General features: G+C 36.3%; 1 protein-coding gene across 2 annotated transcripts; it reads right to left on the reverse strand.

Moving 5' to 3' along the window:
- Positions 1–8,261: 8,261 nt before the first annotated feature.
- LOC145694872 (putative fatty acyl-CoA reductase CG5065) lies at positions 8,262–65,426 on the reverse strand. 2 transcript variants are annotated; one of them, XM_081771579.1, is made up of 9 exons: positions 65,375–65,426; positions 56,556–56,798; positions 48,888–49,136; positions 42,273–42,418; positions 38,644–38,753; positions 36,901–37,093; positions 27,175–27,417; positions 23,543–23,800; positions 8,262–13,462 (listed from the first exon to the last, which is right to left on the reverse strand). In XM_081771579.1, the coding sequence occupies exons 2-9, from the start codon at positions 56,769–56,771 to the stop codon at positions 13,357–13,359; spliced, it is 1,521 nt and encodes a 506-aa protein (XP_081627705.1). In that variant the 5' UTR covers positions 56,772–56,798; positions 65,375–65,426; the 3' UTR covers positions 8,262–13,356. The 2 variants fall into 2 exon arrangements, with proteins under 2 accessions (XP_081627705.1, XP_081627703.1); XM_081771577.1 differs by having other exon boundaries at positions 65,326–65,407.
- Positions 65,427–123,422: the final 57,996 nt, after the last annotated feature.

Below are 123,422 nucleotides of genomic sequence, written 5' to 3' on the forward strand. Positions count from 1 at the left end.
GTAATATTGAGCAATAAAATATTAAACTAGTTTTTGAAGAAAACATAGTGAAAATGGCAAACTACACTTTTAAATTCATATGTTATGTGCTTCAAAGAAAATAGCGCCTACCTGATAGTTCCCATTCACATAGAATCTTAAAATCATGAGTACTTTCAGAATTGCTGGTAGTGAACGTTCCCCACAAAATGGTATTTTCTAAATCGTCTCCCAGTAATGGAAAAATTTGTCTCAGAAATATTACTTTCGAAAACCTGAAACTAGAAAAGAATTTAGTTTAAAACGAAAACCTGAAACGAGAAAAGAATACAGTTTGAAACTAAAACCAAAATCGACACACTTTCTGTAATAAACCTATTATCAACAGAAATAAAATCTAACCTAAACATTTCCAGTTAATACTTGAAAATCAAATGAGCGTGTTAGCGGACTTTAAAGGTGGAAGACAGGCCATGACCAGTTTGGAGAAGGAAAATAAGTGTGGTGTTAGTAGTTAGGTTAGGTTACTGTCGTTTTATTTCATACTTCAAAATGAAATTCTACATAGAAGTCATGCTAGAGAAATGACTAGGGCGAATATATGAACAATGGAAGCGAGACCGGTTTTTGAGTACATGAACCTTTGTACAATGCACATGTGCAGGAAACATGCTACAGAAATAACCAGGCGCGGAGATATGGACAACCGAATAGGCCTTTATGTCCGCACCTCATAATTTCCGTAACACTATTCCTACACAGGTGTATTCTGTGAAGGTCCCTGTATCTCTGCTGAAAATTTCATTAAAAACGAGGAATATCACAATGGTAAATGACACTCAAGACGAGCAGCGTATATGTGACGTACAAGAGAATGGAGCAAAACATAGCTTCAAAAACTACCAACCGTCACTGACGCGCCCGCTCCCTTCGGACGTAGCCCCGTGCTACAGAGCGGGGCCATTAGTTTCGCCCTGCTCTGACTCGTTTATATAGCATTCGTGCTTTTTAAAGGCTATATAACACAAATTGATTTTCGATTTTTGAACTGTCGTTTCTACGGCATGTCTGCACAAGGTATGTCATATAATGTTTAAGTCCCCCCAAAGTTAATCTATACATATGAATGTAATTCCCTCCATAAGAAACAATGGAGTATGTTTAGTACAAGGGGTCCAGAAGCACGTAAAAACACAATATTTATAGGAGAAATGAATGATGCAAGTACTTAGACGCAAGTACAAGTACTTAGTACAAAATCTAACCTAACCTAACATAAACTATCCTAATATTAGTCGAAATAAGCGAAATTCCATCATTTTTTGGAAAATTGTACAGGACCATTACACTAATATAACACAAACTAAACTAACCTAACCTATCCTAAACTAACCGAATGTGAACAGAAATGACCAAAATTGTAACATTTTTTAGAGAAAAGAGCTGAACCCATTCTGCTAAACATAGGCCGAAACAATTTACAAGATCCATTTCCGGACCAACAGAAGTCATAATTAATGAATTCAAACATGTATACTTAATCCGGAATAGTACCAAATTTTGAAAATTTTACATTGTGTACAATTAATGCCTGCCTAACCTAATCTTGTGTCTACTTCGGTAGCAAATCGTAAACATCTTACATTTTATGTAATTAGTGTCTGCTTCCGAATTGCATTATACTTTTTGGCTAAAGACAACAAAACACTACCTTCTTAATCTAATGATACGAACGTGCCGATATAGTGAGATACAAGCTGAGCACGTAAATAATTTCCTTCTGCCAATTTAATTTTACACAAACACAAACCAGTATCAACTATAAAAGTTGTTTACACAAGTAATGAATTTTGGTAATGTAAAGTCTACTTCCCTTTCTATTCATGTTCCTTGGTTCCTGAGTTGCATGATTTTCTGTCTTAACCTTGTGCAGCACCCATGCGTGTGGTTCTTATGTTATTGTATCTTGCACTAGATGTATTACAAGGATCTGCTGTGAAAATTAAGTTATCCTAACCTAAACCGCCCTAATCTATTTTGTTATTGCAGTTAATTTTTAAAATAATATGTAGTTATTGTGTTAAGAAGTTTGCTGTAAACTTGAAACTATAAATTATATTTGGGATTTTTTTAGACATAGGCTAAATGAAAATTATGATTAGAGCAATTTAAACATAGTATACAACGCCATGAAGTGAACGTTTCTTGGTTCAAAAAGTGTGACGAAAAAGTTAAAACGAAAGGACCAAAGAGAGAAGTACCCAACGAGAATAGGTTCTACGATCCATAGAGAATACAACTGTAAAAATAGCCAGAAAAGTAAAGGAAAATGAGTGAAACTACTCATACTTAGTGTGTGGAATGAATATATGTAATTTTTGTCACTATGTTACTGTTATTAAATTAGCTCAAAAGTTAAAATCAAGACTCATAGTTGACTTACCTGTATCTCTCAAAGAATTGATTATCTTTATACAGTTCCAGTGGATTTTCCATGTGCCTCGTATGTCTTGACGCATCATTAGTCATCGCAAAGTAATATTTTTTTATATTTGTTCTTCCACATTCAACAAAATCCATGCGAGAAAATGAATGACTATACTGTTAAAGAACTCAAGGAAGGCTTAAGATGGCCGATACCTTGACCTATCTAATCCTTGTACATTGTGTACAAATAGACTTCGATATGTGCGTTTTCTTTGTTTACATATATCAGCTGACTGTAAATTGCGGAATACGCCATCTTGTGAAGGGATATCTCGAATCGAACGCTACAATCGAGAGTTCGCTCGAATCAACACAGCGACATAGGGAAGGGCACCTCTAGGTCTATATATTATCTCAATGGGGTGGGTAGAGGAAAGGAGGGCAAAGTGGATATATGAGGCAAAGCGAATAACGCAATTTACAGTCAACTGAAAACAGAGGGCAGGAAATGTTTGCCCCAGTTTATGACGTCACTAGTGAAAGAAAAGAAGGGTGTTACTGTTATGTGTGTACGTGTTGTTGTTTCGACGAGAAAGGAGAAAAAATGAAAATACGCATTTTGCTAAAAAAATTCAAGAGGTAAGGATTTTCAAAATATTTTCTTACTATTCCGTAGAATTCTGCAAACACACTATGCATGGACAGGGTGGGATCTTACCTTCGTTGTCATGTTTGAGAATTATCGTAAATACGTCGTCCATATGCTGTAGACAGTCTTTTGTCTCATGTGGTAGTGTGGGGCAAAGAGAATAATTTTAGAAGAGGCAAAGTGAATAGCGATTCACTTTGCCCCAAGCATAATGCAGTACTGTTTTAGAACATCTGTTTCTCACTAAATGTGGTATTGATGGTACGTATACGTTGCAACACAGCTAAATTGAATATTGAAATTCATATTAAGGAATTTGTTCAGCTAACACTCGCAGAACAAAAACATACTAGTGGTAATAATAGTAGTGGAGGTAGTCGTAATAGAATAACATCAGTATTTGTTGTAGTAGTAAGTTGGGTTAGAATAGGAGTTCAGTAAAATAACCGCAGCGGCTATTAACGCAACTTATTCTATATTAAACTATGTAATTCTATACCACTGTTAAGAAACTATTAGTTTGATTTTACATCTTTTAAAATGATTTTAATTAATTAAAGTTTTTTGTTTGTTTCTTCGTTTCTCTACTTTTTGCCTCGAATCAATTTACATAAAATGTTCCATACATGTTCAGTACTAATGACTACATTGGCGTACGGTGAAATTTTGTTCAGGGAGGGGGAAGCTTGAGGTCTCTACGTGCAGAGGAACTAACGAGTATCCCTATCAAGGAATGTTTAAAACAGAAGATTGCGAAGAAGTATAGCAAGTCTACTATGTCTACCGAATCAAGTACTGGTGCAACTTCCGCAAAGGAAGTACCACAGAAAAGAAGGAAATCTACCATTCAAGGTTCTCCTGCAAGAAGAAATGTTTTGCTGCGGCCATAGCTCTCCCAAGTACATCAGGAATTACAAAGAAAAAACATTCAAAATCACCAGGAGACGGTAGTTACCAATGCAAGTCCTGTCATGAATATTATTCAGATCCACTTTATGAAGACTGGATTCAGTGTTCTATTTGTCTGTCATGGTTTCACGAAAACTGTACCGATTATTATAAGGGAGAAGACATTTACATTTGTGATCTGTGTAAACCAAGCGTGTGATGTGATGTTATTTTTAGCCCTAAACCTTATTATTGTTTTTTTAAATCTGTTTGCTACTACGTAGATTGTACTCATTAGGGTTACTATAGATTGAAAGAAACTAGATACTAGATGCCTGCTTGATAAGAAAAAAACTTCTATGGACTTGAGCTTTTTAAACATATTTAGGTATCATGTGTATGCAAGTTTTGTCTAGACTTAATTCTATATTTAAATGTGTTAGGCTAATACTCACAAAATATTAAACATTTTAATCTTCTGGTAGGTAAAGCAGTTCATTTAGGTGTCATTCTTTTATTGTCTTAGACTGTGTACACGTATATTGTTCTTCTATACAATTTCTATTTCGCATATCTGTATTAAACCCTGACTTTTAATGTATGAGTTTTGGCTTATTCACTTTGCCCCACTATCATGATCCACTTTGCCCTACCGGTGGAGCAAAGTGAATAAATTGCAGTAGTTCAGTAATTAAGCAATATCATTTATGTATATGAAATCCTTGTTACTATGTATTGTTATTTGAAAGTTTAATAATCATAAAATATTTCGTCGAAACTTTGGTTTCCTAGTCTTAATTTTAGTTGCCATTTCAGGCCCTTGAAGTTAAGTGATACGCTTTGCCCTCCTTTCCTATAGTCCTTTTTTCTTCAATAATGTTTGGCTCAAATTACGCTAAGCTTCAGACAAATACGTCTTAAATCCAACGTTCGTTTTTGCACTCAAGTATAGGGTAGGATAGGAAGAAGTAGAGAATAGTTGGATGGCGTACGGTAGGGTAATTTAGGTTTAGTTTGCTTACGTTAGTTCAATGCTTTGCCATTATTTTCAAGTGTAGGGTAGGGTAGAGTAGGTCAGGTTACGCTACCTCAATGTTTAACCATTACTTTCGAATGTAGGGTAGAAGAATGAAATGAAATCGTTAAGTTTAACGTCCCACGATTATGCTTTTTAGGCTAAGGGAAACGAAGGTTGAAGCAATTGAATGATGATGGAAGAATTGGTGGAATGAGAATATGAGAGATAACAGTAGTACCCTGAGAAAACCCACAGACACGATGTTGTTCAAAACAAATTTATTGACCGGCAATCGAACTAGGGATCCTGCACGAGAGGTAAGCGCTCCAAATGTAGAGTAGCTAGAGTAAGTTAGATTACGGTATATCAGGTTACCTTACATTCAATATTTAGCCATTATTGTGGATGTAGGGTAGAGTAAATAATATTAGGTAAGGTTAGCTCATCGTATTGCCGGAACTCACTATAACATTTTATTTAACAGTTACGTCAGCAAGAAATGCCGCCCTCCCCCAAGACTCTGTTACCAATTGGCGGTGCAGATTTGTGTACAGATTCAAGCACAAATTTTTTGCATATATACTTCTTCTTTTTCAGCAAATCGGCTTTTCGTATCTTAAATAATCACTCTTGGGGTGTAGACTTGCATTCCTATGTATAGATTCATTTTAGGGGAGCTTCAGTGTATGTACATGATAAGAACTATTGTGTAAAGGCACTAAGCAACTTGTGCTAGATGGTCACTGATAAAAACATTAAAGCTATCTAACCGAGTTAAGGTAGGGGTGAAGAGGAATGGTCCGATCGCTAGCTAGGGTTTGCGTCAGCAAAGGTGGGTTAACATAGAAACGAGGGTAGTTCAAACACTATATGTGGCATCAAATTATTTTCTTACATATTGAATAATGTATTTGTACATTACTTAAGACGTTATAAGTAATATCCCACTGTTTTCATTCCTTGAACATTTGTGTTCTACATTAAGGGTTAAGTGTTGTAGCAACGGATCAGATTTAGGAAATTTACCGGGTGAATTGGCTATTTTATTTTGATATCTGATGAAGAATGAGCGAAAGTCATATGATGGGAATAGTTGAAATTAATAAACTGTTTTTGTTGCTGGGTTTTTTAATGTAAGCGGCATTGCATATGAGGCGGAAGAGTATACATGTTATGATTTAGTGGCGGGAAAGCAGTGTATAAATGACGTGTATGTGTCAACGTTCTAACACTCGTGTTTAAGTTATAACGATTTATAACCTAACCTAATATAAGTTAACCAACCTAACCTGCTACGGCCACTACGGTGGTGTATTTTTGCACATAGTGCAGAAAGTGCATTTATGCTTACAAGTGGATAGTTACTAGTATGAAACCATGACAATTGCTATTGAAACTCGTATCATTAACGAAACCCGCCTGTTTTGACTACCCTCTGTTACGCGCGCATGCAGTCGCTGACGCGCTTCTCCCTTTGAACGCACCCTCGCCCTGCCCTGATTTGGCTAAATAACATTTATGATTTTTGTGCCACTTAGCAGAATTTGGTTTATGTTCTTTCCCTCTAGTATTTGTGTCAATATCAGACGCCATAAGCTATTTATATGCAAGTAGTGATCTCTATTCCAAATTGTAAAAGTTTACACGCCTCTGTTTCCAAGGTAACCGGCGATTCATTTTAGATTACTTTACACAGATTATACCTCTGTTGGTTCAACTGAGCACCAATCCAAAAATATAAATGTAAAGTGATGCGTACTAAAATATCCAAAACTTAATTCAGAAATTGCTGTTATAATGCATCCAAGAAATGGTAAGTGGGTGTCGTATTAATATCTTTCTAGTTGCCTTCTTGAACGATTCTGGTAATGTTCATCTGTGTCTAAATGTCAATATATTTCGTAATATACACTTCTACGCATATTCAACATGTTCATGTATCGACTTTCTCAATTATCAAGGTAACTGACTCTATTAAAGGAGTGTGCTATTGAATAGGTAACAATGACGACAATTAATTTAATCAATCCTTGTAAAAAGGGTGTATGTTCTTTATTATTAAGCCTAATATCCGTAATTAATGTAAGTTTAATCTACCTAATGTGTGATATAGACTTCTTTTCCTGAGACCGTGGGAATTGTTTTGTGCACTGATACCCAAGTCATTTGATCAAATTCTCGAAAAAGGTATTCACACTGGAGTGAAATAGATACAACGTATTACTAACATATGTGACATTCTATATCTAAACATGGTTCGTAGACGACGTGTCTGCGAGTAGATTTGCGAAAGCTATATTCACCCTGTTGAAGTGCCGTGTGTTGCAGGCAGGCTATATCATCAGTATATTGCGGCGGTGGTAACGCGTAAGACAGCTTTTTGCTGTTAAGTATATCTTCCACCCATTGGTAAGAGCACCAATCTTTTTCTTTTTAGAAAAATAGAGTTATGGAGTAGGGTCTACAATTTTCGCACCGTGAAATGCACTGTAATACACTGTCGTTCTACCTGGAGGATAAAGTTTCTTACAGAGACAATTCTCAATTGCTCTGTGTGATTCAGACACTTGCCGCACCCAATGGTTGTAAGGTGTAAAAACACTGTTAGCGATTTATTGGCTTCTGTGTGCATTTATCACGTAATTTATCTATCACATTCCGTCACATCGACTCCTGTAATCCTGTCATCACTTTGAAAAATCCCTTGTGCAGAGTCCTTATAACCCTGCCTATGAGAATATCATACCCTTCAAGTATAACTGCTTCTACAATGATGACCGTTTCCTCTCCCACTTTTGCTATTACCGCTATGAGGTGTCAGATACACCGCTTTCTACTGTTCGTTACAGCTTGAAATTCGTAAAGGACACAGAATTTCATTATGTATTACATAGATTCAAGTTTGTTTTTATGGAAATCCAAGCGTTGTAGCATACATTACAATCACATTATATGTAACATTTCAATAAATACATTTTTGCTTGTTCACAGTTCAGTAAATTTAATTTCCTTCCTCTGTATCAACGTTTTTAATAAATAATGACAAGACTTCTAGATATTCGTTGACGTTCATCCATACGTTGTTTGTGCAGTAAATTCTCAAATTTGTTACGTTGTTAGGATTACTTAGGTTTTCAAGGCGAAGATCAATGTTATCTTGAACTCTTACCACTACCTTACAAGATCCAAAACAATCCATGACGTTTTTTACTACATGATAAGGGAAAGGATTTTTTTTAAATCATTTACGAAACATACAAAGCAATAAATTTATTGCCAACATAAGAACAATATGTATATGTTACCACTAATTTGTTTACAATATATGTAGTAACAATTTAAGATATGATTCGTAGAGAGTAATGAAAACTTTTGAAATATAGTGACCATTCCTACCCACCACTGAAATTCGATTAACATTGTCCTCTCCTTAATATTTATTACATTTAAAACTTTTATAATATTCAAAAACTGCTATTTATGACATTTAAAAGTTTCATAATACTCAAAAATTTATGTAGATTGCTGCAATATTGAAACCAAAAATGTCCTGTTCAATAATAAGGGTTACCCACGGGGCGAGAGGAGACAGGATTAATATGACGAAATATGAGACAATATACAGCTTTTTCAGAATAAATTTATACGCCTTTCGAAACGAGACGTCACTGTAACAAGATCTCGAAAGGGACTCTTGTTTTGTAGGATATACTATTTCTATTATTTGCAGCATATTATTTTTTAGCTGAAATACACTCTTGCTCTCAACGCTTCATATCTAAATACTTTTTCAAAAAGTAAATAGAGAACGGTACTTTATTTATTTGCTTTTCATATAAATTAGTTAATGTAAATTATATTTCTGAAACAATCAAAGTAAAGTAATAAATACGTCAATTGACTGAGAATACATTTATCGAAAAAGATCAAATTTCAAGTAAAAAATGTTATACATGAAACATTCCGTTAAAATTGAAATTCGTTGTAAAATCTACTATAAAAAACGCAAATAATTATTTTCTCACCTTCCTTAAGTACTCAACGTTTTCCATACCCAAGCACTTAGTGTGTACACATATCCTAAATTCTAACTCTTGTGGGCAAATATCTTGTTAAGGTTCTGGGCTAACATTTAAAATTAACACGCTATGTATAGTTTTATTCTCAAAAGAGGAGTTAGCTCCATACAAACTTAATCTAGAAAGCATACTCTACGTGATCAATAATATAACTCTAAACTCAATGCCTAACAAATTTTATATTCTAGTTATAAATTAACAGTAAACAAATTGACACACTCTTATACTTTTGTTTCAATTTTATGTCCCACGGTTATACCGTGTACACTAGAGGAAATGAACTATTAATGAATGATTATGAAAGAAATTGATAGAATGAAAATATGGGAGAAACAGGAGAACGGCCCCTCAAACTAGGGGTAAGCACGCTACTACTGTGATACCCTGCTCACAAATGTCTCATTTTTCACCCAATCTCCGAATCCGTTGAGTCTAGGATGTAAAACTGTTGGGTTCAAGTCAATAGAGCATTAGAATGTAAGATGGAGCTTTTAATAAACTGCATCACAAAATGGATGTCACCTAAAAGTTAGTCCTAAAACTTGAGATCGTGTATAAGTACTTAGATTGAAGTATAGGCTGAAAGAAATATAGAGTTTATTTATTTTTGAAATTCTGCCCTAAGAGAAGAATGTGATTACAAGATTTGCTTGTCTAATATTACGTATCTCTTTAAATTTGATACATGAATTTTTTATTAGAGGACGCAAATCTGCCACTCACTTGTACAAATTAAATGCATCAGCCTCAAAGTCAGAGGCTGCAGATGATAGAGATACATTTACCACCACATTCAAGCTTACATTTTTCTACTAACATAGCAAGTGGGACACTTGAAATTACCGTCTCATTAATATCGAAGTGATTTAATATTTATGTTATATTCTGGTAGTTATCAATTTTGTTGTCAGTTTCTAACAATGGAGTGCTGGATCTTACATTTAAACACATAATTGTAAATTGTAGTTTGAAAAAGATCGTTATCACGGCGTATTCATTCATGTCTTTAATATGAAATTTGGTGTAAGCAATCTGGAAAAAATTGCATATCATATGAGAAATGTGTCCTCAATTGCTATTAAATGTAAATGTAAGTGCCTAATTTGTATTTACGTAGTATAAATCAAGTATACACACATTATAACAATATAATAATATTTTATGATTATTGACTTTCTTCCTAAAGAATAGAATTAGAAGAAAAAATATCTTAAGTGATTGCAAATGTCGCTCGTACAATAGAAGAAAGCCGTATATGATCTTAAAAGGATCACACTGCCTAATAGCCAGTTTATCAATAACACAATAATATATTAGCATAACACTTGGTATGCAAGTTTAACAAGGGTAAATATTAATAAGATATTATTTGCAACATAAGTGGAAGCATTATCCACAACATAAAGAAAGTATTGAGTGTTTAAATTAGAAAAGCATGCAAATATTAAGCAGAGCTAGTGTGAAATAATCAACTAAAGATAAAGACGACCCACCCTAACATAATCTGGAGTCGTTTGTTAACATAATTATTATTTCCTTTCCTATTTTCCAAAAGGTTATTTCTTTGTTAAGTGGTATACAAGTTAGTGTAGAGGACTGAGTAATCAAATGAAGTTTCCTTATAATTTCTGATGATGAGATGAAAATAATTAAAGGCGTAGGCTAAAATTTGCTATTCTGATTATTCTTATGAACAAAAATGGTGGTGTTATATGAGTTGTTTACACATTTTATAGTTATAGTGATGAAAGAAATTAATGCTACGTTAATTTGAACAAGTTCTTCATTTTACCATGTAAAATTAGTCATATTCAATTTGAATTTCAGACATGAGGAAGACTATAAAATCTGTTGAAACAATTAAAAGCACTTGCTGTTATATTAATATGTACATACTATGTGTTTCTTTTTTGATAGCCGTATTTTTTACTTTTTATAAATATATACCATAATAACGTAAATTATTAATAATTTACTTGATGATTTTCCAAGATTTAATTCATGTTGATATTTCCAAAAGCCATGTAACTATGTATAAATTTTGAAATTCTTTTATCTTCAAATAATATATGTATTATGTGACATGAAGTCCCAGATTCATTACTACACCAACAAACATAGTATGATTGTCACTATTCATATTAACATTCTAATTTCACAAATTATAATTGTTATATTTTACAACAAACTCTAACGGAAGTCATTGCAAAAGTTTTACGTCCTGTATTGTAATCTGAAACAAGTACGTTAACTTTCCTAATTGTAAAGTATAAGAAAACTACAATGAAAATAAATTAATATTTCATTTAAACTCTGGGTATCAAAAGAAACTTTTCATCACATACAGTAGTACACATACCTTCTTATAGCTGAGTCGAAAACAAGTTGAGAATACAGATTTTTAAAGAAAAGCTAAATACACGAAATTCAAGAATTATTTTCCAACGAAAAGCATGGAGATATAAAAAAAACGATCATCCATATTTTAAATATAAAAAAACGTACCGTAATTAATTCTTTCGACAGAATTTTTACCTTCTTTACATCGATTTAAACTGTTGGATATAAAAATATAAATTGTAAATTTCTGCATCTAATTTCATTAGTATATAATAAGTAGTAGGTCACGGGAACTACGCGTGAGAGATCGGTTTGCATTGCGCGATATTTTTTCAATTAATATTAAAACAAGAGGTGATTATAATACTTTCGACTTCCACTTTTAGACAAATTAATTTGGAGATGAAATATATTCTTGGGACGCTGGATAGTTTGCAGAAACACATTCCTCGCTATGTGTTAACCGTTTCTAGTTTATAACAATCAACGTTGAAACCGGAAGTGGTTGATTTTTCAAATTCCGATTTTTGCGAAGAGGTTGGACTGAAGATGAAATATAATCCTGGCGCGCTTAATCGATTGCATAAAATCATTCTCGCTATACTTTACCGTTTGTGCTTTATAGTGATTAACGTTAGTAACGAAGATGGTTTATTTCTACAACTTCTGTTTTCTTCTGTTCTGGCACTTCTATCAATGATTGTAATCCTTTAAATTAGACATTCTAATTCCTGATGCATTTTGGAAAGACTTTGCAAGCAGTTCTTGAGATTTTTGGCTCGGACGGTCACACGGAAAGGGTAAACAAATAAGTTATTAGAAATCAAACTCCTTAAAACAGTAGGTAGTGATTAATTTCATTTATGTCCATTGACTTTATGATGTGCCAATAACAGGCCTATATTATTAAAAGTATTTGAACTAGATCATGTTTCAAATTACATAAGTACTTTTTGTCATTGTTTATTGAAGTTTAGCGTCCCTTTTCTCCGCCGTGGCTATGTGACACGTGAACCTATAGTTTAAACAATTGTAATGCATTAAAATGTTTATAATATCCTCCAACAGGGAATTGAACCAGGAATCACGTACGCCTAAGGCGTACACGGTAACTACTAGACCAACTTGGAGTCAAATAAATATGTTTTCATTTTCCAATATAAATTTTAATTTTTGAATTAAAGTGATGATCAGAAAACATCTCTTCTAGAAAAGAAATGACAATTGAAGTTTGGTTTGCATTTAAAAATTTCATACTCCCTTACAAGCTTCTTCAAATGCTTTTCAAGTTGAACTACAACACGTTATTTAGAAAGCAATATAATTTCTTTGAGAATAATTTTCTTATGTCGTCTTTTACCAAGTCTTAAAAATAAAAGTTTGGTTCCAAAATAAAATTCTAAAATTGTACAATACGACATTAATTAAGAATGTAAAAGAAAGGGGATTATAATAAAATATCTCTAAAATATAGGCACATTCGAATAATAAGAATAAGAATAGTAGTGCTAGAAATAAAAATAATAATAACTTAGAGTAGTTTCACGTTTTGAGCATCTACATATTAAAAATAGTAGTACAAATATTGAAGGTGTTGCTGATAGAAAGGCACAATTTATTTGCAGCTCCATCTAGCTTTATGAGTTCCCTCGGGATTAAATTATGATGCGGCAGACCTAGAGATTTAATTTCCACTAAAATACATTGATTCATTAGTTACGTTAAAAATGTTGGTCTACGTATCATATAATTTCGGTCCTCATAAGAGACGATAAACTCAAAACAAGAAAACAAGCAAACGTTATATTGTTCCATCTCCAGCATCCTCTTTTTCCAGAAGATCAATGAAACTGTAAAAGTTTTATCCGTTTCGCAACGTCTTCAATCTACGTATTCATTCTCATAATTTGCTCGCCAAGTTCTTCCTTGGAGCATTTTCTTTCTAATATATTTTAATGCTTATCCTTTTAATTGGTTCACACTCTCAAATATAATCGTAAGCCTTTCGACATGGTCATGATAAATACGAAGAAGACTATAGTTTTCAAAAACATCTTTATCAGTCTGTCCACAATGACCAACCTGAAACAGAAAGACAAGAAAATAATCAATTATAGATACATACAATGATATATATCTATATCTATATCTATCTATCTATCTATCTATCTATCTATCTATCTATATATATATATATATATATATATATATATATATATATATATATATATAACAGGGTGGACAATCCTATCGACAGCGGGACGCTCGTCAAAGAAAGAAAATTAAAACGTTCACCTTATTAGTTTTCCCACTCAATTCTGGTGAAAAGGCCATAAGTTAGCAACAGCGAAATCAATCTTATCGTCATTTCCGACTCAAAGACGCCAAAGTTAATTTTGTCTTTATATATGTGTGTGTGCCCAAAACGATAACTCTTTGTTCGAAAAGTTGCTGAGAGACTTTTTTGCGTCGGGTCTTACGAAAATATAAAAGAAGCATATCCCTGATTGGACAATTTTTGGTCATCAACCAATGGTGGACAATGTTACATTAATTGGGTAGTTGCTAGTCATGTGACCCACGGTGACCAGAAGAAGCGCAAATCAGTCGGGAAGCCAACATCAAGACCTCCACCACGGAGAAGTCGTGCGTGTGGAGCAACACCGACGGAAAGATTAGTACTTACTGTACTTAACGATGTAGCTATCAACTACTTAACGATGTACTACTTAACATCTACTACTTAACGTCTACTACTAACGATGTACTACTTAACGTCTACTACTTAACATCTACTTAACGATGTAGCTATCTTAAAGGAACAAATCTGCTATCTCAGTTTAAAATTGTAAAAAATTGTACATATTCCCTGTTTCCAATCAATAGTTCAGTTAATGGATGTTTTAAAAAGAGAAAGATCAAACATGAAGACGAAGAGATTAGCGAAGGACCTTGGAGCATGGAAGATTCTCACAAGGGAACCTTCCGAAAATGATAGTTGCAGTGAAAGATGTGACCTATGCCAATTGAAAGAGCTGTAACAGACATGAGCATTCACTAGAAATTAGCTGCCCATAGCAATAGATTCAAGAAATATAAGGGGTGGAAGTTCGGGAAACAGCAAGGTTGGACAAGGGTAGAAAAGTGCAAATTCCGAAAAAAAAAAAGGGGGGCACGGCAAAATACAATGCTGACAAGTTATGTATAGAAAGAGACTTGCCACAATAGGGAAGAAATGAAGGCCACCATTGAGGTTAACAGTGTTGCCAACTGCAATGAAAAGTACATGTTTTGCAAAGAGCACTATATGAAGTGAGCGCAAAATTCAGTGTCAACCTGTCATGTAGAACATAAGATATGACGTATATAATCAGTGGTACAATCTAACAAAAGAAAATAGAAAAACAGAAGTACGAAAAATACGGAAAAGACGGAGTTGGCCATAATGCGCCACATTTGATCACGAGCTGTGTATATTAGAATGAACGAAACAAGAAAGCACGAACTATGCAGGAAACCGACGTACCTAGAGTCGTAAAGAAAAACGCGTTCCAAAGTTGGCAACACTGGCTATGGAAATCCAGACAAGTCTCATATAGTTAGGCCACTCGCTTCACAAAAAGAAAATTCTGGCAACAGGCATTACTAGGAATGCATCAATGCTGGAGTGATTGAGGCAATGTCAAGTCGGGAACATGAAATGGTTGGGTTGAGCCAACAACCGATAACACAAGTAGTGAACATTATGTCATGGTTGGGTCGTATGTGGGAATATACAGGGTGTCCCTACAAACTTTGTGACCTGAAAGATTTGCGAAACGAACAAAAATATGACGGATCCAGTTGTGCAGGAATGTACCAATGTCAGGGGGTGATAAAAGTCTGTGAGAAGCAAGTGCCCCCAGGATCTCCATCATAGGGCCCCAGGAGCCAACTTCAAACTTTCAAATGGCAACAGGGACCGAGTGGTACCTCTTTCGATAGATCATGGAATGTGCAACAACACCTATAGGAAACATTTGCTATATTAAGCATGGTTTTCAAAATAGCCGCCACAAATATAATTGTCTTAACATGGCATCGAACATTGTGATCTCAAATTGCTGCGAAGCGAAACGAGATGTTGCAAATCCAATTGCACAGGAATGTACTCATGTCGAGGGCCAAGAAAACTTTTTAAGAAGGAAGTCCCCTCTGGCCCCCATCATAAGGCTCGAGGGGTCAACCGCAACATTTCAAATGGGAACAGGGGGCGGATGATATTTTTGGTCGCCTATAAGACACATTTGCTATATGAAACACGGGTTTCAAAATGGCCGCCAAAAATGCAAGTTGTTCTTGTCACCGAGCAGATATTTTTGGCTGCCATTTTGAAATCCCATATTGTAAATATTTCTGATATGTGTTGTTGCATATTCCAAGATTTATCGAAAGAAATATAACTCGACTGATGGTGCCATTTGAAATTTTGAAATTGGCCCCTGGGACCCTATGATGGGGGACTTTGCGTCTCACAGAAGTTTGTCACTCGCTGACATGGGTACTTTCCTGCACAACTGGATGTCATTTTTTTTAGCTTTGCAACTGTCAGTCGTGATAGGTGTGACACTCTGGATAGGCGGTGATAGTACAGCAGATAGCAGCACATGATGAACAAATAAGAACCGTAAGATCAGTGGGAGGGAGAAGGTGTAAAAAAAAACAGACAAATGCTATCACAGGAAAGGAAAAGAGTGCGCTGCAAACACTCGTAAGTCACTTGCTTTCCTTCAATTGACTGGTCAAGGTGGCTCATAATCTGCTGCTAAAGGTAAGCATTAACCTCTGTACGAATGATCATGCTGGATTAGTAGTAAAGGGTAGTACAACAAAAACATTTGTGGCGATTAAATACGAGAAAACTGAACTTTGTGTAACATGTGCACATAATCAATACAAGGAGTTCACTAATTGCAATGTCAGCGTTTGGGGTTGAAACGAAGAAAGAAAAAAGAACAAAACAAAAATAAGTGAATGCATATTATGTAAAGCGCGATTCTTTCCAAGTTATGGGTGAGGAAAAGTGCAGAAAACTCAACTTTGAAGGATAAAAGTGCATAGATTATGCGTTTTTAAATTTCACATTCCCTACACGGTTGCACAGATTTTGAGCAAACGTGACAAAAATATACCAGGTAACAAACACTGTAGGGTTTAGCCCCTATAACTTATCCTTTTTTCCAGGGGGTCGAAGTACACACAATGCTTTTTAAATGGGGTTTTCACGCCAGGAATGGTTTTAATGGAGTAACTTAAGAACGCCTGGAGTAATTTCAGCCTAACTTTGTACTCATATAGTTTACAGTATGGCACGAAATTATGTTAAACACCCCTACCACCCAAATGGGCGGCGCTAGGACAGGGGGCGTGTAAAAAGTGCCCAAAATAACCGATATTAGATTGAAATCCACTGTTTTTTCATTACATTACATTAATACATTAATGACATTATCCAAGTCGATGTCGCCGTAGTAGTAGTAGTAGGTCTAGTTGGTAGTACTAGTACTACTACTAGTAGTAGTAGCAGTAGTTAGTAGTGTGGTAGTAATAGTAGAAAATAGCAGTAGTTCAAAAGATTCAACAAATCTCCCCGTACAATTCGGGGCATTTCAGCTAGTAGTGTTAGAAGAATTGTGTGAAGTGAAACCAAATCATACTTGTGGTTACGTTTGCATGTACTTAAAAGGCAAAATTCAGGAGTTTGGGGAATTTACTCAAGATTGTATTAATTTTTGGACCATTAAAGCCATAAATCATCCAGGTGTTCCTCACTTCCTTTACGGACTTCTTTACCTACGTTCGCCATAGTCTTGAATTTGGTATTTTCTGATAATAAAGGTCACACCTTTTATGTGCCGCACTTGGGAAAGGGTTCGAAAACCCTAGGTTAAATGTCAAACCGCGCGGTAAAGAGCTTTCAAGGGCATGCCTAACAAACAAAGGGGGCGACACCAGACCGGGAGTTCTATCAATTTGATTTTAACGGTTGATTCATATTACGTGTATAATAGCCCTATAGTCCTGTAAAAGCAGCAATGACTCCAGAATTAAATTGCAAAAGAATTATTTACAGCGGTTCTTGTGTGTGCTGCCAACGATAGAGCAAAGTATACTATTGGAACAATTTTCATAATTCCAACGTAGCAGAACGATCAAGTTGGATTCGTCTTGATCTATGTTGTGTCCTGGGTTATATAAATTTCTGAAAAAATAAACATGGCCCATTTTACTTTCATAAAAAGTTCTTTTGGTGTGAGATAATAACATGTGTTGGAAACGATGGAACACGTTCTACAACTGTAAATCTTTTCGCAATATCCCAAAATTACAGGTTTGGAAGAAAGTTGATTTCCGCCATGTTGGATTTATTTTTCATACTTTCATATAACCCAGGACACAGTACGGATCACGACAAATCCAAAATACCACTTGTTAAAATCGCTCAGGTAGTTTAGGTCACAAATGCCAGAGATATTCTATCAAAATGCAACAGTGTGTTACTTTCCACCATGTGGAGTTATAGAGTTCAGTGGTCGTCTTTGATCCATTGTTTTCAACACCAATCTGTCATCTAAAAACGGCTGTCCAAAATTCTGTTCCAGTTTGTCCTAGCTTCACCTAAATATTCAGCTTACGTGACTAGAACACAATATTTTAATGATACCCACGAGACAAGCTTTGAGCCTGTCTCATGAAAACGATTTGACATTTCGTTTTGTAGGTAGTATTACTACAAAAACTGTAGTTCTTGTCTTGTAAAAATACTACAACAATATTGTATCGTCTCGTCTTGTAGCCATACGTATTTGAACATGTTTATCTCCCCTTTAGTGATACGTCCCCCTTGTTTGTGACTCTTTCAGGAAGGAAGCCGCAAATTGTCATCACTCTCTTGGTTAAGGAGTTTGGTACAAGTAGCGATCCACCGAGTGCAGAGGATCTGTAGGTGTTTCACAGAATCTAGGAGGAACTACGTAATGATGCTATTGTCTTTGATCATTATCAGACACTTGTATGTCTCGGTACTGATATATTTGATGCATCTAATGAAGGTATTGAAGATGCGAGTGCTGACTTCGTGCGTGTTGAATCGCAGCCGAGCACATCCACCCATGTAGCTCCAAGTGTTAGGTCTCCCTCACAGTTGTCGGGATGTAGCGGCAGCAGTTCTTCCTATGTTCCGTCTCCTCCGTAGGTTGGCCGTCCACGAACTCGTACAATAGATTCTGATGCACCCAAGAAGAAAAAGGCTTATTTGTACTACTGTTACGACAATCCGGACGGTTCGCGACGAAGATCATTGAAAGCCGTCATGCACAGACATCGCTGCATCAGGACATATATGGATCTCGCACGGATCAAGAAGAAGTAATTCTCTTCCCCGCCGGTAACTGTGGACAATATAAACCGCTAAGTTTACCGTTGGTTCAAGGAACACGAAGAATCTGGCGCCAGAATACATGACAAGACATTACGAGTATGAGGTCTCCGCATCAAACACGCCATGGATCAACATAATAGATTTAAGGCCTCGGAATCCTGGGTCTATAAATTTAAGAATCGCTACAATATTGGTGTGCGAGTGATCACACACAAGATTAACAGACAGTTCTCTACGAAAGAGCATGAACTGGCTACTTTGGCACACTCTTTCCGAACCAAGATCAGGACAATGCTTGATAGTCACGCCATCACGCCCTTTCAATTGTTCAATACCGATCAGAGTAGATTTGACAAGGAAATGCATACTCATCGCGTGTTGCGATCAAAATGTGCAAAACATGTTTACGGTGTTGTTGGATCGATCTCTGCAACATCACATTCGTATATGATGTGGAACTCTCTTGTCACCAATGTATGTACAAGTGGCAGAAGGCAAAGGAACCTTTCCCCAGAAGACCAAAAACTCTTTGTCAACTCTTCCGAACACTAAGGCCTTCCCAAATACAACCTCAATCATGCGGAAGAGTGATTTAAGTGTGTTTTATGCCAACATGTTTTGGCCAAATTTAGCAGAAAGAAACCAAACTGATGTGCTACTTGTTGATTTTTGGACAGCGAACAAAGACACCAACTTGCTCTACGAGCATGTACCATCCGGAGTGAATTTCAAAGTTGAGCTGATCCCTCCTGTTTGTACGGGTCTGGTACAACCACTTGATGCTTACTTTTTTAGACAATACAAGAACTTTGTGCGCTACGTTACAGAGCTTGTGTTATCAGATACTAACTTTAACATTTCAGAAACTTCAAACCTTAACCCATTACCAATTTACGGCATGTTTATTCAAGCAATTGATTACATTTGCTTTTTACAGGTGTGGATATGTGATAGACAGACCACCAAAGGTTCCGACACCTCTAGAGTACTGTTTCGAGACATTCACAGTCGATCATTATACCATGTGTGCCGGATTGGCAGTATTCCGCTGTGCTCACTGCAAATGTATCTTCTGTTTGGACCATTGTCTCATCGAACAATTACACGTACAATGTTGACGAGCATGCAAAAATGATGCAAAGGCTAATGCCTGTTACCGGAATTTTCTTTTTGTGAAGCGAGTGGCCTAACTATATTAGAGTTGTCTGGATTTTCATGGCCAGTGTTACCAACTTTGGAACGCGTTTTTCTTTTCGACTCTAGGTACGTCGGTTTCCTGCATAGTTCGTGCTTTCTTGTTTTGTTCATTCTCATATGCACAGCTCGTGATCAAATGTGGCGCATTATGACCAACTCCGTCTTTTCCGTATTTTTCGTACTTCTGTTTTTTCTATTTTATTTTGTTAGATTGTACCACTGATTATTCACGTCATATCTTATGTTCTACATGAGAGGTTGACACTGAATATTGCACTCACTTCATGTAGTGCTCTTTGCAAAACATGTACTTTTCATTGCAGTTGGCAACACTGTTAACCCCAATGGTGGCCTTCATTTCTTCCCTATTGTAGCAAGTCTCTTTCTATACATAACTTGTCAGCATTGTATTTTGCCGTGCCCCCCTTTTTTTCGGAATTTGCACTTTTCTCCCTTGTCCAACCTTGCTGTTTCCCGAACTTCCACCCCTTATATTTCTTGAACCTATTGCTATGGGCAGATTTTTTTTTTTTTTTTTTTTTTTTTTTTTTGTGAATGATCATGTCTGTTACAGCTCTTTCAATTGGCATAGGTCACATTTTTTACTGCAACTATCATTTTCGGAAGTTTTCCTTGTTAGCTGCGGCAAGTGACCTGCCAATAAGAGCAGAATACTTAGGATGATGATGTTGATGATTATAATTATGATACGATATATGATACGGGTTTCAATTAAGTAATACTAACCAAGTTACAAGGGATTGAAAATTTGGTTATCTCTCCAAAGCATTTAATTTCGACAAACTACTTATGTAAGTATCTCGTCCAATTGCATAGATTGTTGTCAATAGATCTGAAGGTCTTTGATATTTCAAACCGGTTTGGAGATAATGCAAGAACTGTTAGAGATTGACACACTGCTTAAAAGTATGTAATTTCAAAACCTTATTGTAATTACACTTAACCAAAATTATTGTTGTGGTGTTATAGAAACAAAGTAAATGAAAAATTGTTTTCGAACTTTCCCACAAACAACTCGTTTTGTGTAATAGATGAAATTTAACATTGAAATTGATTGAAATTTCAGTAGCAGTTTGTTTCAGGAAAAAATATCTAAAATTACTTCAATTCGCTATCCGTAACTAAATATAAAATAACAGAGCATTACGTGGGAGCATTTAAATTTCCACAAATAATAACTTAATTCAAAGCATTTTCAAAATAATATCAGATTTATGTTTGTAGTGAAAAGATATTCAAAAACAATATATCACACTACTCTCTCCCAATTTGAAATTTTGGAGCTTAAGGTAAGGTGCAGTTCTACCTCCACTACTTCTGTCCAAGATATGAATAAAAACATTCAAAACTTTACGTCGCTTAAGGCATCATTTAATATTATTCAATGGAGCTACTTTTTCTCGTGATTTACTTTTGTCCGATGTGGAACGATTCTAGAGGGTACGTTTAAACGAAATTTAATTTTTTCCCATATAAACAGAGATTATCAAATATACAGAAATGAATATACTACTTCTTTGTATAAAGTGCGGTCGATAAGTTCCCGGCCTATAGCCATTGTAAGAAAAATAAGAAGGCTGGTATCGTTTGTTTGTTCAAAATAGGCTCCATAGGTTCCATTTGATGCAATACACTTTTCAGCACGTATTTCCAACTCTTTAATAGTCTTGGAAAACTCTTTAGCCGGAATACTGTTTAGGTGGTCGGTCATTTTGTTTAAAATCTCCTTGATGGTATAGAATTTTTCACACTTTAGTTGTAACTTCAATTTCGGGAACTGAAATTAATAGGGCAGAAACATGTGTGGGGAGTAAGGTTGATAGTGCAAAACTACGATTTGTTTTTGAACCAGAAACTGCGGAATAAATCTTGCGCGAACTTTCCGTTTTCTCAAGCCTTCGACTGAAATTCGTAAAACTTGTTTTTGGCATATTGAGTATATCTACTATTAACCGACACGACACTTTTCGATCTCCTTTGACCATTTTGGCGATAGTAGCAATCTCGTAACTGGCTCCCTACCCTGCATAAATCATTTGTGCCTCTCAAATACGGCTATTTGACCCATTGATTTATCGTAAGTTTTCTGAATCACTTTAAGCGTGTCTGTTGCTGGTATATTGTCTTTATAGCAGAATTTAATCGCTGCACGAAGTTTGTCCTTCTCATCCATTTCACCCGTTGACACAGACCAACAGTGCTGTGAATCACATGTCTTGTCTTTTAAACTACTAGCTAACGGAATTTTGTACACCTGTTGAGTAGGCCTAGCATTGCGTAATCCAATCTCTGTCCCACAAATAACGTTCGTAGGAAAGTGGGAGAAGTATCAGTCTGGGAACTTACGGACCACACTGTGTCATTCTTACTCTTCATAACATATGGGAATGTAAAGTACAGAACATTCATGTGCAGTCTAACTACTATGCGTTTAAAATACATGAGAAGACACCAAGATTGTAAACTAATTTCGCCGTTTTCCTAAGTGATGTAAGACATATGGCACTGTTATCATATATATTGCTTTTATATGAAATTTCTTGGTTAGACATAAGGTTTTCAAGAAAACAAAAATGGTGAGTTAAGCCAATTTGTTATATAAAATAAAATTGATATATGATTTGTTAGAATGGTTGACTGCAGTCGTGTACATGTTGTCTTTTTCATTGAATACGTAGCCTATAACTAGTTAACTTGTAATCAAACATTAAAATAACTAGTTGCTTCTAAATTAATTGTTCTTACATAAAAAAATACTAAGAATTAAAGAATATGGACGAGTTCAAGTTATGTTATGAACGAGTTACACATTTTCTTTGATGTACAGAAATTAACGTAAAAGGTACCGTAATAAATTTAAAGAAAAAATAGTGCTTCATTTATCATTAGAATGAAGCTCTGTTTTAAGTTTACCTTATCCAGAGTTAGTTTCTGTGGAAAAGTGGCTTACACCATTGTAATTTCAACCCATCCATATGTTAATGAGATACAGTTGTTATATTATGGTAAATCTATAAAATAATTCAGGAAACTACACATATATATCCCCTCCTCACAATCGTTTATGAAATAACAACTTCGAAGTATTTCGGAGTGCAGAAATGTAACAGCAGAGACTTCAGAAAGAATAAAACTCATCACATACAGAAAGAAACACTATAATATGTTACAGTGAGTTACACTTCACAAAATGCAATATCGCTGAATACTCAAGATCTGCTCAAGGGGTCTACGAAATTTGGCTGAGATCTATGACGACAAGCTAAGAAATGATTCAAGTCTGATGTTCAAACATGATTCCAGTAAGACAAATAATAGCAACGATCTAAATTACTCGCATGCTGTATAAGAGATCGGCTGCCACATTAAAAATACTGAGTAATAACACTTAATATGACAAAGTGGCCAATTCACTATGTTCGAAGGACACATAACTTATAAGAAAAATCAGTCTAATCTCATTCAACATTCGCTAACGCAAACTAGAGACCAATGATTATTTAGTTTATTTGAAAATGACCAACCTGTTGAAGTATGATCTTGCTTTCGTCTTATGTTTTGGGTTTTCTTTCATAATGAACTTCTGCATTCCACTAACGTAAACTGTAATGTAGGAATCCCAAGGTAAATGTCTGATGTCAAAATTAAATTTCTTGTCATCTACGTCATCAATTTCTTTCAACAACTCCAACACATTATTGCAGCTAAAGTCCCATTCTCTTGACGTGAAATACTGTAATGCCATATTGGCGCCATCTATTTTGTGCTGAAGCGTGATCATCCTGAAAATTGAGTTAAGGAGAGGTATATTAAAAGAGCTATTTAGAACAAAAGTACTGTATGAATTTCAATGTACTTCTTCCAAGTAGAGGTGGCGGTATGCTTAAGTTTATATTGTGATAAAGAATACATAGTATCGTTTTTAAAAAGATACATGACCAGTTTTACTCAACAATACTTTATTTGAGTTTAATGCAAATATCAAAAATCAATATACTAATCTGTTACTTTTGAAATACACATCACTTTTCTACAACAAAGTTAATGGAAATTCATCTAAGAACCCAACACATCGTCTGGTTTGTGGGAAATTTGACCACAGAATATATGCATTGAAATGCAATGTTGGTATTGGTTTCAATATTTAAGCACACTTATTCTGTAGGGAGCAGAGTGGTTAATGCCTTTAAAAGAGATGCAGCACTACGAGTAGTTGGCCCTCAGATATGACTAAGGTTCGTATACATCCCGTACTTTTACAGAATTATCCCTCAGTACTACTTGGTGTCCTGGCGTCCCGAAAAAATTCTCCGAAACGCAGAATTGTTTCACAATTTGAGGATTTTGATATTCATGGACCAAGAAATCTATAGCCTTCTTCATAACAATGTCAGATTAATTGCCTTGGAAATACTGTTACGTTATGAGAGTAGTGCCACTACCGGACATGGTAATATCTAAGAACGGCTTACTTGATATGACGCTGGTCTACTATGCTTCAAAATGCCGAAGAGAAAGTATATTTTCATAGAAAAGCTAAGGACTGAGTAACCTTATGTAACTGTTTTATTCAAAGCAAAAATATTCCGAATTCTTATTTCAAAAATATTAACCCTATAAATAGCATGTGTACAAATCTACTATAGATAGATTACAGTTGGTGTCTGCAATGTCAGAAAGATGCCTATTGTGCAATTCAATAATTTCGAGCGTGGTCCTATAGTGAACTGAAAACTGGTGAGAGCTCCTCCGTGGCTAAGCGGTTAGCGTGTGCGCCTTTGGCGTGGGAGACCCGGGTTCGATTCCCGGCGGGTGCTCATGTGGTTCAGATTCCACGTTAATCAGCAGGTCCACGTCTCATATAGCCTCGCTGCTGAAAGGGACGCTAAACTAAAATCAACTGAACAACTCATGAAAACTGGTGACGGAAAACTACTAGTCGCGTGCGTAGATACGTGATAGTGTGCGAAGGGTTTTCACTGCAAATAAGCACTAACTCATCTTTCAAGTCATTCAGGAACATCCGGACAGAAGGATAATTCAGGAAGACCTAATTAGCTGGACAGCGACATCCATGGACCCCATTATGAGCACATTAATACTTATAAGTTGATGGTTGGAGGTAGAAAACTCTTCAAGTTTTGCACAACCACCACCTATGGTATCTGCTCATTCTGAAAAGTCATGGGCGATGTCAGAAGAGCCTGATGTGGCGAGTCGAATAAAGGGCTGTGACATTCGCCGGTGAGAGTTGTTTTTGCTCGGCCATAGTAACAACAATGTATATTCTACACATAAGGAGATTAAAGTCCAATGTGCGTTCGAACTCACTACACAAACCCAATACCTGACATTCTTGTTAGGGAGACAACACTCTATGTATCTCCTTCATCTTTTGTCTAGGTTTTAATCAGGAAAGTATAACTAATGGGATGCACTCGTGAATTTGTTCATACCATTCTCTGTTCCATATTGCCATAACAATCCTACATACTCTACTTGGTAATGTTTTCAACTATGGTCTGTCAGGCATAACTCCTACTGAGCATGTGCGTATATTACATGATGACACACAGCCTGACCTGCAATCGTTTTAAAGACAACAAAAATCACCAAGATCTGCAGTAAATGTCAGACTCCATACCCTGGACAGACATTCAGCGTCTATATGACATAGCCTTTTTCTTACCTGAACAGTTGAATGTTTAGGTCTCTCGAAGTTGCTACATGTGCTATTAAGATAAATGCTACCGGAGATAGTCTCAGATTTATAGTAACGAGGTGTAATAGATCGATAGATAGAAGCACACAGGTATACGCTCAAGGAGGTATTGTAGGTAGTTCCAAAGTGTTCAGTGTTGACTTGTAGGGAGGATGGCTATTTTGTATGTGAGTGGTCACATGTATCCGTAAATTGCGACCTTTTGGGACAACTATATTCCTGCACTTAGTTATAGTTATAGCCAAATAAATAAACAGTATCTTTCATTGTAGTTTTGGAATTTCTTGCCTTAATTCAAAGAGTAAAATCTAACCAAAGTAAATCATTTTTAATAAATACTAGTATTATACTTTCGCCAATGTATCATTGCTTTCATCAAAGACATTATCTTATTAAGGAACTGAAACAATACCATTTAAAAAATAATTTGCTTTGGTCAAATTTTATTTTTAATGAGAGAAAAATAGTGTGCGATAAAAGCTATTTCAAGTGTCAAAATTGAAATCAATGCTGTGTTCAATCTCCCATAGCTGCTGGACCTCCCAAAATCGATCATCATAGATACCGAAGGACCGAACATGAGCGCAGTGTGTTGGTAAAGTACGTTCCTTAATACCACGTGATAATAAACTGTCTCAAAGAACAATAGTAGGAGTATTAAGTTCTGATATGTCCTTAAATTGCATAATAGCGTAAGATTTATATCTGATAAAGAACCGTTCATATGTTTCGTTCCATATATACAGAGGGGAAGATTAACAATCTATTGTACGAATAGGAGAAAGTTTATAGCGACTATGGATTGGAATATTAATGTATTTGTCGAAATATGATAAGAAGAAAGCCATCTTCTATCGTCTTCGTGATTCCAGAGATCGTTCTGACTGGGTACGTGAATATGTGAGAAGCTTTCCTCTCGGATTTATGGTTGCTGGTGATTACTGCTATATTGATAAACTTATGGTACAAAGAGTAGACAAAAGGGCTTGTATTAATGTAGCTAGTTACTAAACAGACATTTTGCAGAAACTATACCACCACGTTTTGTCTAGTCAGATACTAGCGGCTTATCAGTTTAAATGTATAAATTGTCTGTGGTTTACAATTTGGAACTGACCAAATCTACATATTCAAAATTAGAAACTTTATAGTCCGTTAGTGTAGTATATTTAGTTAGGTAAATCTACTTGGGCTGAGTTGAAAGTTTTGTAAAATCTTATTTAACTCAGTGGAAAGACCACGAATTAACTTACTGTTGTATCGAATTTCCCGCAATGTCCAACATTGTACACTAACTCGCCACCTATTGCAGGCGTTCACCTATTGCAGCACATGCTAATATTGGGCTTTGATATTTAATATTACTTCTAACTTTTAAACACGTTTTGTATAGAAAGATATTAGAACTTTAAAAAAGAACAAGTGTACACTTACCTTTTCTTTTTACCGAACATTGACCCAACCACGTCGAGTAAATAGGCAGGAAATAATTGTAATAATACGAAGAAGAATTTATAAGCATAGATATTTTCCACAAATAGTTGTTGATTAGGAACCCAAAAGGTATTCAGGAAAGGATTCTGCAGAACGTAGTTGTACGAAGTGTTATGCACTTTTCCCCATGTAATGGGATTAACTTTACCTGAAGTAAAATTATATATTTTCATTTCGGTGTTTCTAGAAGAAAAGAAAGAAATAATATTGTAAACATATTTTTCATTGTTTTCATAGTAGGAAACGTTTCTGCTTTATTCTTATTACATATCTCTACAAATAAGTAACGTATAAACATAAATAGAAGGAATATGGACATATATATTAAAACTTAAGGGAATTCAAGAAATTATGAAATATTTAAGACGATTCTAACGTACAGTATGTCTTTCCTTCCAATATAATTAATTTTCTAAACCTATCTCATAAAATAAAATTGCACAATTCAAACACTGCACCATATCCATTATGGATCAGCGAGTGGAAATCTAGAAAATGGCGAATTCATTGTTTCAATTTTCTTCTCGCTAAAAGCTGGCTGGCAAATATCAAGAGTTCGTCATAGTACTTCGTCATCATATAAATATACTGTGGAAAAATGATTTAAGAACACCTATTATGAATCATCTCATTCGAACTAAACTGGCATTATAAAACGTGCATTTAAAAGGGCACGTTCATCTTAGTTTGAAAATGCTAGTAAACCAACCACCGTAGAGAATAGTTTGTTGTAGAAAGCATGTTGGTATATGATGTTTGAAATTGATTGAACGTGATTATAAGTGAATAGTGTTATTTTGTAATTATCAACCCATTTCTTATATTATTTGTTCGTTGCGCATCGAAACACCAAGTTTAAATGTTGCTCTCGAAATGACGATAAAGGAACATAGATTTTTAATATGATTTTCTATTTCTTTTACGAGCTTTTTTTTTTACAAAAGTCTATTGTGTATTTCAGCAGACGGATATATGCCAGACTGTATGCTAATAAAATTCTGCATATTCTAGACTGTAGCACACTGAGGTTATTTCCTTCACTTTCACATCGCTCCTATCGAAACAGCAGTTTAAAATCAATATGGCAATATTCATTATGATTTACTGTTTGTTAATTAAGGATCATTTCAACAACACAAAACGATTCTAGAAGAAAATATCTTAGTTTGCCACGAAACAGCTATAAAACCAGGTACTTTTCTGCGACTTCAACTTTGCCGCTTTGATTAACATTTCTTCAAAATATTATTATCGACAAAATAATATCAAAAAATATTCATGGTTTGCGACACAATTACGTCTTCCTACCTGCCATTCTCGCGAACATAAAGACTTTCATACTATCATAGCCTTATAATTCTCATTCTCGTACGTCATTGGTCCCGAATATCCTCTTACAGAGCCGACCACTACGCCTGAACTCAACGCACATGTAATAAAATATCAAATACCGTACCAGGCACAATCATTTTCCTATTAGCTGATAAAGGAGTCTCCATCCTTGTCTTAAGTTGCTTGTTGCGTTCTACAACTTTATTTTCTGTACAGGATTTTATCTTTTGGATTGGAAAGTTTTTAAAATGTGCATGTACTTAAGTCTAACTCAACACATAATGTAACTTCTTATTGCCTATATATATATATATATAATCGTTAGCAAGCTGTTTAAGAAATTCCTTATTCTGATACCTTATTTCCATATTGAGGGAAATAACTTGTTGCACATACACCAAGCTGGTTTTCAACTAACTGTTAATTATTTGGTCTTCTTGGGTTAATCACCAGTCAATACTACAAAGCCTTTTCATCTTCCCTCTGTTAATGTATCTCAAACAGATTTTGATAAAGTTTGCCTTAATGGGCTAATTAAAAAGTTAAAACCTAACTCTTCCGATCTACTATGTCCGGTTCACATACCATTTCAATTAATTGTATCGGATAGTTCTATATAGAAGCTGGTATATCATACCCTATTTTTATATTTTTTGCGCTCCAGAGGATTCTACTCTGAGCTCAGACCTTTATACGCCATACGTTTCTGACTAAAACCCCAAGCAAAATGTGTACTTACTTGTATTTCAGTATATGGCTGATACGTATCTTGACAAGATCATGCACGACCATGGCAATAACAATACTGCTAAAACGTTTAGCCCTAAATGCCGCTCTAAGGTTTATGCCAAGTTACCCTTCAAAACTAGTCGCTTCTATCAAATCTATGGTCATATGTATAACAGTTATTTTTTACTCTAAACTAAATTGGAAACTCCAGTCACATAAAATAACACAGAAGAGTAATCTTCGGCTAAATCTTGTTCATTGCCTAACTGGCACTACCTGAGGTTAAAATCCCCCAATGTTACAAAATGTTCCTGAGACTTATCTTAACGTTTGGACAGAGTATTTGGTGCAACTTGTCAATCATGGAATGCAATGCCACTCGAGTTCAATATTGTATACGAGTACCATATGCGACATAAACGCATTGATTTGCCTTTCCTCAATCAACGTCATAATAATGTTATTCACCTGAAATACATAATTTCTCAGCTACCAGTTTTTTTTATATATTTTCTGGATAGTCGATACTGAAACTGGCTTTCCGTATAAGTACTTGTATGTAATTGCATATTGGAGTGGAGCGAAAAATAACTTTTTTATATACCGAAAACGAAATAGCGGAAAAGTTCCCGATTGATATTGATAAAATACTGTAAACATTTCATCGCTGAAATCGAATATCCTCCGGTGGTGAATCCCCAAAGAAGATTTTAAGTGTTTATAGAGTATGCAAACCCGCTGTGCAAATCACTCTTTTGTATTTCTATGGTAAATGAACAAAAGTATTACCTATATTTCTTAAATTAAGCAGTCTATAAAATTTAAGAAATATTTTCTGCATGATTTAGGCACATTTCAAATCACACAATAGCTCACAATGGTCAAAATAACAATCTACTTAATACAAAATACTTATTTTTTTTATCTCTCTGCTTGTTTTGGTGAAACAACCCAGGACCCACGACGAAGACATGGGTGCATGTCGGGTCCCTCCCATGCCCACCCTACTATCCATACACGCGTGTTCAAAATTAGATCTTTGTTTCATTGCAGAGCGTAGTTTGCCTTCGTTTCTACTTTTGTGTTTACAGATCTTAAGTTTAGTTTAAGTCTGAAAGACCATCTCCGGCATCTCTGCCACAAACTGCTGCAGATACTTCTGTTCTCACGCAGCGTTCTGTATTCTGGATGCGCTAGGACTATTTCAGAGCTCTTTTATGCCTGGATTTTCACTTTTAGTATTGAAGGTTTCAGTTCTTTGTTTGTAAACAGTAACAGCGCTAGAGGAGCTGATTTCCAATTAATAAGGTCCCTGTAATCGTTTGCATTGAACTTGAGATTCGGTTGCAAATATTTTTCTTTTTACATGTGACTCGCCTACTTTAGCTGGTCTTCCTCATTTCGTCTTCATACTGTTGCTACTGTCATTATCTCTACTCTTGTCGTTCCTAGCCTTTCCCCTTGTGCTGATTATCTTTCTCTAGGCCTCTTTCCTGGAGTATTTCATCGTCAACCATAGAAAGCAATATATTCTCTAGATCAGAGAAATAACAGTTATTTTTTATTACTTTTGGAACCAATTGCCGCACCTTTTGTGGTAGGTATCTTGAAGAAGTTATTACTAGCCACATGTATTTAGCTCCATCGTTACTTTACAAGTAGAGTATCTTTTTACTGAAAACCAACGTTCAACGTATCCTTTCACAACAAACTCGAAAAAGGTCTGGAAGACTTCCGAAGGGTTCAACGTAGCCACATAGTCGCAAGAAACGATTTACTGTGGTTAACTATCGTGTATAAGACATAGTATCAGGAAGTAAGGTAGCAATTTGTGGAGAACACTCACCCTTTATCATTGTTTGACATATAAATCAAAGATATTTCTGATTAGTACTAAGCTTTTCCACTCGTACTTCACGAACGTCACTACCTATAGGACTAAAATTAACAACAGGCAAGTTTTCGCATGTTTCTAGTAATTTCCTAACAGTACTTCTCTACGAATTCGGCCCTATAGTTGGGGCGTGTAAATTCTTTAATAGATAATGCAAAAGTAGCTCATTAGCACGTAAAAGACACACGTACCACTTTAGTGGCCTATTGAGAGTTGTTTCCAATCGACGAAGGTTCCCATCATTAATATATGTATTGCTGTTTGTTCCATCGCAGCTTACAACACAGAGGTCATCTGTAGAAATGTTTTGTAGTTCAAGCCGTGAGTAAACTTTGTGATATATGCTATGCCTTGTCAGAAAGAGGAGTGACGTGGCCAATATAATCTCACTGACGTTGCCTTTCTGTTGCTATATGCTCCTCCACAATTGTTTCGGTGTGCCAGCGACTTCCAGTCTCTTTCCTGCAAAGAGTTTGGTCTTTACGACCATCAAAGTACAAGTCTATAAGAACCTTTCCTTTGGTTATTAGTACTTAGTTTTCTCGTACCTTTTCCCTTTCTCGACGGATTTTTGAGCGGTCTATTCCCTGGCCAGCATGCTCTGGACCAATCATTCCAAACAAAATTGCAACGAAGCTCCTGCTATCGATTCAGTTGCACGATCAGATGTGTTCCAAATCAGTCTGCCATCATAAGGAGAGGCCATGTCGTTGCTGCTTTCTTTTTCTGTAATATCCTGTTGTTTCGAAAAAGCAATCATCAAAACTTGACTCATCCTAATTACTAGATGATGTCTGGAATTCATTAGAAGTACTCGTTTGTAATATGTAAGAAGACTGTTGGCGTGTGGTCTCTCTTGATTTCCTTTAGTGCGTGCGATTAGTTTTAAAGTTTCCTCGTAGTCCACTCCCCCTATTCTGCTTACTCGTGTTGTTCTTTGATCTCGCAGAAATGTCCACTTTTTTCTAGGTACTTTCTTTCTTAATTCACATGAGCACATGGGAAGTTCATGACATTTACAGGAACATACATCAAAGAACTTCGCGCAATCTTGTTAAAATATATCTTTTTTTTTCTGGAAACTAGCAGAATCTTTTATTTTGTTCTCAGATTTGACAAACTTCTTGTAATTTCCGTGCAAGGCAAGTAGAAGCTAAACTATACGTTCCAACGACACAGTAGGAATTGAATCTTTGACCGAAACAGATTTCACGCACTGACAAGGGAAGATCTTATATTGATAGTTGCATTGTCCAATCAAACTATGCGCAATCGATAGACTAGTGAAGAAAAGCGAGAAATCCAAAATTTTATGGGCCTAAACTTAGAAACAGAGGAGATACAAGGAAAAGAAGGATATAGAATGATGTGAAGATAGCAATGTAAAAGATACACTGACACAGAAAGAACTTCAAAATGATTAAAGTAATCAAAATGACATTAACACAACAGTATAGTAAGCAAACATTGTACCCACAGACATGTTCAATAACATATCATGTAATGCAGTGTTGCCAACTGAATACAGTGTAAAGTTCTCAAGCTGCCCTCTCCTTGTAAGGACCAACATACTGCGGAGCGCTTTATCAACAGCAACACTGCAAAACTGACAACCAATAATGTGTGAGGTGACACAATATTTTGAAGATATGTGTATTTGGACACATGGCAAAGTATCTTATTTTGAACAATGGGACATTTTATTTTAAAAGAACATTACAGTGAAAAGAATAACAATTCGTTTTAAGTTAAATCACCTTTCGACTTTTTTTTCTAAGTTTGTTTGCCTTTGCTGTCTGTCATTTACTTCTTACGTTTGTAATTTCTCAATTAATAAAATAACAGATTGCTTCCCCGTCCGCATTCCTATCATCACCTTACCTTGGTTAATCTACAAACATGCACTTTTTTCATCGAGACGCAATCAGAGTGAATAACCCAGGATATGAACCCGGAAGGAACGCCATACAAAATCGATTGAAAGACCTTTGGAAGGGACAGTCGACATGGAACGAGAGACGAGTTAGAATGTAGACCGCGAGCTTCATTTTGAAATTTACGATTGATAGCCTTGCTATATCTTATAGAGCACCTTCGTTTCGGCTAATGCCAGATAGCCCTCTACGACAATGTATAGCTTTTTGAAAAGAAGTTTTAAATTTAACTAAAATCGCGGTCCTCGTAAAGTTGGTTTCTCAGTCCGGGTTTCGCCGACCCTTAACCTTGGTTACTTGGATGAACGGCCAGCCAAGCAGAGAGATGGTTGGACATCAGCCCACTGGAGGAGTCGTCGAGAAGGAAACCATCAAACCCGCAAGTAAGTGCAAGTAGATTAACTTATCCCGAAAGTGACTCCCTTCTTACCCCTTTTCCATCCCCTTTTACATCACAGTCTGTTTCTTTTGTACGTGTTGAAATTTATTTAAATGCAACCCAGGTTGGATCCCGTACCTCATATTTTGTTTAGTTCTATGTTTGAAAATCCTGGGCGACACTTGTCGGTTCTGACATCCCCAATCACGTTATTTGTGAATGCAATATCTGAGCTTTCAAACCGACAAGGGGCGACTGCACAATATTATATGCATCAGAAAAGTGAGCCTGCTGATCAATTGTCAATCCAAGCGCATCCATCATTTCAGTTTTGTGTGTTGTGTTTGATACTGTTCTGATTTTCTGCTTGGGCAAAACTGCTTCGACATTGTGCTTCATCCCTTATTTTCGCACTTCAGTGATTATATTATTGTTTGTGGTATCATATTTTGGTTTCAAATAGTTCGAATCGTGTACTGTATGACCCTTCTACATCGAAGATGCATATAGGAATTGATATAGGCCTATCCTCAAATGTTCGCATCAAGGCATTAGAGGTGTGGTTCTACTAATAGTTAGATTTGCTAGATCTTATAATTTGTGTTACGTGCCACTTACAAAATTTCGTTTTGTGCTTAGTTGGCAACACTGTATTACATATGATGTTATTGAGCATGTCTGTGGGTACAATGTTTGCTTGCTATGCTGTTGTGTTAATGTCATTTTGATTACTTTAATTATTTTGAACTTCTTTCTGTGTCAGTGTATCTTTTGCATTGCTATCTTCACATGATTCAAGATCCTTCTTTCCTCTGTACCTCCTGTGTTTCTGGGTGTCGGCCCGTAAAACTTCGGATTTCTCACTTTTCTTCACTCCTCTATCGATTGCGCATGGTTTCATTGGACAATGCTACTATCAATATAAGATGTTCCCTTGTGAACAACGTCTCACGCCACCTCCTTTACATAAGGATCATACCCTTTCTCATACTTTTCAAGCTCTACCTAATGAAAATAATGCTTCATTTCATCTCATTTTATGGACAACTATACACCTGAAGATAGCTAAATGTCCAAACACGGAGGAAGTCGTTCTTGATCTTGTTCTTATCTTCGGCATGGTTAGAATTTCAATATTGATATAAAATACAGATCTCTCACACACTACATAAAGTTTAATTTACAGTATACAAACAAACTGTTTATACTTAACAATTATGTTAAATTTAATTTATAGTACATAAACAAACTGTCTATACATCTACCGACTACGCATAACGAAGAAAACGCTGAAACGCAATGATAACACTACAAAATGACCTTGAAAATATCGTCTTCCATACTCGAACAAAGCTATCGAATACTAACATTGTTTCTTTTTTTTTTTTTCAAATATTGCTACTATCAATTGGACTAGTCCAAATTGAATTCTTACGTAGGACAGGAAGGTAAGCTGTATAACGCAGTACGAGAATTTTTAAGAGGAAACATGTTGAAGGAAAAGTTATAATGAACAACGAAAACATTTCTATGCATATTAATTCATGGCTAGAACCTTACATGAAAACACAAGTACAGAATATGAGTACAATACTTTGGTTTGCTAAAATGGGCTATTTTATGGTTCCAAATCTGTCTAAATCACTAGAAACTATTTCTTAAGTTTTATAGACTGCTTAAGTTAAGAAATACTGGCAATACTTTTGTTCATTTATTTATTTATTTATTGAACAAATTCCCAGATACAGCATAACTTTGCCATTTTACACAGGGACATGCTAACAAAAGAAAGAAAAAAACAAGACAGCAATAACAATAACATAAAAAAAGAGTGTAAAAGTAAAACTATCCCGTCAAAACTCGTTTAATTGCTCTTTCAAACACTGGGTAGCTCGAAAAAATGTCCACATCAGTTGTTAATTGATTATAACAGTTTGGTATTCTATAAAAAAGAGACCTCTGTATAACAGCCAACCTAGGACGGGCAAGATGGAATAGGTGGGTATTCCGGGTGATGCGGGAGGGACACGTAAGGATAGTTCCTGAAGTAATATTTCCGATCTTAAGCTTCCATTAACTATTTTATGTAGATATTTCAGGTCAGAGATAATTCTGCGTACTTCAGAAGTCTGAATATTAAGATGTCGCAAGAGCTACTTCTTAGATAATATTCGAAGTGCTGGAACACGAAAACGGACTATAGCAATGAAGAAATTGAGAACAGAATCAAGTCTGGAGAGATGTGTAGGTGCTGCCATGGCCCATATGGGAGAGCAGTATTCGATCTTGGGCGCTATTAAAGTCTTATAAAAAGTTGCTAATGAAGAAACAGTGCGTAGTTCGGTGAATCGATAAAGAAGTCCCAACATGCGCATTGAATTCTTTAGTATTGAGGAAATGTGGTCAGAGAATGTGAGTTTTGAATCAAAGATGACACCAAGATCATTGTGACTAGCAGAATATGTGATAGGGGAATCGTTGATATGGTATGTGGAGGGAACACAAGAGTGGTAACTACAGTGGGTTTGCATACTCTATAAAGACAACTTTTGGGGGGCGATTCGCCACCGGAACATATTCGATTTCAGCGACGAAAGTTTTTACAGTATTTTATCAATATCAATTGACAACTTTTCAGCACTATTGTGTTATATATATATATATATATATATATATATATATATATATATATATATATATATAATGATTTTTCGCTACGCCCTATGTATATGTACTCTTCACGCTGTATGTAAAGGCTAACCATCTTGCCGCTGACAAGCACGATACCTTTCATTTGTATCTAATACCTGATCATCTTCCTCATTTGTTTTCATTTTAGTGCCTTATCTGATTTCTACACTAACACTGTGATTTCCTCCAGCCGTCATCAGTCTCGAGTTGTCCAGTAACAAGAGAACTAGCAAGCATTCATCAACTTAAATCTATGCTAGTGATCATGGCGTGTACGCTCTGTTAATTTCATCTTTCATAATCAAATTTAATTTACAAAAGTACAACTCAGCCTTCTCTGCATCAAAAATAAATAAATAAAAAATCCTTAACGTCTCTTCAAACCAATATATATATATATATTGTTTTCTAGCATACGCATTTATTCTACATTAATGTCTTATATTGTTCGTCTTAACATATTTGATTTATACACTGCGCTTAGACCGTCAAATAATGAATTAAACCACAAATTTAGTGCAACCAATGCCCAAGGGACAGCGTACCCTTCTAGTGGCTTGGGTTAGAAGTATTATTTTCAAAATCACATATTATTAGAATTGAATTGGCAAATCAAGAATTTCTCTGAATTTCTGACGCTATATACCTTTAGAAATCATCACTTTCAAAATATTAATTGTGCCATCTGTGTTGCTTGTGTTGCTTACCTCTTTTCTGAAAGACTCCAAGCAATAGTTATCATACAATTGATACATAGATCAACAGGAACCAAGTCACTTTTCAACTTCTTGTGGACATTAAGAGATTGAGCGAGACCAGTGTATGCAGCAGTCATCACCCCTGTTGGACCATTCAAGTTGGTTATCCATCCTGGAAATGGGTCCTTCCATGTTGCAGTCACTGGAATTGGTTGCTATGTTATAAATAAAGCACAAAATATACTTGCTAATGTTAGATGCCACTTGGCGCATGCAAAGCTGATCAATTTATCAAAAATAGAATTTTTCAAGTTCAGTTTGAGACAACGTAGAAATTATAATTATTCAATTGTATCTACTTCATTTATTACGAGTGATACTATGTAGGATAGATGGAATCGGAGCCAAGGTAGTATGTTCAATGCTCTCCAGCGAGAATCGAGTTCGGGAGCTCATAAAGATACATGCAATAGTCACTTGAACTGCGAAGAAGTTGTCGCATATTACAATGTGTATTAAGTGAAAGTAAAGTGTTCGCTACTTACTAATTAGAAATATCTAGAATTCATCACCGTCTGATTATGGAAAAGAAAATAAGAAGATGAATTGAATGGAATACAAATATCGAGGATTGAAATCAAGTGAAGAGAATAGAACAACATGGCAGATAACTGTGAAGGGAACAGAAAAGCCAATAACGTTGTAACTGTCTTTTTTGTGAATACAATTTTTTTAGAAGGGGTGACCAGAAGGAGGAAAGATTAGTTTTGTTCCGGCGAAAATCCTCACTAGTATTGACATTGTCAACTAACTCAAGGTGGTACCCATACAGGATAAGGCACATTGTGGGCTGTAGTTTGTGGAGTCAATTCTTGAATTTCGAAAAGGGTAAAGTTACAAACAAAATACACGCAATCAGTCCAAGCAAAAGCAAAGGTGAAGACATTGTGCAATACAATGTGTCGAAAAGAACGAATTCTAATAATGCGGAAAAGATGCGTATTAACATGCCAATAAACGACAAAATACGTCCTGATGACGTGATCGAACAAGTGGAAAAAATTGCTTTGGAGGATCGCAGAATGAGTGTGAAACATGTCGCTTCCAGAGTTGGCATTTCCGTGGGAGCTGCGACACTGTCGCTAGACCGGCTTGAGTGAGGCCTTGATTCTCTTGGTTTATCACACGACGTTCTGCCTTCTTTGAACTATCGCACCCACGAACGCACATTAGACACATCCATGAAACCATCATCACACGTCTCACTCAACTAGTGATAAATTTCACGCAAATGGAGAAATTGGCGAGTATAGTAAGTATAAAAAATAGTCATCACTGTCACCGCTACCGCTAAAGTTCTGTGTGCCGTTCGGTGTTGCCATCTTTGTCACTCGTTGACGAGTGCTTTTGTATTTTAAAACAAACAGCACGTTTCTATCTGTTATTAGTTCTAATTAAAATTGGAGGCGTTATATTATAACGAGAGCACCTCGATTATGAACTTCGATTATGAACTTCCTCCTAAGCACCTTAACCAAGATAATAAAAAGAACATTTAATTTTTAATCTGAATCTAAACTAAAGTAAATAATGAAAGAACGCTATTAGAATGCTATTTTTAAGGTGCTGAAACTAAGTTTATATCGTCACAAAATATATCACATCTCACAACTGACTTAGTTTTTCTAAAATCGTTTCAGATTAGAATTATACTCTTAAAGATCATGTTATGGTGATTACAGTATTTCTTACCGATTGAAGGTCTAAATATGGCCACTGGAAGAGATCCAGAAAATGAACTTACAAGATGTTCAGCAAGTGCTTTCGTATATGTGTACGAGTTTGGTCTCCCACCGTATATTCTGGAATGGAAACAAGAGACTAAGTTTACATTGTTCTAAACCAACTAGCTGGTCATTTCTTGAGAAAGGTCATTCTTTAACACATTATCTTAAAATAGTAGTTTAGTCCTTATTGTCACATTTCTAGCATTAAGATAGTCAATTTCAACGTGCAGAGTGGCCCATCATTATGTATATGCGGTAATGAAACTAGCAACATAACTTGGAACATACAATTGAACCCATAAACACATTACTCTAATCTATTTCCTTACAAAAACTTCAATTTCTGTTCTCTATGGCATAGTCCAACAATGCACCATCCAATGATACATACATGGAGAAGAAAGGCAACGTGTCACAAGCAGCTTAACAGATCCCTAGTGCTATCCGTATTGATAGCTTCTAAATAGCTTCGTGTAGTGAAGCTACCAGTGGCGTCAGATTTATTATTCTTGCTATTGTTAACACAGAAGAGCCATTTCCTCCACACTCAACTCCTATACCATGTCTCACCTCCGTGTAATTGTTTGTTGCGAAATAACAACGAACACAACGCAGACGCTGTTCCCGAGACAACCGTTCTACCATTATCTGGCATAAACTAGCGGTTCTCACTTCAGCAACCGTTATTGCCACTCTCAGACTACACAACGTTACCATATCGAAACGTTTTGCCCGTAATTACAAATATTACAGTCAGCCAAACATCATATACATAATTACGGGTCACTCTGTACACTGGTAAAATTATAATGATTTGTTTTATTCTACTTGAACAAATAATTACTTATCGTAAGAACATCTTGAACTGAAAAGAAGTAAATCTAATGAAAATGAGAGCTCCTTCGTAGTTATGTGATTAGTGTACGCGTTTTCGAGCGGGAGATCCGGATTCGATTCCAGGCAGGAGCTCACGTGGTTCGAAACCCATGTTAAGAGATATGTTCACGTCTCAAGTCTCGTTGTTCAATGGGACCATAAAGTCTAATCCAATCTAATTCAATCTAGCAGAAATGTTGAAAGAGCATAGTCCCGTTGTGGCAAATTGAAGATAAAAGTAGGGAATAAAGTCCAAATCAGAATTATTTTAAAAGAACAAAGTACCGTACATTTTTTAAATCAAAGAAGGTCTATTGATGTACAACGAGAATCAACTTACTACCTCCAATTGTGCACATGCTTCTCAGTCATGTGACTTCTTTTCAGATAGCATCCTAAGTTTAGCAAGAAAGTACAGTACTCCCTCTAGTCTTGATATGTTTATGGTCTTTGACCTGTCACATATTTTTCACTGGATTATAAGATCAATGGTAATTCTACTTTACTATCAAAAACTTATCTTTGAAGATAAAACACTTGGTGTGTGGTGTCATAAATCTTGAAAAATATATATACTGACTGTTATATGAAAGGGAAAAATGATGTAGTCATTTTTAAATTTTTAACAAAGAAATGAAATGATTTTAAAAGTCATCTAATATTGTCATTAATGCTTAGTGCTTAAAAATATATCCCTATAATCAAACTTTCTTTACAGAGTTCATTGCTTCGGTACCGGGGGATTCTGAAACATGAATATTTACTAGTTCCTGTGTAATCCCAGGAAGTATCAAGTGATGTATGTTAGAAATTACCCAGAAAGATGGGAAAAATAATCGCGTGGATCAGAAAGATGACAGAGTGACGGATATTATCATGAAAATAAAGGTGCGCAAGTGGTAATGCGCTTGACATATTATGAGAAGAAATAATGAACGACTGATAATAGCAATTCTTGAAAAGATATCAACAGACAAGGAACTGTCTAGAAAACATCCCCATACATAATGGTGTGACGAAATCAGGAAACCTGGAGTAATCTGGAAAAATCTGTCCAAGATAGATGCTTGTGGAGATGAGTTGGAAGACCTTCATCTATCAGTAGATTGACAAGAGCTGACATATAACCTTCCTGCTGCACGGGAAGCTAAGCTTGAATCAAACAAGCAAACTTTTGTGTATATACACGGTATTATGATATTTATGTCTATTGAAAAGCATGTAAATATGTCTGCTGATTGCAAGTGACGCTTTCTAAGCAGTTTCAAACAATAAAGAGTTTTTTTTTTTTTTTTAAATATCAAACTTTGAATCTCTTGTACTCTAACTTCGTTAGTATTTGCTTGAAATATATCCCAGATACCAAAAGCACCTTTAACGTACATGAAAAACTTTTTTTTTTTTTAGTATTTATTTTTTTTTTTTTTTTATTTTTTATATATATAAAAATATAAAAAGATTTTAGTATTTATGTGTGAGAGAAAATAAACTGTTTAGATAAACTCCCCCTTACCCGAAAAAATAAATAACAGCCTATTTTAAACGTTGTACTGGTATAGAACGATGTAAAAGAAAACGTGTATTTGTAAAAGAAAGATAATATCCCGTAACCTATGGTGATAGGGGGAAACGGCGCCGACTTTCCAAAATTTATGTGGGTACATATCAATGGCGGATCGTGTTAGCCTATATGTTTTCAGGGAAGTCTCGATGTTTGATTGATTTATTTTTACTTAAAATCTTTTATGAACACTGTCACAAAGGCCTGTGTGGTGATAAAGTACTATAATGAAAGTTGAGGCTGCCCTAGCTCAGTCAGTAACACAGCTGATTTAAACGCAAGAGAAACGGATTCAAACCTGGGTCCAAACTAAAAATCTTGTGGGTGCGGAGCCGGAACTCCGGAGCACCCATGTAGTCGGCGTCCATGGTAGAGGGTAACTTTCCTCTGATTTAAGCTCCCATACAATCAAGCGGGGCCCACTTCTTGTTCCATATGATACGATATGAAATGATTGTATAACTGAATCATCAAATAGATTCACTTAGAAAGATAAAGTACTCAATCAAAAATATAATCTGGACACATTTCAGAACAATTTCTGCTATTAATAGCTGCAAAAATAGTAAATATTTCTTCAGGCTTCAAGTTGGGATCTCACTGAATCAATTTGTAAACCCTAAGATGGAGTACCCACACCGTTACAAAAGAACTAACAATAATGTAAGTTACTCCTGCTGCCCCATCATCTAAACAAAATAAATTTCCTTAGATGAAGCACAAATTTAATCTGGGGCCTCATTCTATAACAATTTGCTTCAAAGCAAGCAGAATTTGTGTAGTAGGTTTGCAATAGTTGTTATTGCAGTTATAACTGTTCATTGCATTATTAGCACTGTGTAGCAATGCGCGAATTTTGCGAAGACCATTATGGAATAAGCTCTGAACCCTATTTTAGTAAAATGCCAACTGGGATTCCTAGAAGTTGTAATAATGTTTATTAAGCTTTTAAATTCTAGGTGTCCCACATTTTATATTTCATATTTTCCTCTGGGTCCAAATCTCTATTTCATATTTTTCTAGGAGGCCCAACTTCATATTTTTCTACGGGGACCCAAGTAGCTATTAATGCTTACTTCCCAAGAAAAAAATCTAATCTGTTACGGTACTGGACACACCGAAAGCATTTTTTAAATAAATAAGTTCAAGAAACTCACCGATAAGTACATTTCTCTATTTCTTCATCATCCATAGTGTTGAGAAATTTTTCCAAGTTTTCTAAGGGTGTTGCTAAAGGATATAGTTTTTCTTCCACTTGAAGTCTATTGCAATTAGAGTAAGCCGTTGATACATGAATATATGCCTGGAAAACCATATTCAATACAAAAAAATCAAAGTTATAGTAATGGTGGTGTCATGCTAGATACATAATAGCCACAGATCAACAGATGGCCTGACAAAGTTAATAGAATGGATTTCAAGGTTAGATAAATAAAACAACTGAAAATTAATTCTGACTTATAGCGAAATTTAAACATCGTATTGCATTATTTTTTGTAGATTAACTCTGCCCGTTGTGCTCTCTGCAGTTTCAAGCAATTCGTGGCTCATTTTATCATTTTGTAACACATGAAAGATTATCCATCAAAGTTTGCTCGATAAAAAGTTTGTTTAAGTGCCTTCTTTGGAGTAACACAATACACGCATGCTCTACGTAGCTAGTGAGGGAATACGTACGTTGTGGTAATATTCAGTCTGGGAAATTTTTCATATGTGCAGGAAATTGTCTGAGCATAGAAACGAGCAGGAAACTAAAAAAAAAAAATGTTAGTGACAGCATAGAAAGTATAAATTCTAGAGATAGCCAATTCCGGAATGTTTACTTGCCGGTATACGGAAAGTAAAGTAGGAAAAGTCCAGATTTCAGAAACATCCCGGAATTCGGAAAAAAATCTGGATTTTTTCGAAATCCCGAAAGTGAAATTTTCTATTCTGGAAAATTTTGGCCATTTCGAAATACTGTATGTATGGAATAGAATGGAGAAAATTAGCTAAACCGAATAAGAAATCAATGAGAAACTAATAAGGAAGAAGGAAACAATACCAGAAGTTTAACAGAAGTACTAGCATATTTCTCTATAGTAGAAAAAATTAGTCTTTCGTTGAGTTTTACCGAATTTTGATTTTAAATACATACTACACTTATTCCCAATAATAGTTTTTTTTTATCAGTCCAAGCACGAAATTTAGTGTCCAATAACTTGAGAACTAAAAATCTCAACTTGACCAAATTTCAAATGTTGGTAGACCTTAACAAGCATAATATGTGGAATACCGTGGTAAGCAGGCTTTTGGTTACTTAATTTTTGGTTATGAAACTTGGAGTTTGGATTTAAGTAAGTCTAAACCCCAACTTCGATGGCCAGTAACTCCGAAATTAAAGCTCAGCACAGTATAACATTTCATACTATGTTCGAAAGTGTAAAAATCTACGACCATGTCAAGTTTCTTCAAGATCGGATAGTTTTTATTCTTTCTTCATTTCACTATTTCCAGCCCCAAATTTGATGGTCAAAACTCGACAATCATATTATATTATTTCATGTACATACTAAGCTACACAAGCTTTATTAGCATACGAAACTTGGTCAAGAGTGGGTTAGTATCGTTGATAATATACATTATATAATATCCTTTAGCTAAACCCAGCCCCAAATTTGACAGAAAATAACTCAAGAACCAAACGCTTCCATACCGTAATATTTTATATATGTACCAAGCTTGTTAATTTCTATCACCATACCAAGTTTGGTCAAAATTGGATGCGTATTGTCGATTAGATATGTTGTAAACTGTCATTCTAATATTAAATATGACACGAAGGTCGAAATTAATTATAGAAGATTCTTTGTTTCTGTTCTGAAGGGTGTGATATCAGAAATGACGGAAGCACGGAAACAGCTACCTTGATGGAGAGTATGTAAGTGTATAAGAGAAAGATCAGGGTGTAAACAATATCTGAGGATTACAGTGCATGGCATCTTCCCAAATTGTAACAAAAGATGATTGGATACTTTTGATGAGGAGAAGAAATTTAGAAAAATAAAACTTGGTTCTCAGATTACTTTCAGTTACGTAATTGATCATGGTTGGAGCATAAGTTAGATCAGAGTGCTGCAACAACGAAATGCATGTCTAACATATAGACTACTTAGCAAGAAATGTGGGATCCACGAAACAGTCCTTATTCAGTACTAAATAATGAATTGGAAACATTAATCAGTTTTCCCTTCTAGAAATTATTAGCTTCACACGGATAGAGAGACAAAATAAGCTCGACAAGAAAATTAAATTGTTGAGAATAATGTTATAATTGCATGAAAGGAGGAATAGAGAAAAAAACAATAATTTACAGAAATGATGTTGCAGACAAATAAAAATAAGTATCTAGGTTACATAAGTTACTAATGACATCCAGTATAAATTAGTTTTTAGAGGCTAGACGGCAGATAAAGAAGAGTTAACACAAGGGGATAAAAATAGGAAGTGCAGTATTCAAATCAGTAGCTTCAGTGCCAAGATTCAATGTTAGAAGGTGCATGTTAATCGCTGTCAACAGCGCGTGTACTACCATAGAGAAAAAAAGTATGAAATGAAGTTCTCAGTTTTACTTCCCTTGGTTATGCTCCCAGAGAATTTATTGAAGATCAATGATGATGGAACGAAATGAGAGTTTGGAAGGAAATAGATAAACCTCGAGAAAACCTGTGAACATGGTATTGTAGATTACAAATTCAATTAGTCTGGGATTAAAGCAAGGACACATAATAGTAAAGATGAGAGAGCGCAAACTCTGAGCCACTTTGGCTTCTGAACATCGTTAGGAAACCACAGAAACATATACAATCTATTACTCAACGGTGTATTTCTACATTAATACATAAACCTAAATTCCGGCATAATAAAACAATCAATTATTATTATTATTATTATTATTATTATTATTATTATTATTATTGACGAGATACGGCATACTTTTTAACACTTAAAAACCCACTTTCTCAATTGTCTCGAAATATTTATTCTCATATTTGTAATTTTGTTCACCTCGAATTGATGTAGCGATTGACATATGCTTCATTATACACTATCTTGTATTGCATGCTTTTAACATTGTATTATTATTATATTATTAGGTTATCTAAAAAAAAGTATTAAGAATTTCAAGCTTAAAATTCAGAGTTCTCTTTTTTTTTAATAACATTCTAGAACACATATGTACCAGTTTGTTCGATGGTCTTCTGCAAGATTTCCGACAATAATATAACCCCGTCGTTTTAGAATTCCTGTTGTTTCTGGTAATAATAATAATAATAATAATAATAATAATAATAATAATAATAATAATAATAATCATCACCATCATCAGTGTCCGATTTGTGGGGGATGCCTGAGATTTCCCCCTCTGGAAAAATCATCCCGGCTTTTGGTTTAGCTAATGTCGTCCCAACCAGGGATAGTAATTTTCCCCTCTCTGTACATAGTTCCTTTATCATGGAAAATATTTAAAATCACACTCTTAGAGTATTCTGTTTTCTAAGTTTGGATGACGCTTCTTCTGTCTCACTTCCCTTTTCTTCTTTCCCGTACATGAGGCTGTATTTGTTTGTGCTAGTTACTCGCATAAAAATACCGTTTTGGGGAGTTTTAAACGAATCTTGCAAGAAACCAAAACCAAAGATGCGTGTTGTTTCAAGGTCTGTAGTATATTTGCAAGGTCCCCTTCCTCTTTGTCAGCAAAGATGGAGAGGAAGATTTGATATTTAAGCTTACCATTGAAACTCGGAGCACCGGACATCAATATACCAATAATGTGTTTCTTCTTCCGCCGACAAGAAAAGAAACAATTGAGGTACTAGGAAAAACAAGTGGACCAGAGTTTTCTCACTTTCCCCGTGCATCACATTACAGAAGGAAGAAATGTTTATTGCCCTTGCGGTCAACATATGTTTGAAATTTTGGATCATACAGCCTCCCCAACCAAAGTAAGAATGAATACAAGTCTGTGTTGTCATCTACAGTTGTCTTTTTTCTAATAGGTAATAAAGGTATAGAACTGGAAAATTTGATCACAGGAAAATACTGAAACCTACACTATCATAAGAATAGAATTGTTGTTGAGAAGGAATAAAGGTAGTGGGGAAAATTACAAGTATAGAGGAAATTCAAAGTTACTATACATTCGCGCTTGCGGGGTCAATGCCATATTTGTTTTTGTCTGTGGCTGTCGCCGTGACAGATCCGTTTGGGACATCAAGTTTTATTGCTCGTTGGGCGTAGGAAAACATAGATGCTTTCCTCTATTGATCGTAGCCACATAGGGGCCGGCGTTAAATAGACAACAATACACCACTTCAGTTAATTTGGATTTTCAAACAATCGAAGTTCTATAGGTTCCGTTTGGCTATAAAGAAAAAGAAAAGAAATAGGCAGGGCCAGGACTTTTAGAGTTAGCAAGTTAGATGTGGATGAGCCCTCTAATGTTCTCTCCTGTTGAGTTGATGGTAGCTGTGCGTTTGTTCTTGCGTGGAGTGCATTTTACACCGGTGTAAACCGAATACTTTCTTTATATCGATCAATAATCTGGTAGTTTCTTATATTTGTCTTTATGAAATCATAAACCTATGCGTCTTTAGTTTGTTGTATATACGTACTTTTCGTATTACTCTATCTTTACTACATTTTCTGTTATTGTTGTGTTACTTTTGATAATTGAATGTTTTGTTTAGCTAGATTTTGAATTTGAACATAAAATATTACTCTGATTGGAGCAGTCTCCAGGAAATATTTTTGGCCATCTCACAACTTTGAAGCCCCACTGCCTCTAATGTATATGCAAATGCACTATACATTGTGATCCACCTATACCCCCACTGGTAAATTAACAAATCGAACCCTGATAATAATAATAATAATAATAATAATAATAATAATAATAATAATAATAATAATAATAATAATAATAATAATAATAATAATAATAATAATAATAATAATAATTTGATAAAGCGTTATACAAATAAGAGAACTTCTTAGAAAAGAAGAGCTGTTTAATCAGACACGTACGCAGGAATTTGTTTCGGGAGGGGTCCAAGAGTCTTTGGGTAATGTTTAAATTCAATATGAGGATAAATTGCATTAAAACTTATAAAATCGTCCTCTAACATTAGACTAAACTTACAGAAAAGTCAAGATTTCGGGGAGGGTCCGGACCCCCAGAACCCACCCCCTGCGTACGTCCCTGCGTTTAAAACTACAATTCATTTTGTTGAAATATTAAAAAGAACCTTTTTCCATGAATGTACTTAAATCAAAACTTTTTTCAAGCATGTATATGTAATCAGGGACTTAGATGAAATGCAACTTATTTTTAAGAAAAGTGAACGTAAACTCCGAAGGACGTAAACACTACAAAAACAGTCTTACTTGTTAGTATTGGACAGTTCCTAGATTTCGTCAAAAGTGAAAGTGACATTTGTAAATTCAAAATCATTGAGAAATATTTCAGAAGGACATTAGATTACATTGGATTTTGATTTGAATTCATGGATTCTTTGATTCATTCATAGACACTTCTCTAGAATTTAGCCGATTCTTTGCAATGTAAGTCTCATTCCTTTTGCTTCACTGATTTGTCTCTTTGACAAGTATATCTCAATTGGTAGTCTCCTCAATGCTTACCTTTAATGTATTCACTTGCAAGACTTAAATTTTTGATTTAATGTTGTATTTAATACTTGATATTTTGTTTCAATCATGCAGATGACTCGAAAAATGCACTTCGCTTTATTTTATTTTGTTTTACTTTGCTTTACTCTTCTTTATGCATGAAGTATGCAATTGTTATAAAAGCAGATTTGAAATAAACTATGTTTAATCAATTTTCATTCTTTTACAATATTATGATCAGAGTATTTAAGTCCTCTCAGGACTTATCTTAAGGTAAATGGATACTACTACTATTACTACTGAAATATATGTTTCTACAATCAATCTCAATCTATTATCTCTGTTAGAAACTTTAAAAAACATATCATACCTTTTACAACGTTTCTTATCCATAAATAGCACACATTTCTTCACGGTTCTGTGCAGCTTTTGCAGCTTTATGGAAACAAAATTGTAAAATTTAGTGGTGTTTTGTGGAAAATTCATTTATCTTCATACTAAAATTCCTTATATCTGATTACAAAAATTTCAATACTTTTTTTTTCACATCTACTAGCTTCAACTGTCAGGTATCTAATGATATTAGACCTGACTCTCTGCGACTCCTATACTCTGAGCTGTGGAACAATAACATCACGTCATGTGCAAAAGGTTCAATACTTTTTAGATATTGCCTTATATTATTATTATTATTATTAGTAGTAGTAGTAGTAGTAGTAGTAGTAGTAGTAGTAAGATGAGTCCTTGATTCCGCCACATTTTGCGTAGGCATTGAGCTTATATACATATAATATACTACTAATATAATAGAGCAACAGACTTCGTGACCGAAAGTGAACAATTATAATCTTCGCTGCATAATAGGAAGGCCCTTTCTTTGAATCACGCGGGCTCTTTCCTGTCAGTGTCACAACTATGAATGCTGGAATAGTACATTTAATATACGCTCTTTCAAAACTTACTTTCGTATATATAGACTGTTTTCTTTTCTACGTGTAAACTAAGGTTAATAGTTATATATGATGTTTTGTTGAGAAGTTTAGAAAACATAAAGCAATAGTGAAGCTATACATTTCTCGAAGTACCAAAAGAAGTTTACTTACCACGAGCTTTTTCATATTTACACACAAATTCAGTAACTCTCTAGTGCCATACACGTTAACTTTTACAGCATTTCTTAATTTCTCGTTGAAATTTACTGTTGCAGCTGCATGGAAGACTATTGAGACTTTGTGCATCAGAATATTGCGATCTTCTTCACTTAATCCTAAGTTAGGTTCACTGATGTCTCCTTTCATTGGGACTATCTTGTCGAGCACTTTTGGGTTATTGTTTCTCAGAACATCAAAAAGCTAGAGAAAGAGTGAAATATATTAAAGAGTTATAATTATTTATGTAAATCGATGGGTTTGCCGCGCAGAGATAAATAGAGTTAGTTCTGCTATTAGAATGCTAGCCGGCATTCTGTTAAAGTAATGATAATAAAAAAAACATTCTCCAGGGGAACAAAATCAAAATGTGTGGATCTGCACAATGACACAATTAGCTAAAGGACATACCACAGCAATCACAGTTTAATTTATCTTATTTCTATAAACAGTTGGTTAACATCATTCCAACTCAACCTTACCCCTGGAATCAGTGATGAAAATTTTCCGATTCATAAAAACATACTCCACTTATTCCTACATCGTTGTTTAGCCGTGATGTGAAGTGGAAAATTTTCTTCTATATTCTTCCGGAAAATTTTCCGTTCTTAAATATCAATCGAATAACAATTCTTCAGTATTCATAAAATTGACTGAAATCATGTATAGAAATGTTAAAATGTGAAAGATCGCTTAAAAAATCTGAAAATTTTTATGGCTCAGACAATTTTCAGTACATGTAGGACCAAGTGAAACAATTTTTCATGAATCGAAAAATTGTCTGTCCTGTACAGTAATGAAAATTTTCCGGAAAATTTTGAAACTGAAAATTTTCCGATTTATAAAAATATACCCCACTTATTCCTACATCGTTGTTTAGCTGTGATGTGAGGTGGAATCGACTATCTACTGAAATGATTATGAAATCTACACTTAGAAAAGTGCAGGGTGAGTCAGAAGTCCTTGGACACCTGCATAAGTTTGAAAATCGACGGGAAAAGTAAAAAGTGATGATGGGAACAGAGATTTGATGAGGGGCCGCAACATTTGGAGTGTATGTCATTCATGGCCGCCATCTTGAAATCCGCCATTTTGGATTCAAGTCACTTTTTTTTAAATGGGAATGGGGGTGTTTAACACATCAAATAACACTAGCTTGAGCTCAGAAATTTAATGGTGTAATTTGTTTTTTTCTTCTATTTTGTACAGTGTAGAAGTTATTAATGTTCAAAGGTGGGAAATTATCTTGATACTGACCCAGTTCTCTCTTTGTTCCAGATGATCTAAAATGGGTCTGACACGTGAACAGAAGATCGAAATCATCCTTATATCAGGGGAACGTAGCTACCGAACAGCAACAGACGGCACCCAGACAGAGAACCGGTATCGCACAGCACGGTGGCTCACATGATCACCAAATTCCGGGAGACGGGCTCTGTTCAAGATAGGGCACGTAGTGGGCGACCAAAGACTGCCACCGATGAGGAAACTGCAACGGCGGTTGTTGCGTCGTTTGTGAAAGGTCCTAAACGAAGTACCCGTCGTGTGTCCCTAGCATGTGCAATAAACCAATCCTCCGTTGTCGGGATATTGCATGCCAATCAGTGGCATCCTTACAAGCTGCACATCCAACATAAGCTGAACAAGGATGACCCTTATCGCCGGTTGGAGTTCTGCATGTGGGCTACTGAACAACACGAACTGCATATTCATATTCAAAAAGTCAGATGACAAGAAAAATGACGATCCAAAATCTTATCGACCTATCTGCTTATTAAATGTAATAAGTAAACTTTTCGAACAAACCATTGTGGAAAGAATAAACAAAAACAGAATTTTAAATAATGACAAATTGCAATATGGTTTCAGAAAAGGAGAAAGCACCGAAACAGCTGTAAAAAGACTAATTGACCTCATAGAAGAAGGTAAACTGGAAAAGTACCAAGTTGTTATTTATGCCGACATTAGTGGTGCTTTTGACAATCTATGGTGGCCCACACTATTTAAAGAACTCAAAAAACTAAAAATTAGTAAAGCTCTTTACAACATCATGCTGGATTACTATACTGACAGAACGATTACATTAAAATCTCCAGGAAAAGATATAACAACAATAAGCACCAAAGAATGCCCACAGGGTTCAATATGCGGACTTACAATGTGGGACATTACTTTCCAACCATGTTTAAGAAAACTAAACAATCTAAAAGAAACATTAGGCGTAGTTGGATATGCGGACGATTTAGCAATTGTGATGACAGCATCCTCAAGAAGACAAATAGAGCAAAAAGGAAATATAATATTAGAAAATCTAGAAAGATGGTGTATAGAAAATAAATTAACTCTATCGGTTAATAAAACGAAAATTACAGTATTTGGCCAAACTCTACAGAGAGAACCCATAATCAAAATTAGGAACACTAAAATAGGAATTGTGAACGAATTCAAATATTTAGGTGTATGGCTAGACAAACGACTAAACTACGAAAAACATATAACTGAAACAACAAAGATGAAAAAAAATAGCCAACAAACTTTTAACAGTGGCTATGAAAGATTTTAAAATTGACAGAAAAAATTTTAAATTGTATAACAAAGTTATTCTAATGGCTATTGCACAATATTGTGCGGGAATCTGGGTCATAGACTGTTTCTAACAAAAACTTAAGGCAAAAATTAATAAGAGTGCAGCGATTAATGCTAATTAGAACCCATGGCATCATAAAAACTATCTCTGCAGAAACAATACAACTTTTGGTCAATGAAGAACCCATACACCTTCAGATATTAAGAAGATGTATTAAGACGTGGCTAAAGAATAATGAGAGAACGAAGATATTGGAAATTACGGGAGAATTGCCAAGCACCGAAGACGATATTAACAAACTGATTAAACGGAAGTGGGAAGATGAATGGAGGGATTCGATAAAGGGACAAAGAACAAGAACCATTATCCCAAACTTAAAAATGAGAGAAGAAATGGGAACAATAAGCAGTGAGTTAATAGAATACATCTCGGGACATGGACCGTATAAATCTCATCTGAGAAGACTTAATATAATTAATGACGATAAATGTACGTGTAATGAAGTACAAACACCAGAACATGTCTTCTGGAATTGCAATAATTATATAACAAATAACATAATAAGAGAAATAAGAGACCAATTAAAAAGGGATAATATACAAACTTTAATAAACGATAAAATGAAATTAGGAAAATTACAATTTGTTTGCAAGACATGTATCAAGAAACTTGTGGAAGGAAAGAAACGATGAAAGAAGAAGAAATTAACAAGACCCACACCCTATATTGTAAATATAAAGAAATAAAGAATTAGAAGAAAGTAAACTAATCAAACAGAAAAAAAAACTAAGTTCTGATAACAATTCCAGAACTTAAACCTTCACGTTCCTTATTTGTGTTAGTCTATAGCGCCTTGTTTAGTGTTTTGCTAGTGGTGGCAGGATTTTAAAATATAACAAATGTTTTAGAAGAAGAAAGAAAATAAGAAGACTTAAAAAGCTGGTGAGAGAAATTCAGACAGACCAAAACAGTTCTGATGTTGATTTCCAGAACTAACAACTAACGAAAAATTGGAAATCTTGAAGTCCGATTTCCTTTCAAAGAATTTTCTTTTTAGTGGGAAAGACAGGTATGAATAACATCAAGAAATAAATTCATACAGGGGAGATAACTATTTAAAGAAAAAAAAAGATCCTGGTAATACTTGTTTAAATTGTTTACTAATTATTTCTTTTCTCTTTTCAGCTTACCTTAACATTTTATGCAAGGTGTTACCTGCTCATGTATATGTATGTAGTATGTGTGTGTGTGTATGTGTCTTTGTGTATCTTTTCAATTTTTTTAAAAAGGAAATAAAACAACAAGAAAAAAGAAAGAAAAAATAAAGAATAGGGCATGATTTAAATTTTGTTTTAGGTATCATGCCAATAAAAGGTAAGCCTCGCCTCACCCTCATCATAAACACGAACTGGATCCTACGTTTGCCAAGGGCATACTGTTCAACGACGAGGCGTATTTCATTTTGAACGGGGAGGTTACTCGACATAATTGTCAATACTGGCGTGTCGCAAATCCAAACTGGGTTGACCCGAGTCGAGAAAATATTCCAGCGAAGGTGATGGTGTGGTGTGGAATATGGAACACCCGCATCATTGGACCATATTTCATTTACAATACCTTAACTGCACCACAATCTGATGCTGCTGCAGGACCTTGTGTTCCCTGCCACACTGAACGCTGACGGCATTTTCCCACCTTATTTTCAGCACGATGGAAACCCTCCTCACTATGGACTTGGTGTTCGTGAATGGTTGGATGAACAACTGCCAGGGAAGGGGCTTGGTCGCTGTGGTCCCGTGGAGTGGCCGCCCAGATCCCCTGACTTAACGCCCCTTGATTTTTATCTATGGGGACATCTTAAGCAGATAGTGTATGCTGAGACAACTCATGATTTGAGACACCTGGAGGAACGCATCCAACAAGCCTGTGACCAAATTTCAATTCCGTGTGCAGTCAGAGTGGTTGCGGCGACTACAGTTGTGCATTGCACGGGATGGATAACACGTAGAACATGTGTTGTAGCATTCAGTATCAAGGTAATTTCCCCCTTTTGAACGTCTAAAGTGTACAAGATAGAAAAAAACAAATAACAGCACTAAATTCCTGAGCTCAAGTTAGTGTTATTTGATGTGTTATACACCCCTCTTGCCATTTAAAAAAAGTGACTTGAATCCAAAATGGCGGATTTCAAGATGGCGGCCATGAATGACATACACTCCAAAAGTTGCGGCCCCTCATCAAACCTCTGTTCCCATCATCACTTTTTACTTTTCCCGTTGATTTTCAAACTTATGTAGGTGTCCAAGGACTTTTGACTCACCCTGTATATTACTTGTTCACCTATATATCTATGAATAAAAGTTTATTCCTGGCCGTATAAAACAGCAGCAGACGAAAAGAAAATTTGGTATAGACATTTCACAAGCAGATACGATCTACAAAATCAAAACTTGCTTTCAAGTTGGATTTTCTATACGTAATTGTGTCCAAAAGTGAGTAATGGAAAGAAACTTTTGATCTTGGATAGAAAACTTTATTGAAAAATGTAGCCAGCCATATCACTTTGAAATCCTATGAATTCATATTTCTCGAATGATATTTTTAAGGATATTTTTTATTCTGTTATACTTTTCCTGCAAGTTTCATACATAATATTGCGTCTTTGGTTGTAAATAGTAAGTCTTTAAATAAGTAGTAGACGGCTAGGACTTTTATTTGATTTTACGCTAATACAAGATGTAAGATGCTGTTTACGTTTTCTACACCCAAGAAATTAAATTTGATCTAATTTTACATGTCTTTGCCCAAACTAATTTGGTCATCCTATCTAAAGTATTGCGTTAAGTAAGGTAAGTACGTGTTTAGAGGAAAAGTATGTAAATACATGCGAAGTTTTTGCACACATATTGTCTAGACATACGTAGCTTTATAATGATTTCGTTGACGAGTTTAGAAAGCATAACTTATTATGTATTTAACCCTTCTGTCCTTTGGGACCTCAGAGACATTTAATGCAGTATATCTCTTAAATGGACGTATCTAAAAGTATGTTCTTGTACTCTATCCCCAGATTATGTTTATTATATTGAACACAAAATATCGAATGCTGTTGTTTTCCTTCTATGTAAAAAATAATCGTTTGTCACTGGGGTCGTAAAAGACCCTAAGGTAATACCCATGTAATTAATTAATTATTTCTTTTTATGTTGTTTCTTTATACCAAAACAAGCAAAGTTAGTAGTTTGCGTAATGCTCAATAAATGGAGAAATAACTAATACACTGTTCCCGAAAATTATTTCATTATGGCATAATAAAGTAAGTTGGTTATGTAGTAAGAAAAAAGTTGTCTTACATTACGCTACATTCTTTGTGACCTTGTCTATTCTTCCTCTATAATTTGAAGCAATAAATATTTTGTAACCCGTCAAGGTTTTAGAAGAGCTTGTGAATAACAAAAAGGCCAGCTTCAAAGTGCTAAAGCTCGTTACTTCAAGCAGCAAGCATCACATGACTTGATTGTTCTCTGTTGTGGTTGTGCCTGTTTTCTAGTGGTGATGTCGTCAAATATTTCTTGTCTAGTCTGAGTTGGAGTGTAATGCAATGAATTTTATTTTGAAATGTACCTGTAAAAAATTTCTGAACCAAACATCACTAATTACTTATTTTTAATGAGGATCTTAATTATTATTATTATTGCGGTATCCTTAGTTCCACTAGTTATATAACGTCTCTTCTAGGAAAGAAATATCTTTGTTCCGATCAATAATAAATTTCTCTGACTCGTTCCATGACTATAAACGTTCCCTAATTTTGTCTGGTCAGTTACAGGTATCTCGTATTCTGAAGAATACAGTATATGCACTCCTTTTTTACTGTTCCACTAAAGTATAATGAGGGTACCATTTAAAGTTTAAGAACACAATGGTGGTATGTGTGTGCTTTTTAAATTAGTTTAACATTATCCCCAACATATTCAACAATCCTAACTACTTATCCGCCTGTTGCAGAAGTGGTCTTCAGCTAAACATTGGCGTGCAAAATAATGTGGATATAATACCAAAATTAAAAGTAAGCACACGTGTTTATGATCTTGATTATGTTGCAACATCGCGTACTCACGTTCGTTGACCCATATTCATCAAACAGTATCTCACACTATACAACAGCGTTTCCCAACCTTTTTCAACTTGCGGCACACTACGGGTGTAACTTAAATTCTCGCGGCACACTGCGGGTGTAACTTAAATTCTCGCGGCACACTCATAGATTAGTAGTAGTAGTACTAGTAGTAGTAAATAGAAAATACCGTCGTATTTTTTTTCTATGATAACTGACCTCCTTCTCCCAGAGAATAAAGCTCGATCACTGGTTTTCCCCCATCGTAAATCATTATACTTATTTTTCATTCTAATTCAAAAATAGAAAACAATTCCAATGAGATATAGAACTCAGGCTTTTAAAAATAAACTTACTTTTTGAAGACTGTATCCAATCTTTCACTCTAAGATCACTAAATAACAAACGAACAAACATATCACTTGTACTTTTAAAACAGATGGAGGTAATTTGTATGAGTGCTTTGTCGAAAGGGTAGAATGAGATTTTAAAATTTCAAGTTACGAAATAACTTGTAACAGTAAAGAAGCAATAATGGTCATAACAATGATTATAAATACTTTTTTTGAACATTAAAAATGTACAGACAAGTAACACAGTGTGAAACCTATAATTTATTAACATGGTTAATATACGTCACAATTTTTAAATATTAATAAAATTCTGTTTTCGAAATACAGTCTGTGTAGTAGTAATGTATGTATATACATTAATATATTACAATTACAGTATTTTTTTCCATTGTAGATGTTCATAGTAATGTGAAATAAAGATACACATTTTTTCTGTCTTGTAATTTGGTTGCTATATAATTAATAATTTTGTTTTCATTTCCTCGCGGCACACCAGCGGCCCATTCGCGGCACACTGGTGTGCCGCGGCACACCGGTTGGGAAACGCTGCTATACAATATCCTTACCTCTGATTTCAAGAAGTGTTGCAGTCGTTCATTAACTTCTTTGCCCTTGTTTGGCCTTAGAATAACATAAATATTCTCTATTCCTGGGCAACATCGTAACAACTTCTCAACTAAAACTCCTCCAAGGAAACCTAATGCACCAGTTATAAGGATGCTCCTTCCGTTGTAAAAGTTGACTATTTTGCTTCCTTCTTCTTGCGAAAAGGAATTCGTCATTTTGTTTCACAAGCGACAATGGGATAACTAAAACGAAAGAAAGGGAAAATTTTATATCACACTGCAACTCATTCAATAATTATATATATGTGTGTGTGTGTGTGTGTGTGTGTGTAACACTGTAAAGGGAAGAGCTTTGTACATTATTACTCATAAAATATGTTAATTTTTAAAATGAATAAATGAAAACAGTGAAATGCACGAAACTACCCTACAGTGGATCATTAATGAGGAGATTCAGCGCTACACCCATAACAATCATGTAGGTACGTCCTCACTGAAGCATCAGCATGATGCCAACGTGGCATCTCGAGGTATATATGTATATATATATATATATATATATATATATATATATATATATATATATATATATATATATATATATATATATATATATATATATATATATATATTATGAACGAAAATTAAAAATAATGGTACAAATGTTTTAAACATTTCACATATTATTTTTCTATCTTTTATAGGGAAAGTCAACAGAACTCATTCTCTTTCAGGACTCCCACATCGTGAATTTAATACGACTGGAGATAAGTCGAAGATCAGTTGTTGGTGTGGGTATATCCAACATACTACCTGGTTGTGTCAGTTCAGTTACACCGTCAACTTGCGTAAGGACAGCGTCAACATGGGACCTCCACAGAGTATCATAATGGCATGTATTCTGTACGAGTTCAAACTGGGGTCAAACACCACTGCAGCGAGGCGGAAGATATGCCAGGCCTTTGGTGAGGGTGTCATGACTACGCGGACAGTGCGGCATAGTGCAATGGTTTAATAAGCTTAGGGACGGTGACGAAACACTCGAAGACGCACTACGTGCCGGAAGACCAACACTACAAAATCAAGATTTTCAGGCAGTAATTGAGGCGAACAGTGGCCAGACATATGAGGAAGTGGGACTATAATTCAGCGGGGTCCGCGGTGGCTCAGTGGTAGAGCGTTCACCTCTGGTACTTGGGGTCCCGGGTTCGACCCCAGCCCCCGCCAAGTGAACTTTGTGGTGGACAAACATCGTGTGCGTGGGTTTTCTCGGGGTTCTCCCGTTTCCTCCCACTTTATTTATTCCACCATTTCATTCATTACTCATCATCACCGTCACCTTTAGCTTAACCGGCATAACCGTGGGACGTAAAACTCAAAGATTTCATTTCATTTCATATAATTCAGTGGGAGTGGAGAAAACGTTCGGGAGCACTTCCATCAACTTGGGAAGCACCACAAGTTGGGTCAATGGATCCCATATGATTTAACTCCAGACCTGAAAGCAACGCGAACAGACACCTGTGCTTCTTTCCTGTCTACTCAAAGGAATGAGCCATTTCTGCATAGGGTGTTGACATGTGATGAGAGGTGGGTTCTGTACAAAGCTCCACAACGCCGCCATCATTGGTTAGCATCCCATAAACCAGTTTCAAAATAGCCGAAACCAGCACTGAACCAGAAGAAGGTCCTCCTGTGTGTTTTGTGGACTGCTTGCGGCATTGTACATCGGGAACTGCTACCACCTCGTCAGAGCATCAATGCAACCGTGAACTGTCAACAGTTTTGTGAGCAGTGTTCAAGAAAATTTTAAAACTCTGGAGCCAGCACTTCTGAATCGCAAAGTTGTCCTCTTGTTACAGAACAACACTAGGATAAGCCCCAAGTGACTACCATGATCCGAGACACCATTCTACGCCTTTGATGGGAAAACTATTGTATCCGCCATACTCCCGGACATTGGACCGTCCGATTATCACCTGTTCCATTCCTTGCACAGTCACCTTAGAGGACGCCTGTTCAAATCCCTAGTAGAGGTGCAAAATGCACTTGATACTTTCTTCGCTTCACGGCCCACCAAGTTCTACCGCGATGGAATCCATCGTCTTCCAGAACTTTGGCAGAAGGTCGCTCGATGTTGATGGGGAATATTTTTGATCTTCCAGGTACGTCTTAGGTGACATATCGATGTTCGAAGGTGGTGGGCGAAAAAGCGACAGAAGTTTCTTGGTTACCTTTATAAAATAAGTATCACTGTTCAGAGAACTCTGGAGTCGTAACCACTTAAAAGAAAGCTACCAAACGTAGTAGGAGTATATTTGGAAGCATGCTGAAGTTATTGGTGTAGAAAAAAAATAGTTCCAATTTTCGCAACCAGAGGTAATTGTGGGGCTGTAAAATGCCAAGTAAGTGGAGCGTGCGAGCAAAATGACAACTAGTAATGCTATGATAGGGACCTCTCCTGTGGGTTCTCGTGGGAGTGATTACTAATGCTGTTAATACCTCGATTTCAGTGGCAGATTTCCGGTGGGGGCTTTTGGGCGGAAGCACCTCTTTAAAATTCCTGGATATCTTACAACAACGAAGTTCCTATGCTCACAAACTGCAAGCTCCCCGCACAATTCCAGGAAAAGATTAGCTTCAAATCTTGCCTCCTGAGGCTATTTTGATACCGTTTAGTGCCAATTATTGTAAGTGCGGTATGGAAGACAAATGACATTATTGATGTTAAATGAAAGAAAGACAGTAAAGATGTCTCATGTGAAAAGCGTGGCATTAATTTGAAGTCCTTATTAATAACCAGGTGCAGGCACGCAGCCAAGGGGGACCGGATACCCCCTTCGAGACCAGAAATGAAAAAAATATGGAAGGATGAAACAAAATTAAATGATAAAAAGAAGGATCAGCGTTAAAAATAAGAAACAACCTGCAGGAAGCTTTTTGTTGCTCTTTCTTATGAAGAGAGTTGTATTACTTGCAATACATGGTGGTGAGGTGAGCGAGATATCCTGGAAGAGTCAGGGAATTTGAAATTTCTAGAAAAGTTACAGAATTCTCAGAATTTCTGCTAGTAGTCAGGGAGATTTCAGGCTTCCGAAAGCATAGTGCCGTTGAGAAACAGCGTGGACATTTTTTATCATAATTTTTCGTCATCGCATCCTTGCAGAATCAAACATGTTATTTCAAAAACAATTTTCTATTGGTCCTTTAATCTGTCATTTGGAACCGACAGGAGTTGACGGAATAATAAAAACAAAAATTTATATGGAAAAGGAGTTCTATTAGCATTTGATTCAACAGAAAAAAGAACGCAGATATTGTAAAATATTTTACAAGACATTATTGAGTATGTACTTTTTATAATAGTGAATATGTACTTTTCATAATAGTTGGGATCATAATGAAAGAAAGATGGTTATATTTGAATAAACAAAGAAAGGAACGTAAATATTGTAAAATCTTTTTCAATACTTTTTTTTAAATTCTTTTATTACTCGAGATTTCTTCATAGTTTGTTATTAAAATACTTACCAACATATCCTCATTTTATTGTCCTAACAAACCAATATATGTTGATAGTAAAGTAGTTTACATTGATCAAACTCAAGAGCCTTCAAAATTTCATACCAGGCCCCCCCCCCCCCATCCCGTTACGAAATCCTGGCTAAACGAACCAATATATGTTCCAGTAAAATAGTTTAGACTGATCGAGCCCCTGGTGTGACGATCACAGTATTTCATGTCACGGACGCCCCCCCCCCCTTCACGAAATCCTGGCTACGTGCCAGCCCCGTGGTGTAGTGATGTGTTATGGAAGATAATGATGTGGGGTTCTGCCTGAAGGCATATCTTTGACGTGAAGGTCCCTGGGCAAGGTGAACCCATGATGCGTTGCCATTGCTTTATTATGAGATGATGTCCTATGGACGGGACCCAAAGTTTAACATGGGATCCGATCCACGTGTGTCTTCACCGGGAATCAAACCCAGTACCCCTTGATCACAAGGCAAATAGTGTAGGAAGAAAAAGAAGCCAAAATCGGACATTACGCGTAGCGAGATCAGAGCAGTTCACATCTGACACATAGTGGAGCTCGAACCCTTATTACTGAAACACATGGCAGCATGAGCAAGCACCTGCGTTGTAGTGTAGTGCAAGACCGAGTTACGAATGGAGTACCAAGAAAGCAACAACCATGGTGCTGACGTTGCCAGATGGAACCGTTAGTTAAACCTTACTTTACGTTGAACAATAGTGCTTGTGTTATTCGTGAATATTGCAGACAAATGAGGTACGTCGTGGTCCCATTACACCAGGTGCGATAAGAAAATGGTGAGAAAGTTTGAGGAGATCCCATGTTAGGATTGAGACCAGGAAGATGTTGTAAGAGTGTAACACAGGAAACATTCAAATGTTGCTACTGCCGTCGTGGAGAAATCCGTGAGTAACAATAGCGTGGTAAATGCGAAGGAAATGTCAAAACATCTGGATATACCGTATTCAATTTTGTAGAAAATTCTGGCAAAGTGCTGCATTGGTATCCTTACTTACAAGCTAACAATGAAACATCAATTGCGTCTCGCAGATGCCAATGCTCGTATGCCGTTTCCATTAACATTTCGTGCACGCATGGAAGTGGAAAATGCTTGGCCGTTGCAATATTCTATGGAGTGATAAGGCTTACTTTTACTTTCACCTTACTGTGAACGCTCACAACTGCCGCATATGGGCCAGCGAAAACCCATATTAAATACACGAAGTGCCCTTGCACCCCCCAGAAGTTACTGTGTGGTGTGGGTTTACAGCCAAGTTCATACTCGGACCGTACTTCTTTGAGGACGATGGTCCAAATGAGCCAGTCATAAGGTCCACCACTTCGCAGAGATATGCCAACATGCTAACCACATTTGTTATTCCACAGTTGCAGCAACGCAGGTGTATCGAATAAACTGCTTTCATGCAAGACAGAGCGACATCACATGTGGTCTGTAACGTTCAGTACATTCTTCGCGAACACTTCATAGAAGACCGAATTCTTATTCGTTGCTTTGCATTTCTATGGCCGGCACGATCACCCGACTTAACTATGTGAATGTTGGTTGTGGGGGTACCGAAAAAGTGTAGTGTACCAGGGACACTTTCCGACTCTGAACATGTTGGGTCAGAACATTATTCAGCATGTCCAGGCTATTACTACAGATCAACTGCGTTCTGCAATTGACCATGCAGTCGCTCGAATTCTCTTCATGGAACATCAGGATGGAGCTCACACTGAACAGTACTCTATACTTCACTCTGTAAATGCAGATTAAGGCGTGTTTATATTGTGCTGTGACATTATTTGCTCAGTAAAGTGCTTTCCTCCCAATTCAAGCTTTTGACTTCCATTTTGCTTACGTTTTCCTTCTTACCCCGCCGCCAAACCACAGGCAGTGTTGGTAATATTTTTGGAGAAGTTTCTCGATAAGGGACTTTGTTTTTCGAAATCCTGGACTTTGGGGGGACATCACCATTTATGAGCGTAAGAAAGATAAGAGTAAGAAAGATAAGAGATAGAAAGATAAACTTCGGCCTTTGTGTTTTAAGACATGCCGAAGTTTAAGGGGAGCCCAAGTCTGCCAATGCCTGCATAGAGCAACAATCCCCAAGACTCACAGGAGAGGTCATTACAGCCTTTCATAGCATTCATTGCCACTCACTAGTGTATTTTTGCTTCCACGCTGCACTTACTTGGCATTGTACAGGACCACAAATACCTCTGGTGGCCTGGAATAATTTTGTTTTCTACACCAATCACTACTGCATGTTTTCAAATATTATCCTTCAAAATTTGGTTGCATTCTGTCAAGTGGTTACGTCTCCTGAGTTCTCTGAACAGCAATACTTATTTTATGATAGCCTGATATCAGCCCCGTACTCAGGGGGGCCTAGGGGTCCGCCCCCCTTAAATTTTTGCTGGCCACCCATAACATTTCCACTGTAGGCTTGCAAATGAACTATAATACGGTAATGAAGAATAATATGGATGGATCGGGCTCCCCTAAATTCAGCCGCCACCCGCTACATTTTTGGACTGGCTACCGGCTTGTCTGATATAAGTAATAATAGCCTACAACTTTTTACCGCATCCACACAATTTATAAAAGTTTGTTACTTATTTATGTGGTATTAGTTAACAATATAAGATATTATGCAAAGTCGTTCTGACGCGTGATTAGTACCATACTAACAGAGACTTAACACATGTTTCCTGTAGTAGTCAGACATGACGCTAATCACACGTCAAAACGATTCTCCTATAGTCTCTAGTATTTGCAAAGTAAGATAAAACGCTTCAAAGAATAAGAAATTGTAAATTTGTTGATGATGTGGTTTATATTGAGACGATTGGTTTTTAAAGAGGTTTCTTTTTCGGTCAACTATGGTCCTCAACCAAATAAACCGTACACTAATGGCAACAGTTGCTCTAACTTTTAAGATTAATTTAATCGTCATATCTGAAGTAAAAATGGAACTGAAAAGGTACGGGGACCCTTGACGTTACGCCATCCCCGTGCCTATCTTTGCCCATTGTAATTTTATTAGGAAGTGGGGGACGCCATAGATATTTTTTTGGAAATGGGGTAATGGCGTACCCGCGAGTTTCCCCTCACTTTTACACTTGGATGTGGTGACGATTATACTAACGGCAAAAGATGTTGAGAAGAGTAGTTTTAAATTAAACAAGAACTGGACTGGAAGATGGTTTCAGGATATGTACGGTATGATATCTGACAATAATGGATCAAATTGAAAATGTTTCAAACTAGAAACGGAAAATAAAAGGTACCGGTTTACAATCTGGGACCACAGAATTCGAAAATTTACAGAAAGAATTTGCCTATATTTTTATTTCTAAAAAGAATAATATATAAATATTCAAAATATATGAAGATCGTACCTCTCACGTGTGTAAAAATGTAATGCAAAGTAGATGCTCCTAACAACGTATTTCTGCATAAGGAAGCCATTATGAACTGTAGTATGTGAGAGTAGCAATGATGCGTAAGTTATAATTTGTACTATTTTCGTTTACGTATATAGTCATCGTCAACAGTATGCTTGTCCCCACGGTTATATCCACCTGTGGGGCCAACAGCTTCGCCCTGCTCTTACGCAATAAAAATACAATTCTTACTTTTATTAGCTACCGTACCTAGCACAGGTTGGTTCGTGCTTTTTCCACTGTCGTTTTTGTAGCATATGTCTGCACGTTATATTTATATCGACTAATAGTTAGGCTCTCCTAAAGTGAATTTGCACCCAGGAATGCAACTCCGCCCATTTAAAAATACTAAGATTATGTTTCCTGAAGAAAAAAGTAAGTATATCATTAATTCATGTATGATCTCGGCAGGGGCGGATCCAGGGGGCGATCGGGGCGCTCGCCCCCCCAGAAGAGGAAACTTTCTTATTTTATATATATGAATAAAATCCATCCCAAAGTTTGGAGCCCTTAAAAGTAGCAGTATGATAACCCCCGCCCTCCCCCAGAAGCCGGTCCTGGATCCGCCCCTGGATCTCGGATTTCAACCCGCACCAAGTAAAATTTTGCATCCATTTATATATCACCCAATTGACAGTACTCGAACATTATTTTTCATACCTGACCCAGTGCATATAATTAAATATGTTTGCATTGATTAGGTTACTTAAAACTATTAGCCTTAATTTTCTATTGAACAATGACCGGTGCAGATTTACTGTACGGATGCACACCTTAGTAAAATTTACAGAACAATTTTGTAATAATATTTACCAGACCTGTGTGTAAATAATTTATATACATTGTATTCTTACCTTGGAGATATGTATCTACGTAGAAATACATTAATGAAATTCTAACTTATTAAGCACGGATTCGCCTATAAGGCAGCCATTAACAAGAGTAAACAAAATGAGGTGAAGTATCTAAATTCAGTGCTCTAACTCTTGACACGCAACCATAGAAATATCCGAGAGTAAAGAGATCCAGATATTACGGTAGTGAAGTTTGCTTTATATCGCTTTGGAACATAAATGTTTAAGCAATGGAAATATATCAGGATATTACCTATAACATCTTTAGCAATGTACAAATACATAATCGAACACGTACGTTGTTTTTATGCTTATACAATGTTTTACGCCAACGCTGTCCTTGTTTATGCGTATACCCACCGTCGGTAACGCGCCTGCTTTCTATGGTCGTACCCCTCGCTACCACTCGGATTTCCGTGCTTTGCTTCTACCCTGACTGAGTTGGATAGCAGTGATACTTTGGTAACTCTTTACTTTGGGCAAGGCAGTGATATACTGTCAGTACATATTATTGCCAAGCGAGCGTCAGCGAGTGAAGGCGGATTAGAGCCCCGCAGGGCACGTTGTTTTATGTCTTTCCTTCTTGGGAACTGTAAATATAATTGCGGGAACCGGTTCAGATTCGTTGCTTATTGTCACTGCCTTGCCCAAAGTAAAGACTTGCCGATACTTTTAAACTGCCACCTAACAAAAATTGTTTTGTATCTTTTGCAAAATAATTCTTATTGTGTACGTACACCAAAGCCCTCCTAAAGTAAATCTACGTACAAGAATGCAAGTACATAATCCAAAAGTGATTGTTTAAGGTACAGAGTCGATTTACTGAACTGAAGTATATAAGCAATGAATATATGTACGGATCCTTACAATAAATCTGCACCCAACAGTTTTACTTATGGTCAACTTTATTATAACCTCTATAGAATACTACCATGCTATATAACTAGACTATTCATATTATTTGTTCCATTAAAATATACCATTACATATTTGAAAACTAGACAACAATGTTTACACACAAATAAAATTTTCTTCTTCTTTCAAGATTTAATTTCATGTGGTATGTTACAAAATAGCAGTCTTTACCCAACTTTCAACAGTTTCCAGAGATAATATTGTTTTCATAGCTCGGTTGAAGTATTTAGAGGAGTAGCATGAATATTAAAAACAATTTCTTCTAATTCCAGAGGATTAGCTATACACATAGGTAAAAAGCATCAGGTTATAAATGGGGACGAAGATTGTTGTCATATCTATAATAATAGCTATCCTGATTATAAAACTAAAAGAACTAACACCTCTAACCGCAGGCCGATCGCCCCCCAGAAGAGGAATCTTTCTTATTTTATATATATAAATCAAACCCATCCAAAAGTTTGGAACCCTTAAAAGTAGCAGTATGACAACCCCCCCCTCCCCAGAAGTCGGTCCTGGATCCGCCCCTGACAGGATTTGACGTTGTCTAACTTGGGAAAATATTAATATCGTTAAGATCCTCAACACATATTTTAAGACGTGTCCCTCGAGGTGCTCGAGCTGCAGTTGCTGATGCACTTGCCGATGTGTTACTTCAAGTAACTATTTCAAATGACGAAACAGATTGGATCAACATGTTTCTATTTCCATTAGTTGCACTAACTGCTCCCAAAGGATCTGAAAATGTAAAAACCCTTACCTTGTGGGTAAAACAAAGAGTTCGTCTTTGGTGTGATATAGGTATTGACGCCTTAACCTGGCATCCAACACGGATCAGGAAATCTCTTCCAAAACAGAATGTTTCCAATCTTAAGATTGTAGAAAACAAACTTGCAGATGGTGACATCCGTGGAGCAGTCCGTCTACTAATGTCAGATGATATTGTTGCAGCCCCCGACATTTCTGTGTTTGAGACGCTATTGGAGAAGCATCCAACCCACCCTGGTGAATTTACTTTACCGAATCTTCCAGATGGCCCAAAAAACTGTCAAGGAGTTTCGATTAATGAAGTTAAGGTAGCTGTTAATTCCTTTCCATCTGGTAGCGCGGGAGGTCTCGATGGTCTTCGCTTTTCGATTCTCAAAGATCTCCTATCCTGTCAAGTACTTGAAGCTCGTAAAATCATTATGCGATCTGTTCAATTTAATTATTTCAGGAAAAGTTCCCTTGGAAGTTCGGCCATTGTTTTTCGCAGCCAAACTTACTGCTCTAAAAAAGAAATCTGGTGGAATTAGACCTATTGCCGTTGGTAATGTCTGGCGCAGAATATCATCAAAAATTATATGCTTCAGAACACGGGAGCATTTCAAGAACTTTTTGTCTCTCCATCAACTTGGTGTTTGTGATCCCAACGGAGCCGAAGCAACTGTACATGCAACCCGGGTTAATTTTTCCTCCATTCACAATACTCCTAAGGCTATCTTGAACCTGGATTTTCGCAACGCATTTAACGAGCTTCGCCGGGACTCCATGCTCACTACAGTGTTGAAGGAATTTCCTTCAATCTATCCATATGTTTACCAATGTTACGCTCAATCCAGTGATCTATTCTTAGGTGAAGACACTATTTCATCTCAGAGAGGAGTACAACAAGGCGATCCCCTGGGCCCAGCACTTTTTGCTATAACCATTCATTCCTCAGTGAAATCAATCAACACTGAATTAAACATCTGGTATTTGGATGATGGAACTATCGCTGATGAACCTGAAGTAGTTCTTTCAACTCTAGCACAAATAAATGAGAAGGCATCTGCACTTGGCCTATATTTGAATTTTTCAAAGTGTGAAGTTGGTTTTCTTGGGTCAGACGAAGCCGAAGTTGGTTTTCTTGGGTCAGACCTATTATTTAAAAAATTTGACGAAACTGCCCCAGGAATACGTCTCCTAACTAACCAGGATGCTTGTCTTCTAGGCGCCGCTCTTACAAAGGAAGCTTTTACCAATGTCCTGTTAAGCAAAATATCGAAGTTAGAATTTTTTTGTTTCGACTCGCCTCGATTTCTGTCCATGCAGCTTTCTATCTTCTGCGTGCCTCTTTGTCGATCCCTCGTTTAAACTACTTCTTACGATGCTTTTCATCTTGGAATCAGACTCCACTTCTGGAGAAAAATGATCATATCCTTAATATGGGTCTGGAGGCAATTTTAAACTGCTCCTTAAGCGACGAATGTTGGATTCAACCATCCTTACCTGTGAGATTAGGGGTTTTGGTATTCGGCGATCCGTGGATATGGCGATTCCTTCCTTTTTAGCGTCCTACCACGGATCTCTTCGTTTAGTCGAGGCTCTTCTTCCACAAGGTTACCACCTAGACCCAGATGGCACAGTTCAAGAAGGCTCTACCAAATTGAAAAATTTAACAGATACAGGCCTTCCAGAAATTAACAAAAGAGATTCTCAGGCATCTTGGTACACACCAATTGCAGCGAATTTTCATGAACTTCTCTTACAGTCAGTTATTGCTCCAGATGATAAAGCCAGGATTCGTGCTGCCTCATCCCTACATGGATGCATGGTTAAATGCAATACCCTCCCCATCATTAGGTCTTCATACGACTAATGAGGCATTTCGAATCTCTGTCGCCTTAAGATTAGGTGCAGATATTTATGAGCCACATCGCTGTCCAGCTTGCGGGGATCAAGTTAACCAACGTGGCCAGCATGGCCCTTCATGCATGAAGAGCATGGGTAGACACGCTAGACACTCCTCTGTGAATGATATCATTTTACGAGTCCTTACCACAGCTGGAATTCCTTCCATATGTGAACCTTCAGGATGTTGTCGTTCAGATGGTAAATGACCTGATGGCATGACATTAGTTCCTTGGTTGAAAGGCAAATCACTAGTATGGGACTTTACGTGTTCAGATACATTTGCCCATTCAAGTCTCCCTTTAGCTGTTATGAATGCTGGAGCTGTTGCTAGTCGTAGAGAAGTAGTAAAGCAAAGGAAATATAACAACCTCCTTGATAAATTTATTTTTGCTCCAATTGCCATCGAGACTAGTGGTGCTTAGGGATCTGCAAGCCTTGATTTTATTAGAGAAGTAGGCAGACGCATTTCTATCGTTACTGGAGATATTTGCTCATCTTTCCTAATTCAACGCATATCTATTGCTATCTAAAGTGGCAACGTGTCGTCGGTTCTTGGCACCTTACCACATGGGAAAGAACTAGATGAGGTGTTCCTTCTCTAACACAAAGGACAACACTGAACATTTATACAACTGGACGACATGCTATACAAATAAGGTGTAATATCATTGGATGGCGTAGAAAAACAGACAGTAACACTAGATATGATGCCGTTGGTAGGTGGTTTTCTACCCTTCCTTTGGTTCGGCTATCAAATATATTTCCTGTTGACTTAATTATTTTTTCGCAATTATTTCATATTTTTTTAATGCAATTGTTACAATTTTATTCAAATTATTATATTTTTCTGTTAGCAATTATTGTTCCATTCCTCATTTATGCCTGTTGTTATTTTATTTGAATATCGAATAATTTTGAATTGTAATAAAAATATATAAAATACACTTACTATTTATTCTAAAATGTATTAAGCATTTAACATGAAAATATTTCAGAAAATATTCAGGACTTCTCACCGAAGAAATTATCTTTCTTCACGACAACGCGCTCCGACATACAGCTGAGGCATCATCAACCACCCTCTCTAGAGCTCGGACCTCGCTCCAAGCAAATTTTACCTGTTCCCGCACTTGAAGGAGCACCTAGCAGACCGTCGCTTCGCTTCAAACGAGGAGGTGAAATACTTCCTGACAACGAGCTTGAATAGGTACGTAAGGACAGGATTTTTACCAGGAGGGAATCTTCAAACTCAACCCACGATGCGAGAAGAAGTACCGGTACCTCAACCGATATGGAGACTATGTCGAAAAATAACCTAGTATATGTACTATCTGTTTGCTGTGCTGGTTGTATGAAATATACATGTTTCACTGCAGGCTTTGTAACCTTACTTTCTGATCACCCTTCGTACACATACAAAAGAATATCAGCCACCCGCCACCTACGGCGCTAAAGTACTCGCGTCGAGTCGTGAAGCTTGACCTAGATCTACCTATTTCACCACCAAATAGAACGCGAGGGTCGTCAACCCCTACCCATCAAATTTTGTCAGTGTCTTCTCTCGCGCTACACGGAAAACATCTCCCGAGAGTACAGTGCTGTCGGATTGGCGTTAAGTTCCGTTTTGTTAATTCTTTTTCGTTGCGTTATATTTTCGTTGTTACTATTTGTGCTATTGTTACTATTTTAGAATAGTTGTTACAGTAGTTATTGTTATGCAGTGTTATTTTTGGTAATATTTAAATGCTTATTTTATATACTCGTTTACTATGCCTTTAAAGTTTGGCAACATAGTTGGTGAATATCAGCTGTTTGGCGTTTCGCCAAGTGTGCGCTCGGGAAGCGGCTCCACGAATTGTACCGAAGTTTTCCGATGTGTTGGAGGTCAAGCAAAATATTGCCATGATTAGTTTAGAGTAGAACCCAAGCTTCACGACTCGGCGCGAGTACTATAGTTGTAGGTAACCACAAATTGCGACTCGTTTGGAAAACTGGTCTCACGAAGAAGTCCGCTCAGTTATGCGATTTCTGTGGGCTAAACATGTAAACACGGGTGAAATTGACTTAAGACAAACGAATTATTGTTACCTGGTAGAAAGCCTATCAATTCATATCCATTTAGACCAAGTTTCATTTGGCAGATTATCCGGGACTCCCTACGTTCCTTTGGGGAATCCCTTGCGCGTGCACGGTAGGATTGTGAAACAAGCAAAATTCAATAGAGCAGGTATGACTTCTTCAGTGAATTTTTTACCCGCCCTCTTTATGTTGGATAGTTTCCGAACTATTGGCGTCCGAAAGTAATTTTCCCACGCTTTCGGCACCTTGTAGATCTGAAACTATGTCCGATAGCAGAAAGTTGAAGAGAACTTTTTTTCTTGTCTCAGTGGTAGGAGTCACCTCCCAAGAGTTGTAACACTTATTTTGCAACACGCGATATATATATATATATATATATATATATATATATATATATATATATATATATATATATATATATATATATATATATATATATATATATATATATGGGAAATATCTTTTGATTATAATATATAGATTTGGAAAGAATTTGTTGGAGCGTTATCATTTTTCTCATTCAAAACTTCCTAGTAATAATCAATGAATTGAATGCTGTAAAATTGAAAGTATACCAATTTCTTTGCAAATAGTTGCATTTTTTAGTTTTTTTTTTTTGGGGGGGGGGATGTCTAGAAGATATTACAATCCGGATCAAACCTCCTGACGTTTAAAGCGTATCCTCCTTTTCACGACATCCAATGCAAGTTGGGCGACGTTGTCTAATAGTTTTGTTCCTGGATTAGATGAAAGCAGTATCAAAGGTATCTCCTCATGTTATATGTCACTATAGCATTAATAAATTTTTGTAAGAACAAATTTGTTTTTGAATATCTTAATTTTTGGCGTTAATGTTTCACGTTATGCTTGCACACGAAATGAAACAAAATCCGACAACGTTGCACCTGCACACCATTGGCCCTCGACAAACGTCAAAAGGTTTGAGCCGAACTTTAGTATAATATCGATCAATTTTCAAATTCGTTAATACTTGACAAAAAAACGACTTTCTTAAACGGAATAAATGTGGGAATGTGCTATATAGTTATGCCCTGCCGGCTAAGGACGGCTTAGGTATTCTAAATTTTAGTTGGATATCTTAACACGCGTTACAGCGCGCAGTGCAATTTGGAGTCTTTCATAGGTTATGTTGAAATATTAAATTCTTTTCACGTATGTTACTTATTAGGTTTTGGCAGCTAATTAAATAATAGTCTCAGTAGATAGTGTTGATAAACTTTTCCCTTTCTTAATATTGAGTTTGATAATATATTGTTTGCTTCTAGTGTTCCAGACAAAACTTCCAGTGCTTATAAATCATATGCGGTTGCAGGTAAGATTCTTAAAGAATAAGGCAGAAAAATGTCAAGACAATGGAATAGGTCGCTCGTACTTGAAAATATTGGGGGGAAGCATCCCCCTCGTACCCCCTGCCAGAGACGCCCATGTCTCCAACAGTTTGTGATTTATAAGTCATGGTCGTTTGGACGATTTGTCTGAAACACTGGTTATAAGAACTTATATCACCTACTCAGTGACTACGGAGGAGATATGTTTCTGGGTTTTAACCCCTCCTTGAGAAGATATTATCCAAAAATAAGCATTTACCATATTAAGGACACGTATGCAAACTCCCGAAATTACATGTACTTGGGAGTTTGAATTCCCCAACCATCCTCTTCTCAAGGACACAGTGTATAAGTGTTTTGAATTCTCCAGTTAAGAACAAGAAATATGCGGATGGAAAGTAGGGATGGCCAATTCCGGAAATTTTGGTTTCTAAAATCCGTAAAGTAAAAGCGGGAAAATTCCGGAATTCAGAAAATTTCGGAATTCAGAAAAATTCAAGATTTCTTTAAAAATTCCGGAATTCAAAAGATCTGGATTTCGGAAAAATTCCAGAATTTTCCCAAACTCGGAATTTTTTCTGAAATAAGGAATATTCTAAATTCCGGATTTTTTTAATTCCAGATTTTTTCTGAATTCCGAATTTTTTCCGAAATTCGGAAAGTGAAATTTCCGATTATGGAAAATAAATTTTCCGGAATCCATAACCCGGAAAATATTGGCCATCCCTAATGGAAATTGTATTTACCTTTCATGATGTGATTACTCGGGTAATTTGTTTTATAGTGCGTTATATAAAAATAACTACAATATAAACTTATATTAGATATATTCTACGTCGAGGTTATTTCCTTACGAATCGAAACTATGAATATAGCAAAATTTAAATTACATGTATTTTCATTTGGGTTCTTTTTTTATAATTTCTCTTAAGGGGGGAGACTACTAAATATTTTTCAAGAGCTAACGATTTTTCTTTTGCCCGTTCTTCATAAGTGAAAAGATAATGAAATGTAACTTATTTCAGTAATATATATTGCTATTCTACTCCCGAAAATATGAATCGGGAGAATTTTCAGTGTTGCTATCCATACAAATTACAGTGTGACCAGAATTTGAATTATCCAAAAATCTAGATTAATGCAGCGACTAGAAAAATAACCTGAACGGTAATTAATGACTTATCATATTGTCTTTGTTTTTTGTTAACTACTTTTAAAATAATATTTGTATTTATTTTGTAATAACTTATTTATTTAGTAATAACTTTACGTAAGTTTTTACAAAATAAATACAAATATTATTTAAAAAGTAGTTACCAAGGAACCAAGACAACATGATAAGTCATCAATTACCGTTGAGTTCATTTTTCTAGCCGCTGCCTTAACCTAGATTTTTGGGTAATTCAAATTCTGGTCACATCGTAATATCTATAGATGGCTACACTGAAAATTATTCCAATTCGTATTTTCGCATGTAGAATAATTTTTAGTAGCCTGCCCCCTTAACTTAAATACATGGAATTAATAATACAAGAAATCAATAAATAATAAAAGAAGATAAAGTATGATATAAGAAGTTAAAGCTATGTAAGTCTCGCTCAAACGATTGTAAGTTAAACCAGGGCGCTAAATTTCAAAGTCAGACGCACTTGCTAATACAAAGATTAGGGTCGCCAGTATTTCTCACGTACAAATTATGAGAGGTCTCCTTCCTCCTTCTCAATTAGATTCAGGATTGGATTTTACAATTCATATCAGTGACAATTATTTTCTCACTCAGTCACAATTATTTTCATGCGAAACAGAAACTGCGCAGCCCTGTGAGTTTGCGCAGAAACCATTGCTACTGAATACTGGTCGCCAGCTCTAAATTTCTCGTCGCCGATGGCGACCTGGCGACCAGAAATTTTGTGCCCTGAGTTAAACTAACAATTTTTTAAAAAAGATTAGTTTTTGATTTTATAAATACAAGTATTAATGTTTAATAACTCCAGACTACAGAATAATAAAAAAAGATATTTAATTAATTAGTGATTACACAGCTAAAGTTACTACGTACAGAGACCTCCAAACTATTAGTCTTGTAACATGTTTTTTACAAGTTGTAAAATATCATGAAGATAAAATTACTACAATAATAGTAGGAGTCATTTCTAAATCCTAATAATGATATCAATACTGTCTGATAATTTATGGTACATACAACATAAAATATTTCGTTTTGAAAAGTTTTACAATAGTATTACAAGACTAATAGGTTTTGAGAAACAAGGTCCTCCAGAATTTGCTACTTCGTTCTCTGCAATTAGTAACAGCGACCAGTAATGACTACTTTGAACATTCATTATCCAAAAAAAATTTTCGGATAATTTGTTTCCCATAATTTGAATATCCGAATATTCGTTTCCAACATTCAAACAATTATTCGAATAATTATTCTTTACTCGAAAAAGTGTTCGAATAATTATTCGTTATTGGAATAACTGTTCGAATAATTATCTGTTATTCGAATAACTGTTCGAGTAATTATTCGTTATGCGAATTTTTGTTCAAATAATTATTCGTTATTCGAACAACTGTTTGAATAATTATGCGTTATTCAAAAAACTGTTCGTTATTCGAATAACTGTTCGAATAATTGCTTAAAAATTATTCGTTATTCGAATAATTACTCGAATATTTATTCATCATTCAAATAACTGTTCGAATATTCATTATCCGAATAATTGTTCGAACTATTAATCGAATAACGAATTTTGTTCGATATTCGAGTATTCGAACAACGAATTATTCGAATTTTAGCAGCATTAGTGACTACTCTGCCATCTCATAATGCTAATTTGTTTGTGTGAGTAGTGCCTGCATTCCAATCCAATCCGTAAGAAGAACTTGTTGTCTTATGGCCCTGGTCATTTAATTGGGTTGGATTTGAGTTTAGTGTTTTGTTCAACAACGAATCTATATGAGAAGTGGACCTAGAGCTTAACGTTGGATCTAAAACACATGAGTTCCCGCCAGAAATCGAACCCTCTCCTACGCCAAAGGCACATACGCTAGTCACATAGCCAGGAGAGAGCTTATCTTTATCTAATGTAATCCATCAAAAGCCGTGAAAAACAAACCACCACGGAGAAAGTAGAAATACTTTAGGAATTTTCATTTGATAGGAAATATCCTACAATCAGTTGTAGTTGATTAGGGGGGGGGGGACAGAGCAGAGAAGTTAATATCCTTCTGAAAATCGACTAGACGTCAGCAAGAGATATTAATATGGCACTTAGACCTTCGGTAACTCCAAAATATTATCACAAGGCCTACAAGTATCCTTACACATACTTTAAGATTTTGGTATAGCAACTTACTTTAGATAATAATGAGCTTTTCTATTATCCTGTAGACTCTCCAGGGAACGTGCTTCTCTTAACGTGTTCGAAAGTTAAATACTGGTGTACATTGTACTCGGAATTATTCAATTATGTTAATGTTTATCATATTAGTATTGTATAAAGACATAGCAGCCACACCTTTCAGTGAAAATGAATGCTTGTTACGCTGATATTAAATGAAGAATAAATTAACGTTAGGTTAAGTGTCATTAGTAACGCCACGTCCCTATTGTCTCTTGTCTCCATTATACAAATTAAAACCCTCGTGCACAGATAGAGATTCAAGTTCATTTACAGCGGAAGAAGAACAAAGTTACCAAAGGTTATTCAGAACAAATACCATACGAACACTATTGAGCAAACAGACTCCCGTCGGTTAGAATAAAAATCGTGGGTGATTCCAACTATTTTTTCTTTCTTTAAGTTTCATAAATACAGTAAATCCACGATTATCCGTGGAATCAGGTGGCAGAGGAGCGCGGATAGCGCAAATTGCGGATAACCCGAAAAATATTTAAAATGAGGTGCATACATGAAAAATATATTTCAGCTTGAAAACTATATTTTATTTTACAAAAAACATAATAAATCTTTTAAAATACGTACAGTACAGCAGAAACCTTTGCTGTAATTCTAAATCACTAAAATAAAGATCTGTAAACAAAAGACAATACTGTACTGTAAACGAAAACTGTTCAGTTACGCCTTTTTTAAAAAAAAAATCAGTCCGCGGCGACTACTTATGAAAAATAAATAATTAAGCGCGACTGCAGCAATGTGAAAAAATTATTCGCCATACTCGCGAAAAATCCGCACTGCGGAACATCCGTTCGCGGATAATATAACTTTACTGTACTTTATTGCGTTTACAGTCCTAACATACTATTCATATGAACTATTATTTAGGCGCTCCTACTGAAAGACCGAGTAATTGCCGAGTATTGTCTGGCCACCACTTTGTAAGAAATCACTGTTACTACTAAATTACTAACAGAAATCAGAATATAACATTTTCAATATTACTCCGTAGTAGCATGAAATTGCAAAACCAACTGACCAATTCATAACCACTACTATTATTGAAGTCCCTACAAATGACCATATAGTGACTCCAAGTAGTTTCTATCTGAGCTGAGCCTGTAATTCATCGCTTTTGGAGGTGAGATTGTGCGATGAGGAACGACGTACTCTGTGATAGTTGATCTTGCATTATGGTCAAAGACGACTTTGTTAGTAAAGTGTTGTTATATTCAACGTAAACCGCCACATTTCTGTATCAATTTCAATTCCAATTGAGTTAAATTTGAAAACACGCTAAGACTCAGGCTGTGAGCTTGCCCAGTGCGGGTGCACAGAGCTGTTTACTAATAAGAAATTTGCTCTAATGCACAGTGTTTTACCTTTCTTATGATAAAAAAATAGAGATTAATTTGTGATTCTTACATCGTTATAGTTTTCCATCAAATATTGTATCAAACTTTTCTTTGATGCTAATTTGGTCAAATAAGTTGGCTAAAACTCTCGCACCCGTTATAAACGATCAAATATAAAGATGAATATCCTTGCTCATTTGTTTATATTTCTTGATTTAATTCTTAGGTTACTTAAACATGTGTGTGGTTTTATGGTGGCATCTGCTGGTGTAACTATAATGAATAAGGTTGTAGAGATGGATAGAATGACTACTCATAGTTACTTCTGTCTCATTTCCCTGCTTTATTGCCATTCTCAAATACTTATTTTCATGCTTCCTTTCTCGTTCAGTAAATACATATGAATTTACATTGTCTTTGCTAGTCTGATGCTTAAATTTCGTCTAATTCAATTAATTTTCGAGTAAATCGTATGAACAATATCTAACGCAGGGATGCAAATAACCACTCGACCACTCGCGCGGGCCGAGTGGTTCATCGGTGCGGGCGAGTATTTGATATCATACCGAAGGTAAGTAAATGATTTCTATTGTAGGATGTGGGCTAGTAGCTTTGTTCTTGAGCGATTAAAAGTTTGTTGATTATTTGCATCCCTGATCTAACGTATAGCGCTTGCTTTTTCTTTTTCTTTTTCATTTTTTGTGGAAAACTTGCCTTACAGATTACCTTACAATTACAGATATCTTACTGTAGTACTTAATACAGTTCGAGCAGAGCCGTAGCTAGAGATTTTGGCGCCCGGGGCGAAGTAGAATTCGGCGCCCCCTACACTCACCATATCAAACCTTTTTTTTTTTTCATATAAGAGAAGCCGCTTTTGTTGTTGTTCTATGTTGAATTTTTATCAAGCTGCTTGGACACAGGCACGTAGCCAGGATTTCGTGAAGGGGGGGGGGGTCCGTGACATGAAATACTGTGATCGTCACACCAGGGGCTCGATCATTCTAAACAATTTTACTGGAACATATATTGGTTCGTTTAGCCAGGATTTCGTGACGGGAAGGGGGCAGTGACATGAAATTCTGAAGGCCCAGGAGCCCAATCAATCTAAACTACTTTACTATCAACATATATTGGCTTGTGAGGATATGTTGGTAAGTATTTTAATAAACCATGAAGAAATCTCGAGTAAAATACATATATAAAAACTATTGAAAAGGATTATACAATATTTAGATCCTTCCTCTGTTTATTTAAATATAACAATTTTCCTTTCATTATGACCTCAACTATTATAAAAAGTACATGTTCACTATTATAAAAAGTACATACTCAATAATGTCTTGTAAAATATTTTGCAATATCTGCGTTCCTTTTTCTGTTGAATCAAATGTTAACAGAACTTTCTTTCCATATATATTTTTTTGTTTTTATTATTCCGTCAACTACTGTCTGTTTCAAATGACAGGTTAAGGGAGTAGTAGAAAATTGTTTTTGAAATAACATGTTTGATATTGCAAGGATGCGATGACGAAAAATTATGATAAAAAATGTCCACGCTCTTACACAACGGCACTATGCTTTCGGAAGCTTGAAATCTCCCTAACTAGCAGCTGAAATTCTGATAATTCCGTAACTTTTCTAGAAATTTCAAATTCCCTTACTCTTCCAGGATTGCCGCTCACCTCGCAACCATGCATTGCAAGTAATACAAATGTCCTCATAAGAGAGGGTAACCAAAAGCTTTCTGTACTTTTTTTAACGCTGATCCTTCTTTTTCTCATTTCATTTTGTTTCATGCTTCCCTATTTTTTCATTTCTGGTCTCGAAGGGGGGGTCCGGACCCCCCGGACCCCCTTCGTTGCCAACGTGCCTGTTGGACAGATCATTGCAATATCCAAAAACGATCATTGTGTTTTCTTTTATAAATAAGAACTGCTTTCAAGAGGCTTTCTTGAACTAAAACTTCATAAAACTACCTTTGGTTACATAAAAATCCACTTGGAGAACAGTTATGAAAATTCACAGCTACTTGTATTTACAACGTTTCGTACTATCGATAGGAAATGAGATTTCTACACATTAGAAACTATGTGCCTTTAAACTCTTTGAAATAGGTAAGTTAAGTTATGTAATAATTGTAAACTTTTATAATTTTATTTTGTATATGACCACACAAATAATATTTTAAATTCGATTCGTTGAATACTAGCAATTAAACGGGTTGAATTTGTTAATGATAGACTTTCTTTTATTACTCTTAAGGGTTGGTAATGTGATATTATTGTTTTAAATGTGCATGCTCCAACAGAAGATAAGGATGACGTTATAAAAGACAGTGTTTATAAAGAAGTAGTAGAATGGGTATTTTGTCCAACTTCCGTGATACCATACCTAGAGGGGAATACCAGATTGAAGTGTCGAATAGATTCTTGCTTTTAGAAGGTTTTGAGAGCACTAGTGTTGAGTATACTTGGGTTCAAACTAGAGATAACAGTAAAATTTCAGCAAGAGAAAATATGGGACACGCGCAAATACGTAGGAACAAGCCATGGTTCAACTAGGAACCATCAAAATAATGAAGAGAAAACAGGCGAAACTGCGTTGGGCACAAAATTCGAACCATATTACACAAAATTTCGTTGACATGAGATGGAAATCTTTCAAAATATATAGAACAAAGAAACGCGGTTTTTTTAAAGGCTAAAACTTAATGAACTTGAAGATAATAGTAAAAAAAATCGAGACATATATAAGGGCATCATCGAATTTAAGAAATCAACCTCGAGCGTATAATTTAAAGAGAGATAACTGAACAATTCTCAATGATACAGATGGCATCTTGAATAGATGGAAAGATTTCTTTGACGATTTCTCTGACAACGGTAGCCAAAATGTAAGGGAAATGCACACAGCAGAACCATCGCTATAAAGAAATTAAAGAAACACAAATTTCCTGGTATAGACGAAATTTTGGCTGAGTTAATTTGAGCTGGAGTAGAAAAGTTTGGAACAACATACACAAACTCATTCTCATTATCTGGAGGTAAGGGAGAATTACCACAACAGTGGAAAGAATAAGTCATTGTTCCAATTTACAAAAAAGTTGAGAAAGCATATTGTAATGATTATTGAGGCATTTCTCTTCTGTCAATATCCAATAAAATCCTTTCAAACATTCTGTTAGCAAGATTGAACCCATACGCAGATGAAATTATTGGAGATGTGTGGATAAATCGTTCAACTGTCCATCAGATATCTACCATTTGACAATTATTCGATAGGAAATGGGAATACAAAACCCCGTTACATCAACTATTTATTGATTTTAGAAAACTTATGAATCTTTTAGGAAAGAAGTATTGTCAATATTTTTGCAGAATCCGAAATATCGAAAAAGCTAGTTAGAGTAATTAAGATATATTTAAATGAATCCCAAAGTAAAGTTCGAGTAGGAAAATTCGTTTCCACGAGCTTCCACTTCGAGAATGGCCTGAAACAAAGAGATGAATTGCAGACATTATACTTCAACTTTATTCTGGAGTATACTATAAGGAAAATCAAAGATATCAACAAGGGCCTAGATTGTATGGTATTCACCAGGTTATGGCGTATGCTGATGATGTAAATCTGATAGGGGATGACAGGAGAACAATAGAAAGAAATGCAGAGACCTTATTAAACACTTGCAGGTTTAGAAGTAAATGTAGAAAAAACTAAATACATGGAAATTCTCGGGATCGTAATACTGCAAATTATGGATGCGTCCAAATATCAAATAATTCTTTCGATAAAGTGGATACTTTCAAGTATTTAGGATCAAAATCATATCCACCAAGAAATTAAATGTCGACGGAAAGTACGGAATTCGTGTTATTATTCACTTCAAAATCTCTTGTTGTCGCGAATTCTGTCGAGAAATTTGAAGCTTACAATATATAAAACGATAATCATGCCTGTTGTTCTGCATGGTTGCGAAACATGGTCACTTGCTTTAAGAGAAGAATGCAGACTGGAAGTATTTGAGAATAAAATCCTGAGACGAATATTATGACCCAAAAGGAACGGGAATGTGTAATGGCAGGAACTTCATAACGAGGAATTGCATAATTTATACCCTTTACCAAACATTGTTAGTCATCAAATGTAGGAGGCTCAGGAAGGCAGGTCATTTAGAATGGAAGAAAGTAGGAACGCTTTCAAAGTATTGACTGGAAATCCAACAGGAAAACGTACATTAGGAAAGCCTAGGCCCAGATGGAAGGACAATATTAAGATGTATTTCGCGAAAATAGTAATACAAAGTAGAAACTGGATCCAGTTGGCTGAGGATAGAAGTCGTTATAGAGGCTTTATGAACGCGACATTGAACTTCCGGGAACGGGCATAATCGTGGGACGTAAAACTCAAAAATTTCATTTCATTTCCTCTCGTAATATACGCTTTCAAACATAGTGAATTTGTTTACTTTACCTGAAATTCACTATTAATGTTTATATCCGAGGTAAGCACCCGAATTGCAAATCGAAATTGGGACTACACTGCACAAAAAGTACGCATTTTACCGAGTCAATCACTAGAAGGCACAAGGCAAGAAATACATATGTTGTTCAGTCTACATTTGGCCAATTTCGACTTACCTAAAAATTTAGAAGAATGCATGGCGCCAGGTCCGTAAGTGCTCGATGTCTTTCTCTTGGTTCCTAACAATAGCCCAACAGCGTAATTTCCACTGTAATAGACTTCTCTGAAGAACTGGGAGGGGAATCTTGTCCCATTCCCTTTGCACAGCTTTCCAAAGTCCTTTCACAGTAGTCACATGCCGTTTTCGAAAGCCCGTTTCACCAATCCAAATCCACAATAGTCCATACGACTTGCATCTGGAGATTTAACAGGTACTTCATTGAAAGGTATCACCTGTATACAACTTGCCTCCTCCATGTCCCTGCAGAATGCGAGGGACGATCGTGAAGTATGTGATGAGGCCTTGACCATGTGAATGCGCACCAGATTGGCGTCATTTCCGTACATTGTTGGAATCTCATGCTCATAGATCGGCCGCATGATCTGCTCCTGAAAATACTGCGAATTTATTTTGCAGTTCTTCGCGTCCCTACGAATCTTCAGTTTACCTCGGTAACAGTAGCCAGTAACGACCTTGAACCCTTTTGGGAAGGTTTCTTTACAGACACGGATCCACCTTCTGAAGTTCTTGGCGCCTTTTTCTCGGTACATGATGGTTCTCGGTTTGCCGCAGTCGGAAAGGTAAATCCATGCTTCATCGAGCGTTACGACATACATCCACCTTTGTTTTGCCAGATGCCGTTCGTACAGCTTCCGAGCGTTACACTTTCGTTCCATTTGGTGGGCATCCGTGAGAAGATGGCCGCGAGCTTTCATGACTTTTCCCGCTTGAGTTGATGGTGTAACGTCCGGCTCACAGTCCCCAAAGACACGTCAAGACGATTAGCCATACACCTTTGTGTTGGCGGATTTTTTGCATTGCCATTTTGCGAAGTTTCCTCTACATGGTGGAGGTGGCCTTGGTGCATTCCCGCTTCCTAGACAACTTCGTTGGTGATCCAAATGGTGGAATATCTATGATGCCATGGATTAAAGAAACAAGCAGTTCAAATAGAGTGAAATTACTAGCTTAATGGATTAAAAGGGCAAATTACTCTGTTGAAAGAGTAGAATGTCTATGGGTTCATAGATAATCGAAGCAAATTGCTCAGAGAATGAAATGCTTTAAACGTATAGTATAGGGCTCGGGAGAAAAAATGCTTTGAGGAGAGTAGAATATATAGTCTTATAATAGAACAAATTGCTTAAAGAGAATAAATTAATTTGAACATCTCGAACTCAGATGACAAATACGTAACTGCAAAGATAATATCTATGATATTATAGATTAACGAAACAAACTGCTCAAAGAAAAAAAAATGACTTTAACGCGAAAGGTTTAGAGCGGTTATCGCCAAACTATCGATCCAGTGTTGCCAACAACCTCTGAAGAAAATAGGCTAGATGACCTTCAAAAATAAGCTTTTTTACCAACAAAAAAAATGGCTAGATTTTCAACTGCTACCCTATAACCCACATTTTAAATTTTAAACCCCTTTTTCTGTGTGTAATTTTATATGTGAGTTATAGTAAAATTTGAAATGTTGAATTTTATTCGCTGAACACTAACAAGCAACATACATGACTTTACAATAAAATACATCAACAACTCATCTGATTTGTAAAAGTCAACAGCCATATTATCAATTGAATTGAAATAACTCATCATCGATGATATCCCAGCTAACCGAGGTGCTGGGACTGGATGCACCATCGTTAAATTATGGATTGGTTAGCTTGTGTAGACTGCTATTGTCCCAATTTTCAGTAGTACTTCTTTCCATAGTCCTTACAAACACTTCTTATTTCTCTGTATTATCTGTCAGGAAAGTAAATGTACACCTATTTTTCGAGTCTGGCATTCCTGCGCTCTATCCGTGGAGAGTATGAGAATTATATCAATCAAATGTTTACTGATGGGCAAAAAGAAAAGTTTAATCTGAATAAGACATTGCAGAGGGGCACAAACTCTGAATACGAATAGTGCATAGTGTAAATAAAGGACGACACCGAAAGAGAAAGCCAGAAACAGCTGTTAAATTTAGAAAAAAGAGTAAAAATTTTCGAAGTGGGAACATAAAACACAAATACAACAAATACGCCAACAACCCAACGTTCACCATGCCATGATCTTGGTGTAATGGTTAAGGTGTAGGCTTACAAATGCAAAGGTCGTCAGTTCGAATCCCCGTGAAGGACATTTTTAAAATTTTTGTTGATAATGCATACAGCTCATGAGAGGGTAAAAGAGGTCGTATTTAGTTTTTCGTAGCAATTATTATTGTTAATTTTTATTACTGATAATACTTTTTTTTGTCTTTGCTTATTGCTTTTATTCTTTTCTTCATTTCGAAAGAGAAGAATATCCGAACAAATGCCACCAAAATTTCTCTTATTTTGAATGTAAACGCCATTTGCGATTAGTGAAGAATAAAAATTGAACGTTCCGAAGTAGCTGCAAAAAGTAAAAAGAAAAACATGGAAATGGACCATACTCATGGTTACTAAAAATACAATTTCTACATGCCTTACACCTCCCGACCACATTTCTACGTTAGCAAGTAAGAGGCTTGTGTTTAGGTTAGGCTGGTCAATACGTTTTGCAAAGGGTCCTGGTTTAGCTCTGACGCACCACAGGTGCGAGAAGGGAGCAAAACAAATTTTCTCTCTCCCTCTGTGTGTCTATTTATCTATCTATCTGTATATATATAACGCCATTTGTGAATGCCATAACCACCCTAATTTTCAGCGGATTGAGACGAAACTTGGCACAAACATTAATTGTTGAAATATCTTGATGCGTTCGTTAACCACAATAATCAGATGAAAATGTTCAAAATGGCGGCCCTTCAAACTCTTAAAAAGTTCCAAGGGAACCAAATTTCGCCCATAAATAGGTATTCAGAAAGTTTGATTAACTTTTCCTCTTTTACTGAAATATTTGTGTCCAGGAACTTATCCTCTTTTATTGAAATATTGGACCAGATTAATCGCCTAAAGAAGGTTCACGCCCTTTTGCTACGGTCAGGCTTTTTTTTTTTTTTTTTTTGCAGGAGGGGGTTATATTCGTATCGGAACAAGATGATTGTTAGTGATGATATGAAATTACACATTGAAAGTGAAGTAACTTGCGAAACGTGGTATTTGAAAGAATAATATAATAAATGTGCTTTCCTCTAACACACAGAACTGTAAATCATGTATTTCGAGTTGAGTTGAGTTGATTTAGAGTTTAACATCCCTTTTCAGCAGCGAGGCTATATGAGACGTGGACCTACTGATTAACGTGGAATCCGAACCACATGAGCTCCCGCCGGGAATCGAATCCGGGCCTCATATATTTCGAGTTCCGGAGCATGAATGGCGAGGAGTGTTATTTGATTTGCTTTTTAGTAACACATTGCAATGCAAATAAAGGTAGGCAACATTAGTGGTAAGTAAAACAATAATAATAATAATAATAATAATAATAATAATAATAATAATAATAATAATAATAATAATAATAATAATAATAGGTGTTTGTGGCAAGGCAACATCTTCCTCAATTCTTCTTCAAACGTAATGGTTGTAACGCCATATCTCCCTTACAAACAAAATATTAGCAATTTATATCGAGAGAACGGGAAATTGTATAGTGATGGGAGCAACGTTGGACAGTATGCACCCATAGTACTCAGAAAAATAAGCGATTTCAGTGCAAAATGAACGAGGAGTCATTGTCATGGGGAGTCGTGGGGCCACGGCAGAGCCCTCTTTAGTTAAAAAGTCGATAACTTATATCGAGAGAACAGGAGGTGGTGGGATGGGACCAACGTTGGACACCGTGGACCTATAAGGCGCATCGAAAAAATTTGGGGGGCGGACGCCAGCGAGCCTTACTTCTTTCCACATAATAATATAAAATTATATTGTCGAAATACACACACGAGTTAGCTACTAATATTTCATATTATTATTATTATTATTATTATTATTATTATTATTATTATTATTATTATTATTATTATTATTATTATTATTATTATTATTATTATTATCGACAGCGTCTATTCATTACGTGAGCATGTTTGACATGAAACCAAAGAGCAGATCCATCATTCGTAGAAAGAATAAGAATAGCCAGTTACTTTAACTGTGAGCGACAGCGAAATATACGAAAAAAGTGACTACCTTAGCGAAAAGGAACAATACTTTCTCTCAAATGGATAAAAAATCAAGCCAAGATAGATTCGAACTCGCATGGGCGGCGCGAAAAGCCAGTGCTTTGTCCACTTTTTTTTTAACTGACTCACCGAACGTGTTTTAGTAACTTACTTATTGCTAATTTTAGTTGCTTCACTCATTTAACTTGATTTTTCTAATAACTTATAACGACAGGGACACGAACACAGAAACATCGAGAACAGTTAAAAATCATAGATTCTCTTCCGCCGGGAATCGAACCCGGGACACCATACACCAAAAGCGCGCGTGCTAGCCACTAGACCAGCAGGGAGGGCATAGCTCAGTCTCCGTGTCGTTAGGGATTACGATCACTGTATTGCCAGCTATCACTTCTGTAGGGTGTATACTATGATCACGTGTTTCTTCTTTGCTGGAAGAGTTAAACCTACATTCTATGTAATACATGAGGTATTTAGACCTACATGCTCTTCATATAATGTAATAAAAGGGTCAAGCTGGGAATAAGGAAACGAACATTCCTTGGACAAAATGGAAACTATTGGCATCAGAAATATTTATCTACGAGGCATGCGCAGTAGTATATTTCAGAATAGTTACTGTTTAGTTCAGTAAACGAAGAAAGGGGTATAAAAAAGCAAATATGTCGCGTCAACGAGATCGACTAGAGTTGACAGAGGCGGAAGAGGATTAGTACTAATACAACTTGGTTAAATTGATAATTGGTTCTTTATTCTGTAGTAGATCGTATCACAACTTTACGGGAGAGCAGAGACTTACTGACGCTATAATATAGTAAGCATTAGTAACACGATCATATAGACACAAATGGATGTAACTGTGAGTACTACAACTTAAATTTAACGAAAACCGTTTAGATATTCAGTGATTTGCAGGGTTGTATAAGACACAATACAATTCTTCATACCTCAGCTTCCGCCTTCCAGTAGCTAGATACATGCAATTTCTGGTTAGATACTCAAACTGCTGTCGGAGATTAATACATGACGTATTACAGGATACAAAATGCTTTGCATTACTTGTTTGTTTGTAGACAGCTACTAGCTTAGTGTTCTGAAAGGTTGTGTACAAACTAAGGATAGCCAATTCCGGAATTATTACTTTCCGGACTCCCGAAAGTAAAACCGGACAAATTCCGGAATTCGGAAAATTCCGATTTTGGAATAATTCCGGAATTCAGAAAAATCCGGAAATTAGAAATTTCTGATTTCGTTAACATTCCGGAATTCGAAAAAATCCGGATTTCTCTCGAAATCCGGAGTTTTTCTCAATTCCGGAATTTTCTAAATTCCGGATTCTTCCCGAGTTCCGGAATTCTTCTGAATTAGGGAGTTTAACTGAATTCCATAATTTTCCGAAATCCGGAAAGTGAAAGTTCCGCTTCCGAAAACTTGTGAACCAAGGGTTTAGGAACAACTCAAGTTATTAATGTAAACTTTGCCGACATCATAAAAGAAATACGAAAGACATTTTGAATCGAAGAAATATAACATACAAGTTTGCAAGCGGAGACAAAGAAACCTAACGTAAGCAGAATAAAAACGAATTGTTTACCGCGTAGCGATCGCGGTTCAGTGGTCGAGGTGCTTGTATGAATACACGTTGTATTTTTTTTTTTTTTTTAACTTTAGGAATTTTAATGGCGATGGATCAGCGATAACATACGTTTTATTATATTCAGATATTTGAATACTCGGATGTTTCAATACTTGAACTATCAAATCTTCAGGAATAATAATAGTAATAATAATAAACTAATAATGATTATTATTATCTCGTAGAAGATTAAAAGCTAGGAGCTAATTATTGCTCAGGTCATACCATTACAAGCATGAACGTGACATTTGGAAAGAATATTTCGGTTTGGTTTAATGTTGCTCACGACAAGAGGAATTTCTCATCTTGTTTCTAAAATAAATAAAATAACATGAGAATTAACATTTTACATTCGAGACAGGTCAAGGCTAACTCAAAATTTTCGTCTCTCTTTGGAGATGAGAATCGAGACGAGAGGAAAAGAATCGTAAACATTTCCCGTCTTGTCTCGATTCTCGAAATAGTGTATGTCCATTCTTTAACTAACAATTGCTCTGTAGACTGAATCTCATAGGCTATTTCGTTACATTCTATTTCAGAGCTCATTGAATTATGCTCTGTGTAGGTATTTTGTAGCAAAGCTTTTATATTTACCTCTGCATATCCTAAAAATTAGTTTATCATATGCCTTACTGTTGCGTGATATTCAGTTATATTTATTACAGTTATTTTCCTTAAAACATACAGTAGAATACTTCCTACATGAAACTTCAATGGAACGTTCTAGTTAAAAATGTTGGTAGTTGCAGAGGTGTGTCTTGAAGGTACGGAACCCTTTCCCCGAAATCTCTACTTTTAAGTAAGTTTTGCCAAATTTCAGAGCAAGTTTAAAACTTTTATTATTATTATTATTATTATTATTATTATTATTATTATTATTATTATTATTATTATTATATCAACACCGTGTATAATCTTTAAAAGATATGCGGTTTGTATCTGAATAGTATAAGCTAAGTGACTGTCGATCTCGGTCGTCGAGAAGTCTTCAGGAGGCAAGGACATCGGTCACGTTCTGGGTTTGAGTTCCGATGGGGAAAGTATTTAGGCTCGAACTAAAAATTGTTAAAAGTTATAGGCTTCAGCCAAACATGTTCAAAACAGCTGGGACCGGGTTTAGGCTTCTCAACGGCTCGAGCGGCTCGGCTTACAGCTCATTCACTATCGAACCGAACCGAGAAGTGAGCCGAGCCAACAGCTCACCCAACCGAGCCGATTTGAGCCATCGGCTTAGTTGAGCTGAGTCGAAACGTGCCGATGGACTAGTTTCAACTTAGCTGGCTCGAACCGGTTTACATGAGCCGAGTAGGTGACCCATCCCAACCGAGAAAGCTCGACCCATCGGCTCAATTGGGCCGAGCCGACGGCTCATCCCAACCGAGCTGACTCGAGCTGTTCGCTCAGTTGATACGAGACGAGCCGGTTGATATCACTACCCGAGTTGGTCTTCTGCTTGGGCTCAAGTTTTCGGCCGTGCAGGTCTCAGTCTTGATTTTAAGAACTACAGTATATACTTATATTGGTGACTAGCAGCGTTCACCCCGCTTCGCTGCGGTCACCCCGGAACGCAATAAACTTTGTTACTTAGATAATTTTTACTTTTTCGCTTTCAAGTGATATGATAAAAACCATAGAAGATTGCAGTAAATGTTAACATTATATCGCCTGTCATTTATGTTAACCCGCCCCGCTTCGCTGCGGTCACCCCGGAACGCAATAAACTTTGTTACTTAGATAATTTTTACTTTTTCGCTTTCAAGTGATATGATAAAAACCATAGTAGATTCCAGTAAATGTTAACATTATATCGCCTGTCATTTATGTTAACCCGCCGAGTGACACGGTCATGCGGGTTGCATATAAATACGTTTATTTTATACCTATGATGAACTAACAAAGGATTTGTACGTTATGGACACTTGAATGGTCAATTATCTCAAGACACTGGTAATTAAAAATTAAAGTGATATGATAAAAACCATCTAGGGTCCAAATCCTAATAACCCCCCAAAAATGAAAGAAATTGGTTCAGCCGTATTAACGTGATGAGCTAACAAAGGATTTGTGCGTTCTCTTTTATATAATAGATTACGACATTTGAGGCTGTCTCGTAATAATAAAAAAAAACTCTTGTCTTCTCGTTATCTAGACGAGACGAGATACACTAAAATTGTTCCACGAGATGCATTAAAATTACGAGACGAGACGCACCCCTGTCGTGAGCAACACTAAAAGTATTCCACGTTACTGCTTACATTTCTCATGGCTTTCGCTTTCCAGTCTAATCAGGCCATTATTTCAAAACGAGTTAAAACGAGCTGAACGAGCGAGCGAGCCATTATCAAACTCAACTCAACTCGAAACTCGATCTCGAAAACAGCGACTTGGCTCCGAACTCAACTCAAAAAATTACCTTTGACTCGACTCGAATTGAACTCGAGTCGAGTCGAATTTTGGCTTGACTCGTGCTCATCCCTATCCGTATTTGTATTTTGTTTCCACTTCAACAATTTCTATCCTTTCTTCTCCGTTTAACTGCTGTTTCTGGATTCCTCGTTCGGTGTCGTCCTTTATTTAGACCATGCACTATTCTTATTCCCAGCTTGTGACCCGCTTCAATGTCTTATTCAGTTTAGGCTTTTCTCCTTACCTTGACTAAAAGTGTGATTGATTTAATTCTCACTTTCCGCGCCGGGCCGATGAAAATTTATTATTATTATTATTATTATTATTATTATTATTATTATTATTATTATTATTATTATTATTATACTATTGAACTTGCAAGGCGAAATTACTGTATAATACGATATTATTTCTGTAATTTTACTCCATTGTATGTTATTTATAGTTTATTAATGGGCACTAAATTGTCTCTAGATCAACGAATAAATTAACTACGACATGCACTTTGGTGGAAATATCATTATAGAAACATTATTGGTTCGTTCCAAACATGTTCATGTAATGATATTGACTGAAGCCTATAACTTTTAACAACTTTTGGCTCGAGCCCGAATACTTGCCCCTTCCGAACTCAAAACCACAACGTGACTGATGTCCTTACCTCCTGAAGACTTCTTGACGCCGAGATCGGCAGTCAATTAGCTTATACTATTCAGATACAAACCGTATATCTTTTAAAGATTATACACATTGTTGATATAATAATAATAATAATAATAATAATAATAATAATAATAATAATAATAATAATAATAATAATAATAATAATAAGTTTTAAACTTGCCCTGAAATTTGGCAAAACTTACTTAAAGGTAGAGATTTCGGGAAAAGGGTTCCGTACCTTCAAGACACACCTCTGCAACTACCAACATTTTTAACAAGAACGTTCCATTGAAGTTTCATGTAGGAAGTATTCTACTGTATGTTTTAAGGAAAATAACTGTAATAAATATAACTGAATATCACGCAACAGTAAGGCATATGATAAACTAATTTTTAGGATATGCAGAGGTAAATATAAAAGCTTTGCTACAAAATACCTACACAGAGCATAATTCAATGAGCTCTGAAATAGAATGTAACGAAATAGCCTATGAGATTCAGTCTACAGAGCAATTGTTAGTTAAAGAATGGACACACACTATTTCGAGAATCGAGACAAGACGGGAAATGTTTACGATACTTTTCATCTCGTCTCGATTCTCATCTCCAAAGAAAGACGAAAATTTTGAGTTAGCCTTGACCCGTCTCGAATGTAAAATGTTAATTCTCATGTTATTTTATTTGTTTTAGAAACAAGATGAGAAAATCCTCTTGTCGTGAGCAACATTAAACCAAACCGAAATATTCTTTCCAAATGTCACGTTCATGCTTGTAATGGTATGACCTGAGCAATAATTAGCTCCTAGCTTTTAATCTTCTACGAGATAATAATAACTATTATTTTTATCAATCGCCATCAAAAAACCTAAAGTTATAAGAAAAATTACAACGTGCATTCGCACAAGCACCTCGACCACTGAACTGCGATCGCTACGCGGTAAACGATTCGTTTTTAGTCTGGTTACGTTAGGTTTCTTTGTCTCCGCTTGCAAACTTGTATGTTATATTTCTTCGATTCAAAATGTCGTTCGTATTTCTTTTATGAAGTAGGCAAAGTTTACATTAATAACTTGAGTTGTTCTTGAACCGTTGGTTCACAAGTTTGTTTTTTCTCCACACGAAACTACAAATATAACAGATTGAATTCTCATACTCTCCATTTCTTTCAAAACAGTCGCCATTACCTGGTCAAAGATTTATTTCCATCACGATTCATATTAACCAAAATAAATTTATTTTGAGGAAGCGGAACTTTCACTTTCCGGATTTCGGAAAATTATGGAAAATATCCGGAATGTTAACGAAATCAGAAATTTCCAAATTCCGGATTTTCCCGAATTCCGGAATTATTCCAAAATCGGAATTATCCGAATTCCGGAATTTGTCCGGGTTTACTTACGGGAGTCCGGAATTGGCTATCTCTAGTTTATACACAACCTTCAGAACACTAAGCTAGTAGCTGTCTACAAACAAACAAGTAGCTGTCTACAAACAAACATTTTGTATCCTGCAATACGTCATGTATTAAACTCCGACAGCAGTTTGAGTATCTAACCAGAAATTGCATGTATCTAGCTACTGGAAGGCGGAAGCTGAGGTATGAAGAATTGTATTGTCTTATACAACCCTGCAAACCACTGAATATCTAAACGGCTTTCGTTAAATCCAAGTTGTAGTACTCACAGTTACATCCATTTGTGTCTATATGATCGTGTTACTAAAGCTTACTCTATTATAGCGTCAGTAAGTCTTTCTCTGCTCTCCCGTAAAGTTGTGATACGATCTACTACAGAATAAAGAACCAATTATCAATTTAACCAAGTTGTTGTATTACTACACATCTGCTTCCGCCTCTGTCAACACTGACCGATCTCGTTGACGCGACATATTTGCTTTTTTATACCCCTTTTTTCGTTTATTGAACTAAACAGTAACTATTCTGAAATATACTACTGCGCATGCCTCGTAGATAAATATTTCTGATTCCAATAGTTTCCGTTTTGTCCAAGGAATGTTCTTTTTTTTTTTTTTTATTCCCAGCATGACCCTTTTATTACATTATATGAAGAGCATGTAGGTCTAAATACCTCATGTATTACATAGAATGTAGGTTTAACTCTTCCAGCAAAGAAGAAACACGTGATCATAGTATACACCCTACAGAAGTGATAGCTGGCAATACAGTGATCGTAATCCCTAACGACACAGAGACTGAGCTATGCCCTCTCTGCTGGTCTAGTGGCTAGCACGTGCGCTTTTGGTGTATGGTGTCCCGGGTTCGATTCCCGGCGGAAGAGAATCTATGATTTTTAACTGTTCTCGATGTTCCTGTGTTCGTGTCCCTGTCGTTATAAGTTATTAGAAAAAGCAAGTTAAACGAGTGAAGCAAGTAAAATTAGCAATAAGTAAGTTACTGAAACACGTTCGGTGAGTCAGTTAAAAAAATAGGACAAAGCACTGGCTTTTCGCGCCCGCGTCCGTGCGAATTCGATTCTATCTCGGCTTGATTTTTTATCCATCTGAATGAAAGTATTGTTCCTTTTCGTTAAGGTAGTTACTCTTTTCGTATTTTTCGCTGTCGCTCACAGTTAAAGTAACTGACTATTCTTATTCTTTCTACGAATGATGGATCTGCTCTTTGGTTTCATGTCAAACATGCTCACGTAATGAATAGACGCTGTCGATAATAATAATAATAATAATAATAATAATAATAATAATAATAATAATAATAATAATAATAATAATAATAATAATATGAAATATTAGTAGCTAACTCGTGTATGTATTTCGACAATATAATTTTATATTATTATGTGGAAAGAAGTAAGGCTCGCTGGCGTCCGCCCCCCAAATTTTTTCGATGCACCTTATAGGTCCACGGTGTCCAACGTTGGTCCCATCCCACCACCTCCTGTTCTCTCGATATAAGTTATAGACGTTTTGCCTAAAGATGGCTCTGCCGTGGCCCCACGACTCCCCATGACAATGACTCTTCGTTCATTTTGCATTGAAATCGCTTATTTTTCTGAGTACTATGAGTGCATACTGTCCAACGTTGCTCCCATCACTATACAATTTCCCGTTCTCTCGATATAAATTGCTAATATTTTGTTTGTAAGGGAGATATGGCGTTACAACCATCACGTTTGAAGAAGAATTGAGGAAGATATTGCCTTGCCATAAACAACACTTATTATTATTATTATTACTAGGAATGCAATGGATATACCCGATTGCAATGAAATGAGCTGAGCGAGCTTAAACTACGTAATCAGGAAGCGTTTTTCGGTGATTATTCCTCGATGGTACATCGGATTTTTGATTTCGACCTATGTTGTCACTCAGCACGACATACTCTATCAGCGTGCTAAGTTTGGTTGAGATCGGCCAAACGGTCTAGGAGGAAGCGTTTTTCGGTGATTATTCCTCGATGGTACATCGGATTTTAGATTTCGACCTATGTTGTCACTCAGCACGACATACTCTATTAGCGTGCTAAGTTTGGTTGAGATCGGCCAAACGGTCTAGGAGGAAGCGTTTTTCGGTGATTATTCCTCGATGGTACATCGGATTTTTTATTTCGACCAATGTTGTCACTCAGCACGACATACTCTATCAGCGTGCTAAGTTTGGTTGAGATCGGCCAGACGGTCTAGGAGGAGTTCGCGGACAACCAAACGGCTAACCTGAGTATAAGAGCTTCGCTTCGCTCAGCTCAATTATTATTATTATTATTATTATTATTATTATTATTATTATTATTATTATTATTATTATTATTATTATTATTATTATTATTATTATTTACTTACCACTAATGTTGCCTACCTTTATTTGCATTGCAAAGTGTTACTAAAAAGCAAATCAAATAACACTCCTCGCCATTTACGCTCCCTTTACAGTTCTCTGTGTTAGAGGAAAGCACATTTATTATATTATTCTTTCAAATACCACGTTTCACAAGCTACTTCACTTTCAATGTGTAATTCCATATCATCACTAATAATCATCTTGTTCCGATAGGAAATATCCTCCTCCTGCAAAAAAAAAAAAAAAAAAAAAAAAAAAAGCCTGACCGTAGCGAAAGGGCGTGACCCTTCTTTAGGCGATTAATCGGGTCCAATATTTCAATAAAAGAGGATAAGTTCCTGCACACAAATATTTCAGTAAAAGAGGAAAAGGTATTCAAACTTTCTGAATACCTATTTATGGGCGAAATTTGGTTCGCTTGAAACTTTTAAGAGTTTGAAGGGCCGCCATTTTGAACATTTTCATCTGATTATTGTGGTTAACGAACGCATCAAGATATTTCAACAATTAATGTTTGTGCCAAGTTTCGTCTCACTCCGCTGAAAATTAGGGTGGTTATGGCATTCACAAATAGCGTTATATATATACACAGATTGATAGATAAATAGACACACACACACACACACAGAGAAAAAATGTTTTGCTCCTTTCTCGCACCTGTGGTGCGTCAGAGCTAAACCAGGCCCCTTTGCAAAACGTATTGACCAGCCTAACCTAAACACAAGCCTCTTACTTGCTAACGTAGAAATGTGGTCGGGAGGTGTAAGGCATGTAGAAGTTGTATTTTTAATAACCATGAGTATGGTCCATTTCCAAGTTTTTCTTTTTACTTTTTGCAGCTACTTCGGAACGTTCAATTTTTATTCTTCACTGATCGCAAATGGCGTTTACATTCAAAATAAGAGAAATTTTGGTGGCATTTGTTCGGATATTCTCTTTCGAAATGAAGAAAAGAATAAAAGTAATAAGCAAAGACAAAAAAAAGTATTATCAGTACTAAACATTACCAAGAATAATTGCTACGAAAAACTAAATACGACCTCTTTTACCCTCTCATGAGCTGTATGCATTATCAACAAAAATTTTAAAAATGTCCTTCACGGGGATTCGAACTGACGACCTTTGCATTTGTAAGCCAGCACCTTAACCACTACACCAAGATCATGGCATGGTGAATGTTGAGTTGTTGGCGTATTTGTTGTATTTGTGTTTTATGTTCCCACTTCGAAAATTTTTACTCTTTTTTCTAAGTTTAACAGCTGTTTCTGGCTTTCTCTTTCGGTGTCGTCCTTTATTTACACTATGCACTATTTGTATTCAGAGCTTGTGCCCCTCTGCAATGTCTTATTCTGATTAAACTTTTCTTTTTGACCCTCAGTAAATATTTGATTGATTTAATTCTCATACTCTCCACGGATGGAGCGCAGGAATGCCAGACTCGAAAAATAGGTGTACATTTACTTTCCTGACAGATAATACACCCTCATGAATCATCATGATTGCATTGAGAGTTTTTAAGCTAGTTAGATATCTTATTTTGTTTCCTTTGATAAGAACAATCTCTGTGGTTTAAAGAACCGAACAGTTTACTAAATTTATATGAGAAAACTTACATTCTTCAATAAAATGGGATAATTCAAATAATAAAAAAGTAGAAAACGGGTCCCTTACGGAAGCGACATTAAAATTCTTTCCGAGTAGATAAATATTGTAAAGATTTCTCGGGTAGAGCAATAAATGTACTCGGGATTTGGACTTTTCGCTTCACCATTTTATTACAAAAGTTTTATGTACACAAATAATAAGAAATTCCACTAATATCAGGTAAGATTAGATGGGAGCCCGGTGACCAGGCGTCGTGGGCTTTGAGGTGAGGTACTCTCGGTGACCAAGCGTCGTGAGAGGGGTGTAGATTAGGTATCTCTCTCTCGGTGACCGTGCGTCGTGAGAAAGAGGAAAGGAACCCGGTGACCAAGCGTCGTGGGTATAAGGATAGGTACCTCTCGGTGACCAAGCGTCGTGAGAGGGGTTTTAGGTGTTGTGACCAATCCGTGAAGATTGATGTTGGTCGAGGTGTGCAGGTCCTTTTTATTCTGTCTTGTCGGCTTTCATCGTGGGTACTCGTCCTTCCGACTGTTGGCGATGGTGATCGACTCCTCTTCGGGAACGTCGGCTGTTTGTTTGTGTTTATTATCAACACATGTAGTTCACACGTGGTTATTGCCTGGTACGGCAACGTGGGGATCCTTACACCCCCGGGGCGTAGAAAAAAAATAAGCCACTGGATTATTTTTTCGTGTTTGTGCCAGCACGTGGAGTCCGCATATTGGGCACAGTAGACACTGGAAAACACTATAACACTGAAACACAAAAGCAAAGTTAAAAAGCACTGGTCACTGATATCACTGTTTGAGATATTATCACATAAGTTTTAAAGTTGAAGTTGGAGCACTGACAGTTTGTCCTCTTAATCTTAATCTTAATCCGCATGTCACGTCATTTCCCTCAAAGGAGAGGCTGTCGAAGCTCTGATGATTACAGTTAATAGTTATAACTACGTCACTGATGGTAATGTCCGCAGTATATGTGATGAAGTTCGCACGTCATATGGTGCTGTTATACAAAAGTTTCGAATATTGGTCTAGTTCTGGCTAGTACTAGTGAATAGATGACAGAACATACTTAGAGAACGGCTAAAGGCAGTACTTTCAGAATTGTAGCCACAGCGGAAAAAAGGTTGCCAATCAAAAGTCCTGATTTTCTGAACGCTCTGTATATGTAGGTTAATGTGTTACGATAGTTATGTGATACGCAGCAGGGAAGCGAATATAAAAATGTTGTAGCTGGCTTTGTGAAGTTCGTTCGCTCGAAGTCGAAAAATGCTGGCTTGCAATTTTGTTCACAACTGAAGGAAATTGTATGTATGAATGCTTATTTATATGACAGAATGCAGGTTGGTTAGGAATTATAAGAGTGAGAAAAAAAAAAGACAAGGGATCGCTTGCTAATTGAATACTAAGGTAGGTACTAGATTTGGTCACTGCAAATAGTTAGCTGTATCATATGGTGTTTCTTGGTTTCTTCTGTTCCATGTTGTATTTCGTCTCCTTTTTTTTTTCTTCCTTGTCTGCCGCTGAAATATGAAGAGTGCGCTGCGCATGTCGCTCGTTTATATCTGCTGAGAGGATGATGATCTTGGTTTTCTCTCTTCTTATCTTCTTTTCTTCTTCCTAGCTGGTGCGTACGTCATCATTATCATTGTATATGTATTCTTCGGCGGCGTGAAATGGCTTAATCCTGTCAATGGAAATATTCTGTTCTCTCTCCCTGAAATTATGGGGCATGCGAACTCGATAGAGATTATTGTTTAGTTTTGAGATTATTGTAGCCGGTCCGCAGTATCTATCGGTCCATTGTGATGACTCTCCAATTCTTCGAAAGGGAAAGTAAATGAGTACTTTATCTCCAGTGTGAAAAGTTTGTTGTTTATGTCTTCTATCAAAGTACTTCTTTTGTTGTTCGTGAGCCTTCAGTAAGTTATGCCGTGTCTTTTCTCGAAGTTTTACGAGTTGGTCCCGTTCAAGCTGGAGCTGAGGGGTAATCTGTAGTTTGCAATCGCTGATGGTCCTGGGTTCGTATCCAAACATGAGAAAGAAGCTGGATTTCTTCGTTCCTAATTGAACGAAACTATTTAAACCAAAAGTAATGTGAGGTAATAATTTTGGCCATGTTTCGTGATTTTGTTGGACGAAAAATTTTAAGGAATTCTGCAGTGTTTTGTTCATAACTTCGACTAATCCTATGTTTTGATGGTTGAAAGCAGGGCAGAACTTAAATTCAAAGTTATATATCTCTGCTAGTTTTTGAAGTTTCTTCGCTCTGTGCACAGGATGTCTGTCCAGATGAAGGAAACGAAAGGCGTCGAATTTCAGAATTATTTCTTCCAATAAGAATTGTTCAATTGTATCTGCTGTAATCCCATTAACAGCCTTTGTCACTACATAACGTGTACTTGTTTCGATGGCGACTAAAACATATTTTGGTTTCCCTTCTTCGTGCGGATAGGGACCTAAGCCGTCAAACATCCATCGTTCTCCTATATGGCCTATCGGGTGGTGCAGAAGTTCACCTTGTTGTTTTCTGGGTAGTTTTTTCAATAGTTGGCACTCCCTACAGTTCTTGATTCTGAATGCCAAGTATGATTTCATGGTTGGGATGTAGTATTTGTTAAGGACAGTCTTATATGTCTTAGAAAACCCAAAATGGGGAGCTGACGGGTCTTTATGAATAGACTCGAACCAAAGTCCTGCCAAGCTTTTCGGGATGCACAAAAGATGAAGTAGCCCAAGTTCTGGATGTTTTTGTGTACGATACAATATGTTGCCTTTTAATCGAAAATATTTGGCTGCCCTCGTGGTGGAACTTTTTGCCGGTTCTCCCCCTTCTAAAACTGTTATAATATCAGCGTATGCGTCATCCTTACGCTGCTCTTCTCGTAAGTTCTTCAAAGATCCTGAGTATTATATTTGGAGAATGGGTTCCTCTAGAGAATTGAATCTGTATGCATGTAGATCTTCGATTGCCTGATGTGGGTCCATGGGTTCTGAAATATCACTGCTATTCTGCTCTAAGCGGCTGATTGAAAGAAAACATTTAAAAAAAATAAACGAAGAAAATAATAAAAGTGCAATGTACTGGAGAGGAGTCGCTAACATTAATTCTCTTTAATGAGAACGATTTACGAAACATCATCTACTAATCGAAATCCAGATTATTTTCTGATAAATTAAATTCCAACAAACTTTCTTGTTATTGTTAATTACTTCATATCGGACTCCCGAAGAAAACTCATCTAAACAACTTATTGACCGTGCCAATAGCGACTACTCTCAATCATGACTCCGTTTTCTTTCAATTAGAAATAGGAAAGAAAGAGAAAAAAATAGAAGGGTAAGAGAAGGAGGTAGGAAAAGAAGAAAGAAAAGAAATAGGGTATTTTAATAAGAAAACAGATTACTGGATAATTCCGGAAATATAGTAAGAAGTCGAGAAAGTCGTTGAAAGATGAATCATTCTAAATGTTATTAGCAACTAATCAATTTTGGAATGCTTCGGAATAGACACATGTTCCCTCATACCACCCAGACCTAGCTCCAGGCACCACGATCATGGGGTTGCCCAGACCTAGACCTGGAAATGAGAAAAGTGAAATTTAATTCTTTGTAATGTTATTCCAACCGGTGATTGATAACTATCCAGCATCTGAACTCTGTTCTCTAGGATCGACCACACATATGAATTAGCCAAGGAAAAAAAAATCAAACTTATAAACTCAATATAAATTTATGTATCGTATCAATAAGAATTTCAACTTCCTGGAAGAAAGATGTCGTATTTAGGCTTATCTTGCTATTTTTGCTTCACTCCTCGAGCCGATTTAAACCGTTAGTGACGGTCCTTCATGACCTAGGTTATTTACCTTAACACATCTATTAAAACATGACACATATATTACAGATGTTAATATGACAAATGATATCACTAAAATTACTTAAATTAAATCTATCATGCATTCACACGCTCACTCACTCAGGACAGTGTATATATGTTTAAAGGAAAATCAACTAGCTACAAGGGTACAAATAGTTTATTACATTCATAGTGGAAAAAAAAAAGACAAAACAAATAATTATGAAAAAAAAATATTAAAAGCACAAATTCTTAGTTATATATTAATAGAGTACATAGTGTTATATTTTGGTAAATTTTTATGTATTCAATCATATTGACAAAAGAAAAGAAAAAGGAATTATTACATATATCATATCTTAGGCATGCTAAAGCAAAATTATGATTTGCGACATACGCAAAGAAGACACTTATTTCACTTAAAAAAAATTGGACAAAGAGGAAAGAAAAAAAACTTTTAAGTGTATCAGAACTTATATGAGTCTCTACCTCACATCGGGTAATAAAATATTAATGATTTTGAGCGTTCAAATCACAAATCACGCACTACTCATAGTGTCCAAAACATTTCGCTCCATTTGACTTAGTTTGTGGTCATTTATATATCTATATATATATATCTAACTATCGGTTTACAAAACCATTTATCGTCTATATTGGGTTTGTAACTCGTAACAGTTTATGTCTGCAATCGCACATTACGACGCTTTACCCATCTAGGGAATTTTGAGAAAATAACTTTCACTAGAGGATGTTTCTCCTCTTAGACGATCTATTTCCAAACTTATTAATCGAATAATTTCGAGTTATTTATCCAACACTGGGACACTTCATGAGACCTTTCATTAGGATCACTTTCGTATATGTTTATATGCATGGTTCGGATTTAATTAAAAAAAAGGAAAAACGATCTTCCACAGGTGTATGGAGTATGATGGTTCAAATTGAGGATAGAAGAAAAAAAAACTGGTCAAGTCATAGGATACACATGTAGGTGAGAAGGATTCAAGGTACACTTTCCACAATGGTTTTAGGTTAATTGTTCAGGGATAATATTTGTTATGATGTGGGTTACGTTTAGACCTGCCGTTACTTTCCAATACATGCCATTACAGAATTACATGAGGTATCATTTACATTTATTCAAAAGAAAAGGAAAATTACTTAACTGCACGGCGGTATTCATGACAAAATCTACATTCTCAAATTCGTCGGAAAACTCACTGGCAAACTATAGCAACCAATACACGTTTAGGGGGAACAGACACGAGCGCTCTTACATATATTCATAATACATTTAATATTATACTTTTACTATAAAATCATATTCGTATACTAATTACATATACATTTCGACGTATTCATTTCTCTCTCTCTCTCTATATATATATATATATATATATATATATATATATATATATATTTCATATTCAATAAATGCGCACACATTTAAATTAATCACCCCAATAATAAAATCTTTACAAGGTTGCAAACATTGTCCAAAACAAATGACTTCCGACATTACATATGGAAAAGAAAATCGATTTTTACTTGATACCGCGCATCTATAAATTTTAGCTTTCATATATTCAATTAGTGCTTAAATGAGAAAAAAAAACTTTGTGAGGCAGGCACGTAACACCGAGCATTTCTAAAGATATAACTATTTAAACCAAAGTACAATTTCTGGGCCCAGATCAACTACAAGGTAATCGAAAACCAAAACAGAAAGGAAAGTGACCAACGGATTACAAAAAAAAACTTAAGAGGAACGACGGTGAAAGAACGTAATCGAAGTGTCGTCAAATACTAAGTTTTTGTTCATTTCAGCAATAGGTCAAAATGTGATGGAGGACCCAATCACTATCTACTTTATCCATGAATCGTGTCTTGCAACGTCTCAGCTGGTAATTTCAGATCAGAGTTGTAAGTTAAATAAATTGTAAGCAACAAGTTCAAAATCGGGGGGGGGAAGGTTGAAAATTTGAAAAAAAAAATCTCGAAGTAATGAAGACAGAGAGAGAGATAGAGAAGAAGGAAGACGAAGAATAGGGGCGCCAAAGACTTAAGTGAGAAATAACTAGCGCTACAAAGACAGAAGTCGAATTTCTATCTTAACAAATCCATAGCCAAAATATACTTAGCATGCCAAAAGGGTGGTCTACTCAAATACGTAGACTCAAGAGGCGCCCTGCTGCCAAGGATGCAAGTTCTGTGTCCATCAAATCCCAATCCCACAAGAGTTTGGTTGTAAGATTGAAATCCGATCCCCGTATCCGGCCCAAACCAGCAGGTTCCCGGAAATCGTCCGGAACTTTACAGTAGGCGTTAATTTATAATTTAAAAAAAAATTATCCGACCTCTTGGAAACTAGAAGATTCCAGAATAGTAATGAAATTAGAGTAATAGCTAAGATATCCCTAATGAGAATTTGCCAAAATAAAAAAATTAAATAAACTGAATTTTGGATCGGTGATTTCTATTGCCAAATTTCACCGATAGCTACCCTGCGCAGACACGCCACGGTCTGGGATGTCGTTAATTTCCCTCATCTAATTAAACTAAGAAAAGAAATGAAAATACTTAAAGGGACTAGGGGTCGACATCCGGGTACGCTATAAATAAATTTCAATAACTAATTGTTTTGATTCTGTAACCCTATCAGAAATGTCACCTCCATGAACATTATAAGCTAGCCTGAGTAGGTAACGTGAAGAAAAAAAAATCTCACGGAGTGGTGCATTCTATTTTTAAAACCGACCAGAAAATATAATTCACTACAGCCCTGTTGTATAACTACTATTGTCCTTTCACAATTTAATATTCAATATGTCTAGTCAGCGATTATATGATGCTACCCATTCTATCAGATGGTATTACTATGGTTGATGATTATTATAACACATAAAACTACAAAGTATTACCGTAGTCCGACTATATATCGCCCTCCGGTCCGCGTGATATTATGGTGCAGGGGTCAGAACTTGAGATGTTTGTAGCTATACGTCTCTATTCAATATCTATATATCAACACGCGGCGAAGTATTCACTGGGCTACTATATATTTAACTATATGGGTGTCCTATATTCTATATTCATTTACTATAATATTCATATACTTCATATTCATATTCATAATAATATTCATATAATATTCGTATCATTATTCTTTTCATTCACTACGACGCTATATCTTACGAACACCCTGTTTCCTCTATTTACGCCCAGCCTATATACACATTTCATCATAACACTTTAAAATCTATAATCACTACAAACATTTTCCCATTCCGATCACCGCACGACAACCTCACTCGAACCCAAGACTCTTTTACCACACACACAATACTATGTAATACTCGGTAGCTTTATTAAGAACGAAAGAAAAAAAATCCTATGTATGTTCACTGAAAATAGAATTATCTGCGATAATGTTTAATGTTTATAAAATTCTGCATCAACAATGAAATTCTACAGCCACGAAGGAAAACGGACATTTAATATAATTTCAAAGCGAAGAACTAGCATCATATCGCCCAACTTCTGTTAAAAAATTTACGTATTGTTTATTTATTTAAATATTTCAGGTTCTAGACTAAGCAGAATGTTGAAATTTTCAGAATATATTAATTTTGGGTCACTTGACCTAACTGTACATTCATATGGGCTGTGAATTATACCTTCTAGGTTTTATTTTGAAAAGAAAGGTCAATTTCACGAAAACTAAATCACTAAGAACATTGACATGCGAATGGCGGTTAGTACTGACTTTTGACACTAGGGCTAGCGACGATGTAATCAACCCTTGAACAACTGAATGTGACCTTGTACACGGAATCATTATACTATATTACGTTCACTATTAAATATCATGTATGAGTTCACTTAATGACGGAATAATAAAATATTTATCGCATAGTAAATACTACACTGTCCAACACACTCTTTCATCGCTTAATTATCACTATCACTGATACTACATTACAAATATACACATACTACTCGAACTACAAGACACATCATGCCACATTCATACTACACACTACATTAATACATGTTATACTAATAAATATACACAGAAATCATTCAGATTTTACCATGTTAAATCGGCTCGAAAGGAAAAGGAAAGAAATGAACAGGGCCAACTGGCTCTTTATTTACTAAATCACATTCTTGAAATCAACCTGTTTAATCGATGCCCTGAGGGGACATATCGGAGTATTAGCTAACAATAGGACCCCTGCCCTGAAGGGGCAGGAACCCGGAACAAACTGAATGTTCAACTCATCCCGCTGGAAGCCGTACTCCCAATTTGGGAGTCAGATAGGAGCCCTTACTGAAATTTACCCGTGCATTGTGATTACTGGACTGACTACCACAAAATTAAATACCGCCATGTATGTAATTAAAAAAAAATCACTCACTAACTACATAAACAAATCTATAATGGACAGGTCTTGTAACACTCAATTAGTAGGAAAATTGGGAGGTAGAAATATGATGGGAAACACTGATCTTCTGAACCGGTTTTGGGAAAAGAAAGACGGAAATCACACTACTGTTGAATCCTGTCCATAGCGATCCGCAGATGAAAACATGGCGTCACTGTTTCACTTACTATTTCAGTTTTTTTTTAGTCCAGTTTTGACTATGAAATTTAATAGTTTTTTGGCTCCTAGAGACTTCCAACGATTTTAGGTGTTAATGAAATCCAAATGTTACCTTCTTTGCAGCTTTCTCACTCCTTTTCAACGTTTTTGCTGCTAGACGATCCGAATCTGGCTGTTGTCAGCGAGATTTTCCGGCGTAGAATGGAATAATTGCGCCCTAATATCATAGCGTGGGTTTATCAGCCAATCAAAACTAAGCATTTTGGCGGTGGGGCTTTGAAACGAATAGAATTTGGTAAAAACTGGATTAAACTAGATTTTAGAAGGACCTAGGTATCTAAAAGAGAGGTGAAGGGTGGTCCTGAAAATTCTGTCGAATTTTAGATTGGTTATTTGATCTGGAAAGTTCCGTCCAATAGTGGATCTATATTTTCGGATAGCACTGACACCGTAAGAATTGTAATAATCCATTTACATATCCATATACAAGACTTATAACTAATTTAAAATATAAATAAAGGTATTGATTCCCAAAACTATAATTCCTAATGAAATTTTTTACAGTTTTTCCATGTTAATTTGAAATAGAATAATGAACAATATTACGAATTATATGAACAGCCAGAAATTTTTTGTTAAACATCAAGTACAGCCGGTGCAAAAAATTTCGGGCACCCTCCTATTAAAAACATAATTTCACTAGACTGTAATGGTATATTACAGTTCCCCGGCGTCGTTAAAAAAAATTTGTTTGAATAACAAAATTTTGTTGAATAGAATTAACATGTATTAATACTAATAAACTAACTACTCACTCATACTCTCATACACTCAAATGAGACAGTGTAACATTCACTTTGGGTATTGAGATAGAAGTTCCCGTTTTTTGTCCTCGGTACAGTTGAAAAGCTTAAGATTTTGGAAATTGTGAGTTCCGATACTTTCACCTTTTAGATTATGTAATACAGCGCAATTTTTCAATAATTTAACTGCCAAAAACGGGCCGGTATAGACTTTCATCCATTTTGCTGACTCATGCTTTATAAGTGAGGATAAGTTATGCAGTTTCAACATCACTAATTGCCCTTCTTGCAGATTTATAGCGTTTGACGACTGTTTAACATGACTTTTTAATTTTACCTCTACTTCAGCGTATCGGAAACGGTTATCTACGGAATCTAACTCTTTGGGCCATGGGAACACTTTCCTATAGCTATCAATGGCAGAATAACTAAGAAAGCGTTCCGCAGGCGTACAGCCAATACTGGAACAATATGAGTTATTTAGGAGATCCTGAATTTTGACTAGGTACTTGTGCCAAGTGGTTTGATCCTCATGACACCATAATCTAACTAACCTATTGAGTTCTTTATGGCTACGTTCCGTAACGCCGTTAGCCTGCGGGGAATAACTGGAAGTTTTCTTATGTTTAATTTTGTATTTGTTACAAAAGTCCTGCCATAACTTAGATTGGAACTGCGGTCCTTTATCGGATAAAAATTCCTGTGGGTAAGGCAATAGATGAAAGTATCGTCTCTCTAATACGGTGATTATTTCCTTAGTATGAGCCTTTTTCAGTGGGAGGAAGGTAACGAAACGAGAATAGATATCTGTTAGAGATAAAATATAATAATATCCCTGACTGGGTGGCAATTTTCCAATAAGATCCACCCCCAGAGTCTCATGGGGTACGGTGGCTTGAATATGATATTCCTGCTTAGCTATAGCACGGTTCGTAAACTTTGTTTCGGCACATTCTATGCAATTTCGTATGAAGTTTTTAATCGTGGTTTTTTGGTTCTTCCAATAAAATATAGCTCGACAAAAACGATAACACTTCTGAACTCCAAAGTGACCGGTAGAATGGACAACACTGATAATTTGGGGTATACAACTCTGCGGTATCACTAAGAGCCATTTCTGAATACGCAAAGGTTTAATATAAATTAACCCACAGTACATTGTTACTCTGTCCAGATTACGGTTGTTTTCATATTGCTTTAACAGGTTCTTACATAATTCATCTGTTATTTGATTTTCTCGAATAAAGTCTAGATTAATATCAGCATCTTGCGTTTTGGTTAAAAAATGAACATAATGTGTTTCGGGCTCAAGCAATACCTCAGGTGGGTATCTGCTGATTGTGTCGGCTACAAAATTTTCTCTGCCTGGGCAGTGTTGGAAAATTAAGTCGAATTTCTGCAGTTTCAATAGAATGCGGGTGGTTCGTGGCTCAAGGTTCTTTTGGGTGAATGCATGTGTGACTGCCGCGTTATCTGTATGGACATAAGTAGTACGACCCATGATATACTGCTCAAAATGTTCACAGAGGAACAGGACTGACAGGAGTTCCAGCTGAGATATTGAAAGAGACAACTCATAGGGTTTCACCCGTCGACTGGCATATCCAATGACGTTAGGATTATCTTTATCTGAAGGATATTGTGCAAGTAGGCCAGCCAAATTTTCCATGCACGCATCACTATGGATGTGAAAAGGCAAGGAGAAATCTGGCTGACTTAATGCAGGTGGATTACTAAGAAGAGTTCTCAGTTTATTGAAAGTTTCCAAGGCTTCGTTGTTCAGTACGAATTTCTGATCCTTTTTCAGAAGTTGATATAGATTGGCTGTGAGACCAGAGAAGTTTGGGATGAATTTTCGCCTCCATCCTATAAGCCCTAAAAACTTCTGTAATGCTTTCTTGGATTTCGGTACTGGAAAACAACGAATTGGCTCATTGAGTCGAGGGTCAACTCTTATTGTTCTGCCACTAATTATATGTCCTAAAAATTTGATTTCCCGTGCAAAGAACTTACATTTCTTGAAATTTAATGAAAAATTTGCTTGTTTAAAGATTTCGAAAGTTCTCTCTAAATGAGCCAAATGCTCTTCTTCAGTAGTTGATTTTACTAGTACATCGTCTAAGTACAAAATAACAAAAGAACGGGTCGAGTCATTAAAAAATGTTGTCATTACTGATTGAAATACGGCAGGACTACTTTTCAGCCCCTGTGGCAGAACAGTAAGGCAATATTGTCTTCCCTTGTACACAAAACTGGTGCATTTGTAAGAGTCTGGGTGTAAACTGATCCCATAATATGCACTTGACGCGTCAAACGACGAAAACCACATTGCCTGCGAAACACGGTGTAGTAACTCATTGATAGGTTCTACCTGCACCTGTGGAGATATAATTTTTGAATTGGTAGCCCTCAGATCTAAAACTGGACGTACACCGCCAGAGGCCTTCCGGACGACATGAATGGGATTTCGATATGGAGACATTTGTTCTATTGCTATTCCCAACCGTAACCATTTATTCAACTCTGCTTCAAACTCAGGTTGTATAGCCTGAGGAACGGAATAACATGGTCCAACAACTGGTTCTTCATCCTTCAACTGTATCTTATAGAGAGGCGCGTTAACGCGGCGTGGGTACTCAGAGAAAAGAGAACGGTACTTTATTAATAATTTCCGAAGACCTGATTTAATCGGTGATGGTAAGTCATCCCGAGTGGCAATATATGAATCAATCTCTTGTTCCGAGACATTGCCTTCGGTGCCCAGGAGTGGATCCAGCTGATCTCCCCTGTTAACCCCTCCCTTGTGGAGAGGTGTCACTGCACAGGCAGCTTGACAAGTTAAACTGGGGTCAAGCATGGGTTGGTCCACCACCGGCCATCCTGATTCACCGATTGCAATCTCTTCCACTGCTAATTTCACTAGCATTATATTTGGTCGATCCGTGGGAACGACAACAGTGTTTCCTAAACTATCTTTCATTCTGATCTCTTTCTTTTCCCGGTCAATGATACAATGGAATTTATCTAGAAACGGACATCCCAGTATTAGGTCCGTTCGCAAATACTTTATAACGAAAATGGCTATTTCAAATATATGATTCTGTATATTTAGGTTGAAATTTTGAACGCCCTGAACCGAAAAACTCTCTTTTCCAGCGAAAGCGCCAAGTGTAAGGCCCGTGTATGGTCTCAATTTAGCGGATGGAAACCGTTGCTTTAATTTTTCCCACACCTCCCAGTCCATTAGGCAGAGCTCCGAGCCACTATCTATTGTAGCGACAAGTTCAACGCCGCCGATACTTCCTCGTAGGCTGGGAGAGGCAGAAAAATAGCGTTCTTCGCTTGAAGCAAAGGGTTCCTCATCTATAACAAATTTTATAATAAATTGTAACGAGTCCCGAAATGATAAATTTTGTGTCCACAAATTAGATTTACATTCATGGTCAGTCTGATTTTTCAGAATAATGGGGTATATTTTCCCGCAACTATCCTCCCCCATTTCACCAGGTAGTTGCGGAATTAGTTTGTCGATTTGACAGCGGTCTCGCGACTATCAATCCCTCGAGTGGCTAGAATTCCATTTCCGCCATTAGTTTGTATTTGCGAAGGGGCAGAATTCTGAGATCTGTTTGCACAGTTATTGTTAACATTACCGCCTTGACCATTACCGTTTTCTCTTCTCCGGTACGCCCCGTTAAAGTTCCTCCTATTATCGTCCCTATTCGGGTTCGATTCCCCCATTGTGCGGTCATAGGGGCGATAACCCCGGCGATTGTTAAACATCGGTCGGTTACGAAACAGACGTCGACCATTATATTGATTGCTTTCTGAGCCACTCCCACTCGGATAGCGAGATCCAGCTTGGGTGTAACTCAGAAAGTCCGTTTGGCAACTAGCCGTTGCCTTGCTTTTCACGGGTTTCACAACTTTGGCTTGTCGGGCGAAATACCTCTTCGGTGGGCCTCCAGTTTCTTTCCCACACAGGGCAGCTAGGCGTGACGTAACTTCTCGCACCGTTTGGCACAAGTGGGAAGCAATAGCCCGCGACTCATCTGGTGGAAGAGCGTTCACTATTATGTCTACTAGTTCGGCTTGCGATGGATTCTCTGCAATCTGGTAGTACAGTTCTATGATCTTCCAAGCATAGTCCAGAAGGGACCCATACTTGGCTCGATCATATCTTAAAGATTGGAGGTTGCGTTTCTGAAGCCTCTCTATATGTTCATTGCAGTATTCTTCCTTGAAAAGGATCAGGAAATCGTCAAACGTATGGATTCTATATTTAATAGAAGCAAACCACGCGCCTGATGCTGCAATTAAAAGTTTTTCCACTATTTGTAAACGTTCTCTATCGGTCAGCCGATACATTTCTAAACACTGCTGCAATCTACGCAGAAAAACACGAGGCTGTCCATTGGTAATATTCCCGTCAAAAGTGGGAAAACGTTCGATGTCCCTCAGCGAAACCTTGGAACCCATACTAACATAAGCAGGGGAATAGTTACTGGGAATTAACATATTATCCTGCACAATCGGAGTCGTCACCGGATTTACCACCGACGACGTAGTAGCGGTGTTATAATTACCCATGTAATTAAAAGGGATTCTATTGGTCGTATTAAATATGTTGGGCTCCATTCCCGGACCAATCGCACCCGTGAACAACGACTCAGAATGGCACCCATCTCCTCTTCCCGGCAATACGCTATGTGATTGTATACCTCCATGTAAGGAGGGAGCACTCACGCTAGTGACCGTAGTCGTCACAACACTCGACTGATTCGGCACACTATTAGAATTGAACCACGACTTTGGTTCTGACCGATGCATGGGGTAGTGCGTCGCAATATCCCGTGCATCAACTGACGTTAAATTTTCTTTTCCTGCGCTACATGTAGTTGTTATCGCAGGTAATATTTCTGAGAAATCGCTACCGGGGAAAGGATAGGTTACCTCTGGTTTTCCGCAACTAGGTTTCGTTATTTCTCTTTGAATATTTACTATTTCGTTCTGAATTTTCGAAATTTTTTGGTCAGTCATTTCCAGTTTGGTTTCTAATGATAAATCTGACAAGGTTGACTTTAAACTATCAATTTCGGCCTGCTGTGTTTCTAATTTATTGTTAATCTTGTGCAATTTGGTATCTATTTGTTCGATTTCAGAATTTACATTATCTAATTTACCCTCAGTCTCCTGCTGAAATTGCTTTAGGGACTGTTGAGCCTCGCATCTGACCAAATCAATTTCAGTAGACGTTTGCTGCCTCAATGTGGTTATTGAGGAAGCAAAGTCCAAACATATGTTGTCGATTTTCTGGGTTAATACCTCGAATCGAGATTCGGTTTCTCGTTTCGAGGTGTCAAATTTTTCATTTATTTCACGTCTCATTTTCAGACTATTTTCATTTATTTCACGTCTCATCTCCAGGCTATTATTATCTATTTTTTCATTTATTTCGCGTTTCATTTCCAGGCTATTATTATCTATTTTTTCATCTATTTTTTGTAGCATTTGCTGCAATGAAAGGAGGAGAGCGTCATTATTAGATGACACAGTCTTCCTTTGCTTTTCTTTGGGTTTATCACCAATTGGATCCCCATCTCTTTCATCATCATCGAGGTCAGATATCTCCACTGGAGATATTTGGCCTCGGTTCTTCGGGGTACTAAACCCTCGCTCACCGTCTGAATCGGGATGTTCCTTTTCCTTTTCTGAGGATAAACTCATAGGTTCACGCGACTGGTGGAGCTTCCCTTCACATTCTTTACAATATTTAACTATTTCACCAGCCCGGACCTTTTCTACATTTTCAGCAGTATCCTCTAAATTAATACAACTGAAATGAATCCATTTCAGCCCACATTCGTGACACCTCACTAGCCTACGAGAGACGCGAGCTCTTTTCTCACTACTTTCTAATGTACATTGTGTACATGAGACTTCCGCGTTCTCGTGTGATACGACTTCTCTATTGGTTGCCATAGCTTCGACCCAAAAAGACACAATATAAATACATGCAATTATATACTTATCGACTAACAAGACTTATTATTCAGGTACTATTCATAAATTAAGGGACTCCTATCTAATTCCCTCCTTGGGTCAACTTCCAGCATTTTCAAATTTTAGAATTTACTTTGACAAATTCCTTCATTTCCCCCTTTCTACAGAGAGAGACAAAGATAGCAGAATAGCCAATGACTATAATTATTTAATCTTACTGTAACTTTTTAATTATGCACCTTTTGTGGCCAAGTCAATATGTGCTCGATCCTAAACAGTGTTTAATAAATAATTTCAGATCCGTTACCAGGGAAAACAATTGTTTCCATGGCAACTGTCCGATGTCAACGGTCGCCAATATTGAAAGAAAACTCCTGTCCGTTGCCATAGAAACCGCCGTTTCCAGGGCAACAGGTCCTGTCACGGTTAGCCAAAATTGAAAGAAAACACAATTAAAAAAAATATGTAAACGAAGAAAATAATACGCAATGTAGAGGAGAGGAGTCGCTAACATTAATTCTCTTTAATGAGAACGATTTACGAAACATCATCTACTAATCGAAATCCAGATTATTTTCTGATAAATTAAATTCCAACAAACTTTCTTGTTATTGTTAATTACTTCATATCGGACTCCCGAAGAAAACTCATCTAAACAACTTATTGACCGTGCCAATAGCGACTACTCTCAATCATGACTCCGTTTTCTTTCAATTAGAAATAGGAAAGAAAGAGAAGAAAATAGAAGGGTAAGAGAAGGAGGTAGGAAAAGAAGAAAGAAAAGAAATAGGGTATTTTAATAAGAAAACAGATTACTGGATAATTCCGGAAATATAGTAAGAAGTCGAGAAAGTCGTTGAAAGATGAATCATTCTAAATGTTATTAGCAACTAATCAATTTTGGAATGCTTCGGAATAGACACATGTTCCCTCATACCACCCAGATCTAGCTCCAGGCACCACGATCATGGGGTTGCCCAGACCTAGACCTGGAAATGAGAAAAGTGAAATTTAATTCTTTGTAATGTTATTCCAACCGGTGATTGATAACTATCCAGCATCTGAACTCTGTTCTCTAGGATCGACCACACATATGAATTAGCCAAGGAAAAAAAAAATCAAACTTATAAACTCAATATAAATTTATGTATCGTATCAATAAGAATTTCAACTTCCTGGAAGAAAGATGTCGTATTTAGGCTTATCTTGCTATTTTTGCTTCACTCCTCGAGCCGATTTAAACCGTTAGTGACGGTCCTTCATGACCTAGGTTATTTACCTTAACACATCTATTAAAACATGACACATATATTACAGATGTTAATATGACAAATGATATCACTAAAATTACTTAAATTAAATCTATCATGCATTCACACGCTCACTCACTCAGGACAGTGTATATATGTTTAAAGGAAAATCAACTAGCTACAAGGGTACAAATAGTTTATTACATTCATAGTGGAAAAAAAAAGACAAAACAAATAATTATGAAAAAAAATATTAAAAGCACAAATTCTTAGTTATATATTAATAGAGTACATAGTGTTATATTTTGGTAAATTTTTATGTATTCAATCATATTGACAAAAGAAAAGAAAAAGGAATTATTACATATATCATATCTTAGGCATGCTAAAGCAAAATTATGATTTGCGACATACGCAAAGAAGACACTTATTTCACTTAAAAAAAAATTGGACAAAGAGGAAAGAAAAAAAACTTTTAAGTGTATCAGAACTTATATGAGTCTCTACCTCACATCGGGTAATAAAATATTAATGATTTTGAGCGTTCAAATCACAAATCACGCACTACTCATAGTGTCCAAAACATTTCGCTCCATTTGACTTAGTTTGTGGTCATTTATATATCTATATATATATATCTAACTATCGGTTTACAAAACCATTTATCGTCTATATTGGGTTTGTAACTCGTAACAGTTTATGTCTGCAATCGCACATTACGACGCTTTACCCATCTAGGGAATTTTGAGAAAATAACTTTCACTAGAGGATGTTTCTCCTCTTAGACGATCTATTTCCAAACTTATTAATCGAATAATTTCGAGTTATTTATCCAACACTGGGACACTTCATGAGACCTTTCATTAGGATCACTTTCGTATATGTTTATATGCATGGTTCGGATTTAATTAAAAAAAAGGAAAAACGATCTTCCACAGGTGTATGGAGTATGATGGTTCAAATTGAGGATAGAAGAAAAAAAAACTGGTCAAGTCATAGGATACACATGTAGGTGAGAAGGATTCAAGGTGCACTTTCCACAATGGTTTTAGGTTAATTGTTCAGGGATAATATTTGTTATGATGTGGGTTACGTTTAGACCTGCCGTTACTTTCCAATACATGCCATTACAGAATTACATGAGGTATCATTTACATTTATTCAAAAGAAAAGGAAAATTACTTAAGTGCACGGCGGTATTCATGACAAAATCTACATTCTCAAATTCGTCGGAAAACTCACTAGCAAACTATAGCAACCAATACACGTTTAGGGGGAACAGACACGAGCGCTCTTACATATATTCATAATACATTTAATATTATACTTTTACTATAAAATCATATTCGTATACTAATTACATATACATTTCGACGTATTCATTTCTCTCTCTCTCTCTCTCTATATATATATATATATATTTTCATATTCAATAAATGCGCACACATTTAAATTAATCACCCCAATAATAAAATCTTTACAAGGTTGCAAACATTGTCCAAAACAAATGACTTCCGACATTACATATGGAAAAGAAAATCGATTTTTACTTGATACCGCGCATCTATAAATTTTAGCTTTCATATATTCAATTAGTGCTTAAATGAGAAAAAAAAAACTTTGTGAGGCAGGCACGTAACACCGAGCATTTCTAAAGATATAACTATTTAAACCAAAGTACAATTTCTGGGCCCAGATCAACTACAAGGTAATCGAAAACCAAAACAGAAAGGAAAGTGACCAACGGATTACAAAAAAAAAAAACTTAAGAGGAACGACGGTGAAAGAACGTAATCGAAGTGTCGTCAAATACTAAGTCTTTGTTCATTTCAGCAATAGGTCAAAATGTGATTGAGGACCCAATCACTATCTACTTTATCCATGAATCGTGTCTTGCAACGTCTCAGCTGGTAATTTCAGATCAGAGTTGTAAGTTAAATAAATTGTAAGCAACAAGTTCAAAATCGGGGGGGGGGAAGGTTGAAAATTTGAAAAAAAAAATCTCGAAGTAATGAAGACAGAGAGAGAGATAGAGAAGAAGGAAGACGAAGAATAGGGGCGCCAAAGACTTAAGTGAGAAATAACTAGCGCTACAAAGACAGAAGTCGAATTTCTATCTTAACAAATCCATAGCCAAAATATACTTAGCATGCCAAAAGGGTGGTCTACTCAAATACGTAGACTCAAGAGGCGCCCTGCTGCCAAGGATGCAAGTTCTGTGTCCATCAGATCCCAATCCCACAAGAGTTTGGTTGTAAGATTGAAATCCGATCCCCGTATCCGGCCCAAACCAGCAGGTTCCCGGAAATCGTCCGGAAGTTTAGAGTAGGCGTTAATTTATAATTTCAAAAAAAAAGTTATCCGACCTCTTGGAAACTAGAAGATTCCAGAATAGTAATGAAATTAGAGTAATAGCTAAGATATCTCTAATGAGAATTTGCCAAAATAAAAAAAATTAAATAAACTGAATTTTGGATCGGTGATTTCTATTGCCAAATTTCACCGATAGCTACCCTGCGCAGACACGCCACGGTCTGGGATGTCGTTAATTTCCCTCATCTAATTAAACTAAGAAAAGAAATGAAAATACTTAAAGGGACTAGGGGTCGACATCCGGGTACGCTATAAATAAATTTCAATAACTAATTGTTTTGATTCTGTAACCCTATCAGAAATGTCACCTCCATGGACATTATAAGCTAGCCTGAGTAGGTAACGTGAAGAAAAAAAAAATCTCACGGAGTGGTGCATTCTATTTTTAAAACCGACCAGAAAATATAATTCACTACAGCCCTGTTGTATAACTACTATTGTCCTTTCACAATTTAATATTCAATATGTCTAGTCAGCGATTATATGATGCTACCCATTCTATCAGATGGTATTACTATGGTTGATGATTATTATAACACATAAAACTACAAAGTATTACCGTAGTCCGACTATATATCGCCCTCCGGTCCGCGTGATATTATGGTGCAGGGGTCAGAACTTGAGATGTTTGTAGCTATACGTCTCTATTCAATATCTATATATCAACACGCGGCGAAGTATTCACTGGGCTACTATATATTTAACTATATGGGTGTCCTATATTCTATATTCATTTACTATAATATTCATATACTTCATATTCATATTCATAATAATATTCATATAATATTCGTATCATTATTCTTTTCATTCACTACGACGCTATATCTTACGAACACCCTGTTTCCTCTATTTACGCCCAGCCTATATACACATTTCATCATAACACTTTAAAATCTATAATCACTACAAACATTTTCCCATTCCGATCACCGCACGACAACCTCACTCGAACCCAAGACTCTTTTACCACACACACAATACTATGTAATACTCGGTAGCTTTATTAAGAACGAAAGAAAAAAAATCCTATGTATGTTCACTGAAAATAGAATTATCTGCGATAATGTTTAATGTTTATAAAATTCTGCATCAACAATGAAATTCTACAGCCACGAAGGAAAACGGACATTTAATATAATTTCAAAGCGAAGAACTAGCATCATATCGCCCAACTTCTGTTAAAAAATTTACGTATTGTTTATTTATTTAAATATTTCAGGTTCTAGACTAAGCAGAATGTTGAAATTTTCAGAATATATTAATTTTGGGTCACTTGACCTAACTGTACATTCATATGGGCTGTGAATTATACCTTCTAGGTTTTATGTTGAAAAGAAAGATCAATTTCACGAAAACTAAATCACTAAGAACATTGACATGCGAATGGCGGTTAGTACTGACTTTTGACACTAGGGCTAGCGACGATGTAATCAACCCTTGAACAACTGAATGTGACCTTGTACACGGAATCATTATACTATATTACGTTCACTATTAAATATCGTGTATGAGTTCACTTAATGACGGAATAATAAAATATTTATCGCATAGTAAATACTACACTGTCCAACACACTCTTTCATCGCTTAATTATCACTATCACTGATACTACATTACAAATATACACATACTACTCGAACTACAAGACACATCATGCCACATTCATACTACACACTACATTAATACATGTTATACTAATAAATATACACAGAAATCATTCAGATTTTACCATGTTAAATCGGCTCGAAAGGAAAAGGAAAGAAATGAACAGGGCCAACTGGCTCTTTATTTACTAAATCACATTCTTGAAATCAACCTGTTTAATCGATGCCCTGAGGGGACATATCGGAGTATTAGCTAACAATAGGACCCCTGCCCTGAAGGGGCAGGAACCCGGAACAAACTGAATGTTCAACTCATCCCGCTGGAAGCCGTACTCCCAATTTGGGAGTCAGATAGGAGCCCTTACTGAAATTTACCCGTGCATTGTGATTACTGGACTGACTACCACAAAATTAAATACCGCCATGTATGTAATTAAAAAAAAAAATCACTCACTAACTACATAAACAAATCTATAATGGACAGGTCTTGTAACCCTCAATTAGTAGGAAAATTGGGAGGTAGAAATATGATGGGAAACACTGATCTTCTGAACCGGTTTTGGGAAAAGAAAGACGGAAATCACACTACTGTTGAATCCTGTCCATAGCGATCCGCAGATGAAAACATGGCGTCACTGTTGCACTTACTATTTCAGCTTTTTTTTTAGTCCAGTTTTGACTATGAAATTTAATAGTTTTTTGGCTCCTAGAGACTTCCAACGATTTTAGGTGTTAATGAAATCCAAATGTTACCTTGTTTGCAGCTTTCTCACTCCTTTTCAACGTTTTTGCTGCTAGACGATCCGAATCTGGCTGTTGTCAGCGAGATTTTCCGGCGTAGAATGGAATAATTGCGCCCTAATATCATAGCGTGGGTTTATCAGCCAATCAAAACTAAGCATTTTGGCGGTGGGGCTTTGAAACGAATAGAATTTGGTAAAAACTGGATTAAACTAGATTTTAGAAGGACCTAGGTATCTAAAAGAGAGGTGAAGGGTGGTCCTGAAAATTCTGTCGAATTTTAGATTGGTTATTTGATCTGGAAAGTTCCGTCCAATAGTGGATCTATATTTTCGGATAGCACTGACACCGTAAGAATTGTAATAATCCATTTACATATCCATATACAAGACTTATAACTAATTTAAAATATAAATAAAGGTATTGATTCCCAAAACTATAATTCCTAATGAAATTTTTTACAGTTTTTCCATGTTAATTTGAAATAGAATAATGAACAATATTACGAATTATATGAACAGCCAGAAATTTTTTGTTAAACATCAAGTACAGCCGGTGCAAAAAATTTCGGGCACCCTCCTATTAAAAACATAATTTCACTAGACTGTAATGGTATATTACATGATGATATCAGCCGGATGTTTCTTTCCTTCGATGTGACAGATATCGAAATTATAGTCAGCTAAGAAAAGTCTATAGCGAGTGTACTTTCCTACCCTGTCCGGGTGACTACGTAAAGAGGTTAGACATTTTGCGTCTGTAAACAATTTAAATTTACGATTGAGTAAGAAATATCTAAATTTGCGTAAAGCATATATAATAGCGTACAGTTCTTTTTGCCATACTGAGCTCTTGATCTCAGTTTTTGTAAGACGTCTGCTACAATAGGAAACGATTCTTTCTTCGTTAGTTTTGGGATCAAAACAAGCTAATAGCCCTCCGATCTGGTGAGAGGATGCATCCGTGTACAGCCTTATCTCTAGCTTTTCGTCGAAATGATAGAGAGAAGGGGCATTCAAAATGTCTTCTTTCAACTTCTCAAATAATTCGTCATGTTTTTCTGTCCATTTAAATTTGGCATTTTTAGTAAGAAGTTGCTGGAAAGGTTCTATCTTGGTCGTGAAGTCCTTGATATGACTTCGTAAATAAGAGCATAGGCCAATAAAGCTCTTAAGTATGCGTTTGGTCGTTGGCTTTTTAAAATTCTTGATCTTTTTTGCGATTTTTGGTGAGATGCTTATCTTCTCTCCGGATACAAGGAATCCTAGTACTGGTAGTTCTGTATATAACAGGTGCGTCTTCTTGGGGTTGGCTCGGAAGTCGTGTTTCCTTAATTTTTGAAATAAAAGCTCCAAATCTGAAAGTTGTTGTTCCCACGTATAAGAACCGATGACGATGTCATCTGCGAAATTGGTAATGCGTTTAGGTAAGCCGTCTAGTAGCATTTTAATTACTATAGTCAAAGGTTGGGAAGAGGAACAATGACCCATTACGCATCTAAGGAATTTATAACTTTTGCGTGTATGATTTACCTCGAAAGTAATATATTTAGTGCTTTTTGGATGCAATTTTATTTGAAAATACGACTGCGAAATGTCCAAACTTGAAATCAGGTTTTTCCCTTTTAAAACCTGTAAAACGTCCTCTGTATTTTGAAATGGTATACTTAGGTATTTCGTATAAACATTGCATGCCTGGAGGTTCAACACAAGCCTGAAATCTGAACTGTTTGGCTTTTTGATTGCAATTAAAGGTGAGGAGAAATTACTAGTCTGCGTCTCCGTTATGATTTTTGCATCTTACAGCTGTTGTATCTGCTTATCAATTTGATCTCTTATCCCTAATGGAATCGGTGGGGAACGGTGATGGAATGGCGCACTTTTATCTATACGAATTTTGTGTTCATATCCTCTAAAATAGCCTATATCCTCTGGGCTGTATGAAAACACATCCCTGTATTTATACAATAAATTGGTTACAGCTATTCGCTGGTATTCTGGTAAATCTGGATTTTTGTCAAAAAGGTTAATGTTAAAAGATTTAGCAGTTTGCCTTAATCTTTCCTTTATCTCTTCTTGAGTACGAAATTGATGCGCTTTCTTTTCGTCTTCTTCTATTCTAAATGAAAATTCTTCCACGCCCTCCTCTGTATACGCCACTGGTGTACCTTTATTTAATGTTATTATTGTTATTATTATTACGTTATTATTATGACGTGGGATTGGAAATGAGTAATGTAAGGTCGTTACTCGGTACTCTCATGGTCATTGCCTGTAAGCCGTATCGGTCTAATAATGATTGCAATGGACTAATGTAAAATGCAGCGTCATGAATTGTTTCTCTTTGAATCGATACAGGGAAGTAGAAATGTGATTTCGCTGGAATCGTAACTTTACTTGCTGTGATGACATTTGCATTCCTTTGCAAGTGCAAAGAGTGCGTAGTGTCTCGTGACATTTCTTCAGATTCTTTCTTTTCCATTGGAAACGTAGGTTTCCTAGGTTTTCTGTATAATGATATGGATTTATTCTCCAAGTCTATTTGAGAGAAAAGTCTTGTGAGAATGTCATTCCCAAAAATCGGAGTGAAGTCAGCATCTATGATGCGGAAGTAATGTGAAAAAGTGGTGTTGCCAATTTTAAATTTAATTAAAGCTATTTCTTTTAAAGTTAGAACTTTGTTGGCAATGCCCTTGATACGAGTTTGAAATGGTATTAGCGTACATTTTGGGGGTACGTCCCGTCTTGACCATAGACTAAGACTAGAACCCGTATCTATTATAGCTGGTAGACTGTTTGTATTTACATGAATATTGAGTAACAGTTTATTATTTTCTATTCCCAATCTAACCTGTTCACGATGTTCATTATTGGTCGTCTGGGTGGAAAAATTGGCGTTCGTGTCCTTAAGAGTTTTCGCTGTTGCCTGCTCTTCTTGATTGCCAACACATTTTAATTGTGGTGGTATCTGTGTGGCCCGCGCCGACTTTTCGGAAATGGCCCGCGAGGCTTGACTTTGGCCTGCGAGCCCATCTATGCGTTTCCCTGGTTGGAATTTTTTGGATTATTCCAACAGGTGGATGCTCCGTGGTTCTTCTTGTAACAAATTGAGCAGACTGATATTTTGTCGCTCTTTACAAAATTGTTCCTTTTTCTACCACCGTTATTTCCATTATTGTTATTCTTCGCATCCGCTTTTCGTCCATTGTTACGCCTATAATTAGACTTCATGGCATTCTGTGCTACCATTAACGATAACTCGGCCATTTGATTTGCTAATTTGGTAAGGTCCGTGTGAGGAGGTTGTGAGGGCGGGTTTTGACTTTAGTGGGGGTGCGGATTCGAAACTTCAGGTGCAGAGGAAGTTGACTGAGGAGGGAAGATATTCTGCGATGGAGGTGCAGAAGGTAACGATTGCGTATAACTAGGAGCAGGTTGGGTGTGATGCACAGTAGAAGTTGGCTATTGTGCATAGGTTGGCATGTATGAATTAGAATTCGTTTGGCTATAATGGTCGTACAAAGGGAGTGGTGAGGAGCGGTTAAGTTGGCCGATTAAAGAATGAATTGCCTGTGACAATTCTACATAATTCCTCTTTTGCATGAGATCTTGAGCTTTTTCCAGTTCGTGGAGTCGATCCTGCAGCCGCTGGATTGTTGGAAAGGATTCTAACGCTATCTTTTGCAGCAAATTTCGTTGTAGTCCTAACGAAAGAAAATGAATTTTCTGTTCCTCTGAAGCCTCTGGCATCAGCTGTCTGATAGCCCTCAATGTCCTTAAGAAATATGAATCGACTGATTCGTTTTCGTTCTGTTGAATTTGAAAAATTTCTAATTCCGCCTTATACGCTGGTATATTTGGGCGGGACAGAGAAACTAATTTGGTTTTCAGCTGTTCGTAATTTAGTGTGTCGTATTGATTCAGATTTTGCAGTTGTAAGACAAAGTCAAGAGCTACGTCCTGTAGATACATAGGAAGAATTTCTTTCTTCTTTTCGGGGGTCCAAGCCTGAAGTAAAGCCAAATGATCAAACAGCATGAAAAATCGATCGGGATCGTCAGTACTGTGACCAGAATATCTAGTTAAGTGAGGAATATTAAGAGGTATACGGGAGCCTGATTCTGCAATATTGTTATCGCCTTCTTTATATGTATTTTTCCCAGATCTAGTTGTCGGCATAAATACCTGCCAGCCTGTAACGAATCAATCTACCGTTAAGAGTAATGAGAGTATTTATGAGAATACGGATACTATCTTTTATATGATCCTGCTTTTAGTAACACTTACACTGTATGTTAAAAGTTTTTAAGTCCGTGCTTTCGTTAATAAAAAGAGCGCCCCGTAGGAAAGTCCTTTTAGTGTCTGCAAATAGACGCCGACGCATCTACCATGTAAAGATTTCTCGGGTAGAGCAATAAATGTACTCGGGATTTGGACTTTTCCCTTCACCTTTTTATTACAAAAGTTTTATGTACACAAATAATAAGAAATTCCACTAATATCAGGTAAGATTAGATGGGAGCCCGGTGACCAAGCGTCGTGGGCTTTAAGGTGAGGTACTCTCGGTGACCAAGCGTCGTGAGAGGGGTGTAGATTAGGTATCTCTCTCTCGGTGACCGTGCGTCGTGAGAAAGAGGAAAGGAACCCGGTGACCAAGCGTCGTGGGTATACGGATAGGTACCTCTCGGTGACCAAGCGTCGTGAGAGGGGTTTTAGGTGTTGTGACCAATCCGTGAAGATTGATGTTGGTCGAGGTGTGCAGGTCCTTTTTATTCTGTCTTGTCGGCTTTCATCGTGGGTACTCGTCCTTCCGACTGTTGGCGATGGTGATCGACTCCTCTTCGGGAACGTCGGCTGTTTGTTTGTGTTTATTATCAACACATATAGTTCACACGTGGTTATTGCCTGGTACGGCAACGTGGGGATCCTTACAATATTGTTAAGGTGGATCACCACCCGAAAGTCAGTACATACAGTATTTTTAGCTCATTCCCTTAACTACTGCGCAATGAAACGTTATATATTATAAATATTGTATTATAAGATAAAATTATGTTTCAGCTACAAGACACTGATTCATTTGGTTGTGTCTCCTGATATGTAACAAATAAAAGAAAATATTTGATTCGTTTTCCAATGAGCCCACAAGATAGCACTTGCTGTTAGATCTTACTAGAAGTGCTTAGTTTTATGAAATGTTCATTTTTGCGTGTAAAGTATTTCAAAGTAACAATTTTATTATGAAATAGATATATTGTTTGGACTTTTTTCGTGTTGTTTCATATTTTATTTAAATGTTAATTTACATTTAAGGAAATTTATTTTGAGAAGAAACTTGCGCAGAACGTCATAATGCGTTGTTGCCAAATTTGTACGTTTAGTTCCTGGATTCTGGCGTTGCAGTTCGAGAAGCGGAACTTAGCTGTGATATGCTGTCAATTGCGGTAAAGGTCGAGAACTAATTTCTCCAGTAAGTATTCAAGCATAATTCCATGATTACTTCTTTTATTATCTAGTACCAGAAAACACTCAACACTACCTGGCAACGCCGTACTATTCAAGCAGCATTTAGCATAGCACCGAGAACACCTAGTGATCCAACTTAAGCAGTTTTAAAAAAATGAAATGAAATCTTTAAGTTTTACGTCCCACGGTTATGCCGGTTAGGCTAAAGGAGACGGTGATGATGAGAGATGAGTGAAATGGTGGAATGAAGAAAGTGGGAGGAAACGGGAGAACCCCGAGAAAACCCACGAGAACTTAAACAGTTTTAAATCTCTGGGTGGGGAGAAAGAAGAAAAATAAAAAACAAACGTTTGTTGCGTAATAAAACACTCAATGTCTAAAAAAATCAATCAATATGAGTTAATATATAATGACAAGTAGGCCAATTTTTAAAAATTGCACTTATTTTCAAAGAAAGAAGTATTTTTAGAATTAATTTAACGGCTAATAAAAAAGCCAGAAATGGCAAAAGAGTTTCATAAAATAAGCTATAAGCATTTCGTAGATTTGTATGGCTAAACGCCTCTTCAAATAGGGTAGATTTAGTCAAAAGTAAGCTAAATTGTCATCACTGCGTCGATCGCCACCTAGTAGTAGCTCAAGGGCACATATTTCGTACATGGCGTTAACGCTCCGATGTGTTATGGGCAGGGTTGGCAAGGTAATTTACTTGTTACGTATTTTACATAAATTACGCGTAATTTACTAGTAATATACGTCATGTAGAAAACCAGTTTTTTACGCAGACGTAGAAAACTATATTTCTTTCATTAAAAATAAGATAATTTTGAATAGTCGGTTATATTGTAAGCTTAGTTTTCTTATTTAAGCATTAAAACATTATTATCTTCTAAGCATTATATTTAAAAGTAATGATTTCATGCCAAATCATAGTAATAAATAACCCCTCACCGGCCCACTACTACTTTCCACCTATTAGCGCACACACAAGCACAACCACCCAACATATAAGCACACACATTAAAAATATATGTTGGTTCGGATATGTTTGAAAGTATCAAGTAACCGTTTGATTATAACAATTTATTGTTATACCTTTGCAGCTTTTAATATAAAACTTGCAACATTTCAGTATACTTTGAAACTTCTATTAGAAAAGAAAAAAGACTGACTGTTAGGCTCATTTTACCTTCATATTACACACTAACACACACACATAACTGATACGAAAAATACTGAACAGAATATTGAAATAATGAAATTTTAGAATACTGATTTGTTTTTCTTCCACGTCCCAACGATACTATATATACCACTTCACTTAGCACTGGGACATATTGAATTTTCGATGTAAAAGTTATTAGATTCTCTTTTTAAACACACACAATTGAAAAAATATAAAAGCACCCAACAGAACATTATACTACATTTTTCGGAATGAACTCATTTCTTCCAAGTCTAACAACAACACTAAATATATTACTTCCCTTAGCACTTGACTATCATTTGAACTTTTAATGTAGAAATTTTTCATACTCATAATAAATAGACAAAACTGAAGAAAATACTCAACAGAATATTGAACTACTTGTTTCTTCGTTGCTTTTGGAAAGAAACAATTTGTCTTTCTTCCTATTTCGAAT

This window comes from Thermobia domestica, chromosome 9 (genome assembly GCF_964235325.1).
Source record: "Thermobia domestica chromosome 9, izTheDome1.hap1.1, whole genome shotgun sequence".
Taxonomy (NCBI): Eukaryota; Metazoa; Arthropoda; class Insecta; order Zygentoma; family Lepismatidae; genus Thermobia; species Thermobia domestica.

What these genes read in the sequence shown, in the direction of transcription:
- LOC145694872 (XM_081771579.1), bottom strand. Translation starts at nt 56,771, where the DNA reads ATGACGAATTCCTTTTCGCAAGAAGAAGGAAGCAAAATAGTCAACTTT. An exon ending in ATAGAGAAATGTACTTATCG is followed by an intron (nt 38,754 to 42,272) that starts GTGAGTTTCTTG and finishes TTTCCATTCCAG; the next exon opens with AATATACGGTGGGAGACCAA. An exon ending in GCAAGATCATACTTCAACAG is followed by an intron (nt 13,463 to 23,542) that starts GTTGGTCATTTT and finishes TTTCTGTTTCAG; the next exon opens with GTTGGTCATTGTGGACAGAC.